This window comes from Molossus molossus, unplaced genomic scaffold (assembly GCF_014108415.1).
Source record: "Molossus molossus isolate mMolMol1 unplaced genomic scaffold, mMolMol1.p scaffold_m16_p_24, whole genome shotgun sequence".
In the NCBI taxonomy this organism is placed as follows: domain Eukaryota; kingdom Metazoa; phylum Chordata; class Mammalia; order Chiroptera; family Molossidae; genus Molossus; species Molossus molossus.
Genome location: NW_023425360.1, coordinates 3,690,474 through 3,811,896, shown reverse-complemented (window position 1 = coordinate 3,811,896; position 121,423 = coordinate 3,690,474). Strand labels below are relative to the sequence as shown.

At 50.9% G+C, this 121,423-nt stretch overlaps 2 protein-coding genes and 1 long non-coding RNA gene across 7 annotated transcripts; 2 read left to right on the top strand and 1 right to left on the bottom strand.

Annotated features, from left to right (window-relative positions):
* The first annotated feature begins 4,854 nt into the window (after positions 1-4,854).
* On the top strand, positions 4,855-61,600 carry ZNF710 (zinc finger protein 710). Of its 3 annotated transcripts, none has more exons than XM_036278056.1 (5): positions 4,855-4,905; positions 6,291-6,373; positions 52,276-53,761; positions 56,406-56,597; positions 57,070-57,469. In XM_036278056.1, exons 3-5 carry the CDS (start codon positions 52,304-52,306, stop codon positions 57,454-57,456), a joined length of 2,037 nt encoding a protein of 678 aa, XP_036133949.1. In that variant the 5' UTR covers positions 4,855-4,905; positions 6,291-6,373; positions 52,276-52,303; the 3' UTR covers positions 57,457-57,469. The 3 variants fall into 3 exon arrangements, with proteins under 3 accessions (XP_036133949.1, XP_036133950.1, XP_036133951.1); XM_036278058.1 differs by lacking the exon at positions 4,855-4,905 and adding an exon at positions 59,018-61,600 and having other exon boundaries at positions 5,927-6,373; positions 57,070-57,244; XM_036278057.1 differs by lacking the exon at positions 6,291-6,373 and having other exon boundaries at positions 4,866-4,905.
* Positions 61,601-63,142: 1,542 nt separating this feature from the next.
* IDH2 (isocitrate dehydrogenase (NADP(+)) 2) lies at positions 63,143-76,862 on the bottom strand. Of its 3 annotated transcripts, none has more exons than XM_036278065.1 (11): positions 76,663-76,862; positions 69,725-69,816; positions 68,408-68,573; positions 67,006-67,166; positions 66,778-66,921; positions 66,198-66,334; positions 65,888-66,039; positions 64,326-64,438; positions 64,059-64,156; positions 63,875-63,967; positions 63,143-63,497 (listed from the first exon to the last, which is right to left on the bottom strand). In XM_036278065.1, the coding sequence occupies exons 1-11, from the start codon at positions 76,775-76,777 to the stop codon at positions 63,410-63,412; spliced, it is 1,359 nt and encodes a 452-aa protein (XP_036133958.1). In that variant the 5' UTR covers positions 76,778-76,862; the 3' UTR covers positions 63,143-63,409. The 3 variants fall into 3 exon arrangements, with proteins under 3 accessions (XP_036133958.1, XP_036133959.1, XP_036133960.1); XM_036278066.1 differs by lacking the exon at positions 76,663-76,862 and adding an exon at positions 72,763-72,781 and having other exon boundaries at positions 63,148-63,497; XM_036278067.1 differs by lacking the exon at positions 66,778-66,921 and having other exon boundaries at positions 63,148-63,497.
* A 13,576-nt stretch (positions 76,863-90,438) lies between these two features.
* On the top strand, positions 90,439-100,056 carry LOC118640989. The gene is made up of 4 exons (XR_004961498.1): positions 90,439-90,480; positions 90,952-91,137; positions 93,414-93,649; positions 100,010-100,056. It is a non-coding gene; the product is annotated as an uncharacterized LOC118640989 (long non-coding RNA).
* The last annotated feature ends 21,367 nt before the right edge of the window (positions 100,057-121,423 follow it).

Sequence of the window (121,423 nt, the reverse complement as noted above, 5' to 3'; positions counted from 1 at the left end):
GCTAAACCACAATGGTGTCTGACTGTGACTTTAGGCCTAATATTCGCACAGGTTTCACAATTTACAAAATACACTCTCATGCATTACATGTCATATATTACCTGCCTTCACTCCTCCCAATCCCAGCAGGTAGACATTAGTGAAGTTAAAAAGGTATCAGAGAAGGAAGTGGGTCACCTGCCCAGACAGGTTCACCCAGGGGGGGCAATCTGTAAGAGAAAAAGAAAAAGGGGATCGTCACTCTAAAGGAAAGAGAAAACAGATGCTGAAAGGAACTCCCAACTGGAAACTGGCTGCAAATTTTGGCTCAGTGACACCACAGCTGTGACCTTGGGAAGTTTTTATTTCTGTGCCTCAGTCTCCTCATCTGTAAAATGATGGTTAGAATAAGACATCTACCTGACACAAAGGGGACTATATGTTTATCACAGCGGGTCCAAAAAAGTGAAAAACTGGAAACATCCCACAAGTCCACCAATTATGCAATTTAAACAAAGATACGTGTGTGGCATGGAAAAATATCATTCATTAAGAATGATAACGTGGTCCAGCCAGTGTGGCTCAGTGGTTGAGCGTCAGCCCATGCAGCAAGAGGTTGCTGGTTCAATTCCCGGTCAGGACACATGCCCAGGTTGTGGGCCTGATCCCCAGTGGGGGGCATGCAGGAGGCAGCCAATTGGTGTTCTCTCTCATCAATGTTTCTATCTCTCTCTCCCTCTCACTTTCTCTCTCTCTAAAATCAATAAAGAAAAAAAATTTTTTTTAAAAGAATGATAACGTGGATTTCATAGAAAGGGAAAGAGATTGGTGACAAATCACTGGCTGTAATTCAGTATAAGGTTATGCCATTTTTGTTAATCTTGTAAAAATAACATATTTACATGTATAGTCATTCATTTAACAATGTTTACTTTTGTATAGTTTTATTATTATGTGCGTTTCCCACGTAAATACGTAGATATAAAATGTCCAAGGATATACGCCAAACTATAACGTCTCTGTGGGGGTTCCTTTGCAGTTTTGCTTAGCTGATTTTCAAACTCTTTCACAATAAACTTGTGTCACAAAGAAATAATAGAAGTGTAAAATGTTTACAATGCAGGAACTGGAACACTGGTGTGCCTGGATCCAGGGGGCATTTTGCTGCTGCCAAGTTCATCTGCACATTGCTCAGAGGATGAGGAACCCAAGCAAAGGACTAAGATTTAAATTGGACTCCAGAGGAGTCAATAATTCCTTCTCCTCTTCCTTCTGCAGAAGTGAATGTCTGTGTCTACTTCTCTCCACTGAGCAAACTCAGCCAGATACCTGCTCCTAGGGGCCCTCTGGGGTTTTATGAAGCCTACTCTTATTCATTCTTCAGGCAGGTTACAATGCCACTGATGAGGCCAGGCCTCCATAACCAATCTTCACATTCCAGTCATGCTCCTGAGATAACACCTTGACTACCTTGATGAGATGTAGGTGTTCCCAACCCAGGCCACCTGTTGGGACACAGGGCATCTTTCAATGGATGCCTCCTCAACAGCCAGCTTATCTCGTTTCTGGAAGAGTGAGTCATTCTGAACAGAATCTCATTTTTAAGTTGTAGGGGCACCTCCCCTGTCACTCCCTGATTTATAAAACTAACAAATAAAAGCTACCATGTATTGCCCTGGTCACTTTGGCTCAGCGGTTGGAACGTTGGCCGGAGGACCATTGAATCTTGGGTTCGATTCCGGTCAAGGGCACGTACCTTGGTTGCGGTTCCTCCCTGGCCCTGGTCGGGTCCTGCGGGAGGCAACCAGTCAATGTGGCTCTATCACATTGATGTTTCTCTCTGTCTCTCTCCGTCCCTCCCATTCTATCTGATAATAAGTAGAAAAACATCCTTGGATGAGGAATACAAAAAATAAAAATAAATGCTACCATGTATTGATGCTATGTACCGGATGCCACGCTATAGGCTCATTTAATCCTCACAATAACCTTGTGAGGGTGTTTTAATCCCCATTTTACAGATGAGAAGACAGAGAATCGGAGAAGTCAACTTGCCCAGGGATATGCAGCAAGCCTGGGCCCTTAAACATAAGATGCTATCTCTCTGCAATCCTCAGATCTTCTTATCCCCATTTTATACGTGGGGAAACTGAGTCTAAGTTATTCACTGAAGCTGTTATTCACTGAAACTGTTATTCACCCAAGTCCTGAAGTTAGCAAGTGGGAGAGGCTAAAATCTGAACATCTGAACATCTTTGATACATGCTGCCCTCCTCCCCTTATGCCCTGTCATGCTCCATGCTCTCCCCTCCCCCACTTGTGCCCTGACACTGTACTCATTCCCCACTCCCCCATGTGCACTCCACACTGCAGCAAATACTTGTGGCAGTTCCAAGAATCTGTAAGAATGTGCTTTCTGGCCTTGGGAGCTTTGGACAGGCTGTACCTTCTCATTCATTTGCCTGGCACAGGCCTACTTATCTAGATGTAACCTCCTCCAGGAAGCCATCCCTGACCACCCTCGTTGGAGTACCCTCTTAGATGCTTCCTTGGTTCATCTTTGCATGCATCACCTGGCATCGTGGTTGTCTGTCTTCTTGCTGCTTCTCTTGCAGGTCTGCAAGGCCTAAAGGAGGACCACATGTGCTGATGGTCCTTAGCACCCAGCACAACAGCAGGCACAGAGTAGATACTCAGTAAGCATTTGTTAAATGAATGCTTGACTATCAGAGCGGCATCTTGCTTTGTTTGAAGGATACAGCCTAGGTGCACGAAGCAGGAGGATATAAAATGACAGAAACGTGGCTTCCTGTATATCCTACTAAGAGGGTGTGGTGGGTGAAGGCTCTGGGGTCATCGGGTGCTCAGTGCACTGATATTATAACCATGGTGTTCCGCCTTGCTCAAGCAAAGTCTCAGGCTACTGTTTTCTCACTCCCAGTCAGAAACAAATCATGTTCTGAGTGACTGGAGTCATCGCTCACAACACCAGGAGCTGGTTTAGGGTGGGGTGAGGGGCAGTGGCCTTGGGGCTCCAGTCTCTAAAGGCCCAGGCCTCCTGGCTGGGGGGAGGGGTGAAGAGTAGCAGGTCGGTCCGGGGAGGCTGCAGGCACTGGGGGAGAGACAATGGGGCTCTGCATCTGCTCCTCGCTGGGAGAAGGGACCCTCCAGTGAAAAGCCAGGGAATGCAAGGAAGTGTGGGAGGAATTGATGAGAAGGGGTGGAGCCAAGGAGATGCAGCCGGGAGGAAGGAAGAGAAGGGGAAGGAAGAGAGGCGGGAGGCGAAAGGATCCAGGCTTTCCTTCCTCTCCCTGACCTGGTCTTCAGCTGCAGCCTCCTCTGGCATTGTTTCCTGCGGAAACTCCGGGGGCCTACTCAGACCTCACGTTTTTCCCCAGCCCCTGGCAGCAGCCCCAGGCCAAGTACCAGGCATCCAGCAGGTGCTCAATACTTACTTGGGAAAATGAGAAATGTGGCCAACTTTACTCTGGGAACTTTTCCCCTGTCTTCTCCCCCACTTCACCAGAAAAGCGGAGGGCAGAGCAGGTCTTGGGAGCACGCCCGGGCGCCCCATGAATAATTGACCCTTCGTGGCGGCTCTGCCACGGTGTCCGAGGACAGCGTCGGAGTCGAGACGCGGCTCCGAGTGGCGGGCTTCCTGGAGGGTGGAGGCCCGGGGTCCAGCCTGCCCGGGAGCTGGGGGGACGCCGGGCTGTGCCAGGCCCCCTGCAGGGAGGCGCAAGGGCCTGACCCTGCGCGGCGAACGGCCACGCCTCGGCGCCCCCAGCAGTGCAAGAGGGGCCGCGGCCCAGGCCCTGGGATTGGAGGGCCCACGAGGGGCCCACCCCCGCTCCTCCAGCCCCTTCCCCACGCGGGCCTGGAGCGCGCTCGCAGCCCGCGCCGCTCCCTCGAGCCTGGCTGTCCAGGGCTCTGCAAACAGCTGTTTCGAGGCTCTTTTACAGTTCAGTGCGGTGCGGGGACGCCTGTTCCAAGCCCATCTGCCTACTTTAAAAATCCAGGAGTGAAGAACACACCCCAGCCTTCCACCTCGGGCCCGGGAGGGGCGCCTGGGCGGCACCTGGAGCCGCGCCCCCCACCCCACTGGCTCCCTTTCCCGAGGACGCCCCAGGCCTCCCCGGGGCCGGGGGGCGCGCCGTCCCCGGGGCCCCTTTGTGCCGGGCCGGGGCCCCCCCATTTCCATGCGAGACGCTGCCGGTGCCCCTCTCCCCCGCTTCACTTCATCTTTGTTCCCCTTTTCTGGGAGGAAAAAAAAAAAAAAAGGAGAGAGAGAGAGAAAGAAAAGGAGGAAAAAAGGCGTGACTTGGTTTTCAAACGAAACTCCCACAGCAAACAAAACCCTTTTAGAGAAATAAGAAAGGAGGAAGAAGGAAGAAAAGAGGGAAGGGAAAAAAACAAAAAACAAAAAAAAAACCACCCAAACCGGGCGGGGGGGAGCGAAAACCCTCCAGGCTTTCCATTTGAGTGGGAGAGTTGAACCGAAAGGCAGAGAAGGAGAGGAAGAAGAAATCCTGTCTGCGGTGGAAAGAGAAAAGAAAACTTGGGCTGACAGGAGGGGGTGGGGGGGTGGAAGGAAGTGAGAAAACAAAAGAGAGATAAAAGGGCTGCTTTTCTGTCTCTCTTCCTCTGCGAGCTGGCTTAGGAGGAGCTGTTTTGCATCCCTTCGCGTCAGCCCTGCCTCATTCCCTTCTTCCAGGGAGGGAGAGAGAGGAGAGGAGAGAGGGAGAGAGAGGAGGAGAGAGAGGGAGAGAGAGGGAGAGAGAGAAAGAGGAGCGGAGGGCGGGCGGCGGAGCAGGCGGCGGGCGCGCGTGGAGGCGGCGGCGGGCGCGCAGCAGCAGCCCGGGCGGTGGGCAGCGGGAGCCCCCGGCCCTCCGAGGGCCCCAGCGCAGGAGCCGCGCCCGGACCAGGGTGAGTGTCCGCGCGGCCCCGGCCCCGCAGCCCCGGGCGGGCGGGCGGGCGGGCGGCGGCGGGGGCGCGGGGGGCGCGGGGGTGGGTCGCTGCGGCCGCGGCCGGCCCGCCCCCCGCCTCTCCCCGGGGACGGCCGCGCGCAGGCCCGCGCCGCGCTGCAAACATGTCGTCTTTCCCTTTCACTTCCACATTCCCTCATGCCGGCGAGCTGGAGGGAGAGAGGGAGAGCGGGGGAAAGCGGGAGCGATGGCGTCTGGGGGGGAGGGGAAGGAGGGAGGAGAGCGCGCGAATGAGAGAGCGAGGGGAGAGGAAGAGCGAGAAGCAGAAATGAAAGGGAAGCGCCGCGGTGGCGGCGCGGCGGCGCGGGAGGCCCGGGCGGTGACGGCGGCGGCGGCGGCCGCGGCTCCGGCTCCGGGGCCCGCACGTGGGTGTCCCGGCGCCGTGCGCTCCCCCCGCCGCCCGCCCGGGACTCAAAGTTTCGCCTCCTCGCCGCGCCGCCCCGCCCCTCGGCTGCCCACAAACTTTATTCTCCGGGCGGGTGGGGTGGCCGCGCGTCCCCGCCACCCGGGGTGGGGGAGGGTGGAGCGCGCCTGCGGGGGTTCGGCTGCCCCCGAGGGCAGCCGTGCGCCACGGGACCCCTGCGGGGTCGGCGTCGGGGCGCCCCAGCCAGGGACCTGTTGAAGACGCTCGCCGGCTGGCCAGCTCCCCACGGTCTGTCCTGAGCCTCAGTCCCCCTTCCTCGGTGCCCACTCCCCACATCTCCTCGCGGTCATTTTCCTAATTGGACAGAGCTGGGGGGTGTGAGCGTCGGCGTCAGATCGGGGACCTCGAGGCTGCCGGGTGGGCGCGGGGGCCCGGGGACCGTTGGGGCAGCCCTGCCTCTCCACCCCGGGCGCGCAGATCCCACAGATCCGGCCCTCTCCCACTGCCCCCCTAACTGCGGACTTGCTAACTAGTGCGTATCGGGGTGTTTTTTGTTTTTTTTTCCAAGTTGCCTTTTAAGATGACTTTTATGGTCGCTGCCACTGCTTGCCTCCAGTGTGAGCTGTAGTTTGGGAAGATTTAAGAGGCCAGGGAGGTGCTTGCGTGGGTTTTAACGAACCCAAAACGGTCATTAATGTCTCTCTAAGCTCTGCGATGGTTCAGGCAAGGCGCAGCCTTAGCCTCGGTGCGTTTTCACGGGGACATGACGAGGGGCTTGTCCTTCCAGAGAGGGACCATCCTCCCGGACCTCCCTGGAGTTGCGGGCCGAGTGCCCGAACTGCTAAGGGTGCCCTGAGCGCCTGCATCTGTGTGCAAAATGGGAACTCCCAGCTGGTGGCAATCTGGAGGGGACATAACCAGCTCCAGGGGGCTCCTGGGAAATTTACATAATTTCCCCACAGGTGTTCGGAGAAGGACTTTGCACCCTTGAGGGTCACCCAGCCAACTTTGAAGCTACTCTTTTCAACCCTGCCTTTGAGTACATGTAAGTAAAAAAAACAGTCAGAGTTCATGTCTGCCAAGTAGAAGGCCTTCAAAGGACCTGCTGGGCCAGGTGGGGAGGGTAAGAAAACCACTCCTAACTGTCATTAGCCATTAGAACATGTATCCTTCGTGTTTGTGATCAAAGGCGTGGGCCTTTCTGGTTTTGATTTTGGAGACTCGGTGTGGCTGTCCCTTTCTCATTTGTTTTAAAGTGAATGTTATTTTCTGGTGGTTTCGTCAGGTGGCCCTCCTGCCACGTGTCACCCTGCGCCAGGCACCTGCCAGTCTTGGAACAGGACCTCTTAATTGGTCACCTTTGGTTCCAGCCAAATTAGTGCTCCAGGGCTCTGGTAACTGGCAGAACCTGGCTTTCCTGCACGAAGGCAGTAGTGTGGAGCTGCTTTCTTTTGGGTAGGGGAGTTGGACATTTGGGTTACATTTTCTTTCCTCCACGCCCTCCTATGTGCCTGTGGAGGGAGATGCAATGAGTTTAAGTGGGGACGGATTCTAGCTCTTTTCCTCAGAGCAGATTCCTGGGTGAGTCTTTGCCCGGTAGTGTATGGCCAGCAGGTCACTGGTTCTGTACTTGGGTCACTTCCATTTCAACCAGTGAGACTTATTTTTAGGCTCGCTGTCTGGAGACAAGGAGACAGGCAAGGTCTGGAATGGTTTTCCAGTTGGAGGAAGGGAGACAAATGGGACCACCAGAGATTTTCTACAACAACTTCTATTTTAGTTTTGCCTTGTGGCCCAGGGATATTTCTATCGGAGTTGCGCCTGGAAAGCTTGAGTTTGACGTTCGCAGGGAGGAAATAAGTACAGCTGGAGTCAGGTGCATCTGAAAGGATGCCCTCCCCCGGCTCCCAGTCTGGTTTGCATGCCCCACCCCGACCTCAACCCCAGAGCAAGGGCTCATTTTGTTGAATTAAGGGATCTCTGAATCTGCTGTCTCATGTTAATGGTGGTTGATCCCAGCCCGTGGACTTCAAAGCCGGAAGAGGACCTTAGAGGTTGCCTAAAAGAAACTGAAGCGTGAGACAAGCTCCATGCCTTGGGTCCCCACAGTAAGTGGCAGAGCCAGCACTTGACCCTGAGCTTTCAGAGTTCATTGCCAGTGCTCTTTCCACAAGGCCGCTGCCTCTATTCCTGCTGGGGAGTTGTTCCAAAGAACATGGCTCCGAGAACATGAAACCATGGGTGTGTGCACTGCACTGGGTAAAAGGAGCCTCATTTTCCCGTTACGTCCTGGAGTATTTGACAGGCCCCTGTGACTGCTACGGAGCCTCATTTTCCCGTTACGTCCTGGAGTATTTGACAGGCCCCTGTGACTGCTACGGGGAACCAGGTACTTCTGGCTCTTTTAACATGGACTTCTTCAAAGCCCACCAGTTCAGCGGACTGTTCCCAAGCCACACTAAGCACTTTTTGATCCAGAATGCTTTCTTTATGCTTTGGTGCTTGCGATTTATTTAGGGTTGGTCTGGGAAGAAGAAGGGAGCTGTAAGGGCCAGAGACCTGAACTCTCTTGGTGGACTAGATTTCCTTGTTCAACATAATTTCATAAAGGTCGAGGTCTTTCTTTGTTCATTGAGAAGCCCCTGTGCCTAGAATGGGGCCTGGCCCATAGAGGGCCCTTGATGAATACTTGTTGAATAAATGTACTGGACATTAGACAAAAGATTTCCCTCCCATAAGGAACCTACGAATGATACAGGAGGCAGGGACAGGAGGTGATTGATGGGAACTGCAGAGTTTTGCAGTGAGTCATTGCTTTTCATACAAGCTCTAGGCAGGTAAGGCAGGAGGGACAGGGAAGAGCGAGCCCTGAATGGGGTGGGGCCACTGGGTGGAGACTTGTGCAGAACAATAATGAGGTCTCAAAATGAACTGGATATAGTAGAATAATGATAATTATATATCTTGGGCCTGGCTTGGCTAAGTGCTTTATGAATATCATCCCTCTTAGTCCTCATAGGTGCTAGCTAGTTTACGACATTGTTATTCCCATTTGGCAGATGGGGAAACTGGAGCAGAGAGGAGTTAAGTAACTCATCCAAGGGCACAGAGCTGGCATCTGAACCCAGGCAGACTGACTTCAGACTTTGCCTTCCTGGAATGGCCATGAGGTCAGACATCTCTGTTCACACCAAGGAGCTGGGCACTCAGAGCTTTGGGGTTCCTCGAAAGGATGGCAGCAGAAAAACTCAAGAAGAAATTGTTGGTGGAGTGAGGCTGGTCAGGGAGCATGCCTTCTGCTTTCTTTGCCAGGGTCCTCACAGTGCCTGAAGACCATTTTTACCCAGTGAAGACTATAAGGGGATGCTTATATGGGGGGCTTAACTAATCCCAAGCATAGTGGCTAGTACCAGATTGGGACTATTTTCCACTTGATAAAGATTTAGGAGACATTTTCGGTGTGTAGGGGGGTGGATATGCTTTTCAACTTAAATTATGGTTGTCATGTATTTGAAACGGGAGGAAATTTTAAAGCTAGATATTTCTTCACTTATGTCCTTGAGACCAACAGAAGGTGTTTTCCATGTGTAGAAACCATACCTTCTCCAGGATACTGGTCCAGGTTACAGCAGACCACAATAGCTACTCGATTACTGACAACACATGATTTTCCAGTTGCTGAGCTGGTCCCGTCCGCGAGGAGCTTGCAATCTCTCTGGGAGATAGGCATTACACTAATAATTACACAAATACTCTTTAATTACAGTTGTTACAAATGCTTCAAAGGAAAAAGTGCAGAGGTCATGGGAGCAGACCAGGAGGACAGGGAAGGGAGGCATTTCTGAAGAAAGGGCACTTACACAGCCACTTGAAGGGTTGGTGGAGGGCTTTAACCAGGGATAGTTCATTAACCTTGACATAAACCCTTGCTACTTTTTGTGGTCCATGCACCAGCAGCTTCTCCTGGGAGCTTGTTGGAAATGCAGAATCTCAGGCCCCTCTGCAGGCTTGCTGAGTCTGGATTTTTAACACGATTCAAGTGCAGGGTCAAGTCTGAGAAATGCTGATGGAATCAAAGTACTGAACTGAGAGGTTCTCAGCTTTGCTGTGAGTGAGTTGTGTGACCTCGGGCAAGTCCCTTCTCTGATTAACGAGGGAATTAGATCAACTCACAAGTTCTTCCTGACTTTTCTTCTCTTTGGCCACTGCTGGTTGGTGCAGCCTCTGAGTTTATTGAGGACCTGAGCTTGCTCAGCTCTCACCTCTGAGGTGCCTTTGGTTGGGGCCCCGCGGATCATCCGCGCTCTGGTCTGACTTCAGGAAGCAAGGAAGAGGGGCTAGACCATCAGAGCTTTGGAGAAGGGACAGGGTAATTCACATAAAGCTGTGGAGGTTTGTTGCACAGGGAGAGATTGTCTTAAGGCAACTTGGGAAGATTTGGCCCAAAGCGAGAGAGAAAAGCTGGCCAGGGTGAAAAGGGCCTTGGGGAAGAAAAGTGTAACATTTCTGCCAAAAGGGGAACCCAAAACAAGGGTGGGAGGAACCCGCATAACAGTGTGCATGTGAACGTGATACTTTAAGAATTGCCACGGAGCTGCTATCACTGTAGACAGGACCTGGGGGCTGCAACCAGGAGTCCTGGAGCCTTGCACTCTATGGGTGGGCTGCAGTTGCACCTACAGCTGTGCAAAGAGTCACGTGCGTGTGCACTCTCTAAAAAGACCCAGAGCTTTTGCCAGCCTCAAAGGTGTCCGTCTGCATCCTCCTAGAACTAGGGGCCGGTGCCTTTCTTGACGGATCTCCCCCAGCACTTACTATGGTCCAGGCACCATTCTGAGCCCTTTCCATATATTAGCTCATTTATGTTGAATAACTTCCCAGAAGTCACACGCATAGGAAGTGTCAGAACCAGGATGGTACCCAGGCAGTTGGGCCCCAGTAACAGGGCAGGTGGGACTGCGGGGGAGCTCTTGTTGGTGGAACAGAAATTGACATGACAGAGGCCCCTGCTTTACCGATAACAGAAAGGAAAGTAGCACCAGGTTGCCAGGCTAGCCCATGAGAACCTGTGTCATTATTGGGCCCAAAGCATGATTGTTTGCAAAGGAAAAAAAAAGAGAGAGAGAGAGAGAAAACTAGACTGGTACAGTGCTGCAAGCTAAGTTAAAAATTCTAGAATCGGATAGAAGGTGCTGGAAGAATTGCACTGTCAAATAAGGGGGGGGGGCAGGAAATTGGTGTAGATTCTGAAAGAAGGGATTAAAGGAGGTTAGAGGCCAAAGCAGGGCCAAATGTATGTTGAATCCACAGCTTCAAAAGGTAAAATAACTGGTTTTTATTACCTACTAATTAATGTGTGTAGCTCACAGACCTGACCCTTCCCCCATCCCTAGTGCCTTACCCCAAGTACAGAGGCCTTTTGTCTTCTCTTTTATTCATTTCTGTGCTATTTGAATTTTTATCAGTATGTATTCTCTTTAAAATCTATATATTCATAAACGCAGTGAAAGGACTATTCGAAGTGTGTTGACCTCTAGGGGGGGTTTGGTTCCATCTTCTGCCACCATCATCATAAAGGAGTTTCTGATATTAAATGTATATGCTCTATTGTGTGTGTATTTTGGGAGTACCGAGAGAACTATTGGAAATGTGAGGGTTTTCAGTGCAGTCTGAAACTGAGAATAAAGGATCACATTGTGGCCCAACTGCCTTCCCTTCTGACCCCTCCACCCCCACCCTCTGGGTAGGTAATAAATAGGGAATCAAAATCAGGTAAGAATGACCACTTCCGAAAGCAGGAATGTCTGCCTTCCGGATTTACACGGGAAACTGTAGCTTCATTGATGACTCTTGGTTACGTGTGATTTTCCTTCTGGGTGGTACCTGAATGCCACCCTTACCCCATCCCATTCCGGGGGGAGGAGGAGGAGCAGCAATGGAGTAGGCTTCTGGGTGCATGTGTTTGGTAAGAAAAAAAGGATTGCCAGATTTTAATGGTGGTTTCACGCACCTCTTGAGAATGTCCTTACAAGGGCCACATCCTAGCTGGCCTCTAAGTAAGCATCAGGTACCCTTTGGAGGCTGGCGTTGCTGGTTCGTTAACCCCACCCTGTGATATCCCCTCCTGGAAGTCCCAGCCCCACAGCCTCACCTCCCAGCCATTCACTAGCTACAGACCACAAGACCCCTGTGGACTTGCCTTACCTGGAAGCAGGTTACCTCCGAAATTCTGGACTCTTCTGTCCCCGCATCGCACAGCCCTGCTTGAAGCACCCTGCTCACCCCTGTTCCAAGCTGGGAGACCTGTGCCTGCTCACTTGGGCCACGTACCCACTGTCAACCCCACCCCTCATTCCCAAGTCCTGCCCTGGCCACTTCCCCAGGAGCACCCCACTTCCCCCTATGCCCCAGTTCCCTACTATAGCTACAATGTACCTGTCTCCCTCTCCTTTGTCTCTGCTTCTCCCCAATCCTCCTATATCACTTCTCTGCATGCTAGGACTTCACAAAAAGAGTCCACCCTGTCTGTCCCTACTTCTTCTCTTCCCCTCTACAGAGAATAGTTCACTCCAACCTGCTCTCCCATAAGTTCCTGGCCACCTCTTGATCACATCCAGTGGCCTCTACTTACCTGACTTTTCCATGGCAGGTACTGTCATGGAAAGTCTTGCCCCCAGTGGGTTCTAACTTCTCAGTCTGGGTCCTCCTTAGACCTTTCCAACCCTGCTTGTCCTACCACTCTCTCTTCCCCTAGAATTTGGGGCCAGGGCCATGGTTCTCTGCTACTTGCTTCCCTCCCATGCCTGTGGTTTCAGCCTGCATGGTGTGAACTCGGCCTATATCCCTGTCCTCATGTCACCTGTAAGCAGCTTAGAGCTGGGTTAACATTTGTTACAGCTTTGGATATCCATGGATTTCTTTCTACCATCTTATTTTGTGGCTTTCTGTTTCTTCTTTTTCTGATTCTTTTTGCTCTGTTCATTCTTTCTTTCAAACCGATTGAAATTTTGTTTTCTTTTCTTCACTCCTTTTTTTCCCCCCCTGTATGCTTCAGAACTTCTGCACTCTATTTCTGTTCTTTTGATGCATGCAGACTTTATAAGGTTTAAAGTCGGTTGGTGTCTATATCTTTTTTCAAATAACACGTGGGTCTTGGAATGCTTTATATGAAGTCACTGTTGTCGCTGCTTATGTTCAGTTGCCATACAGTGGGTTAGTTGCATCTTCTTTCTTCTTTAACTCTACAAATTGGATGTTATTTTTGATGTTTTATACATTTAACTTTTACTGTGATTTTCCATATATTTACCATTTCGTTTACTTATATTTCTCCTTGCATCTCAGGCCTTCTTTCTGGGATAAGAACATGTGGTGAAGGTCTGTTAATCATAAACTTTCAGTTCCTGTTTGGCTGAAATTTTATTTCATCCTTATTGTTAAAAGATTGTTTGACTGGGTATAAAACATTAGCTTGACAGTTATTTTCTCGTAGTATTTAAAGATAGTATCCCATTGTCTTCTGGCCTTCACTGTTACTTTGAGAAGTTGATAACCCAATTATTGTTCTTAGGTAATGCTCTCTGGTGGTGCTGGTTGTTGTTTGTGGTGGTGGTGGGGTTGTGTGTGTACATGCACACGTGTATTTTGCAGTTCACTATAATATACTTGTGCACTTAGGAGTGTATTTTATTTTATTTGGTTAATGATTCATTGGGCTTCCTGAAACCAAAGATTGGGGACTTTTATCAGTTTTAGAAATTTTTCAGGCACTATCTCTTTGAATATTGTCTCTCCATCATTTTATCTCTCTAGTCTCTCCTTTGGAAACTCCAGTTAGATGTATGTGAGATCTTATTCTAGCCTTTATGTCTCTTCACATCTTTTTGATTTTCAATCATTTAGTTTTGTGTGCTGTTTTCTGAATAATTTCTTGCCTACCAGTTCACTAATTCTTTGTTTAGTTTTCTCTAATCTTCTGTTGAGCTCTTCCACAAGTTATTTTTAGTATCCATGTTAACTCACAGATTTGTATATATTTGATGTATTTTAATCCATTGCAGTATTATTTTTGATATTCGTCCTTTGAGTTTTTAATCTGGATTTTTTTTTTATTTCTGTGTTTTTATTTTATCCTTTTTCAAGATCTTTTAATTTTTTAAAAATAAGCTCTTGCTCTTGCCGGTTTGGCTCAGAGGTTAGAGCGTCAGCCCACGGACCAATGAGTCACGGGTTCGATTCCAGCCAAGAGCACGTACCTCAGTTGCGGTTCATCCCAGGCCCTGGTTGAGGTTGTGCGGGAGGCACAACATGTCCCTCTCATGTTGATGTTTCTCTCTTTCTCCTTCTCTCTCCCTCCCACTCTATCTGAAGATAAATAGAAAAACACCCTTGGGTGAGGATTTTAAGAAAAAGCGCTTACTCCTTATTTATATCTTTAATTCCCCATTATATTTCCTTCATCACATTCAACATACTTATTTTGTATTTTGTGTCCAATGATTCCAGTATCTGAAGCACTTGCGGTTATAGTTCTGTTGCTGATTCCCACCCTTGAGGACTTGCTTCCTTAGGTGTTCTGTGATTTTTGCTCATGAGCTTATGTTTGCTAGAATTCTACCTGTGAGAATTCTTGGAGGTATAGGATGAGAGTACATTCTTCCAGGGAGGGTACGTTACCTTCTACCAGACACCTGAAGGCCCTACCAATGGGTCCATTTATTTATTATTCTTAGCTTGCAGTTTTGAAGGCCTCTAATGACCACGGATTCTCAGAGGAACTATTTTTTTAAAAACTCCATCCACGGCTAACTAATCCAGATTGCTTCCTTTCTGACTCTATACCACCAGATACCCTGCTTGGGCCCATTGTTCCCTTATTACCAAATACCTTCTCTCTATCTTTGGACAAAGTCCTAGCCATGCCAAGCCCAGTGAAAACTATGTATCTTCTGGGCCTTCCCCATGCCACCAATTGAAGAATTAGCCTTCCCTTCCGCATTCATGGACCACCATTGCCTTACCTCTTAGTCTGTAGGTATGTATGTTCAGACCCCACACCGACCCTGAGCTTCTTAAAAAAGCTCAGAGCTGTGTCATTTATTTCTGGAACCCCAGTGCCTGGCTCAATGTTGGGCAGACTAGTTGCTTAATAGATATCTATCAATTGAACAGATGTATGCCAAAATCAATACTCTCTTCTTCTTGAATAGTAATAAAAAAAAAAAAGTCATGAGTACTAACCTGCCCCATGACCGGGCATAAGTCCAATTCAGCCTGTTGGATCCCAGTGTCTTTAGCTATAAACGATGAGATGCTTCTGAGATCTCCACTTGCTCTAAGATACCGAGATTCGGCATAACTTGTGTGGCTGTCAGTCACAGTGACGTGGATCAACTCCCGGGTCCCAGATGGAATGAAGGGATGAGGGGGCTGTTGAGAGAAAGAGCATGATTCTGAGGTAACTGGGCATGATTTGGAAGAAAGGAAAGAGAAGGGACTCAAGGGTAAATTAATATGAAATAAAGATGGCATTTTGAAATTTGTGACCTGAGGGAACTTGATGGCAGTCTTAAAAAAAAAACACGTTATCACAAAATAAAATTCAGATGGAATTAAAGATGGTGACTATAAAAAAATGAACTCGGGAAAATACTAAGTATAACTGAAATCCCAGAAGCTATAAAAGATTAATATAATTGACCCTACACAAGTCAAAAATCATCAGAAACATCCCGGCCAGTGTGGCTCAGTGTTTGAGTCTCGACCCATGCACCAGGAGGTCGCCGGTTCGATTAGATTCACGGTCAGGGCCCAGGTTGTGGGCCTGATCTCCACTGGGGGGCATGCAGGAGGCGGCCAATTGAAGTTCTCTCTCATTGATATTTCAATCTCTCTCCTTCTCCCTTCCTCTCTCTAAAAATCAAAGAAAAAAAAATTTTTTTTAAATCATCAGAAACAAAGAGTCTCCTTGTTCTCAAAACTAGGAAAGCATTTTTGCAACCTATGGCAGAGATAGAGCTAATCTCCTTAATATCTAAAGAGTTTCTCCAATTCAATAAAAAAATAAGTTTTTTTTTCGCCCTGGCCAGTTTGGCTCAGCGGTTAGAGCGTCGGCCTGTGGTCCGGAGAGACCCGGGTTCGGTTCCCGCTAAGGGCACGTACTTTGGTTGCAGTTTGTCCCCGGCCATGGTTGGTCGTGCGGGTGGCAGCCGCTCGATGTGTCCCTTCACGTCGATGTTTCTCTCTCTCTCCCTTCCTCTCTCTCCCTCCCACTCTATCTGTACAAAAAATGGAAAAATATCCTCGGGTGAGGATAAAAAAAAAAAAAAATAAGTTTTTTTTTATCCTCACCCAAGCATATGTTTATTAATTTGAGAGAGAGAGAGAGAAACATTGATCAGTTGCCTCCCACACTCGCCCCTTCCAAGGATCAAACCCACGACGTAGGTATGTGCCTGACTGGGAATTGAGCCTGTGACCTTTAGGTGTAGGGGAAAACATTCAAACCAACTTAGCCACAACGGTCAGGGTTATTCCATTTTTATTTTTAGTATTATTAAGGTATTTATTTTTGGTTAATCCTCACCCGAGGATATTTTTCCATTGATTTTTAAAATTTTTATTTTATTATTTTATATTTTTATTCTTACTCGAGGACATTTTTCCATTTTTTGTTCAGATAGAGTGGGAGGGAGAGAGAGGAAGAGAGAGCGAGAAACATCGATGTGAAAGGGACTTATCAAGTGACTGCTACCCACATGACCATCCAGGGCCGGGGACAAACTGCAACCAAGGTACATGCCCTTAGCGTGAACCAAACCCAGGTCTCTCTGGACCACAGGCCGACGCTCTAACTGCTGAGCCAAACCCGGGCTGATTTTTTTTTTTTAATCCTCACCTGAAGATATTTTTTCATTTATCTTCAGATAGAGTGGGAGGGAGGAAAGAGTGAGAGAAACATTGACATGAGAGAGACACATCGATTGGCTGTCTTCCTCACGACTCCAACCAGGGCCAGGAACGAACCGTAACCGAGGTACATGCCCTTGACTGGAATCAAACACGTGTCCATAGGCCATGTCAAACCAGCCAGGACTCCACTGATTTTTTTTTTAGATAGAGTGGAAGGGAGGGAGGGGGAGAGAGAGGAAACATCTATGTGAGAGAAACACATTGACTGGTTGCCTCCTGCATGCTCCCCGACCAGGGCTAGGGATCCAACCTGCAACCCAGGTATGTGCCCTTAACCAGGAATTGAACCCATGACCCTTCGGTGCACAGGCTGATGCTCTAACCATTTAGCCACACTGGCCAGAGCATGACTACATTTTTTTTTTATCCTCACCCAAGGACAGTTTTTGCATTCATCTTCAGATAAAATGGGAGGGGAGGAGGGGAGAAGAGACAGGGAGAGAAACATCGATGTGAGAGAGACACATCGACTGGTTGCCACCCACACAACCCCATCGGGGCCGGAGACAAACTGCAACCAAGGTACATGCCCTTACGGGAACTGAACCTGGGACTCTCCAGTTTGCATGCTTATGTTCTAACCACTTGAGCCAAACCAGCCAGGGCACGACTACCCCATTTTTAAAATGGGTACACCGAACCTGGACAGTTCACAGAAAGGAAATATAAATCGTTTCTAACCACATAAGAACGGGCTCAGCCCACTGGTAATAAGAGAAATTCAAGTTTACTATGAAGAAGTGACAACAAGAACAGATACTCATGACTGTTGACAGAGTGTCAGTCAGTACAATCCGCACAGAGAAGGTTCTGACAATACTTATTAAAATTAAAAGTGCCTAAGTAATTCTGGGAATTCCTCTCACAGATAAGTTGCACATATGTGACACGATGCATTTTTCAAGGTAGTCCGTTGCATCATTGCTTGTAAAAAGGAAACAGATTTAATGTCCATTGGTAGAGAGTCAGTAAATAAATTGTCCCACGACCCCGCAGTGCATTTCTCTGCAGCTGTAGAACTGAATGTGAAAGCTGCCTGTGTGCCCATGTGGTCTCTGAGCTATCTTCTTGCGTAGGAAAGTGAGGAACAGCACGCCTGGCTATGCAGTAGCTCGGCCTCAATACCAGGGAGACTAGTAACGGGGGTTTTCCCACAGCGAGGCTGACTTTTCCCGCTATCTGTTTCTACATTTTGAATTTTGTGCCTTATGAATGTACGGTTGAATTAAAAAATCATTCTTGCCCTGGCTGGTTTCGTTCAGCGGTTAGAGCATCGGCCCGTGGACCCATGAGTGCAGGTTCGGTTCCGATCAAGGGCAGGTACCTCGGTTGCAGTTTGGCCCTGGCCCTGGTTGGGGTTGTGTGGGAGGCAGCCACTCGATGTGTCCCTTTCACATCGATGTTTCTCCCCCCCCCCCGCCCCCATCTGAACAAAAATGGAAAAATGTCATAGGGTGAGGATAAAAAAAAAAATTATTCTTAAATAAAAAAAGGAGGTTAGGGTGGAAAGGTGGGAAGAAAGATCTCACCTTTGTCCCGCATGTTCACACAGACTATTTCAGGGATTCCCCTCTGCAACCTTGAGAGGGGTTACCATTTCCATAGACCAAGAAACTGAAGATCAGAAGTCTGAAATGACATGCCCAGGTTCATGGAGAGAGCCCTGAACCTGGCTTTGGTGATCAGTATTTTCTTGTTCCCTTCTCTTATTTTTAGCTAACATCTCATTGGTTAAAGACCAGTGGTGGTACATCTTGGCCTAGCCCCTCCCCTCCTAAGGAAGTGAGTATAAAGTTTCATCCCTCCACCAGCTGGTTTGCTGGCTCACAGGTGCCCACAGGACAAAGCTCAGGCAGCAGGTGGGGGAACCAGCCCAGAACCCCGGCAGCCACATCAGACACAATGAGGAGGATTAGGGATGGGCTTTGAGTCCTACATTTGAAGCTCCCAGCTTTTATCAGAGTGTCTTAACATTATTTCAGGAGAGCTTTTATTACTGTCTGTGAACTGGCCTCAGGTAGGTACCAGCTGCTGCCTGGTGCCTGAGCCGGTGCCTTCACTTTGTTTTATGGTGGGGAACTTTTCAGGACTCAAGGCACTTGGTACGTGGAAGATTCTGGAAGAAGAACTTTTTCTATTTTTCTATCCACAGCTGCAATCAGATGGCATCCCTTTGATTAAAGGAAGGGAGAGGTGTTTTTTGTTTTTATTTTGTCGTTGTTTTGGTTTGTTTTGTCTCACAGGAACACCTGTTCGGTTTTCAAAGTAGGATATTGACCTGCTTCCTTTTTGCTGGAACGAAATGCTCTATGGAGAACAAAGCTAACGGTGTTGGCCATATGTAATGTGAGGCTGTAATTTATAAGATACAGCTTCACCTCAGGGAAGAATCTGATGTCTTTAAGAGTCAAAAATCACCCAGCACCACCTATCCTCATGTGTGGGGTTATATTTATTTTCTAAGGTAGAGTCGTCATCTCTTAAAAAAGAGGTGGGGTGCCCTGGCTGCTGTGGCTCAATTTGTTGGAACATTGTCCAGTACACAAAAAGGTTGCAGGTTCAATCCCCGATCAGGGCATGTGCAAGAGACAACCAATCAGTGTTTCTCTGTCACATCAATATTTCTCTCTCTCTCTGCCCCCTCCCCACCCCCGCCTTCTTCTTTCTCAGAAAAATCACTAAAAACATATCTTTGGGTGACAATTTTAAAAAAAGAAAGAAAGAAAGGGGCAGGGTCCTCTGGGGCTGAGGAAGGAATGCTCATGGGGGTAGGAAGACTGGGATCCGTGGGCCTCAGCTGGCATGTCCAATACCCTGTCATCTGTGCTGCTGGCATCTTTACGAGAAATGCATCCTAATGACCCACCCTGTCCTTTTTCATTTGTCTGGCCGGTGGAAGTGGAAATGCTTGAACATCACAGAGCTGTACTTGTGTAAACTTAGCATCCAGCTCTTTGCTGAGTAGATAGGACGTGCCCAGTAACCATTTGCCTTGTAGACAAATTTTGATATTTGAGAATGACTTTAAAGCTTTTGATCAGAAAGAGGCCTGGAGAAATGTAGACATCTCCCATTGCTCCTCAGTTTTCCCGTGCTTGAATAATTAAATGCATGCCCTGTGGAATTTTTCCTTCCATGGGCTCCAGGCCCTCTGTCTGTCTCACGCAGGCTGCCTTCCGTAAATGGTACACTCCAAGTATCTTAACACCCTCCCGTGTGGTCCACTCCGACATTGACTTGTGTTCTAGCTCATTATCCAGAAAAACTTCCAAGCCCCATCGGTTGAATTCTTTTGCGTAATTTGTAGAACTGATCAGAATTTCTCTTTCAAACTTTTCTTTTGGGGACTTGATGCCTTAGTTGTAAAAATGTATTCCCTGTCCACCAGTAGTAGATTCACAATCTTGACTGGTCTTTTTTTTTTTTTTTTTTTCCTCCCCTTTGAATTCATTGTCAGAAGAGGTGGCCATTGTCCTTTTGTGGATCAAGGACAAAAGTAACATTTGTTTGCCTTTTCACACCTGGACCCTTCTGCTGGCTCCCTCTTCCTCCTCCAGGGATGGAAAGTTGGGTCCTGGGTGTCCTGGGGAAGTGGCCCTGGCCGAGGCTGCCACCCTCCCTGCCCTGACTTGTGCCTTCTGGACGATCTACCTTCTTTCTGCCTGGAAACCACCTCTTAGTCCTTGAAATAGTCTTAGATGCTTTTAAGATGTGTCTGTCCAGTTCTATTTGGATTTTTCTCAGATCGAATTCAGATCTGAACATCCAAAGAATGAACAATCTCTTGGATCTTGGATCTCTCTTCCTTTTGTTTTTTAGAAAATAGCTTTTATTGATTTTTTTTTTCTCTTGTTACAAAGAGATTTATGATAGTTGCAGGAATTTTAGGAAACAAGCAAAAAGGAGGAAATAAAAACCACCTATCCTTATTAACATTTTAGTATACTATGTTACTTTTAGCATGTGTTTTTAAATTATAAAATGAGATCATAATGGATGTTTTTTTGTTTTTGTTTCGTTTTTTGCTTTCACTTAACAATATGTTATTAAAAATTCTATTGAGTTAAACACTCTCTTGGCAAGTTATTTAGAGGGTTGCATTGCTGTTCTTTTGAACAGATGGACCCTTTATATCTCAGCAGCCTCCCACATGGAGGTTGTGTCCTTTCTCTTATAAAGAGTTCTGTGATGACATCCTTGCCCATTTTTGCCCACAGCCTTGATACATTTCTAGAAGGGAATCACTGGGCCAAGGACATTCTAAAGGCTCTGGACTGAGAGGGTTAAATTGTCCTCCAGAAACGTTGTTTAGTATTTTTGCTTCCTTTGGGATGAAGACCAGGTCTTCATTCTTTTTAAAAACCTGGCTGCACATGTTTAAGACATCGCTTCTCAGATGTTTCACTCGTGTTGGTTAAGAGTGACCGGCAGGGAAATGGACCCCGGACAGAGCTGACCCGGGAAAGACAACCTCCCGTGTTTTGCCCTTTGTTTGTAGGGTGGCTTGGCCTTTCTGGCTTCCTCAGACTGCAGGCAGCTGGGCAGGGAAACCTTGAGGTGCCATCCTTAGGGTACCTGGGGCAGAACTGGCTTCAAGGATTCCAGTCTTTTGAGGAACTTAGGCTGGTCTTTCTTCCAAGGGGATGCTCATTAAACAAGCATGCTGCCCCAACTCCAGAGACCAGAGTTGGTTCTCCCTGGCAGTGTTGGTATTTGCAGGGGCTGATGGGGGAATGGAGGGCTTCTTGTGCAGACCTCAAACTCTGTCACCCAGGGCAGTGCCTCTGCCCAGACTTCAGCCCTTGCAGCTCATTTTCTCTGTCATCACCTTGGGGAGGTGGGGGGACAGGAGGGAGTTTGGATGTCATTACCAAGGCAGTACTATTTGCTTGGGCTAAATCCCTCTTCCTCACCTCACGTGCTTTGTGAGTTGGTGAGGCCTCCGAGGAGCTCCCCTACTTCTGAGCTGCCTTTTTACCTCTGCGCCTCTGGTGACACCTAGGCTGGTGTCCACCTTCTGGACCTGCCACGTCCCAGTGCATCACTGCTCTTTCCCTGCACCTCCTCTGCTCTGACTTCCAGCCCCGGTCACCCTCCTGCCCAGGGGGCTCGTGGAGGCCCGATCTGCCTCCCCCCAGAGACACAGCATGCCAGCTGCTGCCCGTTGGGTTACAAACAACAAAAACACAAAACCCAGCCCCTTCAGATGAGGGTCGTTTGGTTTCTATGAACCAGATGACTCGTGTGTTGGAAATGAGAGGCACGGGTTGGGAGAGGGAGGCTGGAGGCTCCCCTGGGGTGGGCTTTGTTTAAAATTTAATATGCTCTTCCTTTCTCTCAACACGCCAGCGAAGCCTTCTAGCTGCTTTGTCATTTTAGCCCCGTTATCTGTCTGGTAGATGAGATTTCTTATCTGCCCCGTCCTGCCTCTTCCCTGAGTGGCCCGTCGCATCCCATCCCCTCCTGCACGCACGTACCCCCATTTGTGACTCAGATCGCATTCTGGGACCTTAGATCCCCGTGAAACTTGTCACTTCGCTTCCTAGGCCATGAAGATTTGGGGAAAACGGGTGCACTTTTAATGGTGTTGGACCCACCAAGGGCCCAAGTAGTAGGCAACTTTGGTGTCCTGTGAGAAGTGTGGCACCCACTCCTAGCGGTGTGGGGAGTGTTGGGTCCCGGGGTGAGGGTGTCGGGTCTGGGTGGCCTGAGGTGGAGTTGAGTGTCTGCTCCTGTGTGTGCTCCAGCTTCTGACCTGGGGGCTTGGCCTTGGGGACTCCTGTAGGACGGAAAGTGCACTAAACACAGAAACACAGAGCTGCCCTTTTCCCCAAAGGCGAGAATAGATATAAAAGATTGTTCCTGGGGGACGTGGGTTCAGAGGCAAAGGGGAGGGTCTTATTTTAAGCCACAGGACTTTAAGCCAAAACTTTCCATCTTGGCTCACCATCTCCTAGCCCAGATGAGCCACAGCCCTGCCCTGTGAGCCTTGGTTTCACTGCCTGTGCAATGGGTTCATGAACCCACTTTCTGTAGCTATGCTGTGTCATACATAGTTATCACTATTACCTGTGAAGTCAGGGGAGAGGCCCGTGCCATCCTGAATCCTCCTTTTTCTTATAAATCCCCCTTAGTAATTTCTTTATTCCTTTATTCAGTCAGCAAATATTTATCAAGCATGTAGTACGTGGTAAACTTCGTGACATAAAGGAGAATGACGCCCTGGCCAGTTTGGCGCAGCGGTTAGAGCGTCGGCCTGTGGTCCAGAGAGACCCGGGTTCGGTTCCTGCTAAGGGCACGTACCTCGGTTGCAGTTTGTCCCGGCCCTGGTTGGGTCGTGTGGGTGGCAACCACTCGATGTGTCCCTTTCACATTGATGTTTTTCTCTCTCTCTCTCTCTCTCTCTCTCTCTCTCTCTCTCTCTCTCTCTCTACCTCCTACTCTATCTGAACAAAAAATGGAAAAATGTCCTCGAGTGAGGATTAAAAAAAAAAAAGAATGACATGCAGTCTGTCCCCAGCGAGCCCTCTGCCAGAAGGGATATTGGATGTGTTAACAAGACGCAGGAGGTTAGCTCTTGGAACATGCTGAAGGCAGGGAGGTGTGCAGGGAGGACTGCCTGGTGGAGGTGGTGTTTAGCCGAATCTCAGCAGACAAGGGGAGCAAAGGCAGAAAAAAGAGGCACGTATGAAGAGTCAGTGGTGGTTTGCTAGGGTGTGTAGGTAGAATGGTTGAAGATGGAGCTGGAGGAGTCAGTAGGGGCCGATCTGGGAATGTGTCCAAAGGCCTGGACTTGATCCAGAGGCCTGTGGGAGCCGCCAATGGGTTCTGAGCAAAGAAGCGATATGACAGATGACTCTGTATAAACTAGGGGACTTGGGGCTTGTGTTGTTGAATCCACATGGGGAAATCCCCTTGAAAATGTTGATCTGAGATTTGAGAAACCCTGCAGAGGAATAAGTATAACACTTTTGTTTGAATTCCTTCTCATTTCACCTAAGACGTCTGCTTTGCCCCAGCTGTTTACAGATAATTTGCAAAAGTACGTTTTCTATGCTTGATTGTGTTTCCTCAAACTCCCCAAGAAATAACCCCAACTGAAATCTTTCCACCAGGGTGTGTTCTTCGTTTTTCTTTCTTAATTGATTTTAGAGAGAGTTTGAGAGAGATCAGTTTGTTGTTCCACTTACTTATGCATTCATTGGTTGCCTCTTGTGTTTGCCTAACTGGAATGGAACCCGCCACCGTGGCAAATCTGCAACCGTGGCCTGCCAGGTCGATGCTCTAACCACCTGAGCTGTCTGGCAGCGCTTCCGTGACTTTTACGAGTGTCTTCTTCCCTGACTCAGTGGTCCCATTCTCCCTACCAGGCTAGACTTGTTGGAAGCCACTTGAGACATCCGAAGGCCTACCTGGGCCCTTTCCTCCCTCTTCTCTACCTGTGTCTCCTAGCACACCGGATTCAGGTCAGTGAGGATGGAGGGCAGAGAAACAGGGAAGACCCCGATGTGAGCTGACTCGCAGTCACAGTAATGAACGCCAGAGGGGAGTTAGTCCAGGTGGTGCTGCGCCTGCGCCGCGCATCTGCTAACCCGTGCTGATGAAACGATGGGTCTCCCAGGAACCGCGTGTACCCCTTCTCCCCTCCGCCCCTGGCTTCCTATCAAACCTCTCATTTCTCTCTCTCTGTCCTCTCTCATTCCTGCTTTCTTCTCAGGGTGGGTAGTCACGGAGCAGGCTTCTCGATCTCTCTGGAGTTTTCCATCACGTGTGCTGACTGGGCAGCTTTGGGGAAATAGGCCACGTGTTTTGGGTCCAAATCTAATTCTCAAGTTCTTCTTGGTGACTTCCTTAACTTTCTGGCCAGGGAGAGCCTTTGCAAAGACAAAGCCCAGAGCAGAGCATTTCTGTTACCAAACCATAGATAAACAAACATGTAAAGAAATCTTATTATTAAAGTGGTAAGTCTTATGCTTATATAGAAAATTTGAAAATACGGGGAAATGTGAAGAAAGTAAAGAGTGCCCATAATCTCACCAACACTGCTTAGTACCTTTATATATCTCTTCAGTCTATTTCAGTGCTCATATGTAAATAGACTGCATTTTAAATATTCTATTAGAAATTAGAAATTACCAACACTGTTTGGTACCTTTATATATCTCTTCAGTCTATTTCAGTGCTCATATGTAAATAGACTGTATTTTAAACATGGTTACAAGCATTTTGAACTTGACATCCTTTTTCTTTTTAATTTGCCATAATATTATGGCAAGCAAACACTTTAAAAAAGCGTTTGGGCTTTGCAAACATTTCTGTTAGCTACCAGTAACCGATTGCAAGACTGTACATTCTACCCGAAACAGAAATTGTGCCAATCAGGGAGTCCTTTGATCACCAGGCAGTAAACCAAACGGTTGTAAATTTAAACAGACTAAAACGAAAACCCAACCACTTGAAAAACTTTAAGATACTCTCCTAAATTACTGTTGGGTCAAGGAAGAAGTAAAGAAAATAGGGACAAATATTTAGAAAGCATTCAAAACCAGAATGCCACATAACCAAACCTATGGAAGACATCTGGCATTATTCTCATGGCCTTAAACGCTTTTATTATTAAAGAGAGAGAGAGAAAAAATAAATCAAGCATTTAGCCTGAGATCTTAGGGAAGAAAAAACAAAAAGGATAAAAACAGCCCCAAAGGAAAACAGGAAGAAAAAATAGTAAAGATAAAAGCAGAAATAAATGAATTAGGAAACAGAAACATGGTGAAATGAGCAAATATATCCAAGAGTTGATTCTGTTTTTTTGTTTTTTTTGTTTTAATCTTCACCTGAGGATATTTTTCCATTGATTTTTTTTTTTTTTTTTTTTTTTAGATGGAGTGGGAGGGAGGGAGGAAGAGAGAAACAAAAATGTTGGTTACCTCCCACACAACCCCAACTGGAATGGTGATTGAACTCACAACCGAGTTATGTGCCCTGACCGGGAATTGAACCCAAGACTCTTTTGGTCTGATGCTAACCACTGAACAAAACTGGCCAGGGCTGATTCTGTTTTTTAACAAACAATAAAATAGACTGACCTGGCAAATCTATTTGAGAAATAAAAGGAGAAAAAAATAGGAACGAAACATTGCAATAGACTGTTAAAAATAAAAACATAGCCCTGGCTGGTTTGGCTCAGTGGTTAGAGCATTGGCCTGCGGTCTGGAGAGACCCGGGTTCGGTTCCCGCTAAGGGCATGTACCTCGGTTGCAGTTTGTCCCCGGCCCTGATTGGGTTGTGTGAGTGGCAACTGATCACTCGATGTATCCCTTTCACATCGATGTTTCTCTCTCTCTCTCCCTCCCACTCTATCTGAACAAAATATCAAAAAATGTCCTCGGGTGAGGATAAAAAATAAAATGTATGCACAGTAGGCTCAAATTTGAAAACCTCAGTTAAATTAATTCTTTTCTGAAAATGTATATGTTGCCAATTGAGAAGAAAATTGAGATCATTATTAAAGCATTGCCCCCTCTACCCAAAAACACTGGTCCCAAGTCTCTTGCCAGGTAATTATTTCAAATTTGATCATACTAATAACACAGCTGTTCCATGGCTTAGCAAAAGATGGCAAGCTGACCAGTTCATCGTACAAAGCAAAATAAGCCTGATATCAAACTTGACAAAGGAACAATATTAAAGAATGAAAATGCTATGTCGGAAATAGAATTCAATACTATATTAAACAAGTCATCCACCATAACCCCATGGGGCCAGCGAGGGAAACTGTCGATGTTAGGAAAGCTTAATATAGTAATTACGTCATTACTAATGGGTTAAAAAAGCAAAACCGATTGATTCCAATATATGCAGGAGGAAATTGATTAAAATCGAACAACCATTTCTACCTAATCAATACACCAAAAAAGGAATAGAAGCGTGCATTCTTAGCATGATTAAGAATATCTGTTTCAAACCAATAGCCAATGTTATAATTAACTGAAACAGTAGAGGCATTCTTCTTGAAACCAGTAACAAAATAAGGAGGACTGCAGTACCTTCACCATTTAATACTGCTTTTTAAATAATAGTAAACACGATAATACTGAAACAGAAATATAAAGGAGTAAGTGTAACAATATGTACAATTTACTCTATACCAAACCTTGAGCTAGAGATTGATTTCCAAAGTTTAGAAATAATGAAAAGTCATTATAAAAATTGTAGGAGATTTGACTACATTATAAGTGCTATGTGAATCCTACAAAGCAATTGAGAACCTAGGAGAAAAGATCTTATCATAAGACCCCTATAGGGTTAATATTTTAATTCTACCAAGATCCTACACATATATGTGTATGCTCACACACATACATATATATTTGAAAAATCAAGATTTAAACTTGAGCCCTGGCCAGTGTGGCTCAGTTGGTTGAGTGTTGTCCCATGCACTGAGAAGTCGCAGGTTTGATTCCTGGTCAGGGCACCCACCCAGGTTGTGGCTTGATCCCTGGGTGGAGTGCATACAAGAGGCAGCTGATCAATGTTTCTCTGTCACATCAATGTTTCTCTCCCTGTCTCTCTCCCTCTCCTTTCTCGCTCTAAAAATCAATAAAAACATATACTTTTAAAAAGATTTAAACTTGCCCTGGCTGGTTTGGCTCAGCAGTTGGAGTGTGGGCCTGCAGACCAAAGGGTCATGGGTTTGTTTCCCGGTCAAGGGCACATACCTGGGTTGCAGGTCTGATCCCCAGCCCCAGTTAGGGTCATGCAGGAGGCAGCCAATCGGTGTGTCTCTGTCACATTGATGTCTCTCTCTCTCCCTTCGACTCTATCTAAAATATCAGTGGAAAAATATTCTCGGGTGAGGATTAACTATTAAAAAAGATTTAAACGTGAAGACAAAAGTAAGCCCCATGAGATCTAAGACCAGGTTCATTCACTGCATGACAGATACTTTCTTGAATTTTATTTGTTGAACACATAAATGAATGCAGTGCAAGTTTCTAAAGTACCATATCATTTTTTACCTTTTAAATTAACAAGAGTTTTTTTTTCAAGGTTTCATTATGAAAATTGTCAAATATGTTAGAAAGTTGAAAGAACACTACCATAAATATTCATACACTCGTGATGAGCTATGACAGAGACAAACATTGGCCGTACCTGCTTCATCTATACATGTATAATATTTTTTCCTGACTTGTTTTGAAGTTGCCGAACATGTATCACTTCTCCCCTGAATACTGAGCTTGAGAATCCTAAATCTCCCAGAATATAGTAATCTGTGCAAAAGGTTTGGGAAGCTGCTGCTTTGTGCCCCACGGGTATCTCTGCAAATTGTCCTCATCCTTGAGAAAGGATTCAGGAGTCACAGTCATGACCTTCTGATATGTAAGAGAAAAGAAAGTGTACTTTTATAGAGTAGCAGGCCCTGTGTTGGGTGGTTTTCTGATAGTCTTCTGTTCAATCCTCTCCACAATAGTATGAAAGAAGCATTATACCCATTGGGGGGGAGGGGGTTGAAGTTCAGAGAGGTTAAGTAACTTGCCCAGGTTTACACAGTGGCATTATTCAACCCATCTGATACCATGGAATTACACGTTTGTCCCTTCCCTTCATCTTCTCTCTGCGTCAATGCATGAAGGCATTTCGTGGGTAGTGTGGACAAATTAGAAGCAATCTGAATGTTTTTCACTGCAAGGATGGGCAGGCAAATGGTGCTCTGTACAGTCAAATGAGTTGCTGGGTTTATGAACGTGGGTTATTGATTGTGAACAAGCAACATGGAAAATTGCTTGTGTCGTTCAACAGGACACCAGATTGTACACACCATGTACCAAACCGTGTGAAAACCCTATACTTAAAGAGAACCAGGAGGAAACACACAAGAAGTGGTAGGGCCCTGGCCAGTGTGGCCCAGTGGTTAGAATGTCGGCCCATGCACCAAAGGGTCGTGAGTTCGATTCCTAGTCAAGGGCACATACCTGGGTTGCAGGTTCGATCACTGAACGTGCAGGAGGCAACCAATCCATGTGTCTCTCTCACATCGATGTTTCTCTCTCTCTCTCTATCTATCTATCTATCTATCTATCTATCTATCTATCTCTATCTCTTTCTTCCTGCCTCTCTCCCTTTCACTCTAAAAATCAATGGAAACAGTATCCTCAGGTGAGGATTAACAACAGCAAAAAGTGGGTTGGGGTGAGAAGGAATATTCATATTTTTTTTCCTCTTTTATCTTTTTCAAACTCTTGTCAGCGGGTGGTCTTATTAATTTTGTGACAGACATTTTTAATCAAGAAAAGCACTGTATACCCACTTTATAGTTTCGTAAGCTCATAGTGAGGGAAGGCTCTGCTCTGTTTACTGCTGTCTTTTTTTTTTTTTAATTTCTTAATGACTTAAACAATTTTTTTTATTGATTGATTTTTGAGAGAGACACTGATTTGCTGTCCCCCTTATTTATGCATTCATTGGTTGCTTCTTATATGTGCCCTGACCAGGGATCAAACCTGCAACCTTGGCATATTGGGATGATGTTCTAACCTGCCAGGGCTGTTCTATTTTTCAGTGCCCAGCCCCAAGCCTGGCATATAATGGACATAATAAATATGCTGGACAAGTGCCCACCAGGAAACCTCCCAGAGAGGCTTGGCCCAAAAACATGTTTGCAGAGAGCTTCTGTCAGCTGGTCTACCTGAAAGCAAGTGCTGACCAGGTGTGTGCCATGGGGTGGAGTATTTGCAGGATCGTCACCTCTCCTGGTCCAACCAGAAAGGCCCTGTCAACATACAGGGACCATTCTGGGCATTTAGCATCACCAGGCATTTAGTGCTAATAAGAACCATGCAGAGCAGACAGACTCCAGCTCATGTAGAGATGGGCTTTATGTCCTCAGACTTTCGGAATTGATGATAATGATTATATGAGTGGTTATTATTGAGTGCTTACTAGAGGCCAAGCTAAGTGCATTTACAAAACCATTCCCTCATTGAATTTTCACAACAACCGTAGGAATTAGCAACTGTTATCTCCATTCTGTAGACGCGGGAACTGAGGCACAGAGGGGAGAGGCATGAGTTCCAGGGCAAGTCTTGGTTTTGCTAAGAATTTGACTTTCAGTCAAGCACAAGGCTGTGGGCTTTACTTTCCTTGTTTGGAACAGTAACGACTGACGTTAACTGAGTGTTTACTACGTGCCGGGCCCAGCTGAATGGAGAATGTGAGGCCCCCTTCAACAGACCAACTATTTATTCCGACCGTCTCTCAATGCCAGGACTTTGCAAAGTACTTGCCCTAGTGGAAGAAACCCAGTTGGTTTTGTTTGGGCTTGTTTTGCTTTCCCAAGACCCAAATTTTGAGCCACGGGTCACACACAATTATTCCTGGTTGCTATACAGCAGGAGCATTTTTAGTGGCCACACCATTGGTTGCTCCCTGCTGGGGGGAAGTGGGGTGGGAATTGTTAAAATACAGTTCTATGTGTCCAGCCCCAAATCGTGGAAGGACCCAAGACTCAGCATCTTAGAATACCTTCAGGTGGTCCCTTGCTGTCAGTCTTGCTGTGGCCAACTTGGGCCAATCGTTAACTGTTAGTGTCCTTTTTCTTCCGATTAAACCTGCAAAGTGCTTGGGCTACTCTAAACAAAAGCCCGTTTCCATGTGGAGGAACCCAGCAGAGTTATAAAGGTGGTGAAGATTGCAAATATTATACTCTAGCCTGAGCATCTCTGAATCTCTCATTTGACAGACCAGTCCCCGCACACCTCAGTTCTGTGGAGCTCCGCAGGCCATGTGTAGCTGAATGTAAATTCCAAGAACACTTAAGACACTTAAATGTATTATTTTCTGTTTTTAAGAGAGAGGAGAGCAGGCGAGATGACCATGGAACATTCAACGCCCCCCAAAAAGTGGCAATTAAGTAAGAATGCATGTTTGAAATGTTAAAGAAAAGGCAAATTTGAGGCTCTCTTACCTATGAGTAGAATTTACACTCAAGAGGAAATAAATGCATCTGCATTCTAAAGTCTTAAATTTGTAAACACTATCATACATTCTTAGGTCAGTAGTACAGGTCGTGGACTGCATGATGTTACCCAGCCAAGAGGAACTAAGTGTGGAAATCAATTGAAAACGATGCTTAGGGTCTTATAATTTGACATTGCCATGACAACACCCAAATGGGCGATTGGCAGCCGCATTTTGAACACGGTATGGACCAGTGTGGGCATCACTGACCTCATGTGGCCAGTCCCAGGACCTTGGGCTGCCTGATGGTGTTGGTTCTTTGAGGATTTCAAATAAAACCACGGAGTTTGAGAGGCAGAAGAGTTAGGGGAGAGGTGCGAGACTTTGCACCCTCACCCTCAATCCCAACAGGCCAGTTCATGCAGAAGCGGGTCAGGGGGTCAGCCGCCATGCCAGTGAGTCCCTCACTTGTCCCATGGGACTCGTCTGAACACGGGTTGCGGAGCCTGTGGGAGAGGTTTGTGGGTTCACGGTGGAGGGGGTTCATGCTTTAAGAGGTGGCCTCAGGGTCCGGCCAGACCTGGTCTTCAAAACTTGGGCACTTCCAGCTTGTGGCCTGGTCCTTCTTCATGCCTCTGAATTTTGAAAACGGAGAGCAACAGTCCCTCCTGGAAGGGCTCTGGTGTGAGACAGGAATGAGATAACGCACAAGGGGCTCTGCACGCCCTCTGCTCTGGGGAAAGGGAGGGTTCTTCGGGTTGCTTTGTGTACGTTATTTGAAAGAGTGGATTGCATTGTGGGTCTCCAGGAAGTTGCCAGCTGCCCTCCCATTTCCGAATTCCTGTGTGTGTGTGTGTGTGTGTTTCTGTGCCCTTGGTTGTGCTGCTGCTGGTGGGGTTGTCAGGAAACAGCCATTGGTTTCCTGCTGATTAACTCAGTTCCTGGAGGGTCCTCCCTAGCAGCGAGGGAGGCCTGGCCTCCTTCCTCACCGGTTTGCTTTCCTGGCCCCTTCTACGGGGCCTGCCTGCCTTTCTGCTATCCTAGGGTCCAGGACACCCTCACAGGCCTGCTGAGCCTGGCTTTGTTCTGGCCACGGATGAGGCCCATGGGTTCCACCTTCCTTGGGTTTTGCCTGCAGGTGTGTTCCCTTTGCACACCTGACGCCTGTGAGGACTTGGGCCTCTTCTGAGTCACCCAGGGGTTAGACCTACGAGGTTTTGGTCATCTGAACTGTAAGCCCTTGGACATGATGCTGTCAGGGTCCTCTGCCCCTCCAGAGGAGGCCTGATGGCAGGAAGGAGCCCAGGCCAGGGCAGCAGACCCCGAGTTTTCCCTGCTCGTGGAAGGGGAGTCTGAAGGACCTCTGTCTTTGGTCTTCAGAAGGAAGGTTCTAGTGGGTGGAGAGGCCAGTATAGTCTTAGAATTGGGGGTCCCTGGTCTGTACCTTGGTCCTGGAGTGAAGGACCAGCAGAGAAAGTCTGCACGGCCAGAGCAGGGGCTGGGTTTGGCACAGCCATGAGACCGTGGTCTTGTTCCCAAACACCCCTTCTGACTGCAGGGTGTCAGTGATGAGCCGAGGCTGCCTGCTCCAATCCCTCGGCTCCCACAGAAGTGGCATTTCCTCTCTGCCGCTCGAGGACATGGATCCCGGTACCTCCGGGTCTGGGCGGATGTCGTCGGGCTGGCTCTCAGGCCTCAGCAGGGCCGGGGCCACCCTGTGCCGAGCGTGCGGACACCCGCACAGCTCCCCACTCATTTCATCCAAGCCAGGCCGGCTCTTCGACTGGGGCAGGAAACCCTGTGCTTGCTCAGACCTAATGGCTGAGTCAACAACGCTGGGGACGCGTGTTTGGTTAGCAAACAGGGAGCAGCCGCAGGGCCGACCCGCTGCCTTCCTGCTGTCGGCTTTCTAGCAAAACGTCCTCTGGAAAGGCGGCCCAGACCGGCGGCTTCACGTGCCGGGCCTGGTGCGAAATGAAAATGAGGCCCCTTGTTTGAGAAGAAATAAGAATTTCAAGACCGTGACAGCACAGCCATGGAACCCGGGGAGGGGGGATCCTCCTCGCGTGTCCCACGCCTGTGAAAATCCTGCGTGGTGGCAAAACGGGGCTTCTCTTTGGTAGAAGAGGGACTTGACGCTCAAACCAGCTGTGCCCTGAGACTGCTGCCCTCCCCGCACTGCCCCAGGGCAGCTTTGGTCAAGGGTTGAAGCAACGTCTGCGGCCACTTCTCCTTTTTGCCCTTCTCTACCCCGTTTCTTTCTTTCTCTGTAAGCTCAGAAAGCCTCTAGCCCATGCCCTCCTCCCATCCCTTCTCCTTTCTGTCTTCCCCTCCATCCTCGCTGCCCTGCCCCTCCCTCCATCTCCATTGCTCCCTTCCTTTTCCCATTGTGTTTACTAGAGGAAAACCCATCCCGGGTTTGCTGTGTGACATGTCTCAGCCATTCATTCATTTGGTCCTGTTTGAGTTTCATGTCCCTCCTTGGATACCGAAGCCTCTCACGAGAACAGCTCCAGCCAGCACCTTCCCCCACCCAGGGACGTCCCTTCAGTGGCCTCTGGCTCTGTCCAGATGGTCTCTGCCTGTTGGGAGCCTAGAATGAATTCTCATTGTTAGCGTTCGTCTCTCCCCACCTCCCCCCCACATTCAGCTGTCAGCCCTACCAGCCTCAGTGGAAAGAAAGCCGGCTTCATTCTTCCTTGTGACACCCCATGAGCCCTGGTGACAGACCTGGCCGTGGTTCTCAAAGACGGTGGCTTTCATGCCTTCCATGAAGGCCTGGGGCTGGGGCTGAAGGGAGTGAATGGGTTAAATAGATAAGCCCAGTGGGGCACTGTCCTGCCTTCCCTCACCCTCTTCACACTGTCACCGGAGGATTTGCATAGCAGCTGTCGGATCATGACACTTGCCCCCTCCCTAAAACCCTCTTCTGGTTTCCCCGCGGCCTGAGAATGGCACCCAGACCCTGTGTGTGGCCTTCAAGGCCCTGCCCTCCTGGAGAGAGGCCGGTGTGGGCTTGCTTGAGCCCCACCTTGACGAATGCAAGGGGTTTGGAAGGTGGAGGGAAGGAGAGGGAACCATGACGAGTAAGAGATGGCCCAGAGGATAGCCAGAAGGTAGAAGTCAGGATAGCCAGAAGGTGGGAGGAGGGGCAGGGTGACCCAGGAAAGTCCAGCTCTGCTCCGAGGGCCTGGTCCCTTGGGAGATGATACTAAACCCTGGTGCCCCTTCAAATCTCCTTTGGGGCTTTTAAAAATTACCGAAGTCTCTGGAGGTGGGCCCATCATGTTTGCGTCTGCTCCCCCAGTCAGGGATCCCCTGAGTACTTTAGGGAGGTGGCGGGAACCAACTGTCCTTTTCACAGCAGGAACGCACTGGGTTCTTCTCTGCTGATAGGCTGCCTTGCTCCATCAGCCCCAAGTCCCGGCCAGGGTGAGTTCAGTGAACATGAAGTAGAGATAGGGCCCTGGAGAGTCACCAGGATGGGACCTGGCTCAAAAGAGGAAACTGAAGGCTGATCACCAATGAGCCCATCACTTCCTGCATCGGGCAGGTGGCTAACAAACCAAAGATTGGCAAAAAACAAAAACCAAAAAACAAGTCACAATAGTCTGCGTGGTCTCCTCATAACTTCGTATTTGGAAAATGTCAAGTGTAGCCCTGGCCGGTGGGGCTCAGTTGGTTGGAGCATCGTCCCATGACTCCTGGTCAGGGCACATACCCAGGTTGTGGGTTTGATCCCCACATTGATTGGTTGGGCTACACAACCAATCAATGTTTCTCTCTTTCCCTCCTTCTCTCTGGAATCAATAAAAAATAAAGCAAAGAAAATGTCAAGTGTAGCAGCAGAGCTGAGACCCTTCATCTAGATCCTGCAGTTGTTCCCATTTTGCGTGTTTGCTTTGTCTCGCTCTTTCCAATGGTTTTGCTGAGTCATTTGAGAGTGAGTTGGGGTAGCATGATGGTTCACCCCTAAATACTTCGGCAAGGACTTTCCCCTGTGGAACTATAATACTACCTTCACATCTAAAAAATTACCATTGCCCTGGCCGGTTTGGCTCAGCGGTTAGAGCGTTGGCCTGCGGTCCGGAGAGACCCGGGTTCGGTTCCCGCTAAGGGCACGTACCTCGGTTGCAGTTTGTCCCCGGCTCTGGTTGGGTCATGCAGGTGACAGCCACTCGATGTGTCCCTTTCACATCGAAGTTTCTCTCAATAAAAAAAATAAATAAATAAATAAATTACTATTATTTAATAATATCATCTGAAACATGGTCCTATTCAAATCTCCCCAATGTTCTTCCAAAAATGTTTTTCGGCTCCTTTCCTGATGCAAAAAAGCTCATTCATTTGCATCTGGTCGTTGTGTTTGCTTAGCTTCTTCTAATCTAGAACAGTCCCGCCCTGGCTGGTTTGGCTCAGCGGTTAGAGCATCAGCCTGCGGTCCAGAGAGACCCGGGTTCGGTTCCCACTAATCTAGAACAGTCCTCCTGTTTTGTGTGTGTGCATGACATCGGCTTTGATGAGTCCAGCAGGCCAGCTGTCTTATAGAGTGGACTCTGGCTTTGTCTGAGTGCGTTCAAGTTTGCATAGTTTCGAAACTCCCCTATTAATTGCTTCATTGTGTCTAAAAAAGTCCTAAAGCAGAAGGTACCGCTGATGGTATCTCCTTTGTCCCTAGCCCTGAGTGAGTCATAGGATGTCCTGTCCAGCCACCAGGAAAAAGAGGTAGCTTTCGTTACATTATATTTATTAAATGTTTCAGCACATTTAATATTTCACTTGACCCACAGCAAGCCTGGCCTGCTTGGGCCGGTGTTCTCTCTGCTCAGTGGGTGGGACTCTGAGAGGCTGAGCTTGTCCATGGCCTTAGAACTGGACCAGAGCCCAGCCCTTCCGACCCTCTGGGGTCCCTGCAGCCCCACTCTGCAGTGGCAGCTGGGAGATGGGGCAGAATTGATACCTTTGCTGCGCTGGCGTTAGGACTGGGTAAGTTACAGGGCGGTGTCACCGAACCTCAGCCCTGGACCCTGAGTGCTAGACAGAATATAGAATGTTCTCCAGTGTGGTCTAAGTTGTCTTGATGACTCCGCCTCGTGGTTGGGTTTAGTCATTGAACTGTGTACCGATGTTGGAGTGGCTTGCCCCACCCTGAGTGCTCCCAGGCTGCCATTTGGTCATTTTTCATCCTGCACCCTAGCTGTCAGCTGTCACAGCCTCCAGCACCCCTCCCACCTCCTTCCTCCTCCTTCCGATTTGCATCTTGTGCCTGCTGTGGTCTGGGGGAGCCAGAGAAACAAGCTTGTCAGAACTGAGTCCGAAGGCTCAGAGTGAGGGACTCCGTCCATGGACTGAAGAATGAATGTGACACCAGGGCCCCTCGGCACAAGTAGGGTGTCGCCGTTACATTTTCCAAGTTCAAAAGACCTCGAAAAGCCCTGGCCGGTTTGGCTCAGCATTTAGAGCATCGGCCTGCAGTCCAGAGAGACCAGGGTTCGGTTCCCACTAAGGGCGCGTACCTCGGTTGCAGTTTGTCCCCGGCCCTGGTTAGTCGTGCTGGTAGCAGCCACTTGATGTGTCCCTTTCACGTCGATGTTTCTCTCTCTCTCCCTCCCTCCCTCCCTCCCTCCCACTGTATCTGAACAAAAAATGGAAAAATGTCCTCAGATGAGGATAAAAAAAAAAAAAAGACCTAGAAAAAAATCATAGCATTCAGCAAAAGAGGCTGGGAGAACGTGAGCACGTGTGTGTGTGTATGTGTGTGTGAGACCAGGGCACTGTGGTCACCGTGACCATGATGCGGAGTGGCCATGCAGGCTGGGGCTGGGGTGCAGTGGGGGGTCCTAGGGCTCAGACCCGTGCACTCTGATCACCACCCTCCCTGCACAAGATCAGGCTGCCTTTGCCAAGTGGCTATATAAATACCCTGCCCAGGATTTGTGAGGATCTGGCCACCCCCGCATGAGGGCTCTGGGCGGTGCTCACACTTGGTCTTCAGGGGAAGGTCCCTAGTGCTTCCGATTTTGTTGTTAAAGCCACATGCCAGTATTCTGCAGGCTTTTCCCCAAGGTACTGTCCCTCCCTTCTGTTCCCCGTAATTGTGTTCCCTTGGGCAGGTCTGTTCTTTCCCTAAGAAATTTCTATCCTCATAAATGTATAAGCGTGATGCCCTTTCTCTTTCTTAGCTGAGTGCTCCAAGGAGTCAGTGCACTCCCAGCCTGACTTGGCAGTGATTCCTTTGCCAAGCCTTTTTTGCTTGTTTTCTTTTTTTAACCCATATGTATCTTTCTTGATGTCAAACAATACTGGAGGGCTGTGGGGGGAGGGGCTGCAGGCCCCGCCCACCTCGCTCCCCACCCTCCCACCCTCCAGATTTAGTTTCTTTAGTTTCTCTTGTTTTCTTTGCCTCCATACTTTGAAAGAATATGTTTAGCTACTACTTCTCTATCTTCCAATTTGTGGACATTATCTGTTGTTTCCATATTCCTACCTTGCTTGCTAATATTCTATCACGATTTAGGGTTAAAACCCATAATATGAATAGCGTTCACTGCTGAGCCCAGCGCTGTATTACTTCTTTAGCAAGAGGTAATGATTGTTCTCACTGACTTAGTGTCTCTCTCTGATTCTTCCCAACACAACAAAAGATCAAGAAAACATCTATCTGGTGGTTTACCCGTTCGCTGATGGATTTCTTTTTGTTTTCTCCTAGAGTATCTTCCGGTGAAGTTCTTTAGAGCTTCTTCAAAACAAATCAAAATGTAGTGTGTTTAATATACAGTTGCCCTTGAACAACCCGCGTTTGAACCGCGCAGGTCCACTCATACGCGGATATTTTTCCATTGACAGCTTGAAAAAACTCGCAGACGAACCACGTAGCCTAAAGCAGACGTCTAAACTTATGGTATCAAGACATACAGTTCAGTACTATAAATATAGGTTGTCTCTAGTTTCCTATATTGGGAGAATAGAGTCTAGAATACATATAACATACAAAATATGTTTATCGACTATTTATGTCAACAGTTGGCAATTAGTTGTTGATTTTTGGGGAATCAAAAGTTATACGCTGCCCTGGCCGGTTTGGCTCAGCGGTTAGAGTGTCGGCCTGCGATCCATAGAGATTGGGGTTCAGTTCCCGCTAAGGGCATGTACCTCGGTTGCAGTTTGTCCCCGGCCCTGGTTGGGTTGTGTGGGTGGCAGCCACTCGATGTCCCTTTCACGTCAATGTTTCTCTCTCTCTCTCTCTCTACCTCCCACTCTATCTGAACAAAAAATGGAAAAATGTCCTCAGGTGAGGATAAGAAAAAAAAAGTTATATGCAGATTTTTTACTGCATGGGGGTTGGTGCCCCTAATCCCTGTGTTGATCCGGGTCAACTGTACTGAAATAACTCCATGTGCCTCCTCTGAAAGGCTTCCCTGACCCCCTACACCCCAAGGCCGCCCCTCCTCTGGGCCCCCCAGGCCCCTGTTCTTGTCCTCACAGAGCCCTGAGCACACTAAGTTATAATTCTTGTTTTCTTGCCAATCACTCCCACCTCACTGAGAGCTCTCAAGTTCAGGGCTGGGTCCTGCTCACCCCTAGGAATGCACATGGCAGGTGCTCGATAAATATTTGCTGGAATTTGATTTTTTGGATTGAAATGCAAGAGTGATGTGCTTCCGGCGTGTCGGCGACATTTCCGACCCTGTGCTCCCTTGCATTTTCCACGAGTCCCTCTCTCGTCTTCCTTGTTGGGCGTGGAGGCCCTTCTGGGCCTGTTCCACCTTAATAACAGCCTTTCCCAGAGACAGCTAGCAAAGGAGGGTTTTCTTTCCCAGATCTATGGTGTCTCCCACCCGCAACCCCCACTAGATTGGCCTCAAGCATCTCAGGGCTTCAGACTGGTCCTTTTCACATTATAATCCCAGCCCAGGCCCCTGAGCTGGGCGCAGACTGATTGCGCCATAGATGAGTGAGGTTGAGGCTCGCTCAATCAATCAATGTGCCAGTCAGTCTCCCTCCACTCAGCCTCTCTGTTCTCATTGCCCAGCACTTAGATGCTCAGAAGGAAAAAGAAAGCTCTGTGGCAAGGTGACCCCACGTCAGGTTTCGTCTTGACTGGCTGAGTACTGAAAGACAGGAGGAGGAAGAGAAGGAAAGACAAAGGAGGACCAGGGATGTTCACCTGGGATGTCAGGGGGCACGTTGGGAGATACGCAGTCGCTAGACTGAGGGCTGTGTATGGGCAGGGGCTGTCCTGTGCTCCGGGCCCAGCACACAGGAGATACCCAGTGACAACTGATGTCTGAAGGAAGAACGGGAAGACAGAAATCCAAACCAGGCCTGTTCTCAAAGAGGGGTTTGGAGTCCTCCGGGACACCTGTATCTTGTAGTGGTTGGGTCCTAGCTAATTCGGGGAAATGCTGATCTGTGGTGACAAGCCTCAGTGTCCACAGAGGCCCCACCCTTGTAAGGACACTGATCGGATGATCGGACAGTTGGCAGCCAGTGGAAAGGGTCAAGTGAGCCTGTCACCCTCCTGGACCGAGAGCCTGGCCTGAGCAGGCTGCCAGGCTTCCTGGGAGCAGTCTCTGGAGAGAGTGGCCGCTCCCAGTGTCATTCATTCCACATGTTCCAAGTGCCTCCTGTATGGACCCGGCAGCTGGAGAGCGGCGGAGGCACAAGCCAGGCCAGCCTGGAGCCGGAACAGCTGCTGTGCTCAGACCCTCCTCCTGCGCCCTCCTACCTGGGCTCTGGGCTGTCAGCAAGAACCAAACCAAGAGGGCGAGGCCCCAGGGCCAGGCTCACTCAGGGCCCGTGGGAGGAGGCGCAACCAGGTGGCCGGGGCCAGGGCAGGGGTGCCAACCCGGACGTAAAACGGATGGCCACAGTCTGTGCCCCCTGCTCCCCACGAGGGAGCCCTTCTCTTGGAGACCGAGTGGGTTTCAGGGGACGCCTTCGGAGCGGCTCTTGGATGCTTCTGCAGTGGAACTGAATTTCTTTTCTGTACTTTTCGGAATTAACTGGCCGTTCTCCGCCTCGCCCTCCCTCCCTCTCCCCAGAAAGGAGAGAAGGAGAACAGAAGAAAAGGTCTTCATTGTCGCCCTGATTGGCACCTTCTGTGAATGAGGGGTCACTGCGCCAGGGCTGCTCCCTTTCGAGCCCTCCTTCTCCCCTGCCCGCCCTCCTTCTCCCCTGCCCGCCGCATTCACGCGGGAGCGGTCATTCTTCCCAAGCCTCTGTCTCTCTCTCCCCTTTGTCACTGTGCTTTCTTCCCCTTTGCTTTCCTGCGTCTCGGTCTCCACTCTCACCAGCTCCCTCGGGGACCACTTCTCTCCTCTCTTCCCCCCTTTTCTCGTTCTATTCAATTCCTTTTTTTTTTTTTAACTTTTTTCTTTTCCCTTTTGAATAGTGCTTCTGTTTTCCAGAGACTGGACGCGTAGAGAAGTTGGTTTATTTGAGGAAGGGAGAATGTGAATGTTTGCATTTTTCTCCATTGCTCTAAATGTGTTTTTACAAAAAGAAACAAACCGCCATGTGGGACGTGGGTTTCCTTTGGGCCCAGCATCGAGAGGGAAGGTGGTTCTCACTGAGAGATCCCAGACAGGTCACCAGGACAGTGGGCGAAAGGCCTAGTGCAGCCATCTGCCAGGTTCAGACGTGGCCCTGGGGACAGTCTCCCTTTCTGCCTAGGCTTGGGGTGGCCTTGATGTGAGGGTGAGAATCAGGGGGGCATTCAGATCCCCCCAGCCTCCCTCCTCTGTAGGAGCGGGCCTTCGTGCAGGGCTGAGCTCCAGGAAGAAGGCTGTGGTCACACACATCACTCGGCTTGTCTGGCGAGGCCCCTTCGGTGGGGATGAAGGGCCCCACGGAGGCTGGACCTGGAGTCTGGGAGAGGAGGCTGGGAGCTAGATCTGCAGGAAGGAGGAAGCAGGAAGTGGTGATGGCTCTGGGGAGGCGAGCGATGCTTGGAGCTCAGATGGGTGGTGATTCATTAAAGCTTTGACATGTAGGAAATGTCCAAGGGCCTGCATAGGTCTGGAGACATCAGCACGGAGGTGAGAGGAAGCCACAGGAAGAGGGCTTCTTCGAGGGAGCCCCCATGGGACAAGAGAGCAGATGCCAAGGCCTGAGCCCGCGGCCTCCGGGGTGAAGGAGACAGAGAGAGGGCAGCTGGGAGCTGAGGGGAGGGGGCTGGAATCTAAGCCTCTGAGGACAAGTGAGCTCAGTGGAGGGGATCAAGAGCAGGCATTGGAGGAGATGGCGGATGTGGCACTGAACCCCCTATTTAGAGGGTAGAGAGAAAGCAAGAAATTAGGCACTGCCAGGGGCTGCTCCGGGGAGGGGAGAGAGTAGAGCAGGGCAGGGCAGGCCTGGACGAGAGAGGTGCCTGTTCTGGGGGCCTGTTTCTTCTCTGGGAGGGAAAGGCCTCAGACCAGGTCTGAAAGACCCTTTGCACCTCCTCAGAGCACCGGACAAAGGGCCAGGTCTGCACCTCAGGTCCCTGGCTGTGGGAGCCACAGTCTAGCCCAGAATTGCCCAGGGACCCAGGGAGGGCTGGGGCACCTGCGCGACACGAATCTCTGGGAAGGAGCCCTGGAGTGTGAGTGGCCTGGGTGATCGCAGTGAGGACCCCAGGCCAGGAGGGTGCCTCCAAAGGCAAGCCCTGTGCCTCTGTCCTCTGCCACACCTAGCAGAGCTGGCCCTAGTCTGGTCGAAGTGTGGACCGAGTTTGTCCTTAGCAGGTGTGGAAGGGATACAGCCCAGCACACAGTCCAGTACATTGGAAAGCCCCATGCAAGGCACAGGGCATGGAGGGACAATATCCTTCCCAAGGAAAACTGAGGCAGGTCCCAGGCTTAGGGGGCCGGGCCACAAACACGGAGGGCCAGTGGCCAAGCCAGACACAACAGGTGGGACGGTGCAGGCTCACAGGTGGTGGCTGGGGACCGGGCGGAAGGAGAATGTCAGGGAAGTGAGTCTGAAGCCCCGTGAAGCGTGGTTTATTCAGGGGACACCTGTTGGTCACCTACTGGGCGCACACTCAGGATGGCACACTCTTCGGAGGACAGCCTGGGGCTCTGAAGGGCTGGGAAGAAGGTTGTGTTTTCCCTCCGGGTGACTGAGACGAGGGGAGCTGAGGCTAAAGGCAGCAGGGGGTGTGGTTGGTTCTCTGGGGATGTGTACTCCAGGGACGGGGTGGAGACGGCTGGCAGCAGGTGCCATCCTTGCAGAGTCTTCCTGCCCACGTGGGCAGGGCCACCTCTGCTCTTCCTGGCTCTGCCTGCTTCTCAGGCACCTGCTGGCAGCCCTGGAGACTGCCAGGGCAGCCCTGGCCGCCCGTCAGGTTTTTCCAGTTTGGGCAAGAACACCTCCTTACACCCAATTAAGGCACCCACAGCCACCCTGGCCCCTGAGATGAAAGGGAAACCTCCCCCGCATAAAAGCAGCTCCCTCTCCTAGGGGGGCACAGGGTCGGCATTTGGGAACTGGCTTTGGAGGCAGACATGTTTCCTGGGGTCTCGTGTCCAGGGGCGGCATCACAAAGCCTGGCCCCTCCAGTAACTAGCTCTGTGCCCTGGGCACGTTCCTGAACGCTGCCAGGTTTTGCTCTAAGCACTTTGCATATTTTTACTTTGTAAGGCTCTCGCCAGCTGCACTCGGCAACTTGGCACCGCCTGCACTGAGTGAGAAGAAAAAGTCACACCGTTGCAAAGTAGCAGAGGTGGGATTTGAACTCAGGCCTCCAGTGTCCAGCATCTGGGCTCTAAACCAGTGGTTCTCATTCTGTTTCGCAAGTTATTATTTCGAATCCTTGCAGCCCGATATTTATCACCCCTGCCTGGACGTCATCGCAATGTGAACTTGCTAGAAGAGTTTCCAAACGCATAGGGAAGCGACCACAAGGAGCACGATTCTAGAAGCATTCTTAACCTTTCTGTGCCTCAGTTTCCTCATTTGCAGAATGGGGGTGAGGGTACGCGTACCAACCACACGGACAGTGGTTCGTGTTAAATTAGAGAATGAACTGAGAGTTGGCACCGGCTGGCACTGTCTCTGTCAGGACAGCCAGTCTGCTCAGGTCAGGATTTTGTGATCGGTGGCATTGTGCCAGGAAAGGGCTTTGTGAACTGCAGGGGGGCTGTGCCCGGGTGAGTGGGTGTGCCCTTTCCCTGCCCGGCCTGTCTTTCTGAGTCCCAGAGGAGCTGGTGTTTCATCCTGTGCTCTGGCACCCAGAATCGGGCCCTGAGTCCTGCCAGCCAGTCCTTGCCGCCACACAGGTGTGCACACGGGGCTTCCGCCCACCACGTGGGTCCCGTCCTTCGACTCGCTGTACGAAAGCACCGTTTGTCAGGCGACTGAGAAATGGATCTTCGCGTCGCTCCTGCGTGTGGCTGGCTGCAGCCCGTGCGTGTGATGTCTGGGTGTGCACACTGTCAGCCCAAACGTTCCGCCAGCTGTCCCTCCCCCCAGGAGATCCACGGAGGCCTTACGTGAATGAGAGGCATTCTTGACTCCTGTCCTGGCATAAACCCGCACTCGAGTCGGGTGTGTGGGTGCCTGCAAAATAAATGTTGATCACCACAGCGGCAGCTTCAGGAGGCGGCTGCCGGGGGCTCTCCTCGGATGAATTCACGCTGGCTGCCGGGAGGAGGAGAGGGCGCTGTGCCCGGGCCACCCTCCTCGCTGGCTCATTGTGGCACCTCCTGTGCCCACGGCTCTTCTGTGTTCCCGCCTCCCTCCTGTGCCTCCAGCCTGGGCCAGCCCCATTCATCTCCCCCTGCCTGTGTTGGGGGAGGGGGCCCCCCCTCGTCAGGCTTTTCCATCACTAGGCCTCCCCATCCCCTCTGCCCGACCTTGGTGTATTGAACCCCACTAATCACACTTCACTGGGCTAATGGGCTCAGTTAAACCCCCCAACAACTCTGGGCAGCGGAGACCATGATCCCATGCCCCAGATGGGGAGACTGAGGCACACACAAATGTGTAGGGGTGGGGCCAGACACCACAGCCCACGCTCTGAGCCTCTGTTGCTTCCCAAGTGCCCGTTTACCTGGAAGAACGTTCCTGACCCTTGACGCGGAAAAAGAACAAGAAAAGCCAAGCGACCCTGTGCTCTTGGGGTCCCTGCCTGTTTTGTGCTTGTTTCCCGTCTGGTGTTTGGCTCTGCTGTTTCGTGGGTCTTACTCTTGTCTCTCTAACCGAACTGTGTGGTCACCACCGCTCTGTGCCTTGGTTTCCCTTCCTTCTCTATAGAATGAGTTTTGTTTCAAGATCCCATACTTCAGACCCATGATCTCATCAAGACAAGCCTGGCCTGAAGGACGGCCTCAGTCCACGGTGGGTCCTTTTCTTGTCACTCTCCCTGGCTTACAGACAAGGAAACTGAGTCCCAGGGAGGTTGAGGGACTTGCCCAAGGCCGTACAGCTCAAGGTGGCAGAGCCTGGTTTGAATGGGGGGCTATTCTGCCTCCTGTCTCTGCCTCCTTGGGTGCTGCTCCTGGGGCCCCTGGGGTGCTGAGCCAGCCTCTTAGGGGAGAAGCAGAGCTCCAGAGTCCCTGGCACCTCTGTGGGCTCAGCTGGCCTGGCCCCAGATCCTGGCTGTCTCCTGGGGCCAGGCCCTGTGCGCAGCATCAGACAGGCAGGCCGAGGGGCTCCAGAGGGACCTTCGGGTCCCAGGACTTTGGGGTAGGTACTTCCTTTTCTCGGAGGCAATTTAGGTTCATGGTAAAGAGTGAATTTTGAAGACCGTGTGAGCCTCGCCATCCCGTTCGGTGTGAGAGGTGCTGAGCACACGGAGCGGCGCTGTGGATGGGGGGCTCTCCCGGGCTGCAGTGAGTTCCTGCTGGGACCGTGCTGAGCGGGCATCTGGGCCTGGCTCATCCACCCTCTAGGTCCTGCCTGGCTTCCTCCTGAGGGGTCTCCAGCCTCAGGGAAGTGAGTGCCGCCCCCTGTAGGTGAGATCAATAGAGAGCCTGCATGGTGGCGGGCAGGGGGTCCCTTCTGGGATTTCTGAGTTGCCCCTTGGAGATGATCTGAGAGAAGGAAGGCTGGGATTGAACTATAGAAGCAGAGTTGATGAAATGGGGTTTCTTTTCCCTCCCTCCCTCCCTCCTTCCTTCCTTCCTCCTTCTTCTTTTTTTTTAAGCAAGAGATAAATAAATGTCGCCCTGAGATGACAAGAGAAGCCTGAAGGAGATAAAAGGAGAGTAAAAGGGAGCAAGAGACCAGAAGCAAAGGACAGAGGGGGCCTGGGACCATCCACTGTGATGAGGGAGGAGATGAAAGAGGCAGAAGATGGGAACGCAGGACCGAGCAGTGGAGCGGAGGATGGGGTTGCCACGGAAACGGAAGGAGGGGAGGAATGGAGGGAGAGGAAGACGGGGATGGAGGAAGCTGAGGGTTCAGTGCAGGAGGGGCCTGAGCCTGGTTTGCCGAGCAGGAAAGGAAGCCATGAGGGGCTCCCAGGGCCGAATCAGGCCTCCGTGTGGGGAAACTGAGGTGGGCAGGGGAAGAAGACGCAACCCGGAAGGCTCTCCGCCTGGTCCTGGCAGGGTGCGGGGAGCTGGGCCTAGGCCCTGGGCTGACCCCGCTGGGGTCTGCTCCACTCTGCCTGCAGGGACTGCCTCTCTCCAAGCCTCAGTTTCCACACCTGTAAAATGGAAGTGATGCTCCCCACCCCAGAGGGCTGCCTGGAAGCCTTGATATTGTGTGTACTCATCACGGGGCCCATAAATTCAAGCCCAGTAAATGCTCCTGGTGTTTGTTCCTTCACTGTAGTTCTTATCTTTGTCCCATGAACCTGGGAGCCCAAGTGTTGTTTGTTTTTCTCTGTCCGGTCGAGCTGGTGATGTTTGGGTCCGGCGTAGTGAACCTATGTGGGACACAGATGTGCTTTTTTTTTTAAATCCTCACCCAAGGATATTTTTCTGTTTATTTTCAGATAGAGGGAGAAGGGGAGAGAGAGAGAGAGAAACACTGATGTGAGAGAGAGACATCAATTGGTTGCCTCCTGCACAACCCCAACCAGGACCAGGGACCGAATCGCAACCGAGATACGTGCCCTTGACAGAAATCGAGCCCACAACTCTTTGATCCACATGCCGACGCTCTAACCGCTGAGCCAAACCGGCCAGGGCACAGTTCTGCTTTTTTTGCTCGTGGAGTTGGAGGAAAGACGCGGAGCCCTCCTGAAACAGGAGGCCTGCTGTCCCTGCCCCCGGGAAGAGCTCAGAGCCCTTAGGCCCAGCCTGGGGCACTCTGGAGGTTGCCCTGGAGAGGAGGCAGGTCTGGGCGGAGGTGAGCACATCTGTAGAACACGAAGGCAAGTCTTTCCCGTCTCATTCATTCATTCATTCATTCATTCACTTCTTCCCTTCCCCTTCCTTCTCTTAGGGTCTCTGCACCCCCGTGACCCGTCAACAGACACCATTGTGAATCGGTGTGATGGTATCAGGGTTCTCCAGAGAAGCAGAACCAGAGAGGGAGGGAGATTTATTTTAAGGAATTGGCTCACACGATTGTGGGGGCTGGCGAGTCCAAAATCTGCAGGGCATGCTGGAAACGCAGGCAGGGCTTCTGTGATTTCTGTGATGTGGTCTTGAGGCAGAATTCCTTCTTCTCTGGGAAATTTCCGTTTTTCTCTGAAGGCTTCCCCTGATTGGATGAGACCTGCCCACTCTAAGAGGGTGGTCTCTGTCCTTGGAGTCCACTGGTTGTAGAAGTTAATCCCATCTACGAATAGCTCGCAGCAACACCTACGTTAGGGTCTGGCCAAACAGCCAGGCACGGGGCACCGCGGCCTAGCAGGCCACGCATAAAGTTAACCTGCCGTCCTCAAGCTGTGGAAGAGGCCCTGGCCCAGGGGCCACGCTGAATCCTGCAGGATGAGGCTATTCACCCAGTGCAGGAAAGGGCGGTCCTGGCAGAAGAATCAGCCTGTGCAAAGGCCTTGAGGTAGGGAACAGCCATGGGAGGGTAGAGAGGGGCAGGGGGCTGATGGAGGGAGGGGCAGGTGGAGCCTGGTTGGGGCACTTCACCCTTCAGGACATGTGGCTGAGGGCGGGCTTCTAGGCCAGCAACCTGCGTTCTAGTCCTTGCTTTACCACGTCACCGTGTGACCTTGGACCTGTCCCTGCCTTCCCCTGGGCCTCAGTTTCCTTCTCTGTAAAAAGAAATGGCTGGCACGGTGAACATCAGGCGCCTGTGTGTTTTGCGGGTAGGTAGCCCTGCGTTGGTGGCTCAGCAGATCTGTCCGCAGAGGAAAAGGGGAAGCTGAGGCAGAGAGAATCCTGTAAGGAAGAGAGTCCCACACTTCCCCTGCCCTCCCCGTGACGGCCCCTCCACTGCAGAAGTGAGACTGCAGCGAGAGGCCTGAGGTTTGCACAAGCCTCCAGCTTTTGCTTTTGCTTCCTCTTCCTTTCTGAGGACGTGAGCAGAGTTTACCTTTGAGTCTACGGTGAGGACGCAAAGAGGGTGGCTTTGCTACACGCCGAGGTCGCACGCGTGTTTTTTACAGCCATGTCCACCCCTGGGACTTCCGTTCCCCTCCCTAGGCCCAGCTACCTGCCCTGCCCACTGCAGGGTCACCTCTGGGAGCCTGGGGGACACCCCCTCCCAACACGACCACACCACCACCACTACCGCCGCCAACAGAACAGGGGGTGCAGCTGGTGACGGGGCAGAAGGGGAAGCCAGAGCTCAATCTCAGAGGTCCTGAGCACTGCACCACAGAGCGGGACCCTCTGCGTCTGCGTGGGCCGCGGACCTGCCTCCCCAGGCCCCAGCCCACCCCACCTGCACCTCCTGCCTCCTAGAGATGCTGGTGACTGAGCCCACTCCAGGCAGCTTCCTGAGGGTGAGAACCTTATTTTGGTCCCCCCTGTATCCTGTGACCAAGACCAGTACCGGCACCTAGTAGGTTCCCAGTAAATGCGGATGAGTCAGTAAGTGGGTTGCAGAACTGGAGATCGAAGCCTCTGAGCTGCCTGGGGATTCAAAGCCAAGATGAGGGGCCAAGGGACAACCCTGTCCTCCCGGCAGCAGCCGGCACCTGCTAGGCCCTCCACGTAGTGCTTGGTGACATCTCAAGGCTGGGTTGGCACAATCCTCCAAGACTTCCCGTGTCTTCAGTTGGTGGTGGGAGTTAGTCAAAGATCAGGCAGGTCCTGTTGGTTCTTCAAAATGGTTCCAGTCCCGTCAGCCCCAAGCCAGACCAGGCCCCCAAGCGCCATCCACTTAGCTCTGCCCCGCCGTCTGCGTTCCGTAGAGACTGGCCACCCTTGCCCCTCGGCCCTCCCCTGCTGTCAGAGCGGGGGCGCCTGGGGGGTTTCAGTGAAGAGACCAGAGGCTTTTAAATGAGCATGGGGTGAGAGGAGGTGCTGTCACATCCTGCAGAGGAGACCCCATGACATGCAGGAAGGCCGGGGAGTTACCTGCCCTCAAGGGTCCAAGAAGCCTCTTGTGCCCAATTTATAGATGAGGAAACCGAGACCCTGATGGCCTTAACCAGGGTCACCCAGCAGGTCAGTCATTGATTCACTGAACACGTTTGTGTTGTGTTTACAGCAACAGATGAAGCAGCAGTGAGTTCTGGGTCCCTGCCTGGGGAGGGGGAGGCTTTCTGCAGGTCCTCAGCCCCAGACTGGCCCCTCCCCCGGGGCTGGCCTGGCCCTCAGGCCCAGGAAGGGGGTGATGCTGAGCCCTGAGAAATAGGGCAGCCCTGGGCCTCTGGTGTCACCACCACACCCCATTTCTTCCTCTCTCTGCTCTCCTTCCCCTCCCCCTCTGCTTTTGTTTCTTGGCCTCCATAGCATCTTTCTTTCTTTCTTTTTCTCTCCTGCCTCCTCCCCTATTACTCAGATTCCCCCTCCCCTTTCCCTGTCTCTTCATTCTCTCCCCCTCCCCCCTCCCCCTATCTTCCTCCCCCTTCCCTCTCCCTCTGCTGTGGCCTCCCTTCCCCCACTCCCAGCACAAGTCTTTAGCCGACAATCGGGACCTAGTCTGGCTCCTCTGGTTCCCTGCTTTGCCGTTTCCTTCCCCTGAGCCCCGGGGACCATAGGTGCCCTGGTAGGAGGCCGAGCTGCATCCGATGGACACCCCTCAGCTCCCAGCCCAGGGGGCAGTCTGAGCTCCTCTCCCCCTTGGACTAAGAGCTTTTGTTCTGAGCCCACTGCACCCGTGGTGGGGAGAGGCTGTGCCCTGAGGAGGGAGGTGCCAAGGGGGCCCCAGGCCCAGGACAAATGGGGCCGCCCGCCCGAAGGTGGTGAGGACCTGGCGGGCTCTCCTCCTGCCCTGGGCAGCCCTGTGCCAGGGCCTCAAACAGGAGGGTTGTGGCCTGTGAGAAGGAGCCAGATGAGAGGGGAGTTGGGAGGAGGACGAAGAGAGACATCAGGGCTGCAGAGCCCCCAGCCTCCCGCGAGTCATTCCCATGAGTGACAGACAGAACACACATGCGAAACGCAGGCAAATTAGATTCCCTCTGCCTTCTTTCTCCTGGTCTCTGCCTCAACAAACAGAGCCGTGCACACACACACGCACTCACGCACACACGCACACAGCCAGCCTGGCTGCACCAGTGAGCAGGGCAGTGGGCGCAGGGCGTGCCCACTGGCTTCTCACCACCTGGACTCCACTTGCACTGACAGGCCCCTGTGAAGCACATTACTGACCCCTGGTCCCTGAGTTGTGAAGTGGGGTACACACCCCTCCCCCCTCCCCCTCATGGGGGTTGTATGATTAAATGGCTAGTGTGAGCACTAACGAAGGGAAAGCTAACTCTTCTGTCCATGTTTGTGGTTGGTTGTTGGCACCTCTGTGCCCCCCACACACTTGGACACGAATCCCTAAAAAGCAAGGCCTTGGGCAGACATGTCCCCTGTTACACCCAGGTATAGGCTCCTAACACAGACACACTTCTCATTCATAGCCCCAAAGTCACCACCGCCGGCCTGTTACCCTAGAAAGACCATACCTGGTTGGTGGGGGTGGGGCAGGCTTAGCTTGTGCCTGGGGTCCTGGGGTCATCGTTAGGAGTGGCCCTTTTCACTCTTAGAAGGTCCCTCCTAATAGGGACAGTAAATTACATGATTACCTTCCTGGAGGGACCCGCCGCAGACATGGGCTCTGGCCCCCACGGGCAGGCGGGCAGGCGGGCAGGCGCTGGCCGACTTTTTCACCAGCTCGGCTGCCCATAGAGCGATGTTAACTGTTTCTTTGCTTCCGCTGTCTTGAAGTGGTTGCAGGGAAAGGGTTGGTGCCAGGTACTGGGGCCTGGGAGAAAAGAACAGGGAAGGAGCCCTGGTCGGTTTGGCTCAGCGGTTGGAGCGTCGGCCTGCGGTCCAGAGAGACCCGGGTTCGGTTCCCGCTAAGGGCACGTACCTCGGTTGCAGTCTGTCCCTGGCCCTGGTTGGTCGTGCGGGTGGCAGCCACTCGATGTGTCCCTTCACGTCGATGTTTCTCTCTCTCTCTCTCTCCCTCTCTCTCCCTCCCGCTCTATCTGAACAAAAAATGGAAAAATGTCCTCGGGTGAGGATAAATAATAATAAAAAAAAAAAGAACAGGGAAGGAGACTAACATTTACACTGGTCTCCTCACCTCATCCCCTCACTCCCCCGTGAGTCAGGCGCTTCATAGAGATGTGATCGGGACCTGGGCCCACAGAGGCGAAATGCAGACCTCCATCCCTGGAGACAGAACGGAGACCTTGATCCACAGAGATGAGGAAACTGAGACTTGAAATACGACGGGAGGTTCCCCGGGCTACAAAAGGGCAAAGTCCGGATGTGAACTTAGAGCCTAGTCCCCACTTTCCCGCACAGGACCCGTGTTGAGGGTCAGTTCCTCCCTCCCCCCTCCTGCTGGCCTGGCCGCTGGGGAAGTCTGGAAAAAATGCTGAGCTCTCTGGGTGCTCAAACCCACAGCAGACACGCGGGCCGCCCTGGGTGCTGTGTCAGACAGGTTGCTGTGACCAGAGGCAGTGACATGCCCCCACAGAGGGACTGTGGTAGCACAGAGGTCTCACCTGTGAGGATGGGGCCCCTGCCTCCCCACCTGCACCTCCAGGCACAGGGCCTGACCCAGAGCAGGGACTTGGCGAACAGTATCTGTTGCACGGATGAACGTGTGAGTCGCTCGCGTCTACAGGTGTCCGCAGTCACCCAGACCTCTGCTGAACTCGGGGCCCCAGAATGGAGAAACCCCCAGCTCTGAGGCTTTCATCCGCAAAGGCTCCTTGCAGAGATCTGGCAGACGGGAAGAGTGGTTCCCTGTATCTGCTGCCGGCTTTACAAGGAACTGAGCCCCTTCACCTGAGTCCCAACCTGGGCGCCCTGGCCGGTTTGGCTCAGCGGTTAGAGCGTCGGCCTGTGGTCCTGAGTCCCAACCTGGGCTATCTCTGCCCTTCCATGGGTAGGGTTTTCATCCCCCTTTTGTTTAGATGGGGAGGCTGAGGAGCAGAAGTGACTTTGAAATGACATTGTTCAGTGACTTGTGAGCGACGGCTGGGGCTTGAAGCTGAGCTGCCTGGCTTCTCAGCAGGGCGTTGGGGTGGGCTCTGAACCGCCGTCAGCCCTTCCACCAGAGCCCCACTTTAAGCTTAATCGTTTAGTCCTAGTGTCCCTTTCAAGGAGGCTGAATTCCTGTCTGGGGTATTTTATTTTTAGCCAGCTTCGGGAAGGGGGAGGCTCCGGTGGCCTGTGGGGGGAGGGGGCCACCAGGCCAGGCCTGTTTCCTGATGGGCCACGCGCCACCTGTGGCCCTGGGAGGGGAGCGGGAGCCACCCCAGTCATGTCCTTCGCCTTCCAATGGAGGCCTCCCATGTGCCAGGCTCTGAGCTGGGAGTGGGGGGTTAATTCATGAGTGTCCAGCTCAGGCCACAGAGGAGACCCTCCCACATCTGGGCACTGCGTGCCCCCCGAGGCCTGAAGAGGGTGGGAGAGGACACTGGGCTGGCAAGGAGGGCGGGGAAACCCCCGGAACAGGTGGAATTTGAGAGAAGCTGGGATGCTGGTGGGAGGAGCCAGGAGCTCAGCAGGTTTGGGAAAAGGGTGCCAAGGGTGGGAGACCCCCCCCCCCCCCATGCAAGGCAGGGCTACACAGAGCACCGCTGGGGCTGGTGCCCCGGGGAAGGACGCCCACACGCTCGGGGTTTGGTGGGCACATTGGCTTTTTAAAGAACCCGTTAGATCAGAGCATGGCCGGTGCCTTCATTTCAGACGGTTGTCTCAAGCACATCAGCCTTTGCAGCCTTCTTTTAGTGCAGCTCTTACGTGGAATTTCCAGTGCACAAATCAGGAGGAAAAAGCTGTATTTTTATTGGTATACAGTTAGCTATTTAAATGTGTAACATTTAGCTAATCAAGAACCAGGACCTGTGATGGACACGTCATTGAGCATCAGAGGTGATCGGTGGGAGCCGCTGTCTGAGGTCGGCCTTGGCACCTCATTTATTTTTGTGTGCTGCCTTGTTTTTGCCCAATATATATTCTTTGCAAAACCCAAACACCTCATTCATATGGACAAGCCGTTACAAATGGTGACAGTTGTTTAACACCTCACTGTAGTTTCAAGGTCTGTGCAAAATTAATCACCTTGGCAACAAAGCTGGTGGGCCCCCGGAATGTGTTGGGACGAGGTGTACTGTGTATACATTTGAGTAGATGGGTTTTCTAAAGCGGCGTTCAAAAATAGAAGAATCTTTTAATTTTTGTGCTTTTTGGATGAGGTTTCTGAGGAGCTCCTGAAGGAACTGCGGAATACAGTTTGAGAACTGCTGAGGGAATCCAGCCTTCCCGTTTTACAGATGGGAAGGCTGAGGTCAGCGAGGGGGCAGGGCTTACCCGGGATCTCACAGGGAGAAGGAGGACATGGGTGTCGCCGCTCCCTGTGATTATGTGTGTCCTGTTCCCGAGGTGGGAGTAGAAAGACGTCAGGGACCGACGCACCCCAAGTTAGCTGATCCCTTGCTGACCGTGTGTCCGTCTGTGCTACAGTGAGCCCGCAGTACTAATGTTCCCTTCTCCCCCTCCCCCGCAGCGATGACCTCCTAGCCAGCCACCCAGGGATGGAGGGCTTCATGGACTCAGGGACACAGACAGATGCCGTGGTGGTGCTGTCCTTGGCTCAGGCTGCCGTGCTGGGCCTGGTCTCGGAAAATGAGCTCTTTGGAGCCACCATAAGCGCTGAAGCCTTCTACCCAGACCTAGGCCCCGAGCTGTCCGGGGCTTCCATGGGGGAGCCTGGTCCCCCGGGCCCTGACGTCTACCAGCTGGCCTGCAATGGACGGGCCCTGGAGGAGCCGGCCGAGGAGGAGGTGCTGGAGGTGGAGGCGGCCTTCGAGAAGCACACCCGGCGGAAGACACGGCCCCCTGTGCGGCTGGTGCCCAAGGTCAAGTTTGAGAAGGTGGAGGAGGAGGAGCAGGAGGTCTACGAGGTGTCGGTGCCTGGCGGCGACAAGGATGCAGGCCCAGCGGAGGCCCCCGCTGAGGTGGGTGGCGGTGGCTGCGAGTCCCTGGTGCAGAGCAGCGCGGTCAAGATGATCGACCTCAGCGCCTTCAGCCGCAAGCCCCGGACGCTGCGGCCCCTTCCCCGAGCCCCTCGGCCAGAGCTGGACGTGGCCCCCTACGACCCCCACTTCCACGACCCAGCCCAGGATGGCTTCCCAGAGCCCAGCATGGCACTGCCCGGGCCTGAAGCCTTGCCCGCAGAGTGCGGTTTCGAGCCGCCCCACCTGGCCCCCCTGAGCGACCCGGAGCCCCCCGCCTTAGAGTCCCCGGAGCCCGTGAAGCCGGAGCAGGGCTTCGTGTGGCAGGAGGCGGGCGAGTTCGAGGCGGACGCGGCGGGCTCCACGGTGGAGCGCCACAAGAAGGCCCAGCTGGACCGGCTGGACATCAACGTGCAGATCGACGACTCCTACCTGGTGGAGGCGGGCGACCGCCAGAAACGCTGGCAGTGCCGCATGTGCGAGAAGTCCTACACGTCCAAGTACAACCTGGTGACGCACATCCTGGGCCACAACGGCATCAAGCCGCACTCCTGCCCGCACTGCAGCAAGCTCTTCAAGCAGCCCAGCCACCTGCAGACGCACCTGCTGACGCACCAGGGCACCCGGCCCCACAAGTGCCAGGTGTGCCACAAGGCCTTCACGCAGACCAGCCACCTCAAGCGTCACATGCTGCTGCACTCGGAGGTCAAGCCCTACAGCTGCCACTTCTGCGGCCGCGGCTTCGCCTACCCCAGCGAGCTCAAGGCCCACGAGGTGAAGCACGAGAGCGGCCGCTGCCATGTCTGCGTCGAGTGCGGCCTGGACTTCTCCACCCTGACCCAGCTCAAGCGACACCTGGCCTCCCACCAGGGCCCCACCCTCTACCAGTGCCTCGAGTGCGACAAGTCCTTCCACTACCGCAGCCAGCTGCAGAACCACATGCTCAAGCACCAGAATGTGCGGCCCTTCGTGTGCACCGAGTGTGGCATGGAGTTCAGCCAGGTCCACCACCTCAAGCAACACTCACTCACCCACAAGGTACGTGGGCTGCTGCCCTGGGCCTCCCTCTGCCTCCCCAGGCTCTGCCCGGGCCCGGGGCTCCGCCCTCCCCTGTTCTTCACCCACTGCTCTGCTGAGGTTGTGCTATAGATGGTTCACAGATGAACGGTCCTTATTTTCATGGTTACGTATTTAGAAAAATGTATCATTAAATATTGCCTTTTTGTTTTTAATCCTCACCTGAGGATACGTTTGTTTGTTTTTTCATTGATTTGAGAAAGAGAGAGAGAGGGAAGGAGAGAGAAACATTGATCGGTTGCCTCCCGCATGGGTATCGAACCCGCAACCTGGGTATGCGACCTGACTGGGAATTGAACCTGTGACTTTTTGGTACACGGGATGATGCTCTACCCATGGAGCCAGGACAGCCGGGGGAAATTTAGTTGTCTGTTTAATAGTAAACCTGGACTTTTTTTCTTTAACTTTTTTGAATGAAATGTTTGAGGAGCCCTGGGCAGGACCCAAGGACCACGGCTGGAAGATCACAGAAGCCGCCTACTGTCCCTGCTTTATAGATGGGAGGGGAGAGGCCAGGATGCTGTGGGCAGATGGACCAGACAGTCAGAGAAGTACAGATGGGGTCCTTTGCTCCCCGTAACAAAAGTATATCAAAACCTATGACTTCCCTTTAGGAAACAGCTTAATCGATTTCAGTGAAAAGGGACTAGATTTAGGAAGAATATTTGTTATGGAAAAGTATAGTTGGTTCTGGAATACGGCTACACCGGCAGATTGGTTTGTGGAGAGGAAGGATAGAGCGATACTGTTCTCACTCACAAAGTCTTTAGACATAACCTTGACCTGTGTTCTCCTACCTTCCTCTCCCTTCCTTCAGGCCAGTGGCCGCCCTGCCTTTTAGCCAGCATCACCTTCTCCCAGAGGCCCTCATGTCCAGGCAGATGGGATGAGGCCTCTCAGGTCCTGTGGTCCCCCTCTGACACTGGCCGGCCCCATGGTTTCCACCCCAAATCCAACTGCACACTTTGAAGCTGGTGTACATAGAGCTTCCTCTCCTCGTAATGGTGGCCTTAGAGTTCTCCCGGCTGAACTCGTGTCCAGATCTCTCACAGTGGACGTGACAGTGGAGGGGAAGCAACAGCCTGCCGGGCCCAGAACCCATCCCCTCCCAGCCCTGGGAAGTGTTTTCGCTAGAGCAGAAATGGTCTGTGGGTTTCCCTGCAGGCCCTCCTGCAGTCGGTTGGTGTAGCTGCCGAGAACATCACGTTAAGAAGGATTCTGAAGCCGATTCTGGGCTCGGCCATAAACCTGGAATGTGGCCAGAGTAAAAACCAGATGACTGATTATTAGCGTCTGCAGGGCGTGGGAGTGAAGAGTGATAAGGTCATGGGCTATATATTTGTCATCTTTCTCCTCCACTGAAAGTCCCTACCTGTCTGCAAAGTGTTAAAAGATAAATAATACAGTGAAGAAAAGCTGAAAGCAAAAATCAAAGGCTAATCCAATTGGAAACATTCCTCTCAGCAGCCTGAATGTGTGCGCTGTGCACAGCACTCGTGGTGGAAGCTGCCAAAGGGCAGGGCCCCCTGCTGGTCATACGCATCTCCCGCATCTCCGGCGAGCGTGAGATGCGAGACACACCCCTGCCTGCTAAGAGAAATAGATCCAGGAACCATTAAGCTATGATATCAAACTTTGCACCAAGCAGCAGTTGGAGTAGCAGCTGTGACCACAGAAATGTGTCTGGCCAGCTGGGATTCTACTAAATAACTGGGGGTTCTAGCAAAGAGATCAGCTCCCAGGTTTTGTCCTAACATTTTTCTCCAGACAATGAGGTGGACCCCCTGTACCCACAGCACCATGTCCTGCTCTGAGGCCACCTCCAGACCATATGGCAAAGCATGTTGACAGCCCCAAACAGAGGGTTTTCCCTGGAGTCTTTGTCTCCTAGGGCTGATTGTTCCCAAACTCCATCAATGATAAGAATCACCTTTGGGAACCTGTGGAGACCAAAAATCCCACTAAATGGGATTCTCCAGGGAGCAGCCTGAGAAGCTGTTTGTTCAACAAGAATTACATGTGGCCCTTGTCACCAGGGATGCTTGGAAAACTCTCGGGGGTCAGTGATGGGCTCCGAGAGTTTGAGGGATCTAAATTCAACACAGACCCAAGTGTCATTTTTCCTCGGTGAGCATACCTTTGCTCATATTCTCATGAATGCAAAGGCCACTGAGATGCACTGAGGAGAAAGACACACATGCACATCGTGGCTGAGGAAAATAATCCACGGCCACCGGGCTAAGGCTGTGTCTTCTTGGCCACAAGCCCCAGGTGCCTGGTGTCTTGCTGGTGTGTAGCAGGTGCCTGGTAAGTGGCTGCTGAACGAATCAATGACTCAGTGAACTAAAACATCTGCCTGGTGGCAGGAGACAGCAGGAGTGTAGGTAGGAACAGTAAGGCCCAGTCAATCTCTGCCTAATACCGGAAGGCTTCCTGGAGTAGTAGCCCTGCCCCGGCATTCTATCAGTGGTTTTAAATAAGGGGTACCTGTTTGGAACACCCCCAGAAAGTCATTTCCCAGAAGCTGTACAGTCACTCTGACCCTCTGGTCCACACAGAGGCTGTGCCCATGGTGTGGCCCTGATCATTGCCCCCACCCCCACAGGGCGTGAAGGAGTTCAAGTGCGAGGTGTGTGGCCGGGAGTTCACGCTGCAGGCCAACATGAAGCGGCACATGCTGATCCACACCAGTGTCCGGCCCTACCAGTGCCACATCTGCTTCAAGACCTTCGTGCAGAAGCAGACTCTCAAGACCCACATGATTGTACACTCACCGGTGAAGCCATTCAAATGCAAGGTACCAGGCCACAGGGCCCCAAGGCGGGACTGTCCCCCGGGTGGCCTGGAGTCAGCATGACTGCAGTGGGTGGTGAAAACCCGCCAAGAGGTGGCCTGGCCAGTGTGGGCAAGTCTGTGAAACTGCCCGGGCTCTGGGGAGTTGGAGTGGGCGGTGGGGGTTCGGATCCTACAAGCTGCTGAGTTGGGGAAGCGGAGGAAGGTCATAGTGCAGTCACAGGGAAAGAGCCCAGGCCGGAGACTCGATGCAGTTGAGATCCGAGCCCTGGGTTTCTGACCACTCCAGCTTAGTGTGGTGCATACCCACAGGAACAGTGAGTGGCGAGGAGGCTTAGTTCTCTGTCTTTCAGGAAAGAACAAAATGAGTGCTGTCCAGAGCGAGCAGACTGCGGCCCAGCCACAGAGGTGGGAGGGGGCCGGGGTTCTGGAGGGCAGGCTCCCTGTGGACTGATGGTGCCGGTGCTGTGTTCCAGGTGTGTGGGAAGTCCTTCAACCGCATGTACAACCTGCTGGGCCACATGCACCTGCACGCGGGCAGCAAGCCCTTCAAGTGCCCCTACTGCTCCAGCAAGTTTAACCTCAAGGGCAACCTGAGCCGGCACATGAAGGTCAAGCACGGCGTCATGGACATTGGCCTGGACAGCCAAGGTGGGTGGGCCACGTGCGGTGGAAGGAGCAGGAGCAGTACTCTCATGGCACACGCAGGAGCCTCCTGTCCAGTTAGAGGAGGCAGGAGGCTGGCCAGGCCTGAGACCTCATCGGGATGGGCTCAGGTCTGGAGAGGGGGCACCCTGGAGGGCCATCATGGAGATGAGGGGATGTTGATGTATTCTTCAAAGGATTTAAGTGGGCTCACGTAAACAATATAATAAAAAAAACAACCTTCATCGAGTGCTAATTGTGTGCCAGGCTTTTATTAACTCATGTGATCCTCACGGTGAGGTTGGCTCTGTTGTTACCGCCGTTTTACAGATGCAGAAACACAAGGACAGAGAAGTTAGGTAACTCGTGCCGAATCACAGCACACAGGAGGCGAAAGACACTTTACCTCATTACTGAGAGATGATGTAAAATAAATGCATGGGAAAGAAAGTATCAAATGGGAAAATGGCGAGTGGAAAGATAAGGGAGAGCCAAGTCCACGTGTACCATGGGAGGTCAGAGAGGCATGCAGAAGGGAGCTCTGAGCTTCCCAGTGGCCAAGGCAAAGAGTGTGTTGTCCTCATGGTCAAAGATGGCTACCAGTGGTCTTAAGGGCAGTGTGCTTCCTTGTTCGCATCTCGCTGATAGAGGGATGCTGCTAAACATCCTCCGATGTGCACAGGACAGTCCCCACAACAAATAACCCTGGCCCCGAATGTTAATAGGGCCAGGGTTGAAAGCCCTTAGGCTTATCAGGGCTACCCCTGGTCTGGGATCCATTTGTCCCCAAAACACATTACATGCCCTAGGTGGACAGGGGCAGAATGCACACTGAGGCTTAGCCCCAGCGCCTAGTGTCCATCCTCCCAGGGTCCCCAGATCATCCCCCAGGCTCCTTGCCCAGTGACTCATCTGGAAGGCAGCCCAGGCCTCCTGCACATTTTCTATCTGGCTATTGTTCCAACAGTAAGGGCTTTAGAAGATTTCAATTTGATAAAAGTACAGGGGGCCTCTTAGAGTGTTTGCCTCATCCTCTGTGTTAAGCGCTCTTGGGTGTTTGTCCTTTAGAGCAAGGCCCAGGAGAGCACTGGATAGAACTGGCTTCAGGCACAAGGACTAGCCCTGTCCACGTAGCTCATTTAGTCAGTCATCCCCATATGCCAAGGTTGCGGGTTTGATCCCTGGTCAGGGCACATACAAGAATTAACTAAGGACTATATAAATAAATGGAATGGCAAGTCGATGTCTCTCTCTCTCTCTCTGTCTCCCCCTTCCTCTCACTCTCGAGTCAGTAAAAAAAGATAAAATAAATAAAAAGCACAGATACTGCAGGAGGTCAGAGATCAGCCCACCACCACCACCACCACCAGGGGAGGCAGAGCAGCACAGTGGACGAAACTGGAAGCATTTGCTGGGTGCCCCTTGGCAAGCCAGCGAACCTCTCTGGACTTCCCTTTACTCCTGGCTGGGGTTGCTGTGAGCGTTCCTGCGCCGGTGAATGTGCAGTGTAGTGGGTACTAAATGAGTGGTGATGCAGCAGGCTTCCTGTGGCAAAGGGGACCAATGAGAGACACTGCAGAGGAGAAATAAGTTTAGTGACTTACAAGAGGCCAAGGCCAGGCCTCCCCCGCCCCTCCACAGCTTTAGGGCTCAGGTCTAGTGACCCATTAGAGCCACAAGAACCTGAGGCCTCCTGGGGGGGGGGTGCTGAGAGGCAGCTGAGAATCCGCTTTCTATGTGGGGTTGGCATCTGGGGCTAACTCTGCCCCTCTCTTGCAGACCCCATGATGGAGCTGACGGGCACCGACCCCTCCGAGCTTGACGGCCAGCAGGAGATGGAGGACTTCGAGGAGAATGCCTACACCTACGCAGGCGTGGACGGCAGCGCCGAGGCCAGTGTCCTCACCGAACAGGCCATGAAGGAGATGGCCTACTACAATGTGCTATAGCAACGCCGGGCCGCCCAGACCGGGTGAGGAGGGCCTGGGCGTGGGGGTGAGACCCGCGGGCTGCGGGCTGCGCTCCTGCAGCCGAGGAACAAGCTACTGCCCCACTGTCCTGAGCCCTCCCCTCCCCCCAAATCGTTTGCACCACTAGGGACTTTTAGACCAAATGGACTGTACCACTGGCCTCAGCTGTGAACCGGGCCCAGGCCCCAGGCATCGGGGGAGGAAGGGTGACACACAGGCCAGGTCTGCATCTCCTCTGCCTGCTGCTGTGGGAGGGTGGGGGCAATGCTGATGGGGGCCGTTTAGGGACAGGTCACAAGGGCACAGGTTCTCAGGTGTCTCCAGGCCCAGCAGAGCTGGGGCAGCCAGTGTGGGCAGGGCCACGCCGATGGCCCTCAGGGGTCCTGACACTGGAGGAAGAGATCTCCTGAGCCAGGCATTGTTTCTCCTTTGCCTGCTTGAGGGATGTCGGAGCTCCCACACTGGTCGGCACTGCCCACCCCCACCCCCACCAGCCCCTGGGCCGTCTTCCCCACCCTGTCTGTGGACAGCCAGGCAGGGCCTCTGCCCTCTACCTCCTGGTGCCTCCCGAGCTCTCCTGGAGCCAGGTGTGCAGGTGGCCCCCAACCTGGCCGGCTGGACAGCAGGGTGCAGCCCGGCCCCCAGCTAACGCCTTCTCTAGCCACCCCCCAGAAGGCCCCCATCTTACAGCCCCTAAGGTGGATTTCAGCAACTGTCATCCAATTCTCTGTTGAGCTGGGGCACCACACCAGGGTCCCCAGTGTGAAGAAAGCCAGGACACACACTAACAAAGACAGATGGAGGCCCCTCGAGCGAGGGGTCAGGGCACAGTGAGACAGATCACTGGGGACCCAAGGGAACTGTCCTGTGGGGGGAGGGGCTGGGACATGTTTCTTATTTAAGGAATAACAAGTATCCATTCTGAGGACGGGGACAGTCGAGTCAGCAGGCGCCCAGGAAGAGCAGCATTTAAAAAGGAAAATGAAGACCATAGAGAGAAAAAAAAAGTTGGTTTTTTTTTTAAAGCAAATGGGGGTATTTGGAAGATAATTTATTCTTATTTTTTCCTTTCCAACTGTGTCACCTATTACGTTTTCTGATGGAGATCATTTTTTTTTCCCAACGGAAGCTTGCTGTGCGCTGTGTGCCCCCCAAGCTAGAGCAGCCTGGCCCCCGGGACGCGGGCTCGGAGCCGTGGCTCTGGCCATGGAAGCCCAGCTGCAGGCAAGAAGCCTCGAGGCGGGCGAGGCCGGAGAGGCGCGGTGTGGCAGGCCCTCCACCCCGGCCAGCCCCTGGCCAGTGACTCGCGCTCTCTGCACCACCCACCAGAGGCCGGCCAGCAGCTCCCTCGCTCAGCAGCCGCTCACCACCTCTGTCCCCTCCCGGCTCCTGCCCCTGGCACCGAAGGCTTCATGCCCAGGGCAAGGAAACAGCGGGTTCAGGAACGCTAGGGCACCCCGACTCCTGCTTCCTGGCCTCGGAGGCCTCAGTGGGGAGGGGCAGGCAGGGCTGTCCCCAAAGGCACGGAAGGAGGTGAAGCCACCAACTTCGGCCCAGAAACCGCGTGGGGGGGGGAGCAGCCGGGGGTGGGGGATCACTTTGAAATGCAGCTCCCCCAAGGCTGTATCCTTAGTGAAGGACCAGTCCAGGCCTCAGGGCGGCTGTGATCGGGACTGAGGGGAGGACAAGGTGGCCTCGGGACCAGGCAGCCGGGTGCTCCTTCCTTCTCGGCTAGAGCTCATACTAAGCAACAAATGAGAGGGCTGGGGCCCACCGGAGCCTCTCCCGAGTGCGGCTCTCCAGACCACGAGGCCCGCCTAGCCTCCCCGGTGCCCGCCCTGTGACCCTCAGGTGGCAGTGACCCCGTCACTGTGGAAGACATTTTTCTCCTGCTGAGCAGATGCATCATCCCCTGCAAACTACCTCTTCCCACAACGTCTTTCTCCCCTGGTACCAAAAAGAATCCTGTACCTCCTCCTCCTCCTCTCTCCCGCCGGCGCAGTGGCCTTGGTCTTGGAAACCCCCAGGAGAAGCCTGGGCCCCAGGGTGGGCTCTCCTTTCTCCCCCAGCCCCACCGTCACACCGGCCCTCTGCGAGGTTCGATACTTGAACGCCCCTGCCCTGTGCCTTGGACCCGGGCGAAGCTGAGAGAAGGGGACAGCACGGCTCACAACTTGCGCTGGGGTGGGGGGTGGTCTTGGCAAGGCTCCCATCCTCACCCCTTGCCACCACCCTTTGCAAAAGAGGTATGTGGCCTCTCGGGTGACTTGGAAACTTCTGGATGAATTCCATTCTAACTTATTTTGACGTGTATACAAACCAACTGTTGAGAAATTCCACTTGTGCAAAACCCTACTGTGTTTTTATGTTCCTGTTTAAAAGAGAAGTTTACTTAGCAATAACTATAAATAAATGAATATTCTTTAGTGAGGCGACTGCAAGTGCTTCTTTCCACGCTTCTTGGGGGCCTGGTCCTCCCCCTCCCCCGGAACTCCCAACAAAGCTTTGCAGCCCTACCAGCAGGGCCTCACTCTCCAGGGGCCCAGAGGCAGCACAGACCTTCTTTTGCACTGGAGCGGGGCCCCCTGCAGGGCCAGGCGCCTACGGGGAGCTGCTCCAAGCCCAAGAGGGGGACTGGCCAAGGCCCCAGAATTCCCACCACTTGCAGAGAAAAGCCTTTTCCCCTCCTTACCCACCAACAGGGCACCAGGACAGAAGCCAGCGCACCATGCCAGACTGGGCTTCCGAGGCCGGGTCCTGGGGAGCTGCCAGTCCTTTGCTACTGGTGGGCAAGAAGGGGCGGAAACCTTTTACTTGCCCCAGGAGCTGCGCCTCGCCAGTGAGCGCGCCAGCTTTCTTCCCACGGCCCTGGGGCTCGGGGCGGTCACCCAGCAAGAGTGGTCTTTTGAACAGGAGGCACCAGCGTGCGTGGGCAGCCGGGGCCCATCTCAAAGCCATCAAGGTTTCCAACTGTTGAGTTTCAGGAGCTGTGAGATGACCCCCCAAATTTGGGAAATGGATTTAGGATGGCCAATTATTTACTTTATCGAGTGAGTATGATACAGCTCTTCCCCAAGGACATTTTAACACCAGAAGTGCAATATATAATAGCCCTGTAAATTGGATCTATTTAACTTGATAGCAGCGTTATTACCTTACTCTTCTAGTTTTGCTAAAGAGTGAAGAAGATGCCCTGGCCAGTTTGGCTCAGCGGTTAGAGCGTCGGCCTGCGGTCCACAGAGACCCAGGTTCGGTTCCCGCTAAGGGCATGTACCTTGGTTGCAGTTTGTCCCCGGCCCTGGTTGGTCGTGCGGGTGGCAGCCACTCGATGTGTCCCTTTCACGTTGATGTCTCTCTCTCTCTCTCCCTCCCACTCTATCTGAACAAAATATGGAAAAATGTCTTTAGGTGAGGATAAAAAAAAAAGTGAAGAAGATGAACCCAAGTCTGGCACCCACAGTTCTAGACTCCATGGGGGCCCTGTTCACACTCCCGGCCGAGCCCCCAGCAGCGGTCAGTGGAGAACCAGAGGCAGCTGCTGGGCGGGGCCTGTTTTTAGTACCGAGAAAAAGTGCAGAGGGCTGGAGATGTTTAGAAGGTGAAAACCAACACAGAAAGAAAGAAAGAAAAATATCACTTGAATCTGTCAAGAAGTGACAACCCCAAAAGGATAAAGGAACCGTGCTAGGAAATGCCAGGGAACCCACAGGCCTGCGACCCCAGTCACAGCAGCTGCTCACGTGGCTCCTATACAGTGCTACCCAGTCCCTCCCCCGTGGTGGACTCCTGACTGGATGGAGCCTGGGACAGAGACCTAGCGTGGCCCGAGGTGCTCAGTCTGTCCCTGGTACTCCCTGGTGGAGCCCCAGCCCTTCGGTGGCCTCTGCCTCCAGGCCCCAGCCGCCTCCTCCCAAGGGACAAACACAGCAGACAGTTTTGTGAAGAGGTTTTAGTAGCTGAATACGGCGCCATGTGTTCCAAGGGCGATATAAATTACAGTATGCAAAACATACTGACGGGCTGAGGTAAAACACACTGTTCCTGCCTCACGTCACCGTGAGGGGAAACGCGGATACTTTTAAAAACATTTGCTTATAAAAAATGTCCCCTAGAAAGGCCTCCTGAGAGGGCTGAGGCTCACCCTCCACCACGGTCCCAGGACCCGTGTCCACCGCAGCAGCCGGGCAGCGCTTGCCACCTGCTATTTCTGCCCCAGGGCTTTGTCCAGGTTGCTCTTGATGGTGTCCAGGAAGTCCGAGGTGTTCAGGAAGTGTTCATTCAGCTTCACGCTGCGGGAGAACACATATGAATGAGGGGCAGCGCCTGGGCGTGGGCATCTTCGTGGCAGCCCCGTGAGGAGGGGCACGCCAGGCTATCTGCAAGTCAAAGGTTACCTGCAGCCCACTGCCAAGGGCCACAGCCCATTCAGCAGGAACCTGGGAAGGTCTGCCTGTTCTTTTGCAGGTGAATGGGCAGCTGGGTACAAGCTCTCCTAGGAGCAGCAGGGAGATGGGTACAGGAAGGGTGGGAAAGGCTCTGAGCAGTAGCCTCAGGGCTGTGAAGCTGCCCTGACTCAGGAGGGGCCTCTAAGAATAGTCCTCGGCTTCTTCCCACCTGCCCCTGAGGTCCCGAGAGGCCAGCCCTGCCCTTCACCCAGGCCACGCACTTGCTGAGACCATGGATGCAGCCCGCCAGGTCCTTGGTCATGGCTCCGCTTTCCACCGTCTGAACGCACACCTTCTCCAGGGTCTGGGAGAACCTGCAGGGGGGGGGCAGAGTGAGGCCGCAGCTGTGTGGCGTCCAGGCCCAGAACCCGCCCTGGGCCAGCCCAGCCCTTCCTCTGAGCTCACCTAATGAGGTCCTGGTTCCCGTCCAGCTTTCCCCGGTGCTCTAGGCCACGTGTCCAGGCAAAGATGCTGGCGATGGGGTTGGTGCTGGTAGGCCGGCCCTGGGGGCAGGGGTCACAGGGGAATTAAGAGCCAATAAGCCAACAACGTGGCAACCTGGACGCAGTTCCCCACCCTTAGACCGACAGAGCCAGGCCCGTCCTGCTAGCCCTCACAGCCAGGGGTTCCGGGCCCTCGCAGCAGATCATGTAGGCATGCTCCCCCACTTACCTTCTGGTGCTCCCGATAGTGGCGGGTGACTGTCCCATGAGCGGCTTCAGCCTCAATGGTCTTTCCATCTGGGCACACCAGCACGGATGTCATCAGGCCAAGGGAGCCAAAGCCTGAAGAGTGGGAAGACCCTCCTCTAAGTGTTGGCACCTCTCCTCAGACCTCCTGGATTGAGCCCATCTGCTCTCCTGCCGTCACTCAACTGATGATCCCACCCACCTCCAAATGTTTCTGGTTTATCCTCCCTGGCCGTGGTCTCCAGGGCCCAGCACAGGGCAGGGGGGCACTCGAAGGCGGCTATTACTGTTAGCGCACATCTGTGGCGCCACCTCCAGGGGTCCCGGAGCCCGTGGCACCCAGGGCCCAAGACACCGCAGAGTTCTGCGTGCCCAGCCTGGCTCGTGGCCAGGAGGCACATTGGAGCTGAAAGAATAAAGCCTGCTGCCAGCATTTCCCAGCAATCACTTTATCTGCTGCTCTTTTCGGCTACTTGGAAGCTTTGTGATGGATTTCCAGTTTCTCCCAAATCCATATGGAACCTTTTCTGTTGCCAAGGTCTCCTGGGCTTCCAAAACACTCATGGCACCGGAATAAGAATTGTAAAGTCCCAAGAAAGAAAAAGTAGGCAACTCCTATAGGAACATGATTTAAGAATTTTTGCTGTTAGGGCAGGGAAAGGGGGTCCCTTCTCCACTGTTACCTGGACCTTCCCACTCACCAATTCCTTATATATTTAGGGGTAGTGGTCATGCCTTTCTCTTGTCTGCTATGGCTTTTCATCCTTCCAGCCTAGATGGGAGTTGTGCTAGTGAGAGGATCACCAACCGAACTTTTCAAAATAAAGCCAAAGATTTTTGTTTTTTTTAATAAAAGCTTTATGCTTCGAGACCCTCTGCCTTTTCATCCCAACCTCACCTGGGCTTCTCTCCTCCTCAGGAGCCAGACCTCACCCATCTTACACAACCTTGTTTCTCTTTCCCTCTGTGCTACACGCTGCCTTCTCCGTAGTCTTTCCTGCTCCTGTTCCCCACATAGTTGGGCTATTTCTTACGGCTCCTTTCTAATGGCTCTCCCAGGCTTTCCGCTGGAATCTGAGTTACCTTCCAGGACACTCTAGGGCCCAGGGTTTTTCCATCTTCTCTGATAATTTCCTACATCCAAAAGGTTTACTGTGCAAAACAAATTCTCTGCAATTTAAAGAGCACCTAGTTGTACTCAATCCCATGTTTGGTTCCACTGGAGCCAAAACTAGTGACTTGGCCCCTTCCTGGACAGGAATCTCAGGACCAACACACCGACCCCTTGAATTCCTATGTCCTGCTTTCCCTTCAATGGCAGCCTTAGTGATACACCAGTCCAAACCTAAAATGTGGTGGGTCCTTCCTCACTCAGCTACCAGGGAGCTCCTGCCCCCTGCTGTCCACAGAGGACCTTGCAACTAGCCGGCAAGCCAGTCTTGCTGCTACACTAGAGAAATTTTCTACCAAAAGGGTCTGAAAATGACCCCAGCCAGAGAAGCTGAACAACCCAACCCCACAGGGAGCAGGGTGCTCCCAGCGTACCCTGGGCCAGGATGTCTGACTGCACGTCTCCATCATAGTTCTTGCAGGCCCATACAAAGCCACCTGAAGACTTGAGGACCTGAGCCACCATGTCATCAATGAGCCGGTGCTCATACCAGATCTTATTCTTGTCGAAGTCGGTCTTATAATGCCTGGAAGCAAAAGGGCCTGTTGAGGGAGGCTGACAGGTTGGGGATCCCTCCCTGAGCCAAATGCATGGGGACAGTGACCTTCCTGGGTAGGATGAGGACTGGGGTGGGGGGACAAGGAGGAAGGGCTGTGGCATCCTTATAAGGGGAGAGGCTGTTACTTGTCAAAGATCTCCTGGAAGATGTCCTTGAAGCGCCCGTCGTAGGCTTTCAGAATGGTGTTCTTAGTGCTCATGTACAGCGGCCACTTCTTCTGGATGGCATACTGGAAGCAGCTGTGCGCAAAACCCGAGATGGACTGCGGGGAGAAAGAGGGGTCCCTGGCACGGTCGCCCAGGGCCAGGCTTTGCCCAGGAATGCACGCCTTCCCTCCACACTACCTTTGCTGGCAATCTGGGTTAATCCAGCAACCCTAAGCAAACATCTGCTGTTTCTGCTGGCCCAGCTTCCCAACTTCTGGGAGGAAAGAGCCGCCAGCTTTGCTGGAAAAGCTACCGCCCTCTCTGCAATTCTTAGACCATAAGGCTGGGATGGGACCTGTCTCGAGACGGGGTCTGGCTTATCCAATCAGAGCTCGTCCTCTCTCTAGGGGCCTCCGTGATTGGCTCAGAGGTGGTCACGTGATTTGGCTAGACTTCGGCGGGAACTAGTCAGCCTGGCAGGGGTAAGCCTGGAGCACAGCGGCCAGACTGGGGGAGAGGAGCTCAGGCTCCGTGCGGGCCTCACCCCTAAGGGGCTCACCTCGTCTGTGTTGTACATGCCCATGCCCACGCCGCCGGCAGGGAAGTTGTACACCTCCCACTCCTTGGGACTGCTGCCATCTTTTGGGGTGAACACCATCTTGAAGGTGCCGGCCCGGTCAGCCACAAAGTCTGTGGCCTTGTACTGCAGAGACAAGAGGGTGGCTCAGGCCAGGGGCTCCAGATGGGGGTCCCGGGCCAGCAGAGCCCAACCTGCGCCGGAGCTCACCTGGTCGCCGTGGGCGTGCCTGCCAATGGTGATGGGCTTGGTCCAGCCAGGGACGAGGCGGGGGATGTTTTTGCAGATAATGGGCTCCCGGAAGACGGTCCCACCGAGGATGTTCCGGATGGTTCCGTTGGGACTCTTCCACATCTTCTTCAGCTTGAACTCTAGGAGGGCAGAGATGACGTGGCCCCACTGCAGCCCCCACTTTCCAAACAGAATTGGAACCCCAAGCAAGAACGCAGCCAGATGAAGGTCCTAAAACCGAGCCTGGGGAAGAGCCTAGAGTGCGCATGTGTGGGAGCCAGGATCACATTGCCTGGCTTCAGGATCCAGCCCACTCCTGACTATGAGTCTCCTGCAAGTGGTCCAAGCCCAGCTACAAAACGAAAGCGTTGATAAAATACCTCGCCTTTTGGACTGCTGTGCGGATTAAATGAGCTTATATGTAAAGTGCCTGGGACGTGGCATGGCTGTTATTACTCCCACATTGTGCTGGGACGTACAGCTTGGTCTGAGGGACCCTGGCAGCATGCTGCCTCACCCTAGTGCTCTGGTTCCGGCTCCAGGACCGCCACTGACTGCAGGGTCCAGCCTGAGATACTAAGACTGTGACCCTCGACTTCCTCGTGCAGAAAATGGGGATATAGACATCCCAGGATTTTAGAGCTTAGCGCTAAAATCATTCCAATACCTAAGGTCAGTGCATCCCAAGCCAGGAGGAGGCCTGGGGGATTTGTCTCCATTGCTTCCTTCTCGGTCCCTGATACTGCTAGAAGCGGGGGGACAGAGCTCTGCAAACTCCTACACTACCCTTTCTTGAACGTTCCAAACCTGGCCCCTCTATCCACATACCGGTGCCATTTCATGGAACCCTCAAGAGCAGCCCCCAAACCAGGGACCAGCAGCCAGTCCAAGCCTGGTGGGGCACCTCTCTGAGACCTCCTCCCTCCTCCATGGCCACAGGGGCAGGGGTGGACCTGCAATGCCAAGACTGTGGCAAGACACTAGCGATGTTCCCCAGAGCCCCCCAGGCTCTGAAGACTAGAAGCCTGACACACAGTTCTCCGCTGGACAGAGACAGCCCAGGTCTCTCCGTCCACCTGCCCACAAACAGTCCAAGAGGCCGTTCTCACTGCGACAGTATCAGCCTTAGCTTCCTCCTCCTCCTGCCTATCACCAATGGCACCTCCACTGGCCAGAGCCGCACGGCACAGCAGAAACACCGCTGGCCTGAGAGCAGATGAATGGATTCTGGGCTCAGCTCTATCGCACCCAAACTGCGGAAGCTGAGGCCAGCCCCTTAACCGCCCGTCCCCAGCCCCATCTGCAGGGACCACTGTCTACCCGGCATTCTCAGGGAGACTGGGGTCACGTCCCAGCCCACCCACCTCGAATGCCCCCGCACCTTCCACACGGGCTTCATCAGGGGTGATGGTGGCACACTTGACAGCTACACTGTACTTCTGGGTGGCCAATGCAGAGTCAATAGTGACCTGGTCATCAGTCTTGTCACGGTGTGGGAGCCCCAGGTCGAAATACTTGAGCTGGACATCCACGTGGGGCAGGATGAGCTAGAGACAGACGGCCAGGGCAAGGCGTCAGCCCAGATGACTCAGGGGCATGTGCAGGCACTGGCAGGGGACACTCAGTCAGGGCAGGGGGCAGGGACGCGGAAGGCCAGCAGAGGGAGGGGCAACACAGCAGAGGGCTGGAGTCAGCCATTCCTCCATGGGGCCCAGCCAAAGCTGGCTGGAGGCCGGGGCTCTGGAGAGAGGCGGGCAGACCAGGGTGCAGCCCCTCAGAGGCTCATCCCCTAGCATGGACCATAAGCCAAACCCCATCTCCACGTGCATCTGCATTCTCTAAACAGGGTTCCCTTGTCTTCCCCATTCAGAAGTATCAATTCTCAACCTTCTTCTTGTGGACATACATACATTGTGGGGTCTTCATGTGGATAACACACTCTCCCAGGCAGACTTGGGGAATCCAAGAAGCCACCCTGGGAACTGTGTGCTGTGGTGGCTCAAACATGTCACTGTCCTCCAGCATGCACCACAGCCACCACTCACAAGGACATCCCGGAGCCACTCAGAAAAGGTTAACTCTGTACACAGCTGCTCCACACAGCAGCCCTGCATTCCTTTTGCTCCCTCAAGGGGGTCCAGATGGACAGGATACAAGCTCAGCCCTGGATCTGCATTTGTTGTTTTGTTTTTTAATCCTCACCCAAGGGCATTTTTCCATTTTTTGTTCAGATAGAGTGGGAGGGAGAGAGAGGAAGAGACAGAGAGAGAGAAACATCGATTTGAGAGAGAAACATCGACTGGTTGCCACACGCATGACCCAACCAGGGCCGGAGACAAACTGCAACCAAGATACATGCCCTTAGCGGGAACTGAACCCGGGTCTCTCTGGACCGCAGGCCGACGCTCTAACCACTGAACAAAATCGACCAGGGCTGCATTTGGTTTTAAGATGTGCAGGCTTTGGCTCCAGCACAAGACACAGACTGCTGACAGGCCGCTGCCAGACGTCACAGGAACCATGAGTGGTCTGGACACAACGAAAGGATGGGGGGATGGAGAGACTCAGGGCTGCTGCTGCACACCTGGGGACAGGTGAATCAGGTAGATGGGCGGGGCCTGAAGCAGGACCTGTGCTGGGGCAGAACACTGTGCCTGGCCAGTCATGTGGAAAGCCACCCACTTCAGGAGGGAACTACCTTCTCCTTGATGAACTGCCAGATGATACGGGTCATCTCATCGCCATCCATCTCCACCACGGGCTTGGCCACCTTGATCCTCTTGTCAGCATCTAGAATGGGGCACAAACAGCGCATGACGCTCCTGGGGAGGTGGGTGGGGGAACCCCTCTCCTCCCCACCAGAGCCACCAAGGAAAAAGTAGTGGTCAGGCAGGCCCCAGCTGCCCAGTGTTCACTCCCATTCTGCAGGAGCAGCTCTGGGACTGCTTGGGGACCTGACTCCCCCACTGAGTATGGCCAGCTAGGACCAGACAAGATGCCAGCCTGGCAAGTCAGATCTCCTCCCCAGAATCTGAGGCAGAGGAGACAACACAGAGAACCAGAGCCAACTGGGGCCGCCCTGTCCAGGAGCAAGTCAGGAGAGGCTGCTGCCACCTGGTTCCCCAGGGCAACTCGGAATCCCCTCTCGTCCAATCATGCAGTGTTATGAGCTACCTTGTGTCCTGCCAATGACATCCTCTCAAAGTCAGCCTGTCACTCACTTGGTCTGTTGCTTGCAATCTGAGAACCTGACTAACTTGAAGTGAGGAGGAACTGCATTAGCACCTCATCTGTGCCTGACAGTGTACCCCACCCTTTACATGATTCCATTCAGTCCTTCAAGCACTCCCCAAGGGGGTATTATTACTTCCACTTTTAACTTGAGGAGGCTGTGGTGCCCAGCGCATTGCCCAAGGTTACAGTTTGAAAACAGGAGGAAGCACAGGCTGAGGGCTCCTGGGACGGGAACTCAGAACTGGTCCGAATGGCTCAGGGATGGCCGATCCTTCCAGAGAAGCATCACAGGCCTGGATGAGTGGCTGATCCAGGTTCTGGGGGAGGGCGGAGGGGAAACCACAGCCAGGGAGGCTCTTCAAGGAAATTTTGACTCGTGAGAAAAACCAACAGTCTGGGAAGGAGATTCCAAGAAAAACTCAAGAAAATGGCCCATTCAGTTAATCAGTGAGGGCTGCCTTGGAGGAGGGTTGTTGACCCTCTGGGAGGGGCACTCAAGCCTGGGGGAATCGTGACTGCTGAGCAGGATGATGAGCTCTATGTAGCTCAGTTGGTTAGAGGGTCATCCTGATATGCCAAGGTTGCAGATTTGATCCCTGGTCTGGACACATACAGGAATTAACCAATGGATGCATTAAAAGGTGGAGCAATGGGTTGATGTCGCTCTCTCTCTCCTCCCTCCTTTCTCTCTCTCTCAGAAACATTGCCACATTTTCAGAAACACTGCCACATTTTCCAAACACTCTTTCAGTCCAGCTGTGATGAATATTTTTGGGAAGTAACTTCTACGATAAATTAGAAGCAGGATAAAATATGTAAGGATTTAATAACTACCTTCTAAGCTTTTCACAATTCCTATACCTTACTCAGAAGATCAATAAATTTTAACTTCGTATTTTTTAAGGCAGAATGTACATATAATGGAATATTATTCAGCCTTGAAAAGGAAAGAAATCTTGTCACATGCCACAACATGAATGAACCTTCAGAACATTATGCTGAGTGAAACAAACCAGTCACAGAAAGACAAATACTGCATGATTCTCTTTATATGAAGTGCCTAGAGAAATCGAAGTCATAGAAACAGAAAGTAGAATGGTGGCTGCCAGGGGCTGGGGGAGGTGGAAATGGGGAGTTATTGTTTAATGGATATAGAGTTTCAGTTTTGCAATTTGAAAAAGCTCTGGATATTGGTTGCACAATAATGTACACTTAACACTACTGAACTGCAGACTTAAAAATGGGTAAGATGGAAATTTTTGCTATGCATTTATACAATAGCAAATAAGAAATAAAAATTATTGCCCCGCTGGTGTGGCTCAGTGGTTGAGTCGACCCATGCACCAAAAGGCTGCAGGTTCGATTCTTGGTCAGGACACATGCCCAGGTTGTGAGCCTTATCCCCAGTGAGGGGCATGCAGGAGGCAGCCAATCGATGTTCTCTTTCATCGATGATTCTCTCTCTCCCTCTCCCTTCCTCTCTCTTTAAAAATTAATGAAGAAAAAAAAATTTTTTAAATTATTTTTAAAACAAATCAGTCCCCAGAAAAACTCAAAAAATTTTACATAAAAATCTAGCCTCTCTAGTGAAGGGATTGAGAAGTACAGATTGGTAGTTACAAAACAGTCACGGGGATGTTAAAGTACAGCACGGGGAATACAGTCAATAATACTGTAATAACTATGTATAGTGTCAGGTGGGTACTGGAAATATCAGGGGGGAACAACCTGTAAATTATATGATTGTCTAAGCACTATGTTGTACACCTGAAACTAATACAAAATAATATTGAATGTAAGCTGTAATTGAAAACAAAAATTTTCATTTTAAAAAATAAAATAAATAAAAGTTGAGAATAGAGGGGGGAAAAAAAACCAAAAACCCCAGTCTCTCCTGAAGAATGAGTTGCTTCCACACACTGAGCTGGTGCTGGCTCATGGAAAGGAAGGGCTGGGCTAAGGTGGCCTCTCTCCTCGTGCCAGGCCTGCCACGTGCTCCCCCTGAGCACCCCAAGGCATCAGACTTTGAGACCGTGTTTGTCGTTTAGCCAATATGGTGGAGACACTCCCATCGCCTGACCCTCTGCAAGACAAGTGGTGACAAGCAACCTGAAATCCAAGGAACAGAGGCTGGGCCTCCCTGAACTCTTCGGATGACACCTTCCACAAACATTATCCACTTGGCCGGGGTATGGAATGGAATAACAGAGTCACAGGAGGCCCATTCGGCCAACTGTCCTCCCCATTTGGAGCTCCCAGCACCTAACACCACGTAAGGATGTCAAACCCATCCCCCATTTTCAGGATCTGCCTGCTGCTGCAAACTCAAGGTTCAAGGTGCCCCGAAAGATAGCCGCACCCAAGATAACTGCTTCTACCACATTCCAGCCAGCATGGCCCAGAAGAACATGGAGCCCCAATTCCAGGGAGTAATTCTGGAAGACATTCTAGCATGTTCTTCCCTTTCTCTCACACCGACATCCAAACCATCCAAAAATCCACCTGCTCTTCCTTGAAAATACATCCAGAATCCAACCATTTCTTCTTTCTCCCAAGGCCACCATCCAGATCCCAGTCACCAGCCTCTCTTGCCAGGTTATACCTCCTACCAGGTCACTGAAGCCAGAGTGCTCCTGTCAAAGTGTAAATCAGGTCATGACACTCTTCTCAAAACCCTTTGCTTTCACTCAGAGCAAAGGCTGAGGTCCTCAAAAATGGCCTGCAGCCCTGGCCAGTTTGGCTCAGCGGTTAGAGCGTCGGCCTGCGGTCCGGAGAGACCCGGGTTCGGTTCCCGCTAAGGGCACGTACTTCGGTTGCGGTTTGTCCCCGGCCCTGGTTGGTCATGCAGGTGGCAACCACTCGATGTGTCCCTTCACGTCGATGTTTCTCACTCTCTCTCCCTTCCTCTCTCTCCCTCCCACTTTATCTGTACAAAAAATGGAAAAATATCCTCAGGTGAGGATTAAAAAAAAAAATGGCCTGCAAGCCCCACATGCCTCCTGCGACCTGGCCCACCTGTCACTTAACCATCCTACACTGAGCCAGCCTTGCGCATGCCTTCCTCTGCTTCTCCCACAGGCAATGGTGTCCACTGTGGCCTTGACCCCACAGTTCTCTCCCCTTGATAACTAAATGGCCTGTTTCTTCCGCTCCCTCAGGGCTTCTTCCAGTACGTTCTTTTTTTTTAAATCCTCACCCGAGGACATATTTTCTATTTTTTGTTCAGATAGAGTGGGAGGGAGAGAGAGAGAGAGAGAGAAACATCGACGTGAAAGGGACACATCGAGTGGCTGCCACCCACACGACCCAACCAGGGCCGGGGACAAACTGCAACCAAGATACGTGCCCTTAGCGGGAACTGAACCCACGTCTCTCAGGACCGCAGGTCGTCGCTCTAACCGCTGAGCCAAACCGGCCAGGGCCAGTACGTTCTTTTCTGGCCTACCTACCCAAACTCTCACACACACCTTCCTTCCTTATTTGTTCTCCTGTTACCATGTATCACAGTAGCCAACTTCTATCTTATTTACTATCTATCCCCACATTAGAATTTAAGCCTCATTAAGGGCAGAAAATTTTGCCTCTTATTCCCAGCTCTGTCCCTAGCACCTTGCACAGTCCCTGGCACACAGTAGAAGCACAATATTTGCTGAAGGCATGAATGAATGTCAATTTATGGTCAGTTTGGTCTGCTACCCTGCCCTCATCTCCTAATTGGATAAAATGTGCTTCCCCCATCCTTACCCTCCCGGGATGCATTGCCACACAGAGGCAAGTTCTCACCATCAGATTGCACCAGACCATCAAAAATGTACAGCGGCAACTCTGCCATGCAATGGGCTCTCTGCTCACAATTTATAGTATATTAATATTTGCAATCTGTTGGCATTTTAAGCCTGGCTTTACAAAAGTATAAAGTCCAGGGCAGCTGGCCAGTTTGGCTCAGCGGTTAGAGCGTCGGCCTGCGGACCAGAGAGTCCCGGGTTCGGTTCCCACTAAGGGCACGTACCTCGGTTGCAGTTTGTCCCCATCCCCGGATGGGGTCGTGTGGGTGGCGGCCAGTCAATGTATCTCTCTCACATCGATGTTTCTCTCTCTTCCCCCCTCTCTCCCTCCCATTCTATCTGAAGATAAATGCAAAAATATCCTCGGGTGAGGATAAAAAAATTAAAATTCCAGGGCAGGCCACAGAGCCTGGCTTCCAGGAATCAGAGAGCAGTTTCCAGCACCTCATACTCTGAACAGAATCTGCACACAAGGCCTCAATCTCACAGAGAGGATTTGGGGTTTCCCAGAAAAGCTTTTCCTCAAAGCCTACTGGGCCTAAACACAACCACCCAAAACAGCTCTGGTAGGGCAGCTGTGGTCTTATCTGATGTAATTGAAACAACGCTCAGTGGAGAACACATAAGAACTCTACTGGTGGGTTTGCAAAACTTTGGATAGTCATTAAATAATCTGCCTTAGAATCTACGAGAGTAAACAAGTCACCAAGATCTGAGAAGATAAAGGGTAGTTGAGGAAATTAAGAAATTCCCACACTAGGAGTAGAGCAAAGAAAAACGTGATTCTCCCATTCAGTGGTTAGACAGAGCCCACCCTCACATCCCCAAACTCTAATTTATCAGAACCACACAGGTGGTCGCTGGAGTCCAATGAGTTGAAAAACTAGAAAGAGACACATGTGGGAATTACCAGGCAACAAAGACACAGGGTGTTTTAGCCCAAAAATACTCTTTCCTTGTCATCAAGGGGAATGCCAACTATTCTGTCTCTGGCAGCGTTGCCAGGTACCAAGCTAGCAGAGGTCACACTTGTATAGTCTCATGTCCAACTCAAACACCAGGCACTCTTCCCATTAATAACCAACTTACTTGGGCATTTCGAGAAGGACCCGCAACTGTCTGCTCTTTTTATGTACCAAAATTCAGGTCCCCAAAGGCCCTTTGTTTTCGTGTGTGGGTGTGTGGTAGTGGGGTGTTTCTTTAAAAAAAAAAAAAAGTTTCATTGATTTCTAGGTAGGGAGAGGGAGACAGAGCAAGAGAAACATCTATGGGAGTGAAACATCCATTGATTGGCTGCCTCCTGCACGCCCCCTAATGGTAATTGAGCCTACAACCCTTTCCCAACCGAGTCACACAGGTCAGGGCTCTTTTTTTAAAAAATCATCAACGCAGAATAAGAGCACTGGGGAACTATCTGACTTGCACCATATTTTGCTAAAGGTGGTACACTACAGGAAACTTGGTTTGAGGCCTGGGGGCACTTGGAACCTTGGGATTGCAGGGCTGACCCTTTAGAGACAAATCCTAGAAGTTCAAAAGCAGAAACGCCCCTTTCTCCTTGGCAGGTTGGGGTGGGGGGGGCAGTGCTGGGGCCCAAGCTCTAGTCAGCTGCTCCCACACTGGGTTAAAGATTACCTACATTGGCAGAAAAGCCAAGCTGCCGGCGCCCCACCCCCTCTTCCTCACTCTCCTGGCTCACTCCAAGGGGCTACTGGCCAGGTCAAGATAGGGGTTTCCATGACAACAGGCATCAGACAGGGCCAAGGGACCTGCATTGTCCCCTGCTATCCAGGGTGCAGCCAGTGCCCACACACCAGCAGGAGCAGCCTGCACTGATAATAGAGGTTCAGGCTATGTCCTGCTTCTCATGTCCCGGCTTCAGTCTTCTCTGCTAAGATGGGAGCTAAGGGTCCCACAGAAACTGTGAACAACCATCGGTGGGCTGGGCAGAGCCAAAGAGCAGCGCAGGAGCCGACCCGCGAGAAAAAGCCGATCAAACCAAGGAGAGGGCCTAGGACGGAGCTTCAAGTGCGGCGACAAGGAGAAGGAGGGAGTCCAAACAAAGGGGATACATGAAAAGCACGCTCCTCCAGCTGTCGCGTAAAAGGCTCCAAAAATAGCTGACGAGGGCCTGGCAGCGACGAGGGATTGCAGAGAGCCTGGCTGAAAAGGAAGGGGAAGTGGATGCCTCCTCCCTCCCGCCTTTGTCTGAGCGGGGACGACTCGCGGGGTGCTCCGGCCCCCACTCTGCTGCTCGTCTCCCGCCAGGGCGGGCGCGATCCCCTCCAGATACAAGTTACTCCCAGCACCCCATGTAGTTATATCGGGGGCGTGAGGCAGCCCGGAGCTTCCCCGCCGCCACCCCCCGCGCAGGGCCGCAGGGCTGGCATCGCCCGGGCCACCAGTTGCCACCGTCCTTCAAGTCCCCACCACTGCGCCTGGCGCGGCCTGGAAGCTCGGGGCAGGGGACCGTGCAGCGAGGCCGTCCCGGCTCTTTGTGTGCCCAGCCCCGCGGTCCCCGGCCCGCGAGCGTCCGCGTTGCGCTCCCGGGTCCCCGCCCGGAGGCCGCCACGTAGCGGAGCCCGGCGCGCACCCGCGCGGACCCTCTGGCACTCACAGTGGCGGCGCGGCTGGTCCTGCAAGTTGGGGCCTGTCAGGGCTGCGGGCGCCCAGGCCGGCCCGGATCCCGAGGCTCTGCCGAGCGAGCGTACGACCCGCAAGTAGCCAGCCATCCCTAGCAGGCGACGAAACCAACCCGGAGGGCGAGATCCGAGCGGAGCGCCGGCCGCTGCTCCAGCTGCCTGGCGGCGAGCTGCCCAGACCTGGGCTCCGAGCGCTCGAGCGCAGAGGGGGCGGGGCCGCCGGGGCCGCCACCCCATTGGGCCTCGCCGGGAGGAGGCGGGACCGGGCCGGGCAGGACCCGACCCCGCGCGCAGCCCGCGCTTCTCCGGGGTCGCGGGAAGCCCGGCTGGACCAGCGCCAGAGGCGGGGAGACCCACCCGGACCCGCACGCGGGGGTCGGTGCTGGAGGATTCGGGGAGCCGCTAGCGACGCTGAGTCCCTTGAGCCAGGACTCCTCGTTAAAATCGGGGTGTCAGCTGCTGACACAGCTGAAACCTCCAAAGGCAACTCAGGAAACACCTGCGTCCTTGCGTTTGCTGGGCTGAAACCCTCGGGCGCGTTGACCATTGAACTAAGACCCCGGGCACCTCGGGGCTCCTCAGGTTCGCTCTCTGCCCCCCTTCTCCCTTCCACGGGTTGTGTAGACACCGGAATCCCCCCGAAGTATTCAGCGTAGCCTGAGATTATTTCCTCCCGCCCGAAAGGGGAAATCTCACGGCCACAGGCCGCCTGCCACGCGGGTCTGAAAGCTGCGCTCAAGGACAAACAGAGGCTTCCAGATGGGTACTCAGCATGCAGCCGGGGCCCCACACACTCAGCGTGCACCCAGGTAAACAGTTCCGCTTTTGCTTGTTTTCATAGAAAAGGCCATACTGATTGGTTCCACCATAAACAACCCAAGTCTCTCTCTTCGCCCATCTGCTTGAAATGAGACCCCAATAGGACTGGGGTTTTATGTAGAAAAATCTGACCCCAGCCCCCCTCCCCCCACTTTCGCAGTCACAACTCACTCTAAATACACTCAGGCTCTTTCGGTTCTGTGTTCCCAGTTTTCCCTTCACAGTCAACATTGTCAGGTGGAGCTGGGCCAGGAAAGCGACCTTGAATCACTGACTTCAAAACTTCCTTCTCCCTGTCCCAGCCAGGCTGAGCTACTGCTTTGGCTCTGAGGTCCAGCAGACCGAGCCCAAGGGGAGGCTGCTTTAGGGCCCCCCCAAAGTCTGAGGCCTCAGTCAAATGCCTATTCTTGAGCCAGCATGTCCCAGAATGACCCATTATCTCTTTCACTCTGTTCCCAATTCTTTTGCTCAAAACACAAACAGAGACGGTGGAAACCTCTGGTATGTGGCTCTCATGCCATCCTGGTGTTATCATGCAGCAGCTGGGCCTCAGGGTCCATACCTGTAAACCAGGAGAATGGACCCCTGGAGGATCCTTCTAACCCAAACATTCAGATTAAATTATGTATGCCATACTGCCACTTCAGAAATGGTCATAAAGAATTTGCTGCCCACCCCCAGGGCCTCATCTCTTCCTCTACATGGTAGATCAGTATGCCAGCAGCCTGGCCAGGGACAGTACTGAATGACGCCTCAGTGTGTTCCACAATTTGGCCTTTGCCTGCAGAGGGATTCAGTTGGGGGCACATGAGCTCTTTGCAGGCACAGCAACAGCCCAGGGCAGTAGAGGCAAAGTCTTCAGATTAAACTGCTCCTCACTGCCCACCTCCCAGGGCTTCCGTGATGGCAGCTGGTGTCAGCTGCATTGACTCAGAGAGGTTAGGACACTTGCTCAAAATCACACAGCAGAGAAGTAGTAAATGTCTAGTTCATACTCATATACCTGGCTCATAGACCATTGCTCTTTTAAGGAGGAAAAAAGGAAAACCAGAATACCTATTGATTATACTTGTCCAGTTTGGTCAACATAATTGGAAGGTCCCTCCCTCCACACTTGTAATCAAATCCCAATTAGTTATTGAGTCTAGGTCATGTGCAAGTTCCCTGTGGAAGCACAAAAATGCATACCACTCGGTCCCTACACTTTAGGAGCAAGACACACATCTGTGCAATCACCATAAAGCAGGCACAGAGGGAAGTGTCCCAAGAGGAGTTTAGATGACACACAAGGCACCTGACAAAGAGGAATTCACCTCCTTCGGGGAGAGACTGTGGTGAACTTAGGGGAGGAACACCCATCAAGCTGTCTCTTCAAGGATATTTAAGATCTGGGGAAGACTGGACAGGCAGGCCAGGAGAGGTGACGGACTTGCATTTCATCCAGGTGGACACTTCAAGGCATTCGTTTTGTGATGTGTTTGTAGGCAGGAGGTAACATCTGGCAGTAGCTGTAAGGGGACATTAGGGGATCAGGCCTGGGGAAGGAAGGAAGGCCTGGGTTCCTGACCAGGGGCAGGGCTGACACAGGGTCCTGGAAGGACCCCAAGAAGGACAGGACTCCAGAGATGATATAGAGATGATATAGAGATATAGTGGACAGCCCCTGGACCTGTAGCAGGAGGAGTCAGAGTGCATCCCTGGGGCAGAAAGAATGGCGGTGCCATTATTAGAAATCAACACAGAGGGAAGGGAGGGCTGTGGGGGAGGTGCTGGTAGCAGAGCTATTTATGGTCATCTCTACAGTGATTTGTCTGCCAGCAGTCTGTGCTCCCTCCCTTCTCCCCATCTGCCCTAACCTCTGCAAGCAGGCCTGAGCAGTTAATTCACAGTCAAATATTTGCAGTAGCTCTCCATTGCCTAATACAATGAAATCTGAATAGCTTCTACCATTTCTTAGCTTTCACTTCCCTCAGCATCCTTCGCATCTACATTTCCTCTCCTGGAGAACCCGACCTTCATCCATTGCCCGGAATCCCCCCTGCCTCTAAGCCTTTGCACGGTCCCTTCCTTTCCTCAAGTGGACCCTTTTCCACTCCCCATGGCCAGACCCAACTCATCCTTGGTGGCCAAGTCCAAGCCTACCTTCCGCAGCCTGCGCTGGGGTGGGGATGGGGTGGGCATTCATTTACACCTGAGCCATCACACAAGATAAACAGGCTCCCAGAACCCCTCCTAATAAAAGAGACAAAAAAACATCCAGCCGATGTGGCTCAGTGGTTGAGCATCGATCCATGCACCAAGAGGTTGCCAGTTCCGATTCTCACTCGAACACATGCCCAGGTTGTGGGCCCAATCCCCAGTGGGGGGCATGCCAGAGGAGGCCAATCAATGTTCTGTTCCATTGACATTTCTATTTCTCTCTCACTTCCTCTGTAAAATCAATAAGGGAAAAAAACTTTTTTTTTAAAAAGAGACAAAAAATCTACTCTGATCTTAACTTTGTAAAATAAATCTATGGACAATAATGGATATGGTCCAGAAACACATTCGGAAGATTTAAAAATACTATTTGATTCCATGAAATTTTCTCACAGGTTGCTTAAGTTAATCCTAAAAATTCTTGATGAAACCAGAGATCCAAAGTTGGAGCAAGAGGAAAATGAAAGCTAACAGCACCTTTCCAGAGCTTAGAGATTGCTCCCTGATATTGAAGTCATTTGTTGCGGTTGTCTCATTACCTGGGCAAATCACTTCACTTCTCTGAGCCTCCGTTTCTTCATCTGCAAATGGACCTAGTAACACCTACTCCTAGTAATTGCTACCATTGGATAGATTCATGCTGATAAATGATTAGAATGGTACCTGGCACACATCAAGACACATGTTGGTGGTGGTGTTAAAATTACCCATTCACGCCCTGGCTGGGTGGCTCAGTTGGTTGGAGCATCATCCTATACACCAAAGGTTTTGGATTTGATTCCTGGTCAGGGTACATACCTAGGTTGTGGTTCAAACCCTGGTCGGCATGTATGGGACGCAACCAATCGAAGTTTTCTCTCTCTCTTTCTGTCTGTCTGTCTATCTATCTATCTATCTCCCCCTTCCTCTAAAAAAATCAATTAAAAAACAAACAAACATAAAAAGCCCTGGCCAGTTTGGCTCAGCGATTAGAGCGTCCGCCCGAGGACCAAACAGTTGAAGGGTTCAATTCCGGTCAAGGGCATGTACCTCAGTTGCGATTCGGTCCCTGGACTTGGTCGGGGTTGTGCAGGAGGTAACCAATCAATGTTTCTCTCTCTCTCTCTCCCTCCCTCCCACTCTGTCTGAAGATAAATGTAAAAATATCCTTGGGTGAAGATTAAAAAACAAAGAAGAATGAAATAGATGTATATTTTGCTGGTATAGAAAAATGTTCTGAGAGATATTAAGTGAAAACAGAGAAATATCCCATCTTACTATTCATACATATATATGAAAGAAATATACATGAATAATTGAAGACACATAAACCAAAGAGTGTATGGGGCGGGGGCAGGATTTTTGGAGACTCTTAATTTCTACTTTATACAATTCGGTGGGATGTGAATATTACATAACAAGCATCTGTTATTTTTGTAACCAGAAAAAGAACAATGAAAATATATAATTTTTAAAATTTTTAAACAAATTGCCACAATAATTTAGGTGCTGTGCAGTGTCCCAGCACAATTCCTTTAAATTGGGGCTTTCTCTCTTGCATTGTTCTTGGGGGAAGTGAAGGGTTAAAGAGGCTGTTGGAGGGAAAGAGAAAATGAGGTCAGAAAGAGTGGTGAAGGGCCCTGTGGGTGAACCAGCTGTGACCCAAATCGTGTGACTAGCAGGCTGGAAGCAGCCACCCAGAAGAAGCTATTGGGCTGCTCCTAGGGACACCGGAGGATGGGAGATCCAAACATAATGCACATTTAGGTGGAGATTAAGGCAGGATGCTGTGACCCAGAGCAGTGATTCCCAAAGTGTGGTCTTCGACCCAGGAGGAGGTGCGACAGGGGTCAAAACTATTTTCATGATAATACTAAGAAGTGACTTGCAAAAACAACACCCCATCTTTTAAAAAAAACAAAAAGTGCCCTAGCCGGTTTTGCCCTAGAGCGATGGCCCACAGATAAAAGAGTCTAGGGTTGGATTCCGGTCAAGGGCACAAGAGCAAGGTCAAGGGCACAGTTGTGGTTCGGTTGTGGTTCATCCCCGGTCCTGGTTGGGTGGTGCGGACGCCAACCTGTCCATGTGGCTCTATCACATGGATGTTTCTCTTTGTCTCTCTCTATCCCTCCCTCCCACTCTATCTAATGATAAGTGGGAAAATATCCTTGGGTGAGGAATAAAAAATAATTTAAAAAATAAAATAAACGTTAAAGTTGCTGGCCGACTCGTATGACTCAGTGGTTGAGCGTGGACCCAGGCACCAAGAGGTTGTCGGTTCGATTCCAGGTCAGGGCACATGCCCAGGTTATGGGCCCAATCCCCAGTGGGGGGCCTACAGGAGGCGGTCAGTCAATGTTTTCTCTCATCGATGTTTCTATCTCTCCCTCTCCCTTCCTCTCTCTCTAAAAATCAATAAAGAAAAAATAAATAAAAGGTCTATTAATATGCAGTAAAAAAAAAAAAGTCTATTAATGAAGCAGTGAGGCCCTGGCCAGTTTGGCTCAGTGGTTGGAGTGTTGGCCTGTGGACCAGAGAGTCCCCGGTTCGGTTCCTCTAGGGGCACGTACCAAAAAAAAAAATGAAGAGGTAAGAATTAATAAGTGTATTAAATCTTAACTCTTGGGCATACGTCTTTCTAATATCCTATATAATAAAAGTGGGAAGTACAACTAAAGCCCTTATGAGATGGTTGTGTCCTAAGAAAGCACCGAGGCTTATTAACGTTTTGAGCTGAAGCTTTTTCCTGGAAAAAAAAAAGCATTTTAAATGGAAAGAACAGCCGATAGTTATTCAGACTCAAATATTAGGTAGATTTTTTTTTTCTGAAAAAATTATTCAAATGAGCCAGTCACTGCAAGGAAATAATGGACGGTGCATGTTGCCAATGGTTAAAATTTGACCTTTTCAAAGGAAAACTAACATTAAAAAAAAAAAATGTGTGTATACTACCCTGAGCTTGAGATCGTCCCAGTTCTTAAAGATGTGTCTAATGAGATTAGTGGCATTACCAAATGTGTGGGGTGTTTTACACATCATAAAATGAAATGTGTCAACTTTTGGAAGAGCTGCATAACTCAGTGAATCTAATATTTTCCAAATGACCAATGTGTGATGCTGAAAAGTTTGCATGGGTAAAAGGTCCATTCAAGAATGGATTTGGCCCTGGCCGGTTTGGCTCAGTGGTTAGAGCATTGGTCTGCGGTCCGGAGAGACCCAGGTTCAGTTCCCGCTAAGGGCACGTATTTCAGTTGCAGTTTGTCCCCAACCCTGGTTGGTCGTGGGGGTGGCAGCCACTCGATGTGTCCCTTTCACGTCGATGTTTCTCTCTCTTCCTCTCTCTCCCTCCCATTCTATCTGTACAAAAAATGGAAAAATGTCCTCGGGTGAGGATTTAAAAAAAGAATGGATTTGGCCCTGGCTTGTGTGGCTCAGTTGGTTGAGCATCAGCCCATGCACCAAAGGTCACCGGTTCAATTCCAGGTGAGGGCACATGTCCAGGTTGCAGGCTCGATCCCCTGTAGGGGGTGTGCAGGAGGCAGCTGATCAATCAATTGATGTATCTCTCTCATCGATGTTTCTGTCTCTTTCTCCCTCTCCCTTCCTCTGTCTGAAATCAATTTTTAAAAAAGAATGGATTTGGCCCTGGCTGGTGTGGCTCAGTTGGATGAGCATTACTCAGGTTTCGGGTTCAGTCCCCTGTCGGGGTGCGTGACAGGAGGCAACCAATCGATGTTTCTCTTTCACATCAATGTTTCTTTCTTTCTTTCTCCCTTTTCCTTCCTCTCTCTCTAAAATCAATAAAAACGTGTTTTTAAAATGGATTCGAATGGAACAGAGTAGGAAAGGCACATTGCTGTTTCAGATTCCACCTTGCAATTAATCTTTGAGGACCTATCACTTGTCCATTTTGTTTATAGTAAAAGAGTAGCCTGGTTGGGGCTGCAGCCAAGTCTCAATGACCAGGAAACTGAGGCCAGGGAGGGTGTGCTGTTCAGAGCCACCTGAGGCCCAGGATTAAAGGCCATCTGGGCTCACCCATGTAGTTCGGGTGCCCCTGGAGCTCGCAGTGCCCACCTTGCCCAGATGCACCACTGGCCAGGACCACAGTGCAGGCCTGGTACTTGGACAAGTCCCAGGATGACCTGAAGTGTCCCGATGGCCCAGCGCTGACTGCCCAATCCACCTGGAGCAGCTGCTCAGGCTCAGAGTCCTTTCCTGGAAGCTGACAAACACGAGAATGATCCAGAATTAGAAAAGTTTCGAAAAGATAAACTATTCCTGAATGGGCATAATAACAGTATGCAAAGAGAAACAGGCCAATTGTGAAAAAAAGATTAAGATGTTCTTCCAGGTGCACTTGCACTTGGATGTAAGATTCGCTAGATCTCGGGTGGCAGTGGCTACTTCGATGTAAGAGATAAAGAGGAATCGTGGGTCTGGATTTTCATGGAGAAAGGAGACATGGTAACTCACTGCAGGAATGTATCCCTGCCTCGCAGTGGATATAAAAGGACAGCGTGAGGACCATTCAGCTGTTTGTGGGGGAACCTGTGTGGACTGCATACAACCAGCCAGCTGACTATCCACGCTCAAGGACAGGACGTGACTTTTTTGGCACAGACAACATGGTTGTGCTCGCCAGGAGCTGACACACTCCTTGTAATGATCCTAAACGTGATAAGTGAGCAGAAAATCAATCATTTTCTCTGTGCCTTTATATTGTAGACTTGAAGCTAGGTTATCTTTCCTTTGTAAGATTTTTTGATCGGAATGTTTGGGGGGGATTATTTATTTACCCTCCCCCGAGGATATGTTTATTGATTTTAGACATCAGGGAAGGGAGAGAAAGAGAGAAACATCGATCAGTTGCCTCCAGTATGCGCCCTGACCAGGGACTGAACCCACAACCTAGGTATGTGTCCTGTCAGGGAATCAAACCCAAAATTTTCAGTGTATGGGACGACACTCCAACCAACTGAGCCACCTCATTGCAGTAGGTCTATATACTATGTCTTCTTTGTTTTTTTTTGTTTGTTTGTTTTTCTTTTTTGTCTTTTATTTATTTTTTGCATTTTTATTAATTTATTTTTGTTACAGATGTTTCTCCTTTTTTCCCCCCTAGACACCCTCCTCCCCATTCCCTCAGCATTGTTGTCTATGTCCATTGGTTATGCATACATGCATGCAAGTTCTTTGGTTTATCTCATCCCCCACCCCCGCTCCCGTCCTCTTATACTATGTCTTCTTTGGAACTATTGACTCTTCCTCTGTGGTCCAATATGTAGTCAAATGTGTAAGTTCTGCATGTTCTTGAAAACAAAAAATATATAGCTCCCTGATTGTAAGATGCAGAGTTGGGCATCTGCCCTTCAGATCATGCTTGTCAATTGCATCCTTCAAACCTACATTCTTGCCCTGGCCAATTTGGCTCAGCGGTTAGAGTGTTGGTCCACGAACCAGAGAGTCAAGGTTCGGTTCCCGCTAAGGGCATGTACTTCGGTTGCAGTTTGTCCCCGGCCCCGGTTGGGGTCGTGTGGGTGGCAGCCACTCCATGTGTCTCTCTCACATGGGTGTTTCTCTCTCTCTCTTCCTACCTTTCTCCCTCCTGCTCTATCTGAAGATAAATGCAAAAATGTCCTCAGGTGAGGATTAAAACAAAAACAAAAACTGACATTCTTTTTTTTCTTCAAACCTACATTCTTAAATTTTGTATAAGTTTCAAAGATCTATTCATTTTGGAGAGAGGGGATAAGATCTCCCTATGTGGCTGTGGATGTATTTCTCTTTATAATTCCATCCATCTGTGCTGTGTACATTTTTTTAAATATTCTTTTTATTTATTTACTTTTTCTTTATTGATTTTAGAGAGAGAGAAAGGACAGGGAGAGAGAGATAGAAACATTGATGAGAGAGAACATCAATTGGCCGCCTCCTGCATGCCCACTGGGGATCGGGCCCACAACCTGAGCATGTGCCCTGACTGGGAATCAAACCGGTGACCTCTTGGTGCCTGGGTCAATGCTCAACCACTGAGCCATACTGGCTGGACTATTTTTAAAATACTTTAATTGATTTTAGAGAGAGAGGGGATCAAGCCTGAAACCTGGACATGTGCCCTGACTGGGAATCAAACAGGTGACCTTTTGGTGTATAGGACGACATTCAACCGTCTGAGTCACACTGGCTGGGGCAATTAAATATTCTTATACAAGAGTCATTATATGCCACTCCTTGGATGAGGGGCTCTGAAATCAGAGAAGCCTGATTAATATCCCGTACAAGCCCCCTAACTTTCAACAAGTATTTCAACACTCTGAGCTTTAGCTTTCGTGGGAGATGCCCAGGTCTTGAACTGAGTTGGTTATATAGTTAGGTCTCAATTCCAAATTAATGATTGCTTTATTTAGAAGCACTACATGAGCTGAAACAGTGGATCATTAACTCTAGAACAGCCTTATTTATTCATTAAAGTCCCCCAAAGATGTCAGATAGGTTACATTTTGGGACTCCACAGTTTTATTGGATGTGACTAAGGACAATAAAAGTACATCAAAATGGCCCTGGCCGGTTTGGCTCAGCGGTTGGAGCGTCGGCCTGCGGTACAGAGAGACCTGGGTTCGGTTCCCGCTAAGGGCACGTACCTCGGTTGCAGTTTGTCCCCGGCCCTGGTTGGTCATGTGGGTGGCAGCCACTCGATGTGTAATGCCCTCATGCCCAGCTGGTGTGGCTCAGCAGTTGAGTGATGACCCATGCACCAAGAGGTCATCACCAGTCAGGGCACATGCCCAGGTTGTGGGCCCCATCCCCACTGGGGGGGGGGCATGTGGGAGCCGGCCAATTGATGTTCTCTCTCATTGATGTTTCTCTCTCTCTCCCTTCCTCTCTCTCTAAAATCAATAAAGAAAAAAATATACACACACACACACACACACACGTATATAAGAAAAAGAATGCCCTCTGGCAAGTGAAAGTAAGGTCAGGGTTGGTGGCCTTTGAACTACTTAAGTGAATTCCCCTATCAGATGATCAGATTATTCTTTATCTGCAGAGCTCCTGGTTATGGGACATTCCAAACTTGTCTGAGCTGGTTGCATTGGGGGAGAGTTGCTTCACATCTGTGAAATGGGTGGAATAAAATTTCAAAACCCAGCTGTGAGGGTTCAATGAGAACTCAGCTGAGGGAGAATAAGACAAGTGTTAAGTGGTCATTATTCGCACCCTGGGTGGGCTGTAGACCAGTGAGATTTGGATGTTCATGTGAGGCTGTTCCCTTCAAAACTGGAGTGGGGCTCAGGCCATGTTTGGGGGGAGGGGAATGCCAAAACCCACAAGAAGTGGCTAAAGACAAAATTTTGACATCAGTTTATCCAGTCAGGTGCTGGTAAATGTTTTTATCAACCACTCGTGGGGGATGTGGGGGCGTATTTGTGTGTGTGTGTGTTGATTTGTAGCATTTGCTCATTTCTGTGCTGTAAATACTTGGCCGGCCGACTTCAAACTACCAACATAACAGCACTGAAGAGTTACATCGTATTTCCATTTTATGGTATTTCCACGGTATAAACACAATAGATGTGAATATCCTCAAGAGGAGAGATGCTAGTTGTAAGAACGAGGTGGTGCAGGGTCTCCAGAAATGCAGATTTATTGGGAATCAGCCTGCCGGACCACCTCTAAGAGAGAGTAGCAACCGGCTTGTACAGTTGGGATGGTCGGTCAGCCGAGGAGACGTGGTTGTCTTTGATTGGTCAGGCCCAGGGTCTCCCCAGTTCTTGATTGGTCGGGGCTGGGGTCTCCTGAAAGTTGTTTTTCTTGTCGAGCAACCGTTTGCAGTTTTGGGTGGGTTAGGGTGGTTCCATCATTCCCTTCCTCCTGACTGAAGTGATGGGTTTTTGTTTTCTGGAATGAGAGGCTTAGGGAAAGGTTAAATGATAAGAGTGATGGGTTTTGGTTTCTCGGAATGAGAGGTTTAGGGCAGTAATATGGAAGTTAAGAGCGAACACTAGTAAAATAAAGTCAACTACATAGGAAATGACGAGTTGTCTTTTTTAATTGAATTTATTTGGGGTGATATTGGCTAACAAAATTATATGTTTCAGGTGTATGATTCTGTAACACACCATCTGTATATTGTATTGTGTTCACCACCCAAAGCCAAGTCTCCTCCCATCACCATTTATCTGCCCTTCACCCTCTTCTGCCTCCACCACCCTCCTTTTCCTCGGGTGATCACCACGCTGTGGTCTGTCTGAGTTTCGTTTTGGTTTTCTGCTTAATCCCTATACCCCTTTTATCCAGGAGTGATGTTTTGAGTATTTTAATTTAATTTGTTTAACTGTAAGCTTATATAACTTAATTTTTAATAGTGGCTGTGTTTAACAACTGGCTTGCAACATTCCTGACAATATAACAGTTCACTCCATGAGCCTGGACAAGCCATTTCCAGCTGCCACAAAGTGAGCCCAGGAGTCTTCTCCTAGAGCCTGTTGTCGCGGACAAACAGCCTTCGTGTTTGGTTCGGGACCTGGCAACTGGACAGGTGCTCAGGACCGGTTCAGTGTCCTTTTTTTAAAAAATATATTTTTTATTGATTTTTTTTAGAGAGAGAGATAGAAACATCAATGTGAAAGAGAAACATTGATCGGCTGCATCCTGCTCACCCTCCGCTGGGGACCGGGCCCACAAACTGGACATGTGCCCTGACCGGGAACCGAACCAGGACCTCTCAGTCCATGGGACTACGCTCAACCCACTGAGCCATACCGGTGGGGCCAGTGTCCTTCTCAAGGACCAGTGCTTGTTCCCCTGGTAACTGTGTCCCCTCCCCCAGGACACAGCCCAACAGGTGACCTTTCCCCTCCCTGGCTCTAAGCTGTTTTCATGCCCATCCACCAGCACCTGCCCCCACTTCAGGACAGACTATGTCAGGAATGCCCAGGACGTGCACGGACAGCAGCCAGCTCAGCCAGTGCTGGGCCGTGTCAGGTGCTCGCAAGGGCATCCAGATGGCCGAGAGCAGCAGCCTCAGGAGTGGCTTGCTCCTTAGCTCAGCTTCACCTCATCTGCATTCTCGGGTGAGGAGAGCCCCGTGCACATAGACCCCACCGGTCCACTGCCCTCACCTGCTTCAAAACCGGGGTCCAAATGACCATTTCTCGGTGTAACCTCACTTCTTCCTGCTGCTGCCCTCCCCTTGCGAAAACAGAGACAGTCGTAATTTTGATGATGACATGCTAAAGGTACTTGCTCTAGAATGCACCCACTTCAGTGTCATAACAGTCCTATAAAGTATGTACTATTCTTTTTTATTTTTTTATCCTCACCCGAGGACTTTTTTTGGGGGGGGGGGATATTTTGTTCAGATAGAGTGGGAGGGGGAGAGAGAGAGAGAGAGAGAGAGAGAAACATCGACGTGAAAGGGACACATCGAGTAGTTGCCACCTGCACAACCAACCAGGGCCGGGAACAAACTGCAACTGAGGTACGTGGCCTTAGTGGAAACTAAACCTGGGTTTCTCGGGACCGCAGGCCGACGCTCTAATCGCTGAGCCAAACCGGCCAGGGCCTTTTTTATTTTTTAATTGCTTTTTAGGGAGAAAGAGGAAAGGAGAGAGAGAGAGAGAGAGAGAGAGAGAGAAACATAGATTTGTCGTTCCACTTATGCATTCATTGGTTGATTCGTGTATGTGCCCTGACCAGGGATCAAACGTGCAACCTTGGCGTATCGGGATGATGCTCTAACCAACTGAGCTACCTGGCCAGGACAGAGTAGGTACTGTTCTTATCCCAGTTCTGTGGATGAGAAACCCAGAGCTGGGGGCGATGTGCTAACTTGCCCACGGTGGCATAGGAAGGACCCAGGGATTTTCCTTTCTTTTTCAACTGTCTTTTTTCACGTGGTCTCCCCATTTCAGACCCAGGAGGACATTTTTCTATTTTTTATTCAGGTGGGGGGGGCGGAGAGGAAGAGAGAGAGAGAAACATCGATGTGAAAGGGACACATCGAGTGGCTGCCACCCGCACGACCCAACAAGGGCCGGGGACAAACTGCAACCGAGGTACGTGCCCTTAGCGGGAACCGAACCCGGGTCTCTTGGGACCGCAGGCCGACACTCCAAGCGCTGGGCCAAACCGGCCAGGGCTATCTTTTAACATGTTGCTTGCTACTAAGTGTTCTCAGCATAGAGACAGCAGTGGGAGCCATGGGTCTGAAAAGATGTCTCAAGGAGAGGGGGTGCGGTGAGGATGGAGAAGAGGAGGGGAGGAGACATTGTTAGATGAGACCCTGGGGGCCATCAACACCTAAGAGCCCCTAAAGAAGAGAAAACCCACAAGTACATCACAGAAAGTGTGAGAAAGCTATGTCACAGTGAGGAAGCCATAAAATGGATAAGTAAATGAGCACCAAAAGGTATTCCTGGATTTAGCAGTCCTGAGCTGTCCGTGACCTTGGCAGGGGCGATTTCTTCATTTCTCTGCCGGATGAGGAGGAGGTGGTGGCAGGGGAGGCAGGGCCCAATAGCCGTCATTTTCCGAAAGTCTGGGAGTCCGCCCTGTAGACTTTCTCTTTCAAGAGGGAGATGCTAGACAGAAGGAGAGCTTTGGGATTTGGGATTGGGGGTTTTGTTTCTTTTCCTCACCCAAGGGTATGCTTTGTGTCGACATTTAGAACAAGGAAGAAGGAGAGAGAAAGGTCTATGGGTTGCCTCCCACACACGCCCTGACCAGGAATTGAACCTGCAGCCTTTTGATGTCCCGGCTGACGCTCCAACCCACTGAGCAACATGGCCAGGGTGGGTTTTTAATTGGGTTTGTGTGTTTTGGGTCTTGTTTTGTTTTTATAAGCTGGGAATGTCCTTTGTGAATTTATATGCTGAGGAAAGTGTGGCAAAGGTGAGACCGAAGGTACCAGTGAGAGAGAAGGGTGGTGGCAGGAGGTGGCTGAACCTACCCCGAGGGATCCCGGGGAGGAGGGAGCTGAGGCAATTGGTGGCCTCTATGTCCTCTGATAAGTAGGAGGCGGAGAGTGAGGGGGTGAGTAGTTGGGGGCCCGGAGCAGGAGCAGCAGGGTGCAGTTTGGGAGAACAAGACAAGGTTGCCAAGACAGCAGCTGAAGGAGGAAGTAATACCTGTGAGTGGGACAGTCCCCTCAGGTGACATCATTGCCCCAGAAGCCATCTCCTTAGACTTCTTTGTGGAATCTGGTTGTATCTGCAGCCATTAAGCTCATTCATCATCTCCTTTCCTATTGCTTTTGCCACCAGGGGGTGACACTCTCCGGTTTCGAAGGACAGCTCACCAAGGCCCCCCAGTAAAAGCTGCATGAAGGCGGCTCTGGATTTCTTCCCAGCCCGTCAGGTCACAAGGAGACTCAGCTGTCTGCAGCCTGGAGAAGGGCTCTGACCAGACACAAGTCAGCCAGCACCTTGATCTCGGACTCCTGGCTCCAGGTCAGCGATTTTTCCACTGTGTCACGGGGTGTACCACCAGGTGCCATGGTCTCTCCTAAGGTCTCCCCTTTCTTGGTCAAACAGAAAATCCGGCCTTGGAATTGGCCTCCCTGGACTCGGCCTAATGGTAGGAATTCATTGGAAGCATTGGCCCTTTGCCTTTGAATCTGATTTAGCTCTTCAATAATTTAGACCCGAGTTTCACGAGGAAGCAGAAAGGTTTCCTCTCCGATCTCTGGGTGGTGGTTATCCGGGAGCCCCTTAGCAAGAGTTCTGTGATCAGTGAGCCAGGTCTGCTGAGGGCAAGGCAGTGTGAGAGTTAACCCCGGGGCGGAATACTCGTCCAAGCTGGTCAGAGGTAAGGCAGGTGATAGGCAGAAGGATGGGTTTTGCAGAAAACCCTTGGAAAGGGAAGAGATGAAAGATTCTACAGAAACCTTGTTTTTTCGGTTTCTTCGCTGAGCAGTTTCATTGTTTAAAAAAAAATGATTGATTGTAGAGCGAGAGGATGAGAAAGAAAGAGAGAAAGAAACATCTCTCTTTCATGAATTCATTGGTTGGTTCCTTTTTTTTTTAATCCTCACCTGAGGACATTTTTTCATCTATCAGATAGAGTGGGAGGGATGGAGGGGGAGAGAGAGAGAGAGAGACATCAATATGAGAGAGACAGATCTACTGGTTGCCTCCCGAAAGACCCCGACCAGGGCTAGAGACGAACCACAACTGAGGTCCATGCCTTTGGCCAGAATCAAACCCGAGACTCTTTAGCCTGAGGGCCAACACTTTAACCGCCCAGCCAGACCGGCCAGGGCGGTTTCTTTTTTTTTTTTTTAATCCTCACCCTAGGATATGGCTTTTCTTTGTATTGATTTTAGAGAGAGAAGAAGGGAGAGAAAGAGATAGAGAAACATCAATGTGAGGGAGAAACATCCATTGGTTGCCTCTTGTACAAGCCCTGACTGGCAATCAAACCTGCCACCTTGGTGTATTGGGACGACCCTCCAACCAACTGAGCTCCTCGGCCAGCGATCTTGCTGAGTAGTTACAGTGCTATAGCTGTTGACTGAGGATGTTTATGTCTAGTTGGGAAAGTCAAGACAGGGATACAGAAGGGAGAAGGACAAACAGCAGCTCTGAGTCTGTACGTCCCCCACCCCATGTTGAACTCAGGCCACAGTGAGCAGGGCAGTTACCAAGATTTCTGGGCAAGGCTGCCTCTTGGCTCCCAGACCTGAAGAGATGGAGAGGCCAGGAGCCTGTCAAAATAGCCTGGTGGGAGGAATGCTGAGTGTGTCTTCCTGCCAGAGGCAGGCACAGGACGTACCAAATGCAACCTGGTCCTGTGCTCTGGGTACAAATGAATTTAGATTCTGTGGGGCCTGAAGCTTACACAGTTGGTTTGGCAAGGCGGGGGGAGGGGGGTTCCTTTTTAAAGGCAAGAATACGAAATTAGGTACTGAGCCTTGGAAGGGGCCCTTGACAGTGAGGGGCCCTGCAGCTTCAGAAAGGGATATGTGTGGAGAAGAAAATAAAATGGAACAAGGATGGACAGAGCATAAAAAACAGCCCTGGCCGGTTTGGCTCAGCGGTTAGAGCGTCAGCCTGCGGTCCACAGAGACCCGGGTTCGGTTCCCGCTAAGGGCATGTACCTTGGCTGCAGTTTGTCCCCGGCCCTGGTTGGGTTGTGTGGGTGGCGGCCACTCGATGTGTCCCTTTCACATCGATGTTTCTCTCTGTTCCTCTCTCTCCTTCCCACTCTATCTGAGTAAAAAATGGAAAAATGTCCTCGGATGAGGATAAAAAAAAACAAACAGGGAAAGCCCTGGCCGGTTTAGCTTAGCGGTTAGAGTGTTGGCCCACAGACCAAGGAGTCATGGGTTGAATACCGGTCAAGGGCATGTACCTCGCCCAGCTAGTGTGGTTCAGTGGTTAAGCATCGACCCATGCACCAAGAGGTCACTGGTTCAATTCCTGGTCAGGACACATGCCCAGATTGTGGGCCAGATCCCTAGTCGGGGGCATGCAGGAGGCGGCCAGTCGATGTTCTCTCTCATCGATGTTTATCTCTCTCTCTCCCTCTCCCTTTCCTCTCTCTCTAAAAATCAATAAAGAAAAAATATTAAAAAAAAAAAAAAGGACACCTACCTTAGTTGCACTTCGTCCCTGCCCTGGTTGGGGTTGTAAAGGAGGCATCCAGTCGATGTGTCTCTCACATCGATGTTTCTCTCTCTCTCCTTCTCTCTCCTTCCACTCTATCTGAACAACAACAAAAAAAGGAACAAATATCTTCAGGTGAGGATTGAAAAAAACGAAAGGAAGAACCGGGGAAGCTACTCTAAATGGAAGTAGTCGGGGGCGGTTTACTCCTGAGCTGCAAACCGAATGATGAGGAGCTGGCCAAGGAGACGTCTGCGGGAAGAGCATTCTGAGTGAAGGAGCAGCAAGCGCAAAAGCCCTGAGGCTGGAACAGGCTTGGATGCCAGAACCCGGAGAGCAGTGTACCGGGAGTGTGGTGAGCCAGGGCAGAGGGAGAGGTGCTGAGCTCAGAGGGACGGGCAGAGCTGGTGCACATGGGCCTTGAAAGCCTGACAAGGACGCAATTATTTCAGGATCTGTGGGAAACCATCCAAGGCTTTGCAGTGAGGCCAACTGCGAAAGGAGCATCAGGGCGGTGTGTGCAGAATGGCTTGCACACATTCCAAAAAGGTGGCGGCAAGTGAAGGCAGGGGGCTGTCAGCAGGACCTGGTCCTTCTAGGCCTGCCAGTCGGGACAGTCAGAGGGCAGAGGGTGGTTCCTCCCAATTCCTGCAGTGGCTCCCTTGGCTAGGCCTGCCCGGTGACTCATGCTCACCCCCCAGAGCACTTTGAGAACAGAAGCACTTGTGCATCCCTGTGCTGCTGGGCTTCCTGGGTCTGGACGGCTTCGGAAGTCCGGGGTCAACCTCAGGTGCCCTCGGGAACCCAAGGGTCCAGAAGAAAACACCCATTTCCAGACTGTCTGATGGCCACGTTTGCGGTGGGAAGGAAGGTGAGCCCTCTGAGTGCCCTGCCACGGTCTGGGTACACGGACAGCCACAGCCGTGTTCCCTCCTCGGGCTGTGCGGGCCTTGGGCCTCTAGCAGACAGTGATTTAAAAAAAATTTTTTTTCCTTTATTGCTTTTAGAGAGAGAGGAAGGGAAAAGGAGAGAGATAGAAACATGGATGGGAGAGAACATTGATTGGCTGCCTTCTACATGCCCCCCACAGGGGATCAGCCCACAACCTGAGCATGTGCCCTGACCGGGAATCGAACCGGCGACCTCTTGGTGCATGGGTCGACGCTCAACCACTGAGCCACACTGGCCAGGTAACAGTGATCTTATAGGAACCTCTTAGGTGTTCCAACCCAAGCAGGAAGCATGTGGCACAGGGGGACAAGGAAGGAGGGACAGCATTTCTAGGGTGCTTAATGAATAGTTCTGCCTGTGAAGAGGTGGGGGAGAAAACATGGAGTGGTTAAGAGGGTCTTCAAGCCAGGGAGGGGGCCCATGGAGGACGAGCAGTGGAAGGAATGTGTACCCAGGAAGCCTGGCCTCTCTACCAGGTCCCCCGCTACCCCCTGATAAATGCACAAGGACAGTGCCTCCCTGCACAAGGCCAGGACAAATCTTTGGAGCCTAAGGCAAGACACCAGTCGACACGGTAGCCCCAGTTCACTCCTGCGGTTGGACCTTGGGTGCAGGAAGACCCGTCAGAGAAGTGCTGGTCTCCTGGTGATGTCTGCCAGCCAGTGCAGAGGATTTGGGTGTCAGCACTGAGTCTGAGAATCTAACTAACAAGGGCCTTTGGCCAGGTCAGAGTGATTCTCGGGATGGGCGGGGTTGGGGCAGGCAATGAGAGAGAGAGAGAGAGAGAGAGAGAGAGAGAGAGAGAGAGAGAGAGAGAGAAAGGTAGCACCCTGCAGAAGGGAGGGGAGAAAAGGACTGTGACATTGGACAAACGGGCCCCCCAGTTACAGGGACCAAGCAGCATGCCTAAGCGGGAACAATAGTCCGGGAGGTGCAGGGGTTTCCTAGAAAAAAAAAAAGCCAGCCAGTCATGAAACAAAGAAACAATGGACAAGGACTGGAAACCGGGCTGTGGCCTGCATGCCTTTACCCCAGAGATGGGGCTGTCCACATGGAGGCCCTCCCCAGCCAACTGAAAGGGAAGACAAACAAAGCTGTCTTTGGAGAGGTCAAGCCACCAGTGGGAGGAAACCAGAACATTGAAATGGTTGGGACCAGCCCGACTCTAGTGCAGGTGACGTGGGTGGTGCCCCAGGGAGATAAGATTATAAGCAGGTAAAGGAGAAAGTTCTTGGTCAGGAGAAAGCTCTTTTTTTTTTATCCTCACCTGAGCACTTTTTTTTTTTTTGCATTTATCTTCAGATAAAGCGGGAGGGAGGGAGGGAGGGAGAGAGAGAGAGAAATATAGATGTGAGAGAGACACATTGACTGGTTGCCACCCACATGACCCCAACTGGGGCTGGGGACGAACCACAACCGAGGCACATGCCCTTAGCAGGAACCAAACCTGGGATTCTCTGGTCCATGGGCCAATGCTCTAACTGCTGAGCCAAACCGGCCAGGATGAGAAAGCTCTTTTTAAGATGGGACGGGGCAAGGCCCTGGCCAGGTAGCTCCATTGGTTAGACTGTCTTTCCCATACACCAAGGTTGTGGGTTCGATCTCCAAGAATCAACCAATGAATTCATAAATAAGTGGAACAACAATTCGATGTGTTTTTTTTTCTCTCCCTTCCTCTCTCTCTCTCAAAAAAGCAATTAAAGCCCTGGCCGGTTTGGCTCAGCGGTTGGAGCATCGGCCTGCGGTCCGGAGAGACCTGGGTTCGGTTCCCACTAAGGGCATGTACCTCGGTTGCAGTTTGTCCCCGGCCCTGGTTGGTTGTGCGGGTGGCAACCACTTGATGTGTCCCTTTCACATCGATGTTTCTCTCTCTCTCTGTTCCTCTCTCTCCCTCCCACTCTACCTGAACAAAAGATGGAAAAATGTCCTCGGGTGAGGATAAAAAAAATAATAATAATAATAAAAGCAATTAAAAACATAAAACTAGAGCCCTGGGCCCTGGCCGGTTTGGCTCAGCGGTTAGAGCGTCGGCCTGAGGTACAGAGAGACCTGGGTTCGGTTCGGTTCCCGCTAAGGGCATGTGCTTCGGTTGCAGTTTGTCCCCGGCCCTGGTTGGTCGTGCGGGTGGCAGCCACTCGATGTGTCGCTTCACGTCGATGTTTCTCTCTCTCTTCCTCTCTCTCCCTCCTGCTCTATCTGAACAAAAAATGGAAAAATGTCCTCAGGTGAGGATTAAAAAACAACAACAAAAAAAATAGAGCCCTGGCCGGTTTGGTTCAGCGGTTAGAGCGTCGGCCGGCAGACCAGAGTCCTAGGTTCAGTTCCCACTAAGGGCACGTATCTCGGTCGCAGTTTGTCCCCAGCCCCGTTGGGGTCGTGTGGGTGGTGGCCACTCAATGCCTCTCTCTCTGTCCTCAGGTAAGGATAAAAAAAAAAAAAAAAAAAAGATGGGCCTGACAGTCAGTCAACAAAGAGCCAGAAGGTGGCAGTATCTACCCAGAGAGGGGCATAGGGCAGGGCCCCTGGCTGAGGAGGTGCCCTTCACCAGACCTCAGCCAGTCACCAGACGTGCAGCCCCACATCATCCCTTGCCGTGGTCCCAGCCTGCCCGGCCTTTCTCCCTCGGCCTGGTCCCCAACTTGGTCTGCCCGTGACAAAGTGCCTATTCAGTGACCTTCGTGCTAGCTGGGGAGGCCCTGGCCTTTGAGATCTAAATAGAATCTCCTCCTCCTCCTGTCTCACAGGCAGTGGGACCCCCAGCTTCCTCCTCACTGTTTCCAAGGTTCAAAAGGGCCTGTTTTCCAGTCTCCCTGGCGAGTCCTGTGCTGCTGACCTCCAGAGCTCCTGCTTCACTTCCTAATCCCTTCCCTTCCCTCTGCTGTTTGCTCACCCTGGACTGGGAGTCTTAGCTAGGACTTCTGTTTGCACAGGATATAGCTTAGGGCAAAAGGGGAGTAGACCTAGTAGGAAAACAAATAATTTAGAATAAAATATTATAGATCCTGGTCTTGAAAAGTCCTGTGATATCAAGATCCTAGTGCCTCTTTTCCAGCAATAGAAAACCCCAGCCTAAAATCCATATGGAATCCCAAGGGATTCTGCATAGCCAAAACAATCTTGAAAAAGAAGACCAAAGTTGGAGACCTCACATTTCTTGAGTTCAAAACGTACTCCAAAGCTTACAGTAATCAAAACAGTGTGTTGCTGCCATAAAGACAGACATACAGCCCTGGCTGGTGTGGCTCAGTGGTCAGAGCGTCATCCCATGCACTGAAAAATCTCTGGTTCAAATTTCAGTCAGGGCACAAGCCCAGGTTGCAGCTTGATCCCCAGTAGGGGGCGTGCAGGAGGCAGCTGATAGATGGTTCTCTCTCATGGATGCTTCTCTTTCCCTCTCCCTTCCTCTCTCTGTCTCAAATTAATAAAAACAAATTTCAAAAAAGAAAAAAAAAAAAAAACCATAAAATGCCCTGGCCAGTTTGGCTCAGTGGTCAGAGCGTCGGCCCACGGGACAGAGAGTCCCAGGTTCAGTTCCCACTAAGGGCATATACCTCAATTGCAGTTTGTCCCCAGGCCCAGTTGGGATCGGGTGGGTGGCAACCACTCAATGTGTCTCTCTCACATCGATGTTTCTCTCTCTCTTCCCCACTCTCTTTCTCCTGCTCTGTCTAAAGATAAATGTAAAAATGTCCTTGGTGAGGATAAAAAACAACAACAACAAAAAAAAACGTAAAATAACCAATGTTGGTGAGGATGTAGAGACACTGAAACTCCAGCGCCTTGTTGGTGAGGGTATAAATAGCGCAGACTCTGTGGGAAACAGTGTGGCTACAACAAGGATTATGCCAAGTGAAATAAGCCAGACTCCGAAGGACAAATACTGTGTGATTCTCCTGTGAGGTGCCTGGAGGAGTCCCATGTGTAGGGACAGAAAGTAGAGAGGTGGTTGTTGGGGGCAGGGGGAGGGATGGAGAGTTAGTGTTTAATGGATACAAAGTTTCCTATGTGGGAAGATGAAAACAGCTTTGAATAGGGATGGTGGTGATGGTTGCACAGCAATGTGAATGTACTTAATGCCACTGAACTGCACACCTAGAAATGGTTAAGATGGTCAATTGTTTTTTGTGTATTTTACCACATAATACAACTGTGTCATTTTTTAAATGATGTTTTATTTTTCAATTACAGTGATGTACAATATTATATTAGTTTCAGGTGTATAACCACATGATTAGACATTGATATAATGTACAGAATAATCGCCCCAATAAATCTAGGACCCATCTGATGCCATAAATATATAAAAAACACATAATAAAATGCTGGTGTCCCGCCCTGGCCAGTTTGGCTCAGCGGTTAGAGCATTGGCCTGTGGTCCAGAGAGACCCGGACTCAGTTCCCACTAAGGGCACGTACCTCGGTTGCAGTTTGTCCGTGGCCCTGGTTGGAGTCGTGTAGATGGCAGCCAGTCGATGTGTCTCTCTCACATCGATGTTTCTCTCTCTCTCTTCCTCCTTCTTTCCTTCCCTCTCTATCTGAAGATGATTGCAAAAATGTCCTCGGGTAAGGAATGTTGGTGTCCCTGCCAGTGAGAATTTTTCCTAGACTGTGGCTCCTGCCATTTTGTCCTGCCCCCCTTAACCTCTTTCAACTTCTCCCCTGTTTTCTCTCTTTTTGGGGTCCCTTTCCCCACATTCCTGTTAACAAACCCTGTAAAGGAGTTTATTCCCTTGTGTTTAACCATTTCCCTTTAGCGATGTCTCTGGCACCTCCACTTCCTCATCCAAAGTGGCTGATCGAGATATTTTCCTAAACAAAACTGTTCTCACCCAGCTAACTGCATTGAGAACTTGCCATCTGGTGTGTGCATTGCTCTCCCGAGACCAAGGCATCCAAGTCTGCAGCTGAGACTGAACTCCACGCCACCAGCTGCCAGACTGAGGGTAGACCTGGGGGCCCCAGGAGTGAATTTGTCAGGGTAAAGGCCGCTCTGGGCAACCTCTTGGCAGCCTGCCAACTGCCCCTTCTGGCAACGGTCCATCTGTTGAAGCATCACAGACCAAGCCTGGATGTGCAGGGTCTTTGGAGGGAACAGAGAATGATGGTGGCCAAGAGTGGGGTGTGTGTGTGTGCACGTGCGCACACGCACGCACACGTGCGCGTAGACAGCCCTGGAGAGGTCTGGGGGATGGGAAGATTACAGGAAAGACCAAAAGTCCTTATGCGGATGGATAGGACAAGCTGGGCAGGGAAACAGACAATGCGTTCCAGGCATAGATCTCTGAAGCGGGGACAGAGAGGGCACAGTGAGAAGTCTTCAGAACAAAAAATGCCACTTGATAAGCACTTACCATGTGCCAGGCACTAAACACAATTACTCTCGCTCCGTGCCAGGCGTCTTTCTAAGCCAGCATGCCTGACAGACCTCCAGTGACGATACAAGCCACGGATGCAAAAAATAATTCTACTAGCTACATTTTATTTATCTTTTTTCCAAAGAAAGGAAACAACAACAAAAAAACTAGTCAGAAGAATATGAAGTATTGTATAAGGAATATAGTCAAGCCCTGGCTGGTTTGGCTCAGCGGTTACGGTGTCAGTCCGCAGACCAATGAGTCACGGGTTCGATTCTGGTCAAGGGCACGTGTACCTTGGTTGTGATTCATCCCTGGCCCTGGTTGGGGTCATGCGGGAGGCAGCCACTCACTGTGTCCTTTTCACGCCAGCTGGGCATAACCATGCTTTTGTGATCCTCATTTTACAGATAAGAAAAGTTAAACACAGGAAGAAAACAGCGGAGCTGGGATTTGAACCACCAAGCTCGGGTAAGTGTGAGTCCAGAATCAGCTCTCCTAAACTCTTTAAAGACCCCATCTCCAGCCCTGGCCGGTTTGGCTCAGCGGTTAGAGCGTCGGCCTGCGGTCCTGAGAGACCCGGGTTCGGTTCCCGCTAAGGGCGCGTACCTCGGTTGCAGTTTGTCCCCGGCCCTGGTCGGTCGTGCGGGTGGCAGCCACTCGATGTGTCCCTTTCACATCGATGTTTCTCTCTCTCTCTGTTCCTCTCTCTCCCTCCCACTCTACCTGAACAAAAAACAAAAAAATGTCCTCAGGTGAGGATAAAAAAAAAAAAAGACCCCATCTCCAAATGCAGTCCTATTCTGAGGTACTGGGGGTTAATTCTTCCACATACGGATTTGGAGGGACACAATCCAGCCCATGACACGTATGTTCCGTTGTTTGTGATGATAAAAGCCACATAGAAAAGATGGAAACTTCAGAAATGAAGAAACTAAGGTCAGAATCTCTGCAAGCATCGCATTGATGGTTCTGTTGAAGGGTCCGCAAAAGGTTAACAGACCCCAGATTGAGAAGGACATTTTCCAAAGAAGGCGCTCCAAGACGAATGAGCCCTGTCAGAACGGCAGTGTGCACTCCGCCGAGTGTAGGTCATGGGGCAGGGAGTTATTTTTCCTTACTCCATCTTCCTATCTGCCTGGGTGTTCTCCATTCTCTTTAATGAGCGTATATTGCTTTTAATAATGGGAGAAATAGACAACTGTTGTGGAAGACTGCCAGGGAGGACAATGGAAAGGAACTTTTTGTTCTGTTCAGAGCAAGAAGATGAAAGACAGAGCAGGCCTGTTGCTAGGAGCCGAGGGAGGGACGCTGGCGGAGGCCCCAGAAGATGGAAGGCGACCGGGTTTTGCCTTTCAGCCCTGGCAGAGGAGGCTGGGCGAGTGAGCAGCTCCAGGAAGGAGCTCGCCCTCACCTGGTCCCAGGTGGGTTGGAGAGTTTGTCAGTGAGCTCCTGGCTACTTGAAGAAAAGTCCCTTGGCCTGGACTGGTTATATCCTGGCTCCTGAGCAGGAGGCTGCTGAGCCGCTGCCAGCGGTCTGTGCAGAATTACCATGGAAAATGAGAGGGGAGGTTGGCGCGGGTCGACGGGCCGTTCCTGCTTTTGAAAGAGAAGAAAGTGGAGACTTCAAACCCTGGGCCAGAGGCCTGAGCAAGATGAAAGGGGTGTTGTGGGCAGCCCCAGGAAAGGAAACGGTGAGTCCTGGGAACCAGAATGGGCTCAGCAGCCCCAGCTCCAGACCCGCCTCTTGATCTTCATGACACTGGTTTCTTGTGGTCGAGGTGGGGAAATACGGAGCAGATACCTGTCCGGTGAGGTCAGATGGTAGCAGATTGAATTATCATAGCCCCCCAATAAATGCACTGGTGTCAAGATGGAGGCGGGTCTCCAGGTGTAAGTCGGAAGGCTCTGTCCTGGCCAACACTTTCCATCAATTGCTGGGGATTGGGGATAGCGCAGGAAACAGGAAAGATACACCCCTGTCCTTGTGGAGTGTATAAGCGAGTATGAGCTGTTCATTTATGAAGGAAAGTTTGTTTTTGCTTTAAGGAAATATAACGATTTGTTTGACCTCATTGAGAGAGGTAACTGGCTGTTAGTGGTTTAAACGACCATGGTGCCTCGCAGGTGGGATGTTTTGCAAACCTCTGTGCACAGGCGTAGTCCTAGAGCAGTGTGATTTGGCAGGTGGTCCATGCAGGTGACACCCAGGTTGTTCCTGAGGCTCAAATGCCCCACCTGTTGCCTCCTCTCTTCCTTGCACTCATATGCCTCAGGGAAAGTTGACCCCCACACCTTAGGAGTCACCCCACCGACCTAAGGAAAATCTGTTCCCCCCGAGGGCACTTGGTTCAGGAAAAGGCATGTGATCCAAACTGACCAATATTCTGAGAAGTCCAGGGAGACTAAGGGATGATTTCAGGGACAAGTTTTCTCCCTCCTAAAAGAAAACCACATCCTGTCAGTTAGAAATTTTTTTATCAGCAATTAGCAGAACACCCCTGCCCCACCATCCACACCCTGACAAGCCATGGTTTAAGGGTGAAGATATTTTTTTTTTTTTTTTTGTGGTACGTGCCCCTAGCGGGAACCAAACCCGGGACTCTCTGATCCACAGGCCAACGCTCAACTGCTGAGCCCAACTGGCTGGGGCAAGAGTGAAGATATTTCATGAGCTCAGGGCAAAAGTCTGAAGGGAGGTGGTGTCTGGCCTTGGCTTGGTGGCTGGAATAACATTAAGATCAACATGTCTGTGATCCTCTTTGTCTTTGGTTTATGGCGTTGAGAAGGCAGCCACTCCAGCCATTCTGTCCGGGTTGAGGCTGGAAGGAAGGGGCTATGCCACTGGTACTGGTCCCTTTTCTAGCCAGGAGTTTCTCAGAAAACCCCCTGCATTCTTCCATTTTCACCTCACTGAGCAGGACAGTGTCACATGGCCACTCCGAGACGCAAGGCAGACGAGGAATGTGAGTTTTTAGCTCTTCTTATCTCTAGAAGACACAGGCAAGGGAGCAGGGGGCTGGGAACTGGGATGAAGTTAGCCACCAACAGAGAGCAGCCCTGCTGATTTCTGGGCCTCTCGGTGTCCGCGATGGTGGCTGTCACCTTGGCTCCAGCGAGGAGAGAGACAGAAAGAACCTGCGCCCCCGTGAGCAACGCGGGTGGAGACCATGTTCGCAGAATCTCAGAAAAGGAAAACCTAGTAGCTCTTAAAGCAGATGAAAAAAAAAAAAAATGCCCAGCTTCTCTCAAAATAAGAGCAAATTAACATCAAAATGACCCAGTGATGCCGCTTTGCACCTGTCAGATTGGGAAACATCCAAGTGTTTGACAGCACATTCTGTTGGTGAGACGGTAGGGAAGCAGACACTCTCAGGCATGAAGGGGAAAATGGTACAACCCCTAAAGAACACTTTATGTCCTCATTGAGATGCCATATCTGCGGACCTGAAGCCCACCCTCCCCTGGGGCTCCCTATTAAATGGCAATAAAAGTCCTCACTGACTAAGCCAGGTTCAGCAGGGTTTCTGTTACCTAGAACCAAATAATGCCTCCCCCCCCCAAGCTCAGGAGCCAAGTGGTTCTGTTCAGAAGCCAGATCACAGCATCTACCTGGTTCATTTACTGAGGAGCCAGATCCAAACAGGTACCAGTCCAAACGCTGAGATCATCCCTAAGGGCCAGGTTTCTTCCAGAGAACTGGCCATGAGCCCATTCCAAAAACAGCGGGTGGGCAACTGCCCAGAGTGATATTCAGTCCTTGAGTGGTCATGAGAGGGGCTGCCTCTGAGCGATTCCGAGCTCTGGCCGAATCCAAATGCAGAGATGATCCAAGGACTCAGAACTTGGGCTGGTAAGGAGGCTGCTTGGTCTTCCTTGACCCGATGCCTCTGGTGATTTGGTGCATCTGATCGTCTGCAGTTGAATTTCCTTCTCACTGAGCACCTTTCTGGTTCCTGCGTATCCCCAAACCGTGTGGTGATTGTATACCTCACTGTCCGTGAATAAATTGACCTTCTGTTTGTCTTTTGAAAAATCGCTAGTGAAGGATAGACAGGCCCAGAGGAGCCCCACAATCCCCACACCCGACATTCCTCGATAATGACCTTCCTTGTCTGAGTTGTGATGAAAGACAGCTGACTCCTCCTGCCCTCCAGCTACACTGCTCCAGGCCCAGCATTCATAATCCGTGCCCTCAGCACTGAATCCAAGGACCGGGACAGACCTCCAGGCTGGCCACAGTCAGAATGGCTGGCTGGCGTGTGTGTACTGCAGCCCCATCCGTGGGCATGCCTGCACCAACCCTGCCTGAGTGTTCTCTGCAGGGACAGTGAGAATTCCTGGCTTCTGGGGTTGGGAGCCTTTATGGCTCTGGGGACCCAAAAAGCTCCCTTCTAAGATGCAGGCAGGGTCCGGCCAGTGTGGCTCAGTGGTTGAGCGTCAACCCATGCACCAAGAGGTCACTTGTTTGATTCCCAGTCAGGGCACATGCCCAGGTTGTGGGCCCCATCCCCAGTGGGGAGCGTGCAGGAGGCGGCCAGTCGATGTTCTCTCTCATCGATGTTTCTATCTCTCGCTCCCTCTCCCTTCCTCTCTCTCTAAAATCAATGAAGGAAAAAAATAGTAATAAGATGCAGGCAGGGCTAGGACGGAGGCATAACCAGCAGAACCTCAGCAAGGTTGTGCTGGCAAGGGGCACTCTGATGCCCCCATGTACAGCCTTTGGCCTGCTAGGGGCAGTGAGAGGTACAGGTGGGCTCAGTATCCCTGGCAGTGTCTGACCGTGAGGTTCATGTTTGATCATGTGGCTGCCCAGCAGTGGGCAGAAGGACAGCACAAGGCGTGCGGGGTCTTTGGCAAGGTTATGACACTCAGAGGAGGTCCAGGTGGGCCTCCATGCCGTGGGGGGATAATGGTTGTATCTCCCTTGATGTATAGACGCTGGCCTCCTCCGTGACATTGCTCCAGCCCCCAGAAGGCCTCCATCTGTGGTTCCGGCATTCTTCCAGCACCCTGCCGTCAGCCTTCAACCCCCCCTGATTCTTGCCCTCAGCAGGTGCGTGTTTACTTTACACTCTGCCGTGGATCTGTGGTTGTTTGCAGGTTGGGCCACGTGTGGGTGTTGTGTCTAAGGTGGATCCAGACCCCTGAGATCAGAGTCTGTCTTGCATCATTTTGGAATCGCCATCCACACGCACCACCCCTACTGCCAGCTAGACTCTAAATAGGGCCTTACGTAACGCAGACAGAAATGCTTGTAAATGAGTCAGCACACGGACACTCAGGTCGGCCCCCGCTGCCAACACACGCTGTCTAGGTGAAAGCTGAGTTTTCCAAGCCGAGGAATGTGTGCAGAGGAGCTCTTTGCTTGCACATACATCACTGAGCAGATGAAGCATCTATTTGCCCTGATGGAGCTGTTAGAATGACAGAAGGCCTGTTGCATAACCTCACGGAACATATTGACCCAGGGAGAGTCTTCATAAAGCGGGCAAGTCGCTAAAACAACAGTTTTCAGGCATCTCATCCTCTGCCTTAGCACGGAAATGTTCCGAGAAAAATGTGCCTGGGCTCTCGAAAATCCAAAACAGCTTTTCCCCAAAGCCCTTACTATGAGATTCCTTTAAATAGCAGTCTGTTTAATTTAAGTGATTTATTTGTGTGCCTGGCTTTTCAGAAAGGTATTTAAAAAAAAAAAAGGAAGTGAAGGTGCAAATTCTCCATCTCGAGGAAGACCAAGGTGCAGGGTGGCTCCTGGCCACAAGGGGGCGCCGTCTACCTAGACCTTGGCTAAGGAGCCAACTAGGGCAACTCTGGCTGTGCCCAGCCTTAGCCTTCAGCCCCCTCTCTGTAGCCCAGGTGCAGGGGTTGGGTGGACCCTAGACCTGTTCTTCTACTCAGGCAGCTCCTGCATCGGGTATGCCTGCGGTGCAGAGGGCCATGAGTGGTCAGGCTGGGGAGGAGGTCATATTTAAATTACAGACTGGGCAGAACTGCTGTGCTGGCAGCTTTGCCCAGGAGCCAGGAGGGCGGTGGTGTCTGGGGCATGACCTCGGGTGCTGTGGTGCTGGTTAGGGTGCTGGGTGGAGCCTGGTTGGGTGTGACAACCACAACACAGATGGGGGGCCACACAGGGCCTATGGGAGCCACTCTGCCGCCTGGCCAGCCCGTCCCCGCCCTGTGATTGTGTGATGTGGCCCATGCAAAGTCTACATTTTTCACTGAGGTCCTCTGTGGCCTGGCTTCAGTCTCCCTGCCTCAGCATTACCTTCTCTAAAAGTAGCTCTTCTCCAGCCCAGCTGGGTGACCTGCCTTCCCCCCAAATGACTTGTACTTTGCTTCATTCATTCATTCACTTATTTATACATGCAGCAAACACTTACTGAGTGCCCACTGTAGCCAGGCACTATGGAGGTTCAAATCATGGTCCGTACTTTCATGGACACTACAGTCTTCTGCCTTTGTGTCCTTATTTATGCTCTTCTCCCACCCTTCTCTGCCTGGCTGGATTTTGCCATCCCTCAGTGACCTCCCCAAGCCTCTCCGACTCTAGGAAGACCCTCCGATGACTCCCAAGTGAGGAAAGGGACCTCGTTTGTCTCAGTCACTTACACCCTAAGTTTGTAACACAAGTAAGGGCTGAATAAATATTTGTTGACTTGAACGAATGAGATGTTCTCGTCTTGTCTGACTTCATAGCCTAATTGCTTAGAACTTTCACTTGGCAAATCCTCAAGTCTTTCCTGTGACATCTCTCCTGCTGAACTGTTGTGTTTATAACCATTCGACCAGTGCTTGGTGTTGGGTTAGGCTCTTGAGTTGCAAGGAATTTATTGGCTCATTAAACCACACCACCAGGGGCTGGGCAGGCTGAGCCTGCCTTAGGGACAACAGGAATCAGGGGCTCATGATGGCTTCTGTCTTGCTACTGATCATGTCTTCATCCCCTGCTTCTGTAAACAGGCTTTCTGCACCCAGGAAATGTCTGTCAACTGGCCCAGGTTCTCATCCCTGGAGCTCAGCACTCCCAGAGGAATAGGGTTTTTCTCTCCAGCTCTAATGTTTACATCCTGGTGAAAGCTCTGATGGGCTTGGTTTTTCTGGATTATACACTGTTCCCTTAGAACAGTGGTTCTCAACCTTCCTAATGCCGCGACCCCTTAAGACAGTTCCTCATGTTGTGGTGACCCCCCAACCATAAAATTATTTCCGTTGCTACTTCATAACTGCAATTTTGATACTGTTATGAATCACCATCGGAAATACGTGTTTTCCGATGGTCTTAGGCGACCCCTGTGAAAGGGTCGTTCGACCCCCAAAGGGGTTGCAGCCCACAGGTTGAGAACCGCTGCCTTAGACCAATCACTGTGGCCAGGGGCAGTGATGTAGGATGATTAGCTGCCCCTACTTGCATGACAACATTAGACTGGAGAAGGAGCAGTTGATCCCCAAAACATGGATCAGAGAAACACACAGCCCATGGGAAGAGCTGGGACCACCACCCTGATGTATAACTACAACAAATGTAGTGCTTATGTTTTCATATGTGTTCCCTGTTACTGGGGACATGGACCATACATGCCCATAGCTCCTTTGTGGGTAAGAACTTGATAAATATTGGCTGAATTATAAGAAAAGGTCTTTGTTGTTGTTATTTTTATGGCTGAAATCCCTGGTGGATTTCCCCTACACTTGGCATGAGCCTACAGCTGTCCACCTTGGGGGGCATCATTTGTCTTGTCTCAGGGTATGGAACCAGAGAGAACCCACGTAGCCACACTATGACCTGAGCTGTCACTTCTGGTTTATCCTCTGAGCAAACCCACTGAGCCCAGCAGTGTGTGTAATACTGGTTTTCTGTCTCAAACAGAGAGCGCCGGCTCTGAGACTGGTTTTTTTTATTTGTGTTTCTGTGTTTATTTTGGTAGAAAGCAAAGAAGGCAACTTTGTATACAATGCCACCTTCCTCAGACAGTCTCCCGATGTGGCCGTTTCCAAAGATGAGCTTCAGACTTGCCACAGGCCGATTAGGCAATATTATCTACTGATTTCTTTGATGAGAAAACGGAGGCTGAGGATGGTCAGGTGCCCAAGGTCACGGAGCTGTGGGAAGTGGGGAGGAGGGTGGCAAGATGTGTCTGGCTTGGGAGCCATGTGCCAGGGGCTTTGAGTCCCTCAAATCATTTCATCTGCACAGCTGTCACTGAGGTCAGAATCAGGGGACAGGCCTGCCTCGTCCATGCACATGCCTCGTCCAAGGTCACAGATCCCAGTAGGGATGGGATGTGTTGAGTCAAAGACCATACCGCTTTGTCCGGCCGGTATGGCTCAGTGGCTGAGCGTCCACCCATGTGCCAAGAGGTTGCCCGTTCAATTCCCAGTCAGGACACATGCCCAGGTTGTGGGCCTGGTCCTTAGTAGGGGGACATGCAGGAGGCGGCCAATCGATGTTCTCTCTCATTGATGTTTCTATTTCTCTCTCCCCCTCACTTCCTCTCTCTCTAAAATCAACAAAGGAAAAATAAAATAAAATGAATAAAAAGCCCGTATCGTTTTTACTTCCTGATACCGTGTGACCTTGCACAAGTCACCTGACCTCCTCATGCCTCCTGTTTCCTAATCTGTAAAATGGGGATGATAATAGTATTTGCCTCATGGGATGGGTGTGAGGGTTAAACAAAATGACACCTGGGTATAGTAAAAGTGCCAAAGGTGGATGCTGTTGTTGTTGTTGTTGTTGTTTTAATACCAGTGAGACCTCCCTCAGGGTCACGCGCCAGGCCACGCCCTGTTGCAGAAGAACCAGATCTTGGTGGGAGCCCTGGCCAGGCCCAGGTGCTCAGGAGGCCCAGGGGCAGGTGCCTGGGAAAGTTTGCAACGTGAATAAAGAGAACAAAGGCTCCAGGTGCTCTGCTGGTGCTTTGTCTGGCTGAAGGCCCGTTTCCTGCTTGATCAGGTTGCTCTTGGCTGGCTGGGCTCAGGGACCTGGCCCCTCCTCCCTGCCCCCACCAGCTGAGGGTGGAGGGCTGGGCCTAGGGATGCAGGACAAGGCCCAGCTGGGCAATGCACTTTCTTTCTGGAGCCCAGCCTGTGGGTCTCAATGACTGAGACACAAGCAGGAAGCCTTGGGGCACTGGGCCCCCTTCCAGCCTTGTGACCTCAGTGAAAATACCCTCCCATCCTCCCCATTATGGGATGCCCTTGGGGGTAGAGGCTGGGGCTCAGTGGCCAGAATCAGAAACCGGGGCTTGACTGCCAGCCCAGGAATGGAGCGGTAGGGTGACCCTGGACAAGCAGCCTTTCTCGCTGCATCTTAGTTTTGCTAGTATGGAGGTTCCGACATTTGGGCTGATTCATAGATAAAGCGCTTGCGGGCACTAAAACTTTTCGGGGGTGCCCAAGATGGCCTGTGAGAGATGGCATTGCAAACCCAGTGGAGGGTGATCTTGATCTTGGAACAACACAAACTGGATCATGTGTGGCCTCCGCTTAAACCCTCACAAGCCCTGGCCCGCCTCCCCGCCGCCCTCTTGCCGTTGCTCCAAACCGTGGCTTCTTCAAGTTCCTTGAACAGGAGTGTGGGCCTGCCTCGGGGCTTCTGCACTTGTCCCCTTGCACTGGAGCACTTTGTGCCCAGATATTGCCATGGCTGACCTTGTCGCTCAGGTGTGACCTCCTCAGAGAAGCCTTTGGTCACCCCTACACTAGCCCCTGCTTTGTCCCTGTCCATCAACCTCATCCTGTTTCGCTTCACTCAGAGCTCTGGCCTCTCTCTGAAGGTATCTTGTTTCCAGTTTGTCACCCTTGCTGTTGTCTTTCTCTCGCCCAGCATCTAAGCTCTGCGAGCGAGGGCCTTGGCGGTGTTTCCTTCCACCGTCCCCCCACCTCTGAGCAGTGCCTGGCACGCAGGGGCTCTCGTAGAGATTTCTCCCTCCCCATAAGCCAGTCACAGGGTTGTTCCCGCCGTGCTCCTCCGCTCTGGGCAGTGGACCAGGGATGTGATGAGGCAGCATTCCTGGAGCGAACACACGAAGATTTCCAAAAACACTTTCACATGCTGGTGCCTCCTTGGCACCTCACGCGGACCTACCTGTAAGACAGGTAAGGCAGGACCAGAAGCTCCGTTTTATGGATGACAAAACTGAGGCGCCTAGGGGCTTAAGGAACTTGCCAAAAACCATATGTGTCATAAGTGCAAAGGCTTAAGACGCACTTTCCAGGACTCCATGCCAGACGTGGGTACACCTTCAAAGAGAAAATCCACATTTCAAACCCATTCTTTCACTGCGTCCTGTTACCGACATTCGCTTAGTCAAAATTACTGCATAAGGGTGTAGTACTCTCCCCTCTGAGGTGCTTTTCTGCTCCGAATTGTTCTAGGAGTCTGTGCCGTGTTACCTTCAGGCTGGGCAATCCCAGTGTTGCCTGTGTTCAGCCGCAGGTGAGGCCCAGGGAGGGGAAGGGACTTGCCCATCGGGAAAGTGGCAGAGGCAGGGCTAGAACTGAACCACAGAACGAACTGGTCCGACCCAGGCAGGGCGTCCTCCCCACCCCACTCACCTGCGAATTCACTTACAACTGCACTGAAGGCGGAGTTCTTCGTGGAGTAAATGGTGACAATCATAACGCCATGTTTAGATGCCTTTATTAAGCTCATTAGGGGCTTATTAAGTCTTGCCACGGCCTTCTGCTCAATCTACAGCGGGGAGGGGATGCTCTGGGTGGCAGCCATATGACGGAATGCATGGCGGAGCTCCACAGAAGGGCAGACATCTGTATGATTGGCAACTTTATCAATGTGCCGGTGTGGCCCTGCAGGTGTACACAGAGACAGTCTGGAAGGATATGCCCCCAAATGCCCATGGTGGCATCTCTGGGTGATTGTCACCCTCTTCTTTATGCATTTTGGTATTGTCTGATTTTTTTTTTTAACAGTGAGCAAGCATTTCCTTTATAATCGGCGTGTGGGGGGCATTTTCATCTTTATTTATTTGATTGATTGATTTTAGAGAGAGAAGAAGGGAGAGGGAGAGAGATAGAAACATCAGTGAGAGAGATCATCGATTGGCTGCCTCCTCCATGCCCCCCACTTGGGATTTGGCCCATAACCTGGGCATGTGTCCTGACCAGGAATCGAACCGGCAACCTCTAGATGCATGGGTCGATGCTCAAACACTGAGCCACACCAGCCGGGCCCATTTTTATCTTTTTTTTTTTTTTTTAATCCTCACCCCAGGACATTTTTCGATATTTTGTTCAGATAGAGTGAGAGTGAGAGAGAGAGAGAGAGAAACATCGATGTGAAAGCGACACATTGAGTGGTTGCCACCCACACGACCCAACCAGGGCCGGGGACAAATTGCAACCAAGGTACGTGCCCTTAGCGGGAACCGAACCCGGGTCTCTCCGGACCGCAGGCCGACGCTCTAACCGCTGAGCCAAACCAGCCAGGGCCCCATTTTTATCTTTAAAGGCAATTGAGAAAAGCCCCTGAATAGAAATGAAGGAATGGGAAGTGGCCTTGATACGTGTTTCTCAGGAGTCTAAAGATTAACATCACAAGCCCTTTCCAAAGGTAGCACTGTGTCAGGAGAAAACCGGGTGCTATGACTTGTTTATGGATGACTGTCCGTGAGTCAGAGCTCATTCAGAGCTCCGGAGTTTCCAGGCCATTAACTGATCTGTCTGAACTTATGAGTTAGGGTCAGTCCAGCCCAGATTGTGTATATCTGTGCTTTCTCGCTCGCCAGCTCCCAGCTTCACACAGGTACACGTAAGCACTCACCAGCCCTTCTAACCCATTTCCTGGGAAGGGCTCAGGCACGCTTGGCTTATTCATCTGTGTACCCTCTTGAGCACTGATCTGTAACCTGCCAGATGAGAACCAAAAAAAGGAAAATAAATATCAGTACTTCCTTTCCCATAAATGTTGCAACAGTCTAGCTTAGAGCGGAATAACCAGGAACAACTTACAGGTGTCTGAGTAGTGGTCAGTTATAATACATTATGCTCTATCCGGGGAATAGAATATGCAGCTGTTAAAAAAAAAAAAAATGGGGCCCTGGCCGGTTTGGCTCAGCGGTTAGAGCGTCCGCCTGCGGTCCGGAGAGACCCGGGTTCGGTTCCCGCTAAGGGCACGTACCTCGGTTGCAGTTTGGCCCCGGCCCTGGTTGGTCGTGCGGGTGGCAGCCACTCGATGTGTCCCTTTCACATCGATGTTTCCCTCTCTCTCTCTTCCTCTCTCTCCCTCCCACTCTGTCTGTGCAGAAAATGGAAAAATGTCCTCGGGTGAGGATAAAAAATAAAAAAAATGGGGTAGATCTATGTAAAGTGACCTAGGAAATGGTGGGTTTTCAGAATAAGAGGGACGTTGTATAGCAGTGTGTGTATTATTATGCTCCCATTGGTTTGGATGTGAATTATGACTTTTTTTTTTTTTTTTTTTTTTTTTTTATCCTCACCCGAGGACACTTTTCCATTTTTTGTTCAGATAGAGTGGGAGGGAGAGGAAGAGAGAGAGAGAGAGAGAAACATCGACGTGAAAGGGACACATCGAGTGGCTGCCACCCGCACGACCAACCAGGGCCCGGGACAAACTGCAACCGAGGTACATGCCCTTAGCGGGAACCGAACCCGGGTCTCTCCGGACCGCAGGCCGATGCTCTAACCGCTGAGCCAAACCGGCCAGGTGACTTTTTTTTCTTTATTGGTTTTTTTAGAGAGAGGAAGGGAGAGGGAGAGAGAGATAGGAACATCGATGAAAGAAAACATCGATTGGCTGCCTCCTGCATGCTCCCCACTGGGGATCAGCCCCACAACCTAGGCATGTGCCCTGACCAGGAATTGAACCAGCGACTTCTTGGTGCATAGGTTGATGTTCAACCACTGAGCCACACCGGCTGGGCTTGACTCTTATTTTTTTAATTACAAATGGATATCTTCTCACTGTAAAGAGATGAAAACTACAGGAAAATGTAGGCTAAGACATGAAACTCCCTCATCAGTCAGAACAGGACAGGTTATGCTGCAGTAACAAACACCTCTAAGCATCTCAGTGGCTCAAAACAACAAAGATGTATCTCAATGTGGCTCGCAAAGGCTCAGCTCTTTGCAGTCAGCACCCGAGTCACCTCTGTCATCATAGGATGCCACCATCCCAACATGAGGTTTCAGGGGCCACCACTACGAGGGAAGAAAACATGAGAACCACACACTGGCTCCCTAGAAACACATGTCACTTTCCCCCACATTTTATAGGCCAAAGTAAGTCACATGACCACACCTAATTTCCAGAGTGTGTGGAAGTGTAATCCTCCATGTGCCCAGAAAGAAAGGAGCTGGGCCCAGTCGGTGTGGCTCAGTGGTTGAGCGTCAACCCCTGTACCAAGAGGTCGCCAGTTTGATTCCCGGTCAGGGCACATGCCCAGGTTGTGAGCCCCCAGTGAGGAGCTTGTGGGAGGTGGCCGGGTTGATGTTCTCTCTTATCGATGTTTCTATCTCTCTATCTCCCTTCCTCTCTCTCTAAAAATCAATAAAGAAAAAATATTGTTTTACAAAAGAAAGGAGCTGGAAATATTGGTGTACCCTGGGAATGTCTACCACCCACCGCAAACAACTGTATCCTGCCAGGCCCTTCTGTTTACATTGATATACATAGTACCTTTGCAGTATTTTAAAAATGTAACACTGGATTTGCAGTTGAATAGAACTGGGTTTGAATCCCAAATTCATAAATAAATACATATATATATCCAAAATATATACATAAATCATATATATACACTAGTTCCTCCTTATCCACAGGCAACTGCAGTCTGAAAATATTAAATGGACAATTCCAGAAATAAGCAATTCATGAGTGTTCAATTGTGTGCCATTCTGAGTAATGAGATGAATTCTTTTGCCAGCCTACCCCCGATGGGAATCATCCCTCCTGTCTAGGGTTGCTGCAATGTAGACACTTCTCACCCCTTAGTCACTTCGTAGCTGTCTCCGTTATCACATGGATTGTCGAGGTATCACGGTCCTTGTGTTCAAGGACCCTGATTTTATTTCACATTGGCCTCAAAGTGCAAGAGAAGTGATGCTGGTCATTTGGATCTGCCAAAGAGAAGCTTGAAACTATATATGTATAATCTCCCCTATGATCTCATTGTTGAAAATAGTATATAAATTCTATATGCTTTGATAATATGAAATGTTATAATATTAGTAGTTTATTAACTCTGGGGGATCAGGATATGAATTTTCTTCTTTGGCTTATTGGAACTTTCTAATTTTTTTTATAAAGAACATGATTAACTAATGAAAAACAAAGATTATTTAAATGTATCTGCAGCTACTTTTTTTTTTTAATTCTTACCCAAGGATGATATTTTTTCCATTGTTTTTTTTTAGACAGAGTAGGAGAGAGGGAGGGAGATAGAGAGAGAAACATTGATGTGAGAGAGACACATCATTTGGGTGCCTCTCACACGACCCTGACCAGGGATCAAACCCTCAACTGAGGTATGTGCCCTTGACCGGAAATTGAACCTGAGATCCTTCCATGCACAGGCCAACTCTCTAACCACTGAACTACACCAGCCAGGGCTGCCTTTTTTTTTTTATCCTCACTTGAGGACATTTTTTCCATTTTTTGTTCAGATAGAGTGGGAGGGAGAGAGAGAGAGAGAGAAACATCGATTTGTTGTTCTACTTATTTATGCATTCATTGGCTGATTCTTTTTAAAAATATATATATTTTTCCTTTTAGAGAGAGAGGAAGGGAGAGGGAGAGAGAGAGAAAAACATCCACGTGAGAACGGAACACCAATCGGCCACCTCCTGCATGCACCCTCATCAGGGATAGAGCCCCGGAGACGGTTCATTGCCATTTAGCCACATGTGCCCAGGCCATTGGTTGATTCTTGCATGTGCCCTGACAGGATCAAACCCTCCCTTTAGTGTATCAGAAGGACGCTCTAACCAACTAAGCAACCCGACCAGGGGCAGGGTCCAGGATTTTCTTTTTTTTTATCCTCACCTGAGGACATTTTTTCCATTTTTTGTTCAGGTAGAGCGGGAGGGAGAGAGGAAGAGAGAGAAAGAGAGAAACATCGACGTGAAAGGGACACATCGAGTGGCTGCCACCCGCACAACCGACCAGGGCCGGGGACAAACTGCAACTGAGGTACATGCCCTTAGCGGGAACCGAACCCGGGTCTCTGTGGACCGCAGGCCGACGCTCTAACCGCTGAGCCAGACCGGCCAGGGCAGGGTCCAGGACTTTCTACACGACATCATAGCCACCCCTCTCTGAGCCTTAGCTCTACAATGACAGGTTACAATACAATCTCTTTCAGCTGAAAATATTCAGTGTCCGCAGGGATCTGCCCTTCCCCCATGATTTCTGGTGCATCCCAGGCCCAAACAGTTGGTATTGTGCCCTGTTTGTGGGATGCCAGCCTTCCTCAGGCCCAGGACTCCAGGATGAGGGCTGGAGAACTGCGGCCTGCCCAAGGCCATCAGGAGGGGGAGGGGCATGCTCTTTGGCCTGGCATCTGGCTTCGTGCCTGCAGAACCAGGCAGGAACTGCCCATGAGAGCTGGCCCGGGGGCTGGGAACTCGTCTTTCCCTTTAAACAGACACAGGCAGTCTGTTGAGATTCTGGAAACATCTGACCTTTGCAGAGCATCTCAAGAGTTGTCAGGGAGGGCCAGAGGGAGGGCCCTCGCGCTCCGTGAGCGCTGTAACCCTTTCCACACGGTCCTGAGCAACAAAACAAAAAAAGAGACCAGTTCCCAAGGAACTAGAAAGATTTGTGGGGCCTATTTTCCTGTCGGTTGTCTGGGGAGGTAGATCATGCCTGGAGACACAGAAGAGACTTTTAGCCCAGAGACCTTGGGCAGTGTCATTTGCTCAGTTCCTGGTCTCAGGGGCAGGAGGCCTGGGCGACAGGACAGAGGGCCTGGAGGGAGGAGAGGAGCTGAGTGGGGAACAAAGTGATGTGTCCCTTCATTCATCCTACACATGTTTATAAGGCACCTACTAAGTGCCAGGCACTACGTCAGGCTGGGGTGATACAATGGCCAGGTAAACTCAGACAGATGTGTCCTGTGCCTTCGAGGACACTCATTCCTGGAGGAGTAGATTGATCCCATCATCCCAGGGGCAACTGTGAAATCAGCAGGGTTAGGTGCTGGGAGGGGGGGCCAGCAGGGCTGAGAGGGCTTGGGGTGGGGGGAGAGGAGATGTTTGAGGAGAACGTCCCAGAGAAGAGCCCCGAGGTAGGAAGGAGCTTGCTGCAGGATGTGGATGGAAGTCAGGGAGTGTTCGTGTGTTTGTATATATAAAAAAAAATCTTTTTAAGTGGGAGTGAATTGAGCATGCTGAAATGCTTGTAGGAATAAACCAGAGGAGAGGGAGGAAGTAAGAGACAAAGGACAATGGAGCCATCGATGGAGGAGGTGCAGGTCCTATAAGGCACAGTTCTTACTTCTGCTGTAAACTGGAACGTCCTGGGAGATTTTGTGAATGGTGACATCTGGGCCCACCTCAAAGTCTTAGATTTACGTAAGTGCAGGTGCAGCCAGCTCCCCCAGGGATTCCAGGGTGCAGCCAGGGCTGAGAACCACTACTGTGGTGTGGTGGAGGCAAAAAGGCTAGGAGCCAAAGGGTGAAGGGTTGGAAGCGGGTGGAGCCCAGGAGGACCCTTGTAGCTGGGTCTTACTTTCAGGAAGGGCCTCAGATTTAGACTTTGGATGTTATAGCCAAATGTACCTGTACGGATAGCCATGGTATTGGTGTGGGTGTGTTATTCACACTCGTTTGTTGTGTCTAAACATTTCAAATAACTGCATCTTTTTCTGAACCTGGTTTTAGCATGCTCTCTATCCCCGGACCACCACTCTTTTCATGGAAGTAGCCAGGGTCTCTCTTAATGCAAATAAGAAAAAGGTAGACCCTGTCTGAGGACTTCTACTTTGGGTTTTTTCTATTTTATTTTATTGATTTGCTAGAGATACAGAAACATCAATGTGAGAGAGCTACATCGTTTAGCTGCCTCCTGCACGCCCCCTACTGGGGATTGAGCCCACAACCTGGGCATGTGCCCTGACCTGGAATCGCACCCACGACCTCTTGGTGCATGGGACCATGCTCAATCCCCTGAGCCACACTGGCCAGGCTAAGGACTTTTATTTTGTGTGGGAAGTAAAGGGAGTGTTTTGGAAGCTGGGGGAGAAGGGAGAGGTTTCGGGAGTTGTTGCAGACAATGGTACAGAGTGGTGACCAGAGAAAGGAGGAAGCCAGCAGGCAGTGGACCCTGGGGACCTGGATTTGTAGTGGGTCCTTCCTCCCTGAGTGAGGCTCCTCAGCCACTGCTCGGGGAGACGTACCAAGAGGATGGATCCAGAGCTCATCCAGAGCTTTTGACAGACAGAGAAAATATGATGGAGAGGAAGTTTGGGGAGTTGAGGTCGTTGGAATGAAGAGCGGACTCTACGTTGCGTACGGAGGGATTGAAGAAAGGGAAAGCTGATGGGTTGGGAGATGGTGAGGGCCAAGGAGGGCCAGAGGGAGCATGTGAAACCAGATCATGGCCAGGGGGTGGATGCCTGAGCTTGGAGTTTGGCACTGGAACCATTATGATGGTAACTGGGAGTGTGGTTGAGGAAGAGTGGGGAGGTCATTGGAGACCTAGGAAAACGGATGCAGATGTGTCTTCCGTGAAGATGCTCAGTCACGCAAGACAATGGCAGGGCTGTGTGGCCAGGAAGTGGGTGGACAGTCTTAGGGCTTGGACCAGAGGATGGGTGAGTGTGTTTCAGGAGGGACCAGGGGTGGAGCCCCAGGTACAGGGAGAGCTGGGGAAAGTGGGGGAGGGGTCAGATGGCTGAGCCAGGACCTATAGAATGTTAGGGAGAAGGCCAATGGGGGAGAAAAGATTTTATGAGATGAAAGGTTTTAGTGTAGGGCAGCCATTCTCAAAGTGTGTTTTTCTCCCACTTGTATCAGTGACATCACCTTATTAGTTGGACACTTATTAGATATGCACATTTTGGGGTCCCACCCCACTCCTACTGAATCAGCTGGGTTGGGCCCAGCTATCTGTTTGAACCAGCTTTCTGGTGATTCTGGTAAATGCTCAGGTTTGAGATCCACAGGAACAGGGAGGGTACTGGGGAAAAGTGGTTCCCTTTATGAGAAAAAATAAAACTGATTTTCCAGTATTTCATCACATGAAAAAGGGAGTCCAGGAAGCTACGAAGTTAATAAATGTGAAATGTTGAAGACTGTGTCTGTGACCTCGGGGCAGGAATAAACTTCTCAAACAAAAGTTCAAATGCACAAACAGTGAGACAAAAAAAAAAAAAACCAATCAGTTCGATTAATCAGAATTAAAGATTTCTGCCCAGGAATTAACAGATGACAAAATTGAGAGAATATATTTGTGACATCTAAAAGATGACAGGGGACAAAGATCTAGAGTCAGAATATACTAGGAACTTCTGCAAGTCAATAAGCAAAAGATGGGACTCACTTGGGAAAAATGGGCAAAGATATAAATAGGTGGTTCGCAGAAGGAGAAATTTAAAAGCCAAAAAACATAAGAGGAGATGTTAAAATGTATTAGAAATCAGGGAAATGTAAATTAAAACAGTTTTAGTTATAATAGCCCCAAAGTCCATCAATAGGTGAAACAAATTGATATTCATACAATAAATACGACTTAATGATAAAAAAGAATGAACTATGTTGATTAAAGTATAGTTTATATACAATATTATATTAATTTCAGGTGTCCAACATAGTGATTTGATATTTATATGCCTTATGATGTGATCGCTACACTAAGTTCAGTAACTAATTGTCACTGTGCCAAGTTATTACAGTATTATTGACTATGTTCCTGGGCTATACACTACCTCTCCCTGGCTTATGTAGTTTATAAAACTGAACTTTGTACCTCTTATTCTCCTTCACCTTTTCCACCAATTCCTCCACCTCCTCCCCTCTGGCAGCCATCAGTTTGTTCTACTGTTTCAGACTCTATTTTTGTTTTGTTTTGTTTGTTTGCTTGTTTTAATTTTGTTTATTTGTTCACTTATTTTGTTCCTTAGCTTCCACATATAAGTGACATTGTATGGTATTTGTCTTTCTCTTTCTGGCTTATTTCACTGAGCATAATACCCTCTAGGTCTATCCGTGTTGTTATAAATGGCAGGATTTCAATCCTTTTTTATGGCTGAGTTATATTTCACTGTATATATGTACCACATCTTCTTTATCCATTCGTCCATCAATAGACATGTAGGTTGCTTCCATGTCTTGACTATTATAAGTAACATTGCAATGAACATAGTGGTGCATCTATCTTTTTTCTTTTTTTTTTATCCTCATCCAAGGACATTTTTGCATTTATCTTCAGATAGAGCAGGAGGGAGGGAGGAAGGGAGAGAGAGAGAGAGAGAAACATCGACGTGAGAGAGACACATCAACTGGCTGCCACCCACACAACCCCAACCAGGGCCGGGGACAAACTGCAACAGAGGCACGTGCCCTTAGCAGGAACCGAACCCTGGACTCTCTGGTCCACGGGCCGACCCTGAGCCAAACTGGCCAGGGTGCATCTATCTTTTTTTTTAATCCTCACCCAAGGACATTTTTCCATATTTTGTTCAGATAGAGTGGGAGAGGGAGAGAGAGAGAAACATCAACGTGAAAGGGACACATCGAGTGGCTGCCACCTGCACGACCCAACCAGGGCCGGGGACAAACTGCAACCGAGGTACGTGCCCTTAGCGGGAACCGAACCCGGGTCTCTCTGGACTGCAGGCCGACGCTCTAACCGCTGAGCCAAACCAGCCAGGGCAACATCTATCTTTTTTAATTAGTGTTTTGTATTTTCACAGATAAGCACCCATCAGTGGAATTGCAGTGCCATATGGTGGTTCTATTTTTAGTTTCTTGAGGAACCTCCGTACTATTCTCCATAGTTGCTGCACCAATTTACAGTCCCACCAACGGTGCACAAGGCTTCCCTTTTCTCCACATCCCCGCCAACACTTGTTGTTTGTTGACTTATTAATGATAGCCATTCTGACAGGTATGAGGTGACATCTCACTGTAGATTTAATTTGCATTTTCCTGATAATTAGTGATGTTGAGCATCTTTTCCTTCTGTTGGCCAAGAATGAACTATTGATACAGCTCTTAAAAACATACTTAGTGAGCCCGGCCGGTGTGGCTCAGTGGCCCGTGACCCCAGAGCAAGCCTTACCCTATTGATAATCTCAAAGAAATTCTTGCCCTGGCCCTGGCCAGTTTGGCTCAGCGGTTAGAGCGTTGGCCTGCGGTCCGGAGAGACCCGGGTTCGGTTCCCGCTAAGGGCACGTACTTCGGTTGCAGTTTGTCCCCGGCCCTGGTTGGTCGTGCGGGTGGCAGCCACTCGATGTGTCCCTTCACGTCGATGTTTCTCTCTCTCTCCCTTCCTCTCTCTCCCTCCCACTCTATCTGTACAAAAAAAAATGGAAGAATATCCTCGGGTGAGGATAAAAAAAAAAAAAAGAAAGAAATTCTTGCCCTGGCTGAGTAACTCAATTGGTTAGAGCGTTGTCCCGATATGCCAAGGTTTCAGGTTCAATCCCTGGTCAGGGCACATACAAGAAGCAACCAATGAATGCATCAATAAGTGGAACAACAAATTGATGTCTCTCTTTCTCTCTAAAAATATCAATCAATAAATAAAATTTTTTAAAATGAATTCTCACATGGCCCATAAGGCAAGAAGACATTTACTATAGAGTTATTTGGGGCAGGGGGGAGACATGAGTGTCCATTACGGGGGGATAAAATGTGGTCACTGCCCACCCTGACATCCATCCCATGCAGCAGCTAGAAGCAATAGATTAGATATTCCCAGAGCAGCACAGATAGGTCTGCAGGACAAACAAACAAACAAAAACAAAAACCCTGGAAATAGAATGAGATATAACAAAATGCCATTTATGCCATTAATTAAAAAATACAAAACAATCCATTTAGAAAATGAGCCGAAGACATGAACAGACTTTACCACCAAAGAGAAGATGCAGATGGCAAATAAGCACATGAAAAGACACCATTAGCCGTCAAGGAGATGCAAATCAAACCACAATGAGATCTCACTATACGCCTATTAGGACAGACTGCTAACACATAACTAACACAGAAAACAAGGATAACACCAAATGCTGGCAAGGATGTAGGGAAACTGTATCTCTTATACATTCTTTTTTTTTTTTTTATCCTCACCCGAGGACATTTTTCCATTTTTTGTTCAGATAGAGCGGGCGGGAGAGAGAGGAGAGAGAAAGAGAGAAACATCGATGTGAAGGGACACATCGAGTGGCTGTCACCCGCACGACCAACCAGGGCTGGGGACAAACTGCAACCGAGGTACATGCCCTTAGCGGGAACCGAACCCGGGTCTCTCTGCACCGCAGGCCGACGCTCCAACCGCTGAGCCAAACCGGCCAGGGCGCATCTCTTATACATTCTTGATGGGAATGTAAAACTGTACAGCCACTCGGGAAAATAGTGTGGCAATTTCTTATAAAATGAAACATGTGCCCGGCTGGTGTGGCTCAGTGGTTGAGCATCAACCAATACACCAAGGGGTCACCGGTTCGATTCCCAGTCAGGGCACATGCCCAGGTGTGGGCCCGATCCCCAGTGGGGGGCATGCAGGAGGCGGCCGATCGATGCTCTCTCTCTCTCTCCCTTCTTCTCTAAAATCAATGAAGAAAAAGAAATTTAAATAAAAATAAAACAAAACATGTACGTACTGTAACACCAACAGT

Coding starts and splice junctions, on each gene's coding strand:
- IDH2 (XM_036278065.1), bottom strand. CDS start 76,777: ATGGCTGGCTACTTGCGGGTCGTACGCTCGCTCGGCAGAGCCTCGGGA. Junction 64,157..64,325: donor ACTATCGGGAGCACCAGAAG/GTAAGTGGGGGA, acceptor CCCTGCCCCCAG/GGCCGGCCTACCAGCACCAA. Junction 63,498..63,874: donor TGCATCCATGGTCTCAGCAA/GTGCGTGGCCTG, acceptor GTTCTCCCGCAG/CGTGAAGCTGAATGAACACT.
- ZNF710 (XM_036278056.1), top strand. CDS start 52,304: ATGGAGGGCTTCATGGACTCAGGGACACAGACAGATGCCGTGGTGGTG. Junction 53,762..56,405: donor AACACTCACTCACCCACAAG/GTACGTGGGCTG, acceptor CCACCCCCACAG/GGCGTGAAGGAGTTCAAGTG. Junction 56,598..57,069: donor TGAAGCCATTCAAATGCAAG/GTACCAGGCCAC, acceptor GCTGTGTTCCAG/GTGTGTGGGAAGTCCTTCAA.